Below are 144179 nucleotides of genomic sequence, written 5' to 3' on the forward strand. Positions count from 1 at the left end.
ACACCAGGAACCGCGGTGTTGGCCGTCGAATGGCGCTAGCTGCGCAGCATTTGTGCACCGCCGCCGTCAGTGTCAGCCAGTTTGCCGTGGCATACGGAGCTCCATCGCAGTCTTTAACACTGGTAGCATGCCGCGACAGCGTGGACGTGAACCGTATGTGCAGTTGACGGACTTTGAGCGAGGGCGTATAGTGGGCATGCGGGAGGCCGGGTGGACGTACCGCCGAATTGCTCAACACGTGGGGCGTGAGGTCTCCACAGTACATCGATGTTGTCGCCAGTGGTCGGCGGAAGGTGCACGTGCCCGTCGACCTGGGACCGGACCGCAGCGACGCACGGATGCACGCCAAGACCGTAGGATCCTACGCAGTGCCGTAGGGGACCGCACCGCCACTTCCCAGCAAATTAGGGACACTGTTGCTCCTGGGGTATCGGCGAGGACCATTCGCAACCGTCTCCATGAAGCTGGGCTACGGTCCCGCACACCGTTAGGCCGTCTTCCGCTCACGCCCCAACATCGTGCAGCCCGCCTCCAGTGGTGTCGCGACAGGCGTGAATGGAGGGACGAATGGAGACGTGTCGTCTGCAGCGATGAGAGTCGCTTCTGCCTTGGTGCCAATGATGGTCGTATGCGTGTTTGGCGCCGTGCAGGTGAGCGCCACAATCAGGGCTGCATACGACCGAGGCACACAGGGCCAACACCCGGCATCATGGTGTGGGGAGCGATCTCCTACACTGGCCGTACACCACTGGTGATCGTCGAGGGGACACTGAATAGTGCACGGTACATCCAAACCGTCATCGAACCCATCGTTCTACCATTCCTAGACCGGCAAGGGAACTTGCTGTTCCAACAGGACAATGCACGTCCGCATGTATCCCGTGCCACCCAACGTGCTCTAGAAGGTGTAAGTCAACTACCCTGGCCAGCAAGATCTCCGGATCTGTCCCCCATTGAGCATGTTTGGGACTGGATGAAGCGTTGTCTCACGCGGTCTGCACGTCCAGCACGAACGCTGGTCCAACTGAGGCGCCAGGTGGAAATGGCATGGCAAGCCGTTCCACAGGACTACATCCAGCATCTCTACGATCGTCTCCATGGGAGAATAGCAGCCTGCATTGCTGCGAAAGGTGGATATACACTGTACTAGTGCCGACATTGTGCATGCTCTGTTGCCTGTGTCTATGTGCCTGTGGTTCTGTCAGTGTGATCATGTGATGTATCTGACCCCAGGAATGTGTCAATAAAGTTTCCCCTTCCTGGGACAATGAATTCACGGTGTTCTTATTTCAATTTCCAGGAGTGTATATCACTGACATCTTCTGCCATCCACTAACAAACAATTTCATCGGACTTAGGGTCCTTAAAACTTAAAACTGACACATTCGTGACAGCACATTGTGTAGTATACTGAAGAATACAGGTACATAAATCACGAGGTGCGGTCTAGAGGCCACAACATACGTCAGTAACACGGGTTAACGAGAAACAAAGAAGGTGATAATGCAACTGACAGAAAACATTGTGGGGTTGGTGATTTCAGGAGGATGGCGAGGTTATGGAAAGATTCCGCTAGGATTGACCTTGGAGAGCGAGTACGAAAATTTTCGCACGGTATGAGAGACCACACCTCCAGAGTTAACACCTACTTAATTCCCATCTCAATTATCCAACTGCAGTGTAAAAGAAGGTAACTACTGCCAATGCCTTTGGTTGTTCTCACAGATAAAACACCACTACTGCAACATTTGATCAATAAGAGCTGTTCTCTGCTGATGTCTATTTGGTGTGCTGCTGTACCTCCAAAACTTACGAAGGTACCTTCTATAAAAGTCATTTTCAATTGAAATGCAGGAAATTTCTTCTTAAGATGATACTGTTTAAACTACTTTACAACACATGCGGGCGCGCGTGCTTGTGTTTGTGTGTTTGTTCTGAGACTGTATACTGGTGTATTTGTATTACGTATATTGGTTTAAATACATTTACATTGATGGAGCCATATGTCTCTTCCCAGATGACAAATAAATGAACAAATGAGGCATTGTAATTGCCGGATGAGAGCATCAGTATGAAGTACACGGTGTCACAATCTGTCGCGCATAAAAAAACACGGTGTACAAACACTCATAGTAAGAAAACACACATTAAGTATCTATGGGAACAATCGCAGGAAGATGTATGTTTCGGAAGGGGAAGCACAAATGCAGCAAGAAAAATTGATAAACATGCACAAATTTGTGACGCCAACTTAACTCGATATATATAAGTGAAATTTAGAAGGTGTTACTGTAAATATATCGCTTATTTAACACTAAAAACTTAAAAAAATGTAGTACAGATGATTACAGCACAGAAAACGGTATCACTGCATTGGACAGACAACGTTTTATCACAAGGATCACGTGAGCTACGTACATAAAAAAGTGTAGGTTGCGACAAGATCCGAAAATAATTTATTGAAAGGTATCCTTTCCCGAACTACGACAAAACTCTGTGACACCACACCTGTGGAGATTCGAAAAGGGTTTGTGTATTATTCAAAGAAGGCGTTACCATAGCTCTTGTTTTCGTCACAAACTTTCCTTCCTTTCCGACTAATACTTACGTTTAGCTATGTATACGATACGAACAGCAAATAAGAACGGCCAGAAAGAAATTGTGACCGTCTCAACATAATTTCCTCATTCATGGCGAGTGATGATCTTATTGATCAACTACGTTATTACAAATGGATATAATTGGAAATTATGCAAAGAGTAATCAGATAATATGCTGCTTGACGTTTTATTTTTGTATGTAAGCTTATTTCGGCTTTATTGCCTTCATCAGTACTTGTCACGACAATGTAGACGGACGTATGTCAAGTAAGGTGTTACAGCTGTCTGTGGTTGTTGGATGTAATATTATTTCGGTAACTTTTTAAAGTTGTTCAAAGGTTTGACGTTGCACGTATATTATAATACGTTGTTTATTATTTTGACAGTCGTAGAAATTCAAGTATGACAACTAGGTATTTACTCAAAGAGCTTTGAGTAAACAGCTATCTGTCGGACTTAAATTTCTACGACTGTGAAGGTAATAAAAATAAAATACTGTAATATACGTGCAACGTCAACTCATTGAACTTCTTCAGACAAATAGTTTACAAAAATTTGACGGAAGTCAGGACCTGTGCTGATGAAGGCAATAAAGCGAAAATACGCCTACATATAAAAATAAAATATCAAGCAGCATACTGTCCAGTAATTCTCTACATAACCTGTGCTGATGAAGGCAATAAAGCGAAAATACGCTTACATATAAAAATAAAATATCAAGCAGCATACTGTCTAATAATTCTCTACATAATGTCCTAATGTGACATAATACATGTTGCAGGTACCATAATAAAAATCTTCATTGAAAATGTTGCGTGAAGTTACGATTATACTATAAAAATTCGCAGCTGATGGTTTTGCTTCAGTTCATTTCGTTTGTGCTGAGTACTAGGTACCAATTCAAACGAAATGGCGACGCTGCACCTTGGATATTTGTTACTTTGTTTCCCGTCTCTATCAATGAAATGTGAGCCATAAGCATTCTAGAGAACTACACAACAAAAGTAAACACTTGCGAAGGTAAATCCTTCAAGTGTCAGTCAGTGTCAGTTTTGTTACAATGAGATGACAGTTACTTAAATGTGTGATTAGCCAAGACGTTGAGTAATATTCAGGAACTGAACACATTGTATGGAAGCTACAGCGAATTAGCATACCTTTCAAAGTCACTGGGCGCGTCGCCATGGTCCTGACAGGGGCTATCAGTCACTTCGAGTTCCTTAAGCTTGTCAGGAAAATCTGACGCAGCTTCACCAGATGCAGACATGATGCTGTTATTACTGAAATTTTTTATTTTCTTCTGTATAATTACACGTTAAATTTTTTCTACCACATGCGGCTCCAAAATGTAATAAAACTACACAGAGATTTACAGGAATTTAGCTTAACACATTTTGTGTTCTCAGAGAAAAAGCAAAGAGTAAAGAAACACAGACATTGTTAACGAAGGCCCGATCAGAGATATTAGCCGCATTATCAGGGAAGTGATATAGTGCGGCTGGTACGTGCATTAAAGAAGATGATATTCTAAGCTAGGGTTAAGCAGACTGTGAGTTTAGAGGGAAGGGGCAGGTATTGTTGAACCTGAATTAAACTGATTACTATGTAACAATGAAACCACATACAGATCAGTTTCGACAAAGCGTGTTATGTGTCTTGAAGGCGGTGAAGGATGCGGGAAGTGTTTAAAAGGCAAAACGAACAAATAAACAAAAAACGTTTTTGCTAATTAACAATTTCCTTAGATTTTACCGGCAATGTGTGAATTACGATTAGTTCAGAAGTTGGTTAGGAAAGAATTGCTAAGTTATTATCACATTTTTGTCTAAGAGGCGGATCTTGAACTACTTAGAGACAGCGGAAAGTAGAACAAAGACTCGTAAATCAACGATGACATAGTTTCAGAATTTCTTGCAGCCACTCAGCTTTAGATTTTACACAACCAGTCACATAACGGTGTCCTGAGAATCACGACAGGTTTAGATTTGCGAAAAGATTTGTAAATAGTACCTGATCAACGCTGGCGAAATGGAATGGGATTTCTAGCCTGCTTCGGTACTGGGTCGAAGATTTCTTGATAGGTGGAACGTAGCACGGGAACAAAATTTTGATTCACCATGAACGTGGGAGATCCCCATTGGTATTCGTGTTGTGTGTTAATAACATAGTGAATAATGTTGTAACTCGTACTAGAATTTTCACCGGTGACTAGGTTATCAGTGAAGAAGTGTTTCAATGAAAATTGTGATGTTAAAATATTACCGTGACTTAAAGATTAGCTGTTGATATGGGAAAACGTTCTGTTCTACACGAAAAGTAAAGGGGTGTCTCTAGAACGCAGCTTTTGAGGGCATAATATCATACAAGGTTTACATATTGTTGCAATGTATGCTACCTGTGGAACCGCCATAAAAAGAAATCACATGGTATCAAATCACAAGAGCTGGATGGCTAATTCACGTCACCGTTATGAGAAACAACACGGCCAGGGAACTTCTCTCTTAACAAACCCATTGGTGCAATGGATGTGTGATAGGTTCCGACATCTTGTTGAAACCAAACGTCTTCAGCATTCACGCGATCCATTTCAGACCACAAAAACTCTCCTAACATATTGTAGTAGCGTTCACTGCCCACAATTAATGTATTTCCGGCCTCTTCTTCGAAGGAGTACAGCCGAATTACGCTCTTATTCCAAAAGGCACATCACAAAGTCACTTGCTGTGAGTGTTACGTATTCCCCATAAGTACTTGAGGTTTTCTGTAACCCATCTCCTCCAATTGTTCTTGTTCATGAAGTCCTTCAAAAGAAATTGCGCTTCATTATTGAACATTATTTTCTTGATGAAATGGTTGTCCGCTGTGTTTCGCACCCAAATGGACAAATGCTCGGCGCTTTTCGTGATATTTTGGTTTCTGTACTCGCGTCAGTTGGATTTTATTGCCTCAAAAGAGCAGATCTTCTTTCAGAATTCGTTGCAGGTGATTCTGGGAAATATCCAATTATTACGAGCGTCGGCGAATAGATTTCGCTGGAATTACAGCAACATTACCACTAACGGTGGTGATGTTTTCCGCAGAATGATTAACACGAGGACGCTCGGAGAGTGTTATGTCCACAGCCGAACCCTTTTTCCAGATTTAGCCATTAGCCTCATCACAATCGACTTATTAGATCACTGCAGTGTCCAAACATATCATGGAGTTTGGGATAGTCTTTGCCCAACATTCACCACTTTTTAAATCTTTTTTCACTATGACAACAGAATGTTCCGTTTTGCAGCGCTTCATTATTAATCACAAAGTGAAACAGGTGAACATTTTCCAAATTTCAGTCCTGCGAACTTGCTAGAACAGAAGCGGCTGGCATTTCAAAAGTTGCTTTCTTCATTGGATACCCTTTCCTAACGCAATGGACTTTCCAGTGATAAACATACACGGGACAAAAACTGACTGGAGTAAAAAGGAAGAGGATGAACGATCTGCACCTGCTTTTACATCCACTACTGAGCACCGCCAGCAATCACACGAAATGTGACGGAGGATATACAATATACAAGCGGATTTTGCTCTCTTTCTTACTCCATTTGCAGATGTTATGTTTGAAGAAAGATTATCCCCAGCCTTCAGTGTGAGGCAGATTTCTCTATTTTCATCATATACGAGATTCATGATGGAGGAGGTAGTATATTTGTCTTAGGCTCTCCACGGTATACATTGTCTCCCTCATAAAATCACCCAGTGCAGTTTATTGAATATTTCAGTGACACTCTTCCCCTGACTGAACAAACCCGTGACAAATTTTCCAGGTTGCATAGTCGTGGTCGATGAAACGGTTCCGATTCTAATGTTTCATCCAGAGCTGTGGTGGACATCTTCAGAGGTGCTCGTGGTTCTGCTGAGTCTTGCTGACTGAAGGGTCAACGGGACCACAAGCATCTCTGAAGATATCCAGCGCAGCTCTGGATGAAACGTTAGCAACGGAGAAGTTTCATGGACCATGTCTGTATAACCTGGTAAATTTAACAGAAGCTAAGAGTTCTTTTATGTTAGCACCTCAATGCTCGCCAATATGGCCCGGCGATGATGAAACGAGACCACCATCCAGTTTAACCTGAATTATCGCTGCTAGCCTCACTTTTCTCTACGATTCTCTCCTGGTGGTTTGTGTCTTGCATCGCAACCATCGCCACATGTCTGTGATTGGCTGCTTCAGGGTCGCTCCAGCAGGGCCATGTTTCATTCCAATAGCACTCTGCTGCTTATGTGATCAGCTGCAGGATGAGGCTGCAGCGTGATGGTAACAAGACTTCCGGCTAGCAGCGATGAACAGTATACCAGCTGCGATCAGCGATGTGCCAGAAGAGAGACTGAAGCGTAAGTGCACACTATAACCGGTCATGAAGACCTTCATTGTATGACTTTAACAAATTATAAAGTGCTTCTTTGAATCTTTTCTATCTCTTGCGTTAATATAATGAAGGTCCCAGACCAGTGAAGAGTATTCAAGAAATGGCCAAATAGCGGATTCATAATCTGCATGACCACACTGGAATTGCGGTTTAATTTGAAAGACTACAGGCGACTGCAAGGTTACCCACTGACAGCACTCACTTCAGCTCGTAAGCTTGCCAATTATCTACCTGGCCATGCATCTGCTGAATTAAGTCTGCCCTCTGGCAGTGGCTGTTATTGCTAGTCTGCGTTGGAGGTTATCACTTTTATCAGACTTTTAAATAAAAATTGAATGCTGAGAAATTAATAAAACGGTGGCTCTGTCATTATTGTACTCAATTAGCGATGGGTGACTAATATATCAACACAGGATTAATATTTTATAAAAATAGCAGGAGTTTATTAATCATAAAGTAGGATGAATAACACCACAAGTCAAGCGAGATGACAAAGAAACGATGAACTGCTGCAAACATAAACAGAAGCAACAGATAATTAACATTCCACTGGATGGCGTTTGGTTGGCAAAAACTAAGGTTTATCTGTTTAATTTGTTTACCCTGGCTCAAAACATGGATAACGCAATCTGAAATTATCTAACGTTGAATAGACTTAGATGGAATTATTCTCCACAGCAGTTACACTACATTGGTGCACTGAGAAAAAGTGGCGAGACTGTGATTCTGTTTGCTCTAACAAGCCGGAGCAGCGATACTGTACCCCTTCCTCAACGCATAGCGCTGTCTCAGGTGACGGTCGTGGTGCAAGCGCCTGCAGAGTAGCGATGCACAACGCCTGTAATTCGTTATCACTGTCAAGATATATGTAAAGTCGTGGGCAGGCGATCTATCAGACAGATCGCAATTACTCTCTAAAGGAGCCCTGAAATCTCAGCAGATTCCAGCGTGTGACATTCCCATTCACTGGTCATACCGTGGATCAATTTAACTCACTTATATGGCAGCGCGCATAAGGAGATCAAACGTCAAGGCGTCAGACCTGATACGACTAAGTTTGTCCTCGGCACAGCGAGTTGTCCGAGGTGACTAAGGTCCAAGCTGTTGGTGCACCTAAGACTTAACTACAGATTCCACAGTCAACATCAGTGCCAGCGCGAAGTCACGCGTGCAACTCACTCATAACAAGAATCAAGACCAGGATTTCCTCTCCAGACCGGAGTCTGAATCAGAAGACCATTTCTCCCCCTATTACGTTTCCATCAAAACTCGGTAAATTTGAAAAGTTCACCAACGCAACCATCCTCACACAGGTTCCATGTCAATCACAAGACTCCATGAGACATTCTTTTCCTTGCAGGAGAAACTGCCAATCCCTAACTTGTAAATTTCTATCCATGGAGGAAAAGACGTAATGCTCCTAAACTGTGTTTCCCACAGCCACTTTAGGCAGTGTGTTTTGAGAGTTTTTGTTTAGGCCTAAAGTGAACAACACATTTATCACAGAGATCATTATCTTGATGGGCCAAACGTTACAGCATGGGCCTCCACTAAAGTAAGAGATGTGCTTTTGTTTTCCTGTACAAACCATTTCAGAGCCGCCACAAATGCTGCGTTCCATCCTAAATTTTTTCCGTAGGTCACAGGCTTCCCAAAACACTTGGCGGGCAGGGTGACGAGACCATCCGATGACTCCATCTATAGCGTGCAGTCTAAGGCGAACATGGAAACTCGTGGATTTTTATGGGCACCAACTCTGTACACAATGGGCGTTTACAACACTGTCAAAACGCCTCTGCCGGGCGACATACTTTCTCTCGTGTGCCCCTGTCCCTAATACGTGCTCTATGCGATTGAGATCAGGTGACTTTGGAGGCAACAGAAGGCACTGAACAATATTCCTGCTTTGAAACCATCTCTGAATCTTAAAACCAGTATGTGATGGATGATTATCATGTTGATAAGCGAGACGTCCTTCAGGGTACCAAAGTCGAGCTCCGGGGATGATTATATTTTCGAAGAAATGCTCATGGCATGCTGAACTGAAGTTGCCTTGAATACGTTATAATGTTCCTGTACCCATGTAAGACATCCAGCCCCTACATTTCACACTTATGCATCCTCTTCTAGCACGTGTGGTCACGAAGCGGGGTTCATATCGTTGCCCATCTGTGCGGCAAACGAGAGTAGGACCACTGGTCGTGGACTCCGTTGTGCACTAGTCGGAGAAAATACTTTCCTCCAACGGACATTTTCCTAGTCCATCCACAGCTTGTTCGTCAGACAACGGTTTTTTGATGAGAGCGCAACAGGACTTGATTCGATAGTCCTTTGATCTTCTGAGAGCAGTTCTCAACGAGTCTGGGAAATGTGAAGCTCTTCTTAGTTCCCCGATGACTGACAAAGGAGCATTCTGGGCCGCCCTGACCAATTCTTCATATTGGCTCCGAGTAGAGACTCGTGGCCCTTCCAGGTATTAGACGTTTCGCTACCTCACCATTATCTCTAAATCGTCTAATCCATCTCCTTGCTGTGGAAACATCAACACCATAACGACGTTCTGCCTCAGATGCACTAACACCATTTCAAAGAGAGCAACTATTTGTTCGAGAACATTCACATAAGCCATTTTGTAGCAGACCTATGACGTATGCCGATCAGCTGGTACATTTCTCTTACCTGAAAACTATAGAGACACCAGGTGGCGCCCGAAGTAATTTCAAACAAATACATATATTTTTAATATTTTCACCATGACTATTTTCTTTTTGTTTAAAGATTAGACTATTATAAAATAAAATCTTTTGAAAGAATGAGGAACCAAGCTTACAAATGCACAATTTGTAGCAAATTGAGGTTTAAAATATTACCTGCACAGGTAAATAAAAAAATGACAATCAACTCCAGTTAGATTCGAAATTGTAAGGCAAAGTCTCCCATGTTACTCATGCAGGTGACAAAGTTATAACAAAGTAAATGCATTGATACCAAAGGAAATTCTGTAAAGATAACTCTGTCCAGATGAGCGTATGTGCGGAAGAGTCAGTGGAAGAGTGGGTACCCTTCACACGATTTTCATCTGGTGTCTACTGTCATCGTATCGTTGTTCTTTTTTTCTGCTTCGTCTTATCTTTTTGTATTTCTGTTGTTACGACAAATCTGATGGTGAAGCGTGTTCACCTGAAAGCTTATGTATATACTACGAGCAACTAACAGTTTAGAAAGCATTCGTCTGATCTGGGTAAAATTAGACGCAAAGGTCGAAACTAGCCGGTGAATTCCTAGTTGGTACTTTTCCGTTCAGAGATCTTTTTCGTAATAGGTGGGGCTTTACATCAGTTTCGGAGTATCGTGCTATATCCGTGTTCTAGAGCCGGCGACAGATAGTTCTGGAATTAATTTCTGTAGCTTTTTACTGCTCTTATTTTATGGTGTTGTATCCATAAATAACGGAGATATGAAGCAGTGTCGCTAATTTTTTGATTGTAAGGTAATGAATCACATCTGGAATAAAAGTTTCTGAACAGTGATCGGAGGGGGTATCTGTCAGGTAAGGAAAGCCAAGATATGCTGCGCAAGCTTTCAGACGTCAGATGACGGACCACATAAGAATCTGTGGGCGTCTGGTCGTCCACATCACAGTAAACACATAGGTTGTGTCAGCGAGATGGATGCGGTGCAAACGAAACTGGTTGACCTGTTCGCCACTGACGTCACTAAACCAGGCGGATTGCCCGCTGGTATCGAGAAAGCTGTATGCATCACTTTCCGCACACGACACTATATGATCTAGGGATTGAGGGCCGATGCATTTGTAATGCGTAGTGTGCAGTCTTTGTATGGAGTACTCGTGGAAGTAGTAAGTAATGGAGGACATAACTTCATTCCAGATAGAGATGTCGGAAGTGATAAAGGGGGGGGGGGGGTTGGAATGCCTGATAACATGACAGGGGCTGACATGGAGACCAGAGCATATTTATGTAAAAGCAGTTTGATGAGGCATGTCAGGCAATGGCGCCTGGCTTTCAGTTGGGAGCCAAGAAAAAGTGCTGTAACTGTCTGGCAAATGGAATAAGCCGACCCCACTACGCTCCCATGGAAGGGCAAGGAAGGAATATTGCACGTTAAATAACATTCCGGTACAGACAAAGGATCCCATCGCCATCGAGGGGCGACGGTAATTCGGACTGGGAGACTTGTGCCACATGAAGGGATGCAAGAGGCATTCACAAACTGTGCACGCTGTACAATGTCGAGGGATCTAAGCTAGTGAGCTACGAGACGAGGCCTGATCGCCTGAGGAAGATCTCTGCGGTTTGTTGCCGCCGAACGACGGAGATCATTCACAAAATCAATTCCCCAACAGCAGTCACTGGTGGCCACATTTAGAGGAAAGGCACATCTCTCAGGTAGACCCTCACCAATAAGCAGAACCTGCGATTTGGAAACGTTAAGAGAACTTCCAGGCGCCTCCCCATATGTCGCCATCCATGTCAGAGCTGCAGGGCTGTCATATTCAATGCATAGGTAGAGAGCAAGATAGTCAGCATAGGCCATACAACAGAAGCGGTGACGATGCAATGTCAGGCCCACCAGGCGTTGGCAAAATCCTTGGATTAGGTGCTCTAACGCCAAAGCATACAGTATCGTGGAAAGTGGGCACATAATTTTATGTAAAAAAGCGGATAAAGTGTCACTAGACGCCTTCCTAAGAGACAATCTCCATTCCTTCCGAACTGACTATGCAAATGTAGACGAGATGTGGCTCAAATTCAAATATATAGTAGCAACAGCAATTGAAAGATTCATACCTCATAAATTGGTAAGAGATGGAACTGATCCCCCGTGGTACACAAAACAGGTCCGAACGCTGTTGCAGAGGCAACGGAAAAAGCATGGGAAGTTCAGATGAACGCGAAATCCCGAAGACTGGCTAAAATTTACAGACGCGCGAAATTTGGCACGGACTTCAATGCGAGATGCCTTTAACAGGTTCCACAACGAAACATTGTCTCGAAATTTGGTAGAGAATCCGAAGAAACTCTGGTCGTATGTAAAGTACACAAGCGGCAAGACGCAGTCAATACCTTCGCTGCGCAGTGCCGAATTTGAAACACGAACAGCTGCTAGCATGAGTTTCTTAGAAGTAGATACCTTAGGGGTTGCGAAACAACTCAAATCGCTTGATACGGACAAGTCTTCAGGTCCAGTTTGTATACCGATTAGGTTCCTTTCAGATTACGCTGATACAATAGCTCCCTACTTAGCAATCATATACAACCGCTCGCTCACCGATAGATCTGTACCTACAGATTGGAAAATTGCGCAGGTCGCACCAGTGTTTAAGAAGGGTATTAGGAGTAATCCATCGAACTACAGACCTATATCATTGACGTCGGTTTGCAGTAGGGTTTTGGAGCATATACTGTATTCAAACATTATGAATCACCTCGAAGGGAACGATCTATTGATACGTAATCAGCATGGTTTCAGAAAACATCGTTCTTGTGCAACGCAGCTAGCTCTTTATTCACACGAAGTAATGGCCGCTATCGACAGGGGATCTCAAGTTGATTCCGTATTTCTAGATATCCGGAAAGCTTTTGACACCGTTCCTCACAAGCGATTTCTAATCAAGCTGCGGGCCTATGGGGTATTGTCTCAGTTGTGCGACTGGATTCGTGATTTCCTGTCAGGAAGGTCGCAGTTCGTAGTAATAGACGGCAAATCAACGAGTAAAACTGAAGTGATATCAGGTGTTCCCCAGGGAAGCGTCCTGGGACCTCTGCTGTTCCTGATCTATATAAATGACCTGGGTGACAATCTGAGCAGTTCTCTTAGGTTGTTCGCAGATGATGCTGTAATTTACCGTCTAGTAAGGTCATCCGAAGACCAGTATCAGTTGCAAAGCGATTTAGAAAAGATTGCTGTATGGTGTGGCAGGTGGCAGTTGACGCTAAATAACGAAAAGTGTGAGGTGATCCACATGAGTTCCAAAAGAAATCCGTTGGAATTCGATTACTCGATAAATAGTACATTTCTCAAGGCTGTCAATTCAACTAAGTACCTGGGTGTTAAAATTACGAACAACTTCAGTTGGAAAGACCACATAGATAATATTGTGGGGAAGGCGAGCCAAAAGATGCGTTTCATCGGCAGAACACTTAGAAGATGCAACAAGTCCACTAAAGAGACAGCTTACACTACACTCGTTCGTCCTCTGTTAGAATATTGCTGCGCGGTGTGGGATCCTTACCAGGTGGGATTGAAGGAGGACATCGAAAGGGTGCAAAAAAAGGCAGCTCGTTTTGTATTATCATGTAATAGGGGAGAGAGTGTGGCAGATATGATACGCGAGTTGAGATGGAAGTCATTAAAGCAAAGACGTTTTTCGTCGCGGCGAGATCTATTTACGAAATTTCAGTCACCAACTTTCTCTTCCGAATGCGAAAATATTTTGTTGAGCCCAACCTACATAGGTAGTAATGATTCATCAAAATAAAATAAGAGAAATCAGAGCTCGAACAGAAAGGTTTAGACGTTCGTTTTTCCTGCGCGCTGTTCGGGAGTGGAATGGTAGAGAGATAGTACGATTGTAGTTCGATGAACCCTCTGCCAAGCACTTAAATGTGAATTGCAGAGTAGTCATGTAGATGTAGATGTAGATGTCGGACAGAATGCTCAATCATAAGAGGCGTCATGAGGAGACCATAATAGAGTATTCTTGAAGTCGTGCAGCTCAAGAGAAGCATTTCCACTGTGTATGAAGCAGAAAACCCATGTGCTGGAGGACTGTCTTCAAAAAGGTGTGGCCGAATGCCTGACTGAAGTCAAGGGATGCCAATGCACCAGGTAGATATCACGACCTGATGAGTGCAATCATGTCCCTACAACGGCAAAGGACCGAATGAATATTGATGTCATCACCCTGAGAGGTCTGATCTAGGGACGTGACCTATCATGAAGCCTTCTTTAGTCGTTATGCCAAGAAATGAGTGAAAATTCACAGATCCGTGATCACCCATGTGGCGTAGGGACTAGGTTGATGACCCCATCAAGGAAGCCGGCTGGGGTCATCGTTGTTGGGGATATCAGTTCACGATAGATGGACGTCCAAGAAGGTACCATCAGATAGCTAAAACACTTGTATAATTTGTGGCGGGGGCCGTCAGGACTGGGGGGCATACTGGCAGCTCCCACATTAAAAGCTTCTAGGACTTCATTGGTGGTCACATCTTCCTGAAGTTTCTGAGCCACGTCCTTGGGCAAGGTGTTGACGGCGAGTCCCACTACATCTTCAGTTAAGGCTGGGTGATGTGGGACAGCAGTGTACAGCTGGGTGAAATGGGAATGGCAAGTGTGACTAATGGTGCATTTGGTAATATATTGTTATCTTCCACATCAGTGAAATTGTTTATGAGAGCTGGAGGATGACTTCAGCATTCTGTGATGAGGTGGTATATTGATGGTGTCTGGCGAGGCAGATGGTCACAGGTATGGAACCTGACAAAGGGTCCCTTTCAAGTGTCATCGTATGAGTGAATTGATACATGCAATATTGCTTCATGGACTAAGGAGAACGCCATAGAAGTGCAGTCACATAGGATTGCGTAATAAAGTTGCTTGCATGCCAAGCCTTGATGCGTTTGTCATATCCTGTCATTGCCCTGTGTAGAGACTGTTTTGCACAGGATAGCCACCAGGATAAGGTGGATATGCAGATGGGGCGACATCGACGACAGAGGGTCCATGTATCATCAACAATGCGTCAGCAGTCAGGAAGAGTTAAATGATAAACATTTAATTTCTATGGGCCACAACTTTGCTACATCTGTTGGCAGGTGAGGGCGACCTCGCACATGTAGGCCGCATGGTCGGAGAAAGCATGGGCCAAACTTCAGCATGTCGAATGTCATCAGCAAGGGAACGTGTGAGGTAAAGACGGTCAAGGCATCTGGACGATTGCTCTGTATAATATGTGAAACCTGTGCAGATTCCATGAACCTTTATCTAAGTGTCGATAAGCTGAAGCCAGTCGATGATGACAGAGAGGGCCGCACCATGGGGAATGTTGTGGAAGTTGATCAGTAGGCCCCTGTGTGGAGCTGAAGTCGCCACCGACGACCATTTCATGCAGGGGACCCTCAAAAAGCGGCATTACCTCGTCTGCAGAGAAACTGTGTCGTTCGTAACATCGACTGGAGCCGGACGGTGCATATACATTTAGGATTCGGACGTCAAACAGCGTGAGGGCCTTACCCATAGCAAGAGGAAGGTACACTAAATCCTCAGCAGGCAGTCCTGTGCAGCAGAGGATCGCCACTCCACTACCATTGTCAGAGGCATGGGAGATATGGGCAGTGTAACCAGTGGGAGTGTAGAAATCAGCAACGATCTCTTCTTGGAGGAGAGAAATGTCGAAATCAGCAGAGTAAATGGTGTCTCAGATCATTGACAGGGCATATGGACCCTGAATGGTGGCCAGATTCATGCAGAAGTGTTGTGGACATGCTCCCCCTATTGGCACAGAGGGTCCTGCAGAGCCACTGTGACCGCACTCACTGTATGGAATCTGGGTTGGGCGCCACTGTGGGACACTCGCCAGTGATTGGGCCAGCATCCTGATCTGCTCTGTCGTCGACATCGTCAGCCCAGGAGGTCGGAACCGGCGGCAGGCGACTGTCAACGCCCATCGAGGGTTAGGGGTGGTAACACTGCCTCGGTGGGATCCATCGTTGTCAGGTGGGCTCTCAGGTGGTGGAAAAGACGCTCCTCATAGGGGCCATCGGGAGCAGCCATTCCTGTAGTCAGGGCGCTCAAACAGAGATCACTGTCTGGTTTCTGATCAACCACCTGAGACGTCAGAAGAAGTATGTTGTTGGACGACGTTCGACTTCGCTTCTTCAGTTTTCGAGGCGACCACTGCTTTTGGAGGTGCTGTTCCATGACAGAAAGTGGACGCTCGTTGTCTGGAGCCATGCCAGGAAAACAGAGGTAGGCACCACACTTGGTTCGATGTCCATCGCTTTGAACTCTGGAGAGTTGATGGTCTCGTCACCGTCAGAGGAGATGGTGCCAGTGAGGCTTCCCCCACCCCGTCATTCCCGAGGAGGAGTTCCAGTGGGTGAACAGGTGCTTCCCGAAGTGACACATCCGGGTTGCGCAAGGCCGAGGTGTAAGTGACCAGCGCTTAGGGAGTTGCTTCACTGGTCGGTGTGTGCAACAAACGGCGACGGAGACAATCGGACCTAATATGGTCCTCTTGTCTACGTCCGACACACGTCCGCAGCTAGCCAACATATTCGACGATGGTTCGCACACCATCTATCAGCAGATACGGCAGTATGTGTTTAGACAGTTCGATCTTGATCCTCCGGACGGTATTTAACACGTAATATGTCGTGGACGTCTGCCATTTTTCCGAAGGGTGCCCTACAACATTGCCATAGGGTCGGAAAGCTTCGACGACCACGTCTGGTGGCATTTCCAAAAGGAGCTCCGACACCCGAATTGTTCCAACTCCGAAACCAGGATGGTGTGCTGCCACCTCCCTGTGCGTGTCATCGAACTACGTCGGAAAATGCTTCTTCCGTCGTCATTTTAATGTAGACGATACTGCCGGTGATAGGGAAGTGAATACCCTTCACTTCGTGTGGGTCCAGGCGTAGCTTTCCGCGAGTGAACTGTTCGTTTTCATAAGCGCGTGGTCGTGCATGTTCGGCTTGGAATGTTACTTTCAGTGTCGCTCGGCGGTAAGTGTACACCATGAGTATTTATAGACTCTACACAACAAAAGTACCGCGACGCGGAAATTAACAGTTCCCTTTAGTGGAGCACTGCCAGGCGCGCGCAGAAGTCCGTGCGCTACCACGGCGGAAAGCCGACTAACGTCGTCTATTCGACAATCTTGACGAAACTGATCCGTAGTGTTACAGTACGAGCAAGTCTGAGGTTGTCCGTCGTAGGAGATAAACGCCCTCTATCCGCCTATGACGAGGAACGACGGGATCTGATGCTTTAATTCAATACGGATACTTTTAACTCCGTTGTAAATTTGTAGCCTAAAGCCACTACCCCATTTTTCATTTATTATAGAAATCACTTTTCCATACCGCTCATACTGTGCGCAACCATCTGCGTTGGGATTTCAAACGGGAGATTGAATACAAGGACCTGACGGATCCCAAAGCCGTGAGACACAGGACCACACCGCATTCGCTTCCATCGCGGTATTTAAATTTCCGTTTGCCACTGTTTTACTAACAATCTTTTCGCACATGTCCGCATCATAAACCTTCATAAACAAGGTTCCCCTAATGACGTCCCACTGGACTCCGCAGGTGTCGGTATCGGTTAGTTCAAGATCGTCGAGTATCCAGTCGTGAGCCTCGTGTGACGTAGGACAAACTACATCTTTCTCGGAAATAACGTTCAACGATTTTCACCAGTTTATATTTTCCATTTTCTTCCTATACTATTACTTCAAAAATTTGCAAATGCGAGAGAAGGAGAAACATAGCGGAGGGTGACAATGGGGTGTGAGGAACGTGGCCGCTAGATTAGACTGTTATAAAATGGAATCTTTTGAAAGAATGAGGGAACCTAAAAATGCCTACAATTGCACAATCTGTAGGGAATTAAGGTTTAAAATATTACCTGCACATGTCTAAATAAAAAAAAAAAAAAGAAAACTGACTCCAGTTAGATTCGAGCGCTTGTCCCTTACGTTCGTAAACCGTCAGCCTGTCTACTTGTTTTTGAATCTCAGTTTGTTCGTTATTGTTCGTTGCACTTGTTTGGGGTAGACGTCCCATGACACATGTTCAAGTTCATTGTTCATCCATTCACTCAGTTTTTTTGTTGTTACAGAGAGCAGCTGCTGACCCTCTGGCAGTACACGCTGAGCTTCCGTGCTGGCGAATCCACTCAGCCATTGAAACAGATGTAAAATGCTCGTCGTTCTAGTAATGCTATCGACGTGGAGTTGTTATATTTCAACTGTTTTCACTTCTTTTAATAATGATTTTCAAAAGAAATGATATGATGAGTTAAACTGCAGTGAATCTCGACAAATACTGTATCCTAACTTTTATATTGCCTCTATTTGACGATGTGAACACCAAGCTGAAGCTTCACAGACCTCAAGAGTTGTGAACACTGGCACTTCCGAACTTCGGTATGCGCAGTGCTCTGTCCTTGGACTCTAAATTAACCAGGTAGGGCAATCTTTTTGCCTTTCATTGCACATATTTTGTTTACTTGGCAGCAGCAGGTAAACGTACTGAAGGCATTCTGGAAGTAAAGAACACCGTATAATAATACACACCATTGTCGACTCATTTCTAGTTCTGACAAATGACAGAGCAGACTGTTTTTAACATGTTGATGGGCTTCAGGAACCCATGCTGAAATCTGGATAACCATGTGTTTTCTGGGGAGTCTCTATATATTGTTTTAGAATGATTACCTTTCATTTATAATCTCTTATGAATACTGCCTGTGTCATAAAGATCTGTGCTTTGATAAAGTAAAATATACCTATACCATAAGGATATGTTGAGAGTGCCTTAGTTCAGTCGGTAACACAGCATAAGCATCAGAAATAAGATCTAACTAGGCTTGAAATGCGAACCCGCTGACCCTGAGGGGTAATTTCGCGACATTTGAAAACTGAAAAATTGTGCCCGACGAAGAGCTTTTGATCCACGCGTCCCGTCAGTAGACCCGCTTCTTTATACTAGCTATTAATGCTAGTGACGTAGCGTGGGTGTAAAGGTTAGGGAGACTCTACAGTTATTATAGGGAGACAAAATAGTACAATAAACAATAATTTAAACAAATGAAACAAAATGTATCAAATAAAACAACAACTACTACTACTACTACTACTACTACTACTACTACCACCATTAACACTACCACCGCCACTAATAACAATAATATTAATAATAATAATAACTAACTTGTTCAAGAAAGGATGACAAATTTGTAGAACTCCAGCAGCAAGAGAAGAAGTACTTATATTTTATTGTACACAAGTGCAATGCGCCTGTCTTTTCTTTACACGAATAAGTCTATAACTCGGTCTACAAAGATCTGATCACTGGATAGCTCTCCAAGTAGTGTATTTTCTATTGTTAACGTGCTCAAACACGACAGCCGTGTGTTGGACATTGAATTCCTTAAATAATTCTTCACTCGTTTAAGAGTACTCAAGTTTCGTTCTATACTTGCTATAATTGCCGTTAGGGTCAAAACCAAAAGCAGGAACTTCGTTGTTTCTTCATAAACAGAGTTTAAATCATTGTTGACAATGTACTTTAAGAGGATTCTTGGAGATAAGTGTTGTTTCTCATCAGCGTATTGTTTTTTCTCATCAGCGTATATGTTACACAGTTCATGCTCAAGTTGTTCTTCTTCGTAAAAAGGATACTGTTCTAATAACTGAAGCAGTTTCAACTTTGGGAATTCTTTTTGATAGTTTGGGAAACACTTTTCGTTCAGAAGTTCAGCAAACTGAATTTGGGATAAAGTCTTTAAATCTTCTTACCATATGAACAATTTGAAAACCCATTAACTCGTTAAGTTAATGCCCTGAGAGGTGTCTTTTGACTGTCACAGGATGATACGTTGCCATTCAAGCACAAGCTGCATTTAGTGCATTCATCAACGAATGTTTCCGTTCTTAATTGTCATAAGTTTCTCAAAACAGTTCTTATTTCGTCGTGGCAAGCAATGATGCTGACAGATTTTGACTGAAGAACATTAAAAAGATGATCGACATAAGCAAAACACCCTCTGTACAAGCAAAGCAAGTAGACAAACGTAGGATCATCCATTCATCGTTTCATTCCCGCAGCACAGCTCAAAGATTCTGGGTCCCACTGAGAGCCCGTATCATCAGTTACATAATTAAAAAACACTATGTAACTCTGAGAAATGACTAGATATTGTTGAAACTGCCATGGAACGAAAGTTTCAGCGAGTGTTGCTCGCGTATGGCAGTTTAAATCCTTTCTCAGTTGGCAATACAGTTCGTTTTCATGATTTCTGAAAAACGAATGGAATGTAGTACTATCACTTACAAACATGCGTACTTGTCGTATGATTTTGGAGGCATGTAACAGTACCAAATTCAGGTGGTGTGCGTAACAATGAATAAACAGCGCATGGAGGCAGAACTGCTTCACCAATTGTTGTAGTCCTCTTTCTCTGCCCTCCATTACTGAAGCGCCATCATCTGTTTGACTAACTACTTTTCCTTCCACATTCCATTCTTTCAATACTGCATGAATAATGTTTGACAAACCTTCAGCAGTTTTATCTCAAGAAACATCGTAAAATCCAACGAGTATTTCCTCAATTTTGTCTGCAATACGGTACCTGAATATTATAATCATTTGACTATGTCGTATCTAATGTTTCATCAGCCTGAATCGAAATCAAATTGCAGTGCTGAATTTCAGATTTTATTTACTCAGTAACTGCCAAAGTTATCATTTCTATTACATTATTCTGTATATCTGGAGAAGTTCCTTTAAAGGTTGAAGATGATGACAGATGGTCTCGGATTAACTGCTCTCCTTGAGCTAGTAAATCCAATAATTCCAGATATTTACCGTAGTTGCTAGAGGATTCGTCATCTAGATGGCCACAAAAGGCTAGTTCTTGTTACAAATACATATAATTGCCTGAATAAGACGAGCCAATATTCTCCTGTTGGGTGCAACTTGTTCATTTTATTTCGTTGCCGTCAGACGAGCGGCTTCAGAAAGGGCGTGCTCAATTCTACTTTTGCCCAATAACTGAAATGATTCTTTGTTCTGCAGGTGACGTTTTGATACCTGATGCTTTTGTGCTTTCCTGTCAAAGTTCTTTATTGTACAAATGCTCTCACTGCACCATTCCTTTTCATCACCGAACAAAAGACATATACAACAATATAATCTTTTATTAACTGCATTCGCAGTCAGCCAAGTATACTTTTCGTACCAGGCTGCCTGAAAAGTGCGGTTTTGTTTGGCTTCGCTTAAAACTACACTGATTGTAGGAATAGGTCGTTTGTCCTTCAATTCACACTTTTCTCATTCGTTAGTGTAGAAAAAGGCGTTTTTGATAAAAATTCTATAGGGTGTTCAGTTGCTGGCTCACTCATGTTGGCGACACAACGAAAATATGCGCTAAAATCACACAAGAATGACTATGAACACAAACCGCGTGACTGTTCACTTCTGTGTTAAAAGCCAGCATAGAAGCGGCAGAGACTAGTCTCGATACCTGCTAGAAAGTGCATCGCACCGGCCTTCGTGGAAGAGGGAAACTGGAGGGGAGACGAGAATGCCACTAAAGCGCGCAGGCGCACACAGCCAGGTAAGGGAAGGGAGGCAGAGATTGGGGCAGTCGAGACTCAAGCAGGCAAATACACTAATACTCAGGGTGCGGCGCGGGCTATAAAACTGATGTCTTTGCACATTTAGAGCCCTTAGTAGAAAGTTATTTATATTTTTGTTATGAATTACTATTGTATCTTTTTTAAGCAGGAATACAAGGGAAACTAAGTCTCAAAGTCTCCCCTCACGCTACGCTACTGATTAATGAGGCAACACCCCTTCAATCTACAATATAAGTTCCCGCGTCCTTCAAAGCCATTGTCTCAACAAACAAACCGATAACAGTCAAGATTATGTGAAAACAACTTCACTGGGCTCTTAAACCATAACCCCTGTTACGTTACAAGATAGGTTTCATTGTATCTCGGGTTATTCTTTATTATTAATCACCATTGGTAAGCAGATATTTTAAAACAATTGCTCACGAATGGAGTGGGTATATTATAGAGTCTCACTTGTACGGAAGCATGAAATCAAGATGAAAAGACGGGATTCCATTCACAGTCTAGTGCGACTGTTAATTCTGGGAAGTGCCGTTGACTTGGCCAGAGAAAAGCAAGACGTGGGGGAGTGTGTTGCTTGGTTACCTCTGCACAAAGACATCGGAAACAAACATACGCGTTTTAGAGGTCAGAAATTTTAACTTCCACGTCATTCTTTCAATAGTTGATTTGTTTTTCATAAAGGCCAGTGAGAAATACTTATTTTATTTTGTTTTTATCAAACAAAACGTTTTTTGGGCGCGGCGCACCCACTAGAGATGGGCAAACTGAAACACATAACTGTTTCGAAACAAATGAAAACAGTTTGTGTTTTGTAATAGTATAGGCCTTCACATTGTATCATCTTGAGTGTCTACTGTATAAATATTGTCATAAAAACGCAAATGAGGTGCGAGAGTGCCGCCAATCATATCGCAGAAAGTATGAAACTTTCACGTTGGCGTCTTTGCAGTTCCGCATTTCCTGTAGCAAATGCGCTGCTTTCGTGTCATGTGACTTTCATACTTTCCAACTGGCCGAGGTCAGACTAAATATGTTTGACATAACAGATTTTGACAAACTCTTTTCCCTGTATTCTAGAGCATAATTTTGATAGGTTTTATGAGTGATAATCCGTATGTGCTCTTGAAAAGGCTTATCATGAGATATAATTGATAATCCGTATGTGCTCTTGAAAAGGCTTATCATGAGATATAATTTATTAAGATAACATTCTGGGAAGCGAGGCACTGAATTAACATTTATCAGTGTGCCATTCACACTATTACTGCTCACTGTTAAATTTTCGATTGTTTGTCACACAGAGCAGGATGCAAAGTGACTGATGCATACAGATCAAAAAATTACCATAACAGACCTGAGCATATAGCACAATGGTCAAGTATGGCAGTTTCTCATCAAACATTCACAAGTTAGCTGGATACATCTCATAATAAGTACACTTGATAGAACTGAAAAACATTTCAACGTAACTGAAATGCAGATATAGGTATATTACTTTGAAGTATAAAATCCAGACTAAAATTTAAAACACTTCATACAGTGTAATGCCTCTGTGATACCTATATCATGGCAGATCTGCCTCTATACCACTTATAGTTCTTGCTAAAGAAGTTTGTTTGAGGTAAAGGTACATGGAGTTCCCTCAAGTGCTCACAGCAAGCAGATGTATTACCATTTTATCATAAACTTCCCCAGGAAATCAGAGATGAAGTTACGTTGCTGTTGAAATCAAATTTTTATCACAGTATCTGAACGCCAAATACAAAAGTATTGAAGTACCATTGTTGATTTGCCTCAGAATTATTTATGATACACAAGTATCAAGATGCCTATGGTGTGATAACCAAGCATAGCAGATTTACAAAAATAAACACAAAAACATATACATACACAAATCAGATAAGTATTCTCAAACACATAAATGAATAAATAACATACTCAAAAAAATTAAACTCACTGAATGGTGAGCAAAAACGTGTCTTCTGTGTGCAACATACATGAGAAAAATATTCTTGTAAGGTAGCTGCATGCACGATTTAGTGGACTAAACAAAATACAATCAAATATAAATTCAGTACACAATATCCAGAGAAGAACAAAATCAATTGAAATTTTACTGTTTCATTTCTGAGTGGATCTGCTGTACTTATTATAAGTTGTAGTTTAGAAATATCATTTTCGGCACTTTTACGCTTGAAAGACAGGATGGCCTGTCTGTTATTGTTTGCCTCTGCTTTGAAAACATGCGCTCACATGGAACATAGATGGCTACAATACAAAGACGTCGTTTCATTATTTCAAACAGTGTAGGAAACAACACATGATTTTCTTTCCACAACAGCAATGGATCTTGTGATCTGTGTATCAGTGGCATCTTCATATATTTATCAAGCTCGACTATACTTGCAGCACGTGGATTGTCTACACTTTGGATCAAGCCACCTACAGCTTGCTCAAAATCTTGCCAAAAGTTGCGACTGCTGGAGGTGAATGTGCTCACCACAACTGGTTTGGCTGGTGGTGGGTTTCTGTCGTATTGCACAACATTAGTTAACTACGGCATCTTTTGTTTCTTTTAATCGATACCCAGTTTTTGCAAATCCATGCTCCCTGAAGCGAGGATCCCATAAACTTGCTTCACAAGCTATAGCTTTATCTGCAGACTTTTGAATGAGGCGGGTACAGATTCCGTCCTCAAGTTTAGCAATTACTGTATTAGTGGCTTCATTGCTTTGATCTGAGTTTTTAGTCTCAGAAAGTGACTTTTTAAACCTCTCTTAACAAGACAACTTTTGACAAGATTACATTTCTTTCACTGCTAATTTGTGTTGTGACTTGCTCAAAATGAGACAGCATGTCACAAGACTTTTCAATAACTGACCAGTCTTCATTGGACAGGTTTGTTTGTGAATCCACTCTGAGGATGGCGAGGGTGCTTTGCAAAGGCTCTTTGATTTTCAACAGTCTGTCAAACATTTCATACGTGGAATTCCATCTCGTAGCGCAATCTTGTTTCAGTGTTAAAACAGGGAAGCCCATTTGCTTCTGAATATTGTGTCATTTCTCAAGTGCTTGAGGACTTCTTTTGAAAAATTCCGCTATCGACTTCACTTTTTCCCTTGTGTCTGTAATTGGTTCAAGGCTTGCTTGCACAATTAAATTCAGTGTATGTGCAAAATAAGGTACATGCCACCATTTGCACGTCATCACTGCCTTCACCATATTTGGTGCATTATCTGTAGTGCAAGCTATAATTTTATTGGTAATACCCCAAGTTGAAGTCACACATAGTAATTCACTGGAAATGTATTCTGCCGTATGCTTGTCCTGGAATTTAAAACTAGATAACAAATATAACTTCAGATTGCAGTTTTCATCAATGAAGTGAGCAATCACTGCAATATAATTCTCATTGTTCACATACGTCCATCCAGCGGTCGTAATCCAGACGTAGGATACAGCTTGCACTGCAAATCTTACTCGCACTAGTGTGCTGTCGAACATTTGAGAGAGTAATCTGTGGAAGTGTCTTTCTACTGGGAGGTACATACAGGGTGTTTCAAAAATGACCGGTATATTTGAAACGGCAATAAAAACTAAACGAGCAGCGATAGAAATACACCGTTTGTTGCAATATGCTTGGGACAACAGTACATTTTCAGGCGGACAAACTTTCGAAATTTCAGTAGTTACAATTTTCAACAACAGATGGCGCTGCAAGTGATGTGAAAGATATAGAAGACAACGCAGTCTGTGGGTGCGCCATTCTGTACGTCGTCTTTCTGCTGTAAGCGTGTGCTGTTCACAACGTGCAAGTGTGCTGTAGACAACATGGTTTATTCCTTAGAACAGAGGATTTTTCTGGTGTTGGAATTCCACCGCCTAGAACACAGTGTTGTTGCAACAAGACGAAGTTTTCAACGGAGGTTTAATGTAACCAAAGGACCGAAAAGCGATACAATAAAGGATCTGTTTGAAAAATTTCAACGGACTGGGAACGTGACGGATGAACGTGCTGGAAAGGTAGGGCGACCGCGTACGGCAACCACAGAGGGCAACGCGCAGCTAGTGCAGCAGGTGATCCAACAGCGGCCTCGGGTTTCCGTTCGCCGTGTTGCAGCTGCGGTCTAAAAGACGCCAACGTCCACATATCGTCTCATGCGCCAGAGTTTACACCTCTATCCATACCAAATTCAAACGCGGCAACCCCTCAGCACCGCTACGATTGTTGCACGAGAGACATTCGCTAACGATATAGTGCACAGGATTGATGACGGCGATATGCATGTGGGCAGCATTTGGTTTACTGACGAAGCTTATTTTTACCTGGACGGCTTCGTCAATAAACAGAACTGGCGCATATGGGGAACCGAAAAGCCCCATGTTGCAGTCCCATCGTCCCTGCATCCTCAAAAAGTACTGGTCTGGGCCGCCATTTCTTCCAGAGGAATCATTGGCCCATTTTTCAGATCCGAAACGATTACTACATCACGCTATCTGGACATTCTTCGTGAATTTGTGGCGGTACAAACTGCCTTAGACGACACTGCGAACACCTCGTGGTTTATGCAAGATGGTGCCCGGCCACATCGCACGGCCGACGTCTTTAATTTCCTGAATGAATATTTCGATGATCGTGTGATTGCTTTGGGCTATCCGAAACATACTGGAGGCGGCGTGGATTGGCCTCCCTATTCGCCAGACATGAACCCCTGTGGCCTCTTTCTGTGGGGACACTTGAAAGACCAGGTGTACCGCCAGAATCCAGAAACAATTGAACAGCTGAAGCAGTACATCTCATCTGCATGTGAAGCCATTCCGCCAGACACGTTGTCAAAGGTTTCGGGTAATTTCATTCAGAGACTACGCCATATTATTGCTACGCATGGTGGATATGTGGAAAATATCGTACTATAGAGTTTCCCAGACCGCAGCGCCATCTGTTGTTGAAAATTGTAACTACTGTAATTTCGAAAGTTTGTCTGCCTGAAAATGTACTGTTGTCCCAAGCATATTGCAACAAACGGTGTATTTCTATCGCTGCTCGTTTAGTTTTTATTGCCGTTTCAAATATACCGGTCATTTTTGAAACACCCTGTAGTTTTCATTTAATAAATAAGTCATTTTTCTAAAGTCTACACTCTCAACTACATTAAATGGAAAGTATTCTTTAACAACAAGTCTTAAAATCTGTTCGTCCATTTTGGCTCGTTTGGATGAGGGCACTGGTTTTGATGCAAATCCAGCAATCTTTGTTTGTCTACCACACCTACCCAGAACTGAACCTGTGGAAGTGCTGGGTATTTCTTACACAGATGTTCATCTTGGCCCACAGGCACTGAAATGGCAGATTCCTGAACAGTTGCTGTGGAAACTGAACTGGCTTCGTCACTGCCCAGATTCATAAAAACTGATTTCGAACGAGTTTCACTTAAATTAAGTGTTGTATGCTTACGTTGCAAGTGTCTATTTAAACAAGAAGTTGAGCTACTTTTCGACAAGACTGCCGAGCACAAGTTACACTTAATTTCCTCAGAATTTATGTTCATAAAATAATCCCACATCGGACTTCATAACGCCATAGACAGAAGAACCAACACGAACGGAACTGGAGGCGGGAGCAAACTGCAGAAACAACGGATACGCTACTGCGATTCCCACATTTCGTTAGTATGGATAATATATACCCGTCCTGCTAATTTCCATGCACACAAAATTAATCAATGTGGAAAATAGGCATATGGACTATAGACTCACAAATAAAGCCACATAATTCGATTAAATAACAAAATACAAAGGAAAAAAGTTTTGTCCCGCAAGGTGTTTCGATCCATTACTATAAATCCACAATGCTTCCCAGCCCTTCCCGTTCACCATTACATCATCAACGATCCGTCAATCACATTGCTTCTACGCCTTTTTTAATTCAAAAGGTTGTAGCTTTACTTGCGTTTTTTAATATGATTACTGTACATGAATATAGAAGCGTATGTCATAGGAGATGCGTAATTTAACTGAATGTTTTTCACACTTTTATTATTTTGAATGCGAATAGTGTGCTTTATTTTATTGTGTGTTAGTTTTTATAAAGCATATATTAAGCCATTTCGGAATAGAGCGGACAATTAGAAACGAAGCTTTATTTTCGGAAATCCTACGCTTCATGCTGTTGTGTGTCAAAAAGATTTCGACACTCTTGAAAGTGTTTTATGAAGTAGTAAATTAAACGTATTTCAGTACCTGTGCCGTGCCCGAATCTCGTCCGAGACAAGGCGAAATGAAACACCACTGTTTCGATACAATTAGTCCGTTCCAAGCACAAGTGGACTGAAACAGCGTTATTTTGAAACAACTATGCAGTTTCTGTGCCTGGCTAGAGATCGAATCTGGTCCCGTTATCCGACACAGAGCGGAATGAAACACCACTGTCTCGAAACAGTGAAACCTAGCCATTTCGAAACACTGAAACAGTACCACCTATCGATACACTGTATCGAAACATAGACACAGTGGACAAGTCTAGCAACCACTAGACTAAGATGTGGGTGCTCAAGTCGGTGCCTATGACCCTGAGCGCCGTATATGTTCCACAATTCTACAAGAAGCCAGTGGTGCAAGTCTCGTTAATGGTAAGTTTGTCAGTTATATGTTTTATAGATCACATTCACGATAAACGTTATGTTGTCTATCATCCGCATGAATGTAACTGACACTTCAATGTTCGGCAGAGGCGATTTGGGACAAGCTAGCTGAACAAAAATGTAACAATACTTTTCAAAAAAGGAAAAAATATTGACATGGCTACATAATGGCCATTAACATGTTTTTTTTCTCTACAAATGACTATTTCAGATCAAAAATTACACTACGGTATAGGAGGAGTACTTACGGAGAAAGAACTTGAGTTCAAAAGCACTTCCGCTCTGTCAGACATTTTATTTCAATGAGTAGACTTTCAAAGAATTTTATAGCTGCAACATTCTGTATCAAAGTTAGATTACTAGAGGGTAATGCAGATCAGTTTTCCTTCTAGAGTTGTAAGTGTATCTTTGTTACTTTAACCTCAGTAAAAAAATATAATTTAAAGCTGTCGTTATATTTAATCGGCTAAACAGAGACCTGCAAGATCTATATAAGTGAAACTTACATATAACTGTCATAATTTTCTTTTGCGCAGTGTATAGTTTTTCCTAAGTGAGGAGTTACCCCAGAATATTACCTCACAAGATATCAGTGAATCAAAATATGTTAGCTTACTGCACACCAAAGTTGAAAATTATTCTTATGTCAAAAGTAGCAGAAACGAAACGTTAAGCTGGTCTAATATATAGTCTTTCTAGTTTAGTAATGCATCAATAGGGGCATCCAAGAACTCAGAATTTTCTAACCTGTTTATTATTTCTTGGTGGTCTACTGGGACTATAGGAAGTGGCATATTTTTGATGGTAGAAAACTGGATAAGCTGTGCTTCTTCAAAGTTTAAAACTAGTCCAATTGTGAAAACCAATCAGTAACTATCCCCAAAACAATATTTACTATTTTTTTCTGTCGACTCTTCTTTGCTTGGCTTCACAACATTGCTTATACCATCTGCAGGCACGACTAATTCTATCTCTGGATTCAAATAAAATGGCAGATCATTCACATTAAAAAAAAAAAAAAAGACAAGAACGGTAGTGGCCCAATGATCGAACCCTGTAGGATTCCCTCTGAAATGTCTTCTCATGTAGATGTTTGCCATCCTCCTCTGTATTACTCAGATGTGTGCCATCCTCTTCTGTATTACTCAGACATCTAGAGTAGTTTTCTGCCATCTGTTTCTTAAATATTAACTAAACAAGGCATGTAGTGAACATAAAAACATAACTTCTCTAACAGAATATATGTCTTTGATAAGACACAAATCTCACCTCGTGATATGTTACCATTTAATAATTTTATAATGTGCTCAGTAAATGTGTAAACAGCTGTCTCAGTAGAATTGTGTCTGTAGTTTTGCGTGTCGGTCTTGCAAAACTTACTACAGACTGGAATCACCTGCGCCCTTCTTCAGTCTAATGGCATGTTCCATTGCTTCTGCAACCTACGGCAAACAAAAGTCGAATGAGGGCTAAGTTCTCTGCATGTTCAATATAGAGTCTAATGGATACCTAATAGGTCCGTTGGCCTTCCCTTTATTTATCGATACATTTTAGCTATTTTTCACTTCAGAAATGCCTTATTTCTATATACGTCATTTTCAAAGCCGAAAGGCAGTCCAACAGGGGAAACGGACGGTGATCCACTTTACTATCTTGAAAGATGGTGTCATCAGTATCAAAGTGCATATCGACAGATGTCTTTGATACAATGTGTTATTCTAAAATGTAGCAAGCTATTTTGCATGCCTTTTTCATGCTGCGTGAAGTCGGTAACAGCGAGTACTCTGTTCAAGAATCGCAATAGGAGGAGGAATACTTGGAAAAGGCAGGGAGGTACGGGAAGATTAAAATTAGATTACCTTATGCTCAGATATTCCAAAATCAGATACTGAATTGGAAGGCGTATCTAGGAGCGTATATAGACACAGATCATAATTTAGTAGTGACGAAGAGCAGGTTGAAGTTTAAGAGACTAGTCAGGAAAAAGTAACGCGTAAAGAAATGGGATTCGAAAGTACTAAGCAATGGCTAGATACACTTGAAGTATTCTGAGGCTATAGATACTAAGATAAGGAACAGCTCAGTATGCAGTTCAGTTGCAGAGGAATGGAATCTCTAAAAATGGTAATCACAGAAACCGGAAAGAAAAACATAGGCAGAATGAACGTAACTGCGAAGAAACCACGGCTAACAGAAGAAATACTTCAGTTGATCGACGAAAGAACGAAGTACAAATTGTTCAAGGGAATTCAAGAACAGAGAAATAATACAGAATACAGAATAGGAAGTGCAGGGAAGGGAAGGCGAAATGCCTGCTTGAAAAATGTGAAAAAATCGGAAAAGAAATGATTGTCACAAGGATTGGCTAAGCCACATGTCAGTGTGTCACTACAACCAGTTTTATATTTTTACTTTCAAATTCTTTGGCTTCGCCAACTAACAGCAAAAGTGTGAATATATGCACCATAATCTGACGTGACAGGAGCTATTAAAATTACTTCTCTATCCAAAACCGACGACTCGTATTAAACATTCCTCTAGACCCGTAATACGATACATTTGCCCACGTTAATGGAACTTGTTTTCTCTCGATGTATTTCGAATAACCAAGCAGAGAAGAATGTGATGTGAAAAGGATGCTTTTGTAATCCATGTTATTCCACTTTTACTGTATTTTCATCGTTAGTAAATAAAGCCTGACCTCCGAAACCAATGTTTGTTTGCTTACTGGTACTGCTCCTTGTTCGTTGTATTTTCAACTCGTGCGTTCAAAATTTTTAACGCTCACATTTGTACAAAACTTGCGTAAATCTTCTTTGTTGCCCAAGAAATGTGCCAAACGAGAGGAAAGTTGCAAGGCATGCTATCGTACATTGTGACTGTCAATAAAGTGAACGATTATTGAAATGTATAGCTCCATGCTGAATAGATTTCTTGTTTTATTAGATTTTCAATGCATTAGCCTCACTGTAGTTTAAACGGCTTCTCACACTCAAAAGTTACATCTGATGAGTCACTCAGTGTGTGGCCAATAATAGCAATTTATAGAAATTTACAGAGAAAAAAGCGAAAAAAGGGTATAACTTTCTTGAAGATGTTCCAGCACTGTGCAGTGCTATGAAAGTGTTGGAGGGAATGGTCTCAAACGTTCAGACTACGTAAAATGGAGATTTCGCTTTAACGTGTGTGTAAGTACTTTTTTAAGTCATGATAGCGTAACATGTGTAATATGTAGGCCTACCTTACCAACGGTAGCCTGTTTGTTTCTTTTGCCGGAATATTTCTCTCAAATAACTCTGTTTTTCAGAAATAAACAAATATATCATAATTGGAATCTACGTCTACTCTGATCATATGCTTCATTTTACTTTAGGATTTCATTCTGAAGCTCAAAGTATGTTAGCCACGCTTTATGAAATATTAATAGATAGTTTCACGCTGCAAGTATCATTTGTACGATGAATCGTAACGACATGGAACGAGTCATTTTACATTAACATCAATTTTTTTTTTGTAAATATGCTTCCATGCTGGTCATTTATCTTAAACTTATTTTTGAACTGAAGAGAGACAAATGCTAGTCAGTAATTTCTACCCATCACCGTTTACATATTACAGTAACGAATAATCCTCTACGGAATAGGAGGAGTTGTCATTGAGAAACCTTTTCAGTTTAGATTCAAATTTTACTTTCCTGTTTGTCAGGCATTTTATAGCACTGGGTACGTGATGAAAAACTTTGGACTCCAGTATTGTGAACCCCTGTTTGCGCTACAAACGACCTTTATGTGGCGTAATGAATACCAATTTTTTCTTCTGGTATTGTAAATATGTACATCGTTGTTCCTGCAGAAGTGCAGTGGATTATTTGCAATAAACTTCATGAGGAAATAACTGTGCTGTTAATCAGACAGACTGCGACCCACACCTGAGCGGCAAGCAGGCACGACGAAAGAGTGTTCACATGAGTTTTCGACCAAAGCCTTCTTCAGAAAGGAATCAAAGCACACACACACACACACACACACACACACACACACACACACACAACTCATATACACATGGTCACTGACTCCGGATGTTCTAGCCAAAATCTTTTTTAAAGTGGAAGGAAATGTGAACGATGACTCATTATCAGGAGGAGGAATTTAGAGCATGGGATCTGTATGAACAATCAGCGCGGACACGTAGCCGTATGTTGTGCGGGGGCCGAGACCGTTGACACAGTGTGATGTGACTCGTATGTCGGAACGTTTGCGGGAAGAGAGAGAGAAAAAAACACAGGATAGAACTGACACTGGGTAAATTAAAACTTTAGAGGATAGTAACAAATAGAAACACCACTTGTTTGTGGGATAGAAGAAAAACCGCTAGACAAAATAAAATAGTTGAGTGACCAGGTTGCAACATCACACCACTCGCTGAATGTGGCTACAGCAGCCGGAGACAGCGGTCACGTGTGCGTTAAGTTTCGTGTGTATGATTGCATGAATGTGCGTTTCTGTTTACCTTTCTTTCTGAAGGAGGGTTTCGCCGAAAGCTTATGTGCACACTCTTTTCGTCGTGCCTGTCTGCAGCTCGACGTGTCATTACGGTGAGTGGCTATCTATTCTTTTCACAATATTATTGATACTCCAACCTGTATTTTCTGTTCCATTGTTTGATGTACTGCGAAACCGCAGTGAAAATGTCTAAGCCTTACACAGATGCCTACAAGACGATCGTTGGTCAGCACCACATCATATTCTTACAGCGCATTTTCGTGCAATAAATATCTCCTTTCTTAAAGATACTTTACCCGAAAACATTACGCCATATTCTCCACTTACGAATGAAATGTGATTTCTTTAACCTTTAGATTGCGATCGGATCGGTTAGTACATCCTCAACTAAAGCCAGCTTGTGTTTTTGATGAAAACACTACGTCTGCACGCCATCAAAGCACCAGATGCTATCTGGGATACGAGCACGAAAGTCCATAGGTATCCATATCGGTCGGAAATGGGCACAGGCAAGTCAGAGTGACATCGCGGAGATGTAGCACCGCGGTGAGCCATGGAGGTGTAAATATGGCGAACCTAGTGTTTTGGGCTACGTACGATGGGGGACGTCGACTTCAAGTTTGTGGCTTAATGCTAGCTCCATTCTTTTTTACCTTCATTGCTCAACCACACAGTAATGTCGTCTTTGACTGTGCGGTGGCAATGCTGATGTTCAGATGTTTGTGAATTCCTAAGGGACCAAACAGCTGAGGTCATCGGTCCCTAGATCTACACACTACTTAAACTAACTTAAACTAATTTATACTAAGAACAACCCACACATCAATGCCTGAGGGAGGACTCGAACCTCCGGCGGGAGGGGCCGCGTAATCCCTGACATGGCGCCTTAAACCGCGCGGCCACTTCGCGCGGCAAGTGGTAATGCAATTAAAAAGATAAAAAGGTGAACAATAAATAAATATAAAGGGAAAAACCACTGAACTCGAAAACATAGTGCTTATATCTTTTAAATTAAATTAACAATTCCAAATAAAATGAAATTAGTACTTGACAAGGCTACTAAAGAATAGCTCTCAGAGGTATTACTTACGGAGAGTGATACACAAACAGAGTAGAAGATAGAAATGACAACTGTATCAACAGAGTATATGGAGTACACAGGCAACTAATACAAAACAAAAATAAATAAATGGACATAGAACGGAACAGAAAGTGTGAGAGGCAATGGAAAACTGAGAAGATTAAATGAAGTTTAGGAAAGGGAAGTATGAAGCTGTGTTTGGTCATACAATATTAAATTAGGACTGTGGGCCAAATGTTCATTGATTTCAAGACTTCCCACAACTTGAGTTTTTTGCCTTTGTTTGCTCTGAAGGACATGGGGCTGTGGCTGGTAGGTGTGGCCCTCACCCTGTGGAGTGATAATCCTGCAACCTCCAGCTGCGTTCATAACTCCTAAATGACAAAAGCAGGCATTATTGATCAAAACGCTTTAATCAGAAGCTAATGTTGGGGCAAATGAAATGGCGGGCGTCGGCTTCAAGTTTATGACGTACTGTGGACTCCTTTTATTATACCTCCATGGTGTTTGAGCCTCAGCCTAGATGATTGACATCTTTCTCAGTTTAGTTTACAAATACTGCCTTTGACGAGGGTTGTCTATTAAAGTGTGATGACAGCCTTGGAAACCAAAAACCGGCTAACCAAATAAAATAGTCCTGTATAACATTCACAATGATGTGTTTTACATTTATTATTATGTTGCCCTACCATGAAGTGACGGAAGAATCAGTTAACATGTTGCATCTTCAGAGTTTACAACTTTCAGCACAACGAACTGATGTACGAAAACTGGGCGCTTGGACTGTTTAGTTACAAAGATACTCACTTACCTTTTATCTAGCCTACGGTCATACCGGAGTGAGGAAACAGGATTTTTGCCAAAGGCTTTATGATTTCAAAAAAATGGCTCTGAGCACTATGGGACTTAACTTCTGAGGTCAGCAGTTCCCTAGAACTTAGAACTACTTAAACCTAACTAACCTAAGGACATCACACACATCCATGCCCGAGGCAGGATTCGAACCTGCGACCGTAGCGGTCGCGCGGTTCCAGACTGTAGCGCCTAGAACCGCTCGGCCACTCCGGCCCGCTTTTTATGATTTCCTGACAACTAAAAGAAATGGTGCAAGTCATGGGTAAGCAAAATATGAAAAGGGGACTTCAATGGGGACGGTAGGGTGAGGGATTAACTAAGCTAAGGATCTTAAAAAGTGTTAAAAACGTTCTCCGATTTTAAGATCGAGGACTTTTAGGTATACAGTTGCCTAGTTATGGCTCTTACTTTTTGTAAAAGAAATTCAGCTCTGTAATTCTCATGTGGCATTCTAAAAAGCCTTCGAATAGTGCTTCATCGACATAACATGTGTGGAATTTGATCAGACAGTAACAATACAAGAACGCTATTGGTACAAGAAGGTTCACAAACCTTCTGTACCAAATTAAAGTGGGCCTCCTCCACCACGTGTCATCACCGTTAACAGATAACACTCACTCACTCACACACACACACACACACACACGTCACAGCTACAGGTATAATTAAAATCATTAAAAGAATTGAGATCCATGAAGTAATTACATTAATGAATTCGACTCACCAATAACTACTTCTGTGGAACGAACACACAGCATACCTCCATTTGGCGGAAAAAAGGTCTTCTTCTTTTCCCTAGTACGGGTTGCGCAGTGTTCAGCATCTGACAAATTTTATTTATTGCTTGACTTTGTGACCGGATACTTTTCCTGACGGCACAGTCGTCGAGGTAACCTAAGGCTGAGCGCTACCTCGGACGCGTATACTACATGTGGGTGACACGATATTATAGGTTGTGTTCAGTGAGGCCAATAAAGGGCGGCAGATGCCGAGGCCGCCCGATAACTTCGGCCGACAGCTTGTTTACATTGAGTCCGATCTCTTTCCTCAGTTTTTGGTGGGATTAAAGAGCTTAGGTTTGGTTAGGTTAGCTTACGTTGCATTGGAATCCAATCTGTCTATATCTGCATCTGTGAACATACGCAGCAAGCCTCTGTCAAGGACATTAGAACCTATTTTAAATTCATTGGTGGCACGGGATGCCAGGACGCCTCTGAGCTTTGAAACGTGTGCACTGCGGCTTTTTCTGTTAAAAAGACATGTGTCAGTTAACCTTCAATCGCTGTAATTTAGCACATCTGTGAAAGACAAACAAAAATTTTGGTTACTCTGAGCACCTAAATAATTGAAAAGGAGAAACACATATACCACATTTGCAAACTATCTACACTACTGGCCATTAAAATTGCTGCACCACGAAGATGACGTGCTACAGACGCGAAATTTAATCGACAGGAAGAAGATGCTGTGATATGCAAATGATCAACTTTTCAGAGCATTCACACAAGGTTGGCGCCGGTGGCGATACCTACAGCTTGCTGACATGAGGGAAGTAACCAACCGATTTCTCATACACAAACAGCAGTTGACGGGCGTTGCCTGGTGAAACGTTGTTGTGATGCCTCGTGTAAGGAGGAGAAATGCGTACCATCAAGTTTCCGTCTTTGATAAAGGTCCGATTGTAGCCTATCGCGATTGTGGTTTATCTTATCGCGACATTGCTGCTCGCGTTGGTCGAGATCCAATGACTGTTAGCAGAATATGGAATCGGTGGGTTCAGGAGGGTAATACGGAACGCCGTGCTGGATCCCAACGGCCTCGTATCACTAGCAGTCGAGTTGACAAGCATCTTACCAGAATGGCTGTAACGGATCGTGCAGCCACGTCTCGATCCCTGAGTCAACAGATGGGGACGTTTGCAAGACGACAACCATCTGCACGAACAGTTCGACGACGTTTGCAGCAGCATGACCATCAGCTCGGAGAGCATGGCTGCGGTTATCCTTGATGCTGCATCACAGACAGGAGCGCCTGCGATGGTGTACTTAACGACGAACCTGGGTGCACGAATGGCAAAACGTCATTTTTTCGGATGAATCCAGGTTCTGTTTACAGCACCATGATGGTCGCATCCGTGTTTGGCGACATCGTGGTGAACGCACATTGGAAGCGTGTATTCGTCATCGCCATACTGGCGTATCACCCGGGGTGATGGTATGGGGTGCCATTGGTTACACGTCTCGGTCACCTTATAACACTCCCTGTCTGCTACTACCGTACCATAACCTCAATGTCAGAAACAGGTTGTGACAAAGCTAATTTGTAAAAGAAACTATGGCACAAAGCAACAGAGCAGTGTTACCCTCTGAGAGGAATTTTGTTATGTTGACCGTGTAGTTCCTAACGGAGGTGGCTTATCGGAAATGAAAGTCAGCATTACGTTAATATTGGACTAGTGACAAACAAAATTTTGCCTAGCTATACTGTTTATAGAATAAGGGAAACGGTCGCCAGCCTAATTAGGCAAGAGAAAGAGTAACGTTCTCGTTTATGAAAGTAGGTATAAGTAACTATAATGGACAAACACAACCTAGACTTAGCCACATGCGAGTGCAATGAACTCTGACACACATATGTTTTATGATTGAAGCTAACAACTGGAGCAGCACAAACTATTTGCTAAATTATAAGAGATACCGAAACACCCTATTACTTTCAGGCTTATTTAAAGTGAATGGTCTTTATAACATTACTATTAATATGCACTTCTAATACACAAGAGAGACAAACACTTAGCAAACATGAGAATGTAACGTTTCACAACTGCAGCTTTCTCGCTTTTACTACAGCGAAACACAATGTTGACAAAATTGCAAGAAACTGACTCACCTTTTAGAATTTACTACAGACAACAATGTGTTCATTTACTTTATAAGCCTCAGTCTTAAGAACTTTTAAGTTTGAAGTTGGTAACAGCACTTTAGTAAGCAGTTTTACTTGGAAAATTATTTCAACAAGCATCATTAACTTCAACTTTCTCTTTACTAATTTCAAGAGGCATTAATTGGCAAAACTCTGGTCATAAATGTACTTTCAGTAAGGACACTCGGTAATCACTTTACTTCAAACGGAGAGGACCCTGAGAGGTGTTATGATGAGGAGTAAAATCAAGGTAGGTACATAATTTCAGATATGAATTACCTTATATTTCAGCACACTAACACATCCATTAGGCTGATCCTTCACTGTACATCAATGCAGTATTCCGATACAATGATTGCGCAATGTGGTGGCAACTGCATGTTGGTAGGTGGAATTGCAGGTAGAATTGCTGGACTCTGTCATTTCTTGGTGGCGAAGATAAATACAATTTCCAGAATAGTTCTAGCTATTTATCCACCCATCCGAGGCATTGGAAAGTAGCAGAAAAAGCCTCCATCGGAATCATCACAATATGCCTCTATTACTTGGCAGTGCACGGACTCGTGGCTCGTCTCCGACTGCTGGCTCGTCCCTGACTGCTGGCTCATCTCCGACTGACTATCAGTTCCACCTTTTTCACCTAGGCCAACCACAATTTGCGCGCGCTACACAGTTCCGTTCCCGAGGGGAACCACTACACCTTTTACATATAGAATAACTAAGAGCCCTAAGTGAGGATCAGCAATTTACATAACAGCAACCAAATACATTAAATAAAACAGAACATTTTCACACATTGACACTTCTACAAAAAATTATTCACACAAAATTACAATTATATACAGTAAGTTTTGTTCCCTCCAAATGGGACAAAGAATATTAAATTACAGATACACTACTTTGCATTGAACCAAAACATGACATCAAAGTTTATATAAAGAAAGCAGTATACAATTTTATGTTATCGATTCAATCACATTTACAGAAGATCAACAATGTGACATTAAATAAAGCAAAAGAAAAATAAATCCATACAGCATAAGAGCTGTGATGTTACAACCTCTTGTTCACATTGACGGCACTTTGAACAGTGGACGTTACATTTCAGATGTGTTACGACCCGTGGCTCTACCTTTCAAATGGTTCAAATGGCTCTGAGCACTATGGGACTTAACATCTATGGTCATCAGTCCCCTAGAACTTAGAACTACTTAAACCTAACTAACCTAAGGACATCACACAACATCCAGTCATCACGAGGCAGAGAAAATCCCTGACCCCGCCGGGAATCGAACCCGGGAACCCGGGCGTGGGAAGCGAGAACGCTACCGCACGACCACGAGATGCGGACGCTCTACCTTTCATTCGATCCCTGCGAAACCCTATATTTCAGCAGGATAATGCACGACCGCATGTTGCAGGTCCTGTACGGGCCTTTCTGGATACAGAAAATGTTCGACTGCTGCCCTGGCCAGCACATTCTCCAGAAATATCACCAATTGAAAACTCTGGTCAATGGTGGCCGAGCAACTGGCTCGTCACAATACGCCAGTCACTACTCTTGATGAACTGTGGTTTCGTGTTGAAGCTGCATGGGCAGCTGTACCTGTACACTCCATCCAAGCTCTGTTTGACTCAATGCCCAGGCGTATCAAGGCCGTTATTACGGCCAGAGGTGGTTGTTCTGGGTACTGATTTCTCAGGATCTCTGCACCCAAATTGCGTGAAAATGTAATCACATGTCAGTTCTAGTATAATATATTTGTCCAATGAATACCCGTTTATCATCATTCTTGGTGTAGCAATTTTAATGGCCAGTAGTGTAATATAAAGAAATCATTACAATACTGGAAAAGATACCAGTAAGCAGTAATAATACTTCATAGACAACTAATGCCCACAAACTACAATAAAAAAAAGAAACAAAAAAACACTACAGTAACTTTAAGCGTAATATAATCTATCATTCTCATTGGACCAAATTATCTTTGGAGATTACAATTCACACCCAAAATTTCCAGTTAATATTTTGCCTATTTATGGAATCCAATATAGCTGCGATTTCAATCCCTAGATTCCGAGCTTTATTTCGATTATGATATTTTTCATCCTCAGGATGCCACAAACTTCTTCTTTTCTTGAATAAGCTCACACTCCATATTTCACGTGTGAGATCGTCGACCGATTCGCCCGAAGAAAACAAACAGGTTTGGATTTCACCTGTCGAGTGCAGACTTTACGTGGCCTGGCCGCAAGGCCTGCTACCAGTCTACTGCAGCATGGTCCAGCTCACTGACAAAGGCAGAGTGCATTAAATAAATGAAATCAATACTTTCAACATGAGATTCGGGTTAATCGAAAAATTAGCTTTCGTTTGATATGCATATCGAGTTGATTAAATTATTTCAAAAGTCGACGTAATTAATCTTTAATCATTCGCTATCAGACCAGTTTTCCACGGCGTTTTGAGATCGCCATCGGCTTGTCTAATCAGCGGACTGTGGACTCACGAGGGCGGACGAATTTTCTGGATCCTAATTTGAATAATTCTGCAATATTGCAACACGGCGAATATTGCCAGTGGCTAGCCAACCGTTAGTTTCAAATTCAGTCCACGGCTGCTTGCAGCGGAAGGACACGAGAGTGCTCGACGTTATCTCGGAAGTTGCCGTCTCTTCAGCAGTCCTAACCCGTGGGTCGTAGCTTCGCACCTCTGCACAGGGGTGCTAACGGTAATTGCAGCGCTAATTAGGTTGGCTACACGACCATCTTTTAGACAGCAGAAGCTTACTGTGTTGAGACCTCCTCGGCCACAAGAGACGCCGTGATTGCCCCAGTGACTACTAGTTGATTGAACTGGACGGAGGTGAGAGATACGACGGTTGTGAGTTCGGCAGCCGCCGCCATCTTAGTGTCGGTGAGCATGCTTTGTGCACCGTTTGCCACCATGGGCCGTTCCGCTCGCCAAGTTGCAGACAGTTAACTTCATCTCTCACTTTAAATACAGCAGCGTTCGTAGTTATGCTGCTATTCTTTCAGTACGCAATAGGCCAGACACTATTTGAGGTGATACCGGAATAGTTGGGAGTAGAGATGTGCAAACTCGTTCATCCTTGGGAACTAGTTCACTGCTGATCGTTCTTTTTTGGGAACCGTTCATTTTTAATCGTTCACCGTTCATTTGTGCTTGGTATATGGTTCTTATGAAAAACTGAAAACTAGTAGTGTTGGCGACTGAAGGATGGAGGGCACCAAGAGAGGGCACTTGCCTCCCCCCTGGAGTGTAGAATTTTTATTCATTACAGAATTCTTGTACACTTTTAGAAGAAATTTCTGTGATTCTGCAGAACCTGTCGTTTAGCCACCCGTAGCCTTGTGTGGGGAAATAATATAGGGTGGCGCACGGAAAACCGGCCCCGAGTACAGGTTGCTCGCCAATTACGGATGATGTGTTGCCCGTTACGAGCAGATACAACAAACAGACAAACATTAGGCAGCGAAGAAATAACAAGCTAATGCAAGCAACAATTGCGAAACAATCGATGACGATGTGTAGAGAGCTGGAGAAGAGAACATGAAAATCTCACGCGACGCGCATGGGCTATATAGCTCATGTAGTCTTGTAAACCTGTTGGTGGCTGTTTCCCAACTTAATAGACCACAAGTGTCTTGTATAAAATTCTTCGTTTCGACTTCCACTACATAGCTATGCTACATTGTAAACAATAATTGTTTACACTCTATATATACTTCACGTCGTCTCTGAGTTCGTAGCGAAGTACAGACTTTATGGAAGCATAAAATAAAATGTGGTTTCCTATACTTGCGTCACACGCTTAGTAAAAATTAGGTTTTTATGTTGCATTATTAATGTTAATGCAGCAATAATAATAATAATTAAGTTCGCAGTAATAAAGTTTTTGGTTTGAAAGCTCCTTCTGAACAAATGTTTTTGAGATAATAAGTAAATATGATTTTATGGCAATCTATGTCTTTTCAAATGGAGAGGCACCGCTTTTCCTACTGAACCAAAATGACCCACAACCCACTTTTTTTTTCAGAGAAACCAAACTAGCAGGTAACGCAAATTGGAAACAACCAAACTTAAAAATAATTAGAGCCTTCCTAAATGTAACGTTTTGTATATGAAAGATACACGAAAATCGTTTTATATGAATTTTCTTGCACTAAAAATTAAGCAAATTATTGAAAGTTAGCTGCTAAATCAAGTCGATGAAACCAAAAAATATATGAATAATAAAAAAAACTTGCCTTGTTATAAGTATGTCTTCTGCTGTTCATCGATATAATGAAGTTAGCTGGTATGCCCTTTTGTTACCTGAAAAGACGTACCTATTACACACAACGTAATTTTTATGTAATTTACGTAACTATAAAATACTTTCTGATTGCCGGTCGTGGACGCTGAATAGCCAGAACGAAGTACAGGAACAGTTTGGAACACATGTAAAATAGGCGAGCGCAGTGAACGAAACGAACAACTGGGTACTGAACTAACTAGGAGCAGTCGGCTGTGGAACTGAGACAGGTGGTCATGCGAAGAACGACGAGTGCGGCCAAGGGAGACCGAGACTGAGACGAGCACGCGACCGAGGCTGGAACGAGAACTGCCGAAGTGACCGCCGCGACCGAAGCGAACTAGTGAACTATGAACCGATCGTTCCTCGTTCCTGGGAACTAAAAGTAGACCGCCGCGACCGAGGTGTGCTATGAACCGATCGTTCCTTCGAATCCGTTCACGGTCCTTTCGTTCATCTTGGTGAACCGTTCCTTTACACCCATTCGTTCGCGAACTACCCATCTCTAGTTTTAAGTGCCCTGTCCGGGCCGCCTTTACTTTCACGCAAGTGGACGATGTTCTCCGTGTTTTCTCTCCTCGTACTCTCTCATAGTTCAAGGGCCTGGTCGATTTAATTCAATACTTTTCATACGATTGAATATTTGATATTTTATGTTTTTGTCCTGCACCAAGAAGCAATAGGTCCCGGCCTACCCAAATTTACAGTTATACTCGTGCATCAAGCTACGTGGCCAATTTACTGTTATTGGAGGAACAATATAGTAGATTTTTCCTGAACAGAAGCAGTTTCTCCTGTCTGTATCATTCTCTGTTATCCCATCCATTATGTTAATTAACCACAACTGAATCCCTGCTAGAAGAGAATTAGTTCGATGCCAGTCGCGGCCGGGACAGCAGCCGACAGGTAGTCCAATGAAAAACCTCTCCGTTCGCAGGGGAACAGAGAAATCGTCTGCACAAGCAGTTATTTTGGCACTGCTCTTCAAATCAACATTCGTTAGTATTCACACAACCCGTCTGTATCAGCCGACAACCGTTCCAGATGGGTTGCGGTCCGAAGCCTGTACCCCAGTGTTGCCAGGTGCAACAATCTCAAAGTAAGGAGACAAGAAACTCGAAAAAGTAGGAAATTTTAGTAGATACTTGACAACCTATTATCCTTGCTAATAATCCACTGTTAAACGTTAATAAATGTAAAATAAATACAAAAATCCCCCTAAATTAGGAAATTACTGCTGCAGTGGTTTCAAAAACAGTGTCTCTAAGTACTTATTTTATTCGATTATTATTATTATTATTATTATTATTATTATTATTATTATTATTATTCGTAAAATAAAATAGATGTGCACACAAAACTAATACAATGTAATAACTCAGCATTTTACGTGCGATAGGTGTCATTATGCATAATTTTCATTACTGTGCTTTATGAGACATTTCAGATATAATTTACCTAAAATATTTGCCAGCTTTTATTCGTGTAATTGAACAGCATTATTGACAGTTACGACCATAATAATTCTTATTACCCTTAGAATAGCAACACTGTAAATAAAAAAGCAGAAAAAGACCATTCATCACTTACATACATTATGAAATTTTTCCACCAAAGATTGAAAAGTATGTTTATAGTTCCTCACTGTCGGCATACATGGCACTATTATGTCTCTTTATAATTGAGTTTTTAATTTCAAAGGACAAATACTAGACATTTTCACCAATCTTTGTGTGTGCACTAACCCACATAATGTTTCGGTAGATAACTTATTTCTGCTTTTGGTATTCATTAGCCCAGTTTCCGGTAATACTGTTTCTGCAGCAGCAGTAGAATGGGGAAGAATAAAGTAAGCACCAAATAAATTTGGCGAGAGCAGGGAATACATAAACACAGTGAAGAAGAAAAACTGTCTCTTAATGCAGGCGTCCGAGGCTCCTCGCTTTACATTTGCTTGTTCAGTTGATTGAAAATCAGTAGAAAGAATTCTAAGAACTATAAATATACACTCCTGGAAATGGAAAAAAGTACACATTGACACCGGTGTGTCAGACCCACCATACTTGCTCCGGACACTGCGAGAGGGCTGTACAAGCAATGATCACACGCACGGCACAGCGGACACACCAGGAACCGCGGTGTTGGCCGTCGAATGGCGCTAGCTGCGCAGCATTTGTGCACCGCCGCCGTCAGTGTCAGCCAGTTTGCCGTGGCATACGGAGCTCCATCGCAGTCTTTAACACTGGTAGCATGCCGCGACAGCGTGGACGTGAACCGTATGTGCAGTTGACGGACTTTGAGCGAGGGCGTATACTGGGCATGCGGGAGGCCGGGTGGACGTACCGCCGAATTGCTCAACACGTGGGGCGTGAGGTCTCCACAGTACATCGATGTTGTCGCCAGTGGTCGGCGGAAGGTGCACGTGCCCGTCGACCTGGGACCGGACCGCAGCGACGCACGGATGCACGCCGAGACCGTAGGATCCTACGCAGTGCCGTAGGGGACCGCACCGCCACTTCCCAGCAAATTAGGGACACTGTTGCTCCTGGGGTATCGGCGAGGACCATTCGCAACCGTCTCCATGAAGCTGGGCTACGGTCCCGCACACCGTTAGGCCGTCTTCCGCTCACGCCCCAACATCGTGCAGCCCGCCTCCAGTGGTGTCGCGACAGGCGTGAATGGAGGGACGAATGGAGACGTGTCGTCTTCAGCGATGAGAGTCGCTTCTGCCTTGGTGCCAATGATGGTCGTATGCGTGTTTGGCGCCGTGCAGGTGAGCGCCACAATCAGCACTGCATACGACCGAGGCACACAGGGCCAACACCCGGCATCATGGTGTGGGGAGCGATCTCCTACACTGGCCGTACACCACTGGTGATCGTCGAGGGGACACTGAATAGTGCACGGTACATCCAAACCGTCATCGAACCCATCGTTCCACCATTCCTAGACCGGCAAGGGAACTTGCTGTTCCAACAGGACAATGTACGTCCGCATGTATCCCGTGGCACCCAACGTGCTCTAGAAGGTGTAAGTCAACTACCCTGGCCAGCAAGATCTCCGGATCTGTCCCCCATTGAGCATGTTTGGGACTGGATGAAGCGTCGTCTCACGCGGTCTGCACGTCCAGCACGAACGCTGGTCCAACTGAGGCGCCAGGTGGAAATGGCATGGCAAGCCGTTCCACAGGACTACATCCAGCATCTCTACGATCGTCTCCATGGGAGAATAGCAGCCTGCATTGCTGCGAAAGGTGGATATACACTGTACTAGTGCCGACTTTGTGCATGCTCTGTTGCCTGTGTCTATGTGCCTGTGGTTCTGTCAGTGTGATCATGTGATGTATCTGACCCCAGGAATGTGTCAATAAAGTTTCCCCTTCCTGGGACAATGAATTCACGGTGTTCTTATTTCAATTTCCAGGAGTGTAGTTTATTACAAGGAAATTTCGGTTTTTGAAGAATGGTGTGAGATGGAAGTAACCGATCTTTTGAATTAGTATGTGTGAAGAAAAGAACAAGAGCACCATATTGCACTGACATTCAAAGAACCGTCGCCTGACTGGACGTAGGAATTAGTGCGGCTTGACCCTCACAAAATCCTGAAAATCCTGCAAGACAGCGAGTATGATAGTAATCGAATATACAGGGTGATTCGTTCGAGAAGTCAGGAATGTATAACATTATATTTATCAGGTAAATGTATACAGGGTGGTCCGTTGATAGCGACCGGGCCAAATATCTCACGAAATAAGCATCAAACGAAAAAACTACAAAGAACGAAACTCGTCTAGCTTGAAGGGGGGAACCAGATGGCGCTATGGATGGCCCGCTAGATGGCGCTGCCATAGATCAGACGGATATCAATGCGTTTTTTCAAGTAGGAACCCCCATTTTAATTACATATTCGTGTAGTACGTAAAGAAATATGAATGTTTTAGTTGGACCATTTTTTTGGCTTTGTGTTTGATGGCACTGTAATAGTCGCAAACGTATAAGTACGAGATATCACGTAACATTCCGCCAGTGCGGACGGTATTTGCTTCGTGATACATTACCCGTGTTAAAATGGACCGTTTACCAATTGTGGAAAAGGTCGCTATCTTGTTGATGTGTGCTATATATGCTGCTCGCTATCCTGGACGACATCATCCAAGTGTCCGACCGTTCGCCCGGTAGTTATGTTATTTAAGGAAACAGGAAGTGTTCAGCCACATGTGAAACGTCGACCACGACCTGCAACAAATGATATGTCCAAGTAGGTGTTTTAGCTGCTGTCGCGGCTAATCCGCACATCAGTAGCAGACAAATTGCGCGAGAATCGGGAATCTCAAAAAAGTCGGTGTTGAGAATGGTACATCAACATCGATTGCACTAGTACCATATTTCTATGCACCAGGAATTGCATGGCGACGAATTTGAACGTCGTGCACAGTTCTGCCACTGGGCACAAGAGAAATTACGGGACGATGACAGATTTTTTGCACGTGTTCTATTCAGCGACGAAGCGTCATTCACCAACAGTGGTAATGTAAACCGACATAATATGCACTATTGGGCAACGGAAAATCCACGATGGCTGCGACAAGTGGAACATCAGCGACCTTGGCAGGTTAATGTATGGTGTGGGATTATGGGAGGAATGATAATTGGCCTCCATTTTATCGACGGCAACCTAAATGGTGCAATGTTTGCTGATTTCCTACGTAATGTTCTATCGATGTTACTACAAGATGTTTCACTGCATGACAGAATGGCGATGTACTTCCAACATGGCGGATGTCCGGCACATAGCTCGCGTGCGGTTGAAGCGGTATTGAACAGCAAATTCATGACAGGTGGATTGGTCGACGAAGCACCATACCGTGGCCCGCACGTTCACCGGATCTGACGTCTCTGGATTTCTTTCTATGGGGAAAGTTGAAGGATATTTGCCATCGTGATCCACCGACCACACCTGACAACGTGCGTCAGCGCATTGTCAACGCATGTGCGAACATTACGGAAGGCGAACTACTCGCTGTTGAGAGGAATGTCGTTACACATATTGCCAATTTAAAAAAAACCTACCTGTTACCAACTGTTCGTCTAAAATTGTGAGATTGTAAGCCGTATGTTTGTGACTATTACAGCGCCATCTATCCAACTAAAACATTCTTATTTCTTTACGTACTACACGAATATGTAATAAAAATGGGGGTTCCTATTTTAAAAAAACGGTTGATATCCGTTTGACCTATGGCAGCGCCATCTAGCGCGCCAATCATAGCGCCATGTGGTTTCCCCTCTCAAGCTAGACAAGTTTCGTTCTTTGCGGTTTTTTCGTTTGACGCTCATTTCGTGAGATATTTGGACCGGTCACGATCAGTGGACCACCCTATATGTTTCTAAGCAATTTTCTATAATGTGCTTGAAAATGAAGGGAGTTAACAGTGACTGACCACACTCCGAGAGGCAAGCTTAAAGCGCCTAGTTTACAACAGTGCAAACACTAAACTTGAGAAACACATTGTACGGAGTGACACAAATTAGTGCGCTCGGTGTGCTCGATTGTTAAGCGAAAATGATCGTTACGCCACAACAGGGTGGGATTATATTAAGTCAACAGTGTATGAACAAAGACCACAGAATCTGGCCGACCTACGGAGGCTGATTACAGCGACCTTTCAGAAAATCAGGTTGCGCAATGTGGACGCTTAACAATCGAGCACACGGAGCGCACTAATTTGTGTCACTCCATACAATGTGTTTCTCAAGTTTAGTGTTTGCGCTGTTGTAAACTAGGAGCTTTAAGCTTGCCTCTCGTGTCCACATGTTCCGCATTCGCAATAGCAGACATGTGGAGTGTTAAAGTACTGAGACACAATCTTCAGGCACAAAACTGTAGACTCTTGTACACCAGTATATACCGTTAACAGGCGTTAAATTTGCACAGTTCCTTCTATATAGTGTTTTGCATTTCTGACATCTCAAATGAATCACTCTGTATATCGAACCACACCTCCGAGGCCCTTGACACTTTTTGCACAAGCATAGGAGGAGTGTAGATTGAAAGAATGACATATGAATTTCATTGTGAACAAATAAGGGATGCCTCTTTCCACAAGGGAGTTGTGCCTGTCCGTCATAACATCAGCTCTGTCGGCTGTGAAACCTGTTAGTTTTCCGTATTGAGGCATATGATTGAAGCTAAAACTTTCCCTCAGACTGATGTGAAGATGAACATATTGGCCTCAGTTACTGGAATGATATCTAAAGCTGCATCCCATATCCTTCCGTGTCGTACGTTCACTCTAGCGATAACGCACAAATGCTTGGTACTAATGAGATCGGTTGATTCATCAATAGCTATTGAGAAATTTTGCGAGGTGAATTACATAGCGCATCTTTATTTTCACCACCTGGAACATAATTCACAATAGGGGTGGCTTTTGCCTTTACTACATTGAAGTTTTTTGGAAATTTTGGCTTTCGCTCTATGACATGTAACTTTTTTGACAATTTATGAATGTAACGTATTGACTTCAAGAATACAGGCAAATGTTCCATAACGTTCAAGTATACGCTGTGTTAGCTATAAATGCACTGATCCGTACTTCACCTCCTTAACTTTGTTGCACTCATTCGAGACCTGGAACGAAAATGAAGTAAAAAGTTTTCTACCCTAACAGTCTTGCAGCACATCGCACATGCTTCTTCGTTTTTAAATGTCTGTCAAGAGCAGTTTTTCCTTACGAAGAAATAGTTATTTCAGTTTCACACAACTTAAAATACGCAAAATAATCGCTTTTTTTACTACGTTGTAGCCAACACTTACATATAGCTTCACTTTCCCTCTAACGTTTGTAGTTATGAGTGTACTTTACTTTTTTCTAAAAGCCAGGTGCACTCATTTCCGCGTTCAGCTTTCACAAAAATAAACTGTTTCAAACCAAATTTATTGAGTTAGGAGCACATATACAACTGAATTAAGAAAAATACAAGCAAGCGTAATTCTAGCTGTGGCAATGCTCTCGTCTATAAGACTAAAATCCCATCGTTCAAGTTCGTCAACTCGTTGTTAAGGAATATTGCTGACAGGGGGGAAGGCTATAGAAATTGAAGAAGCTGCATTCTTTATTCAGTATTCATCTATTTAAAACGTCACTGCAGTGCTACCCATGCACACTTGTTAGAATTTTGAAATATTGCCACTGTACAGATCTATCTTCAAGAGAGTAGTTTGCAAATGCGGCCTGCTTCGAATAATTATTGTTGCTAATGTTAATAATTATTACTGTTAATGTTAATAATTATTGGTGTTAATGAAAAAGCGTCAACACCAACTAAAACCGTATATTATAGCATGCCGAGTGATGATGATGATGATGTTTGGTGTGTGGGGCGCTCAACAGCGTGGTTATCAGCGCCCGTACAATTACCCAATCTTTGCTCAGTCCAATTGCGCCACTTTCCTGGATGATGATGAAATGATGAGGACAACACAAACACCCAGTCATCTCGAGGCAGGTGAAAATCCCCGACCTCGCCGGGAATCGAACCCGGAGCATGCCGAGTGTTCTCGACCGTAATGCGCGCAATTTCAGTTCTGGCGACACTGCTTCCTTCACTGCAGTACCTTTATTCCTTATCACATAATTAACTCTATTTAGAAGAAACGTGAACACTTCTGGTGACATTCTAAGATAATTAAAAGAACTTCTTGGATCTTCGGTTATAAATTATTTCAGCAAGGATGCTGAGCAACCGAACTGACGTCTTTTCTTCATACAGTCACGTAGCGAAACACGTTTCTCATTTTTTTCTTATGCAGCAATTCCACGCAACAAGCTTTAACTCCATCACAACTCGTGCGACGTGCAGCAGCCAAAACCTTCATTTCAGACACGACTCAGGGATCCACAAAACGACGAAACTGAAGTGTATACTGGTGTCGTGGTGTCTACAGTCATATATGAAACCACTTGCGTGCAAATCATTCCACGCAACGAGTGGCGAAACCCAAAGTCGTCGTGTAAACGAGGCTTAGGCTGGCCGGATTACCAGCCCAAGGTCGTTAAACCGCCGCACCGATTCCATCCGTGCTGGTTCCCTTTTCCTTTCTCGCAAACAGGAGAACTGAGTGTTACACTCTATGAGTAGCTTTTCCCGTTCAGTTATAATGTTATGAGAACACATAGGTTGTTATTTTCTGAATTCCTTGTGATTACTCGTCTGTGTGAATGCGTATTGCCAACAGCGTGTCAGCGTCTATTTTATTCGAAAAATAAATGAGCCTCAGTCTATTTTTTACGAGTGTTCCGTCGTCTGCATTACAGTGCTATTTATTTGAACCTAATACGGGATGACACAGAATAATAGGAATGTATGAAACGAGTAGTGGCAGCCATGGGCAGATGGCAGCACTGCACGTTCGTGACAGTAAGTAAGCAGTCCGCCATTTCAGTAATCATGGATCAGTGGAACGGACAACAGCGAGTGTTAGCTATAAAAATGTTTTATAAAAACAATGATAGTTTGGTAGCGGCGCAGAGGGAGTTTCGACGTTTTTATAATTTAGGACGTCATGATGCCGTTCCGTCGAAACACGCGATAAAATGTTGGATTAATAGCTCTGAAGACTGGATCTGCCCTCAAGAAAAAACTAACGCGATGACCAAGAAGTGTGCGTTCTCCAGCGAACATTGATGTACACGAGTTTGTCTTACGGGGACCACAGCGTTCAATTCGTAAGCAACCAACAGTGGTTGGAATGTCCCAGGAGAGTGTTCGCAGAATTCTTCATCTTGATTTAAAATTTCATCTGTACAAACAACAATTGAAGGAGATCGATTACCGGTTACGATTAGGATTCTGTCAACAAACGATAACAAAAATAAGCAATGACGATGAATTTCTAAACAAGTTGTGGATGTCAGATGAGGCACATTTCATCTCACGGGTTATGTGAGTAAACCGAACTACTGTTACTGGGCAAACACAAAGGCGAATGACGTCCATGAGCGCCCTTTACACGCTAGCAAAGTGACGTTATGGTGTTGTGTTTCATCACATAGGATTATCGGACCGTAATTTTTCGCAAATGAGCAGGGAAACACAGTAATTGTCAATGACGATCGTTACGTGGAGATGTTACGAACTTTCGTTACACCTGCACTGAACAACTTTCCAAACGTTCAAGAAGCCTGGTTTCAACAGGACGGAGAGACATCGCACACTACACGGCAATCAGTGGCATAAGTGCGAGAATTGTTTGGCAACCGTGTGATCTCACGATTCGGTAACATTCCCTGGCCCCTGGATCACCTGATTTATCCGTTTGTGATTTTTTCTTGTGAGGCTACCTCAAGAGCAAAGTCTACACGACTCGGCCAAGAACCCTGGTTAAGTTAGAGGAATGGAAATGCAGTTCACAGTACCCCAGCTGAGATGTAGCAGCGGTCAATGACGAATCGCAACAACAGATTTCAAAAATATACTCGTACAGGAGGACACCATTTAAAGGATGTAATGTTCAGAAAATGATAAATGCCATCAATGTTTCGTAAATGGCAAAGTTATAAGGTTTCAATTACTATGAATACAATTTCTTTCCTTCATCAGTTCTAGTTTTATTGGATTGTGGAAATGTTTCCGCTTTTCTGTGACATCCTGTATATTAAGCGAACATAAGGGAAAAATCACCTACATTATCGTTTTTGAATAGAAAGTGAACTAAATTTGTTGGTTGGTTGATTTTGGGAGGGGACCAAACACCGAGGTCGTCGGTCCCATCGGATTAGGGAGGGAAGGGGAAGGAAATCGGCCTGTCCTTTCCCAGCATTTGCCTGAAGCGATTGTGAAATCATTAAAAACCCAAATCAGGATAGCCGGACGCGGGTTTGAACCGTCGTCCTCCTGCATGTGAATCCAGGGTGCTAACCATCGCGCATCCTCGTTCGGTCTTGTTTCTTTTGCTGTAAGCTATGTGATTTAGTTCTCTCCTTTTTTAATATGTGCGAAGAGTTGTTACAGTTCTATTCTAGGATTTCCCATTCCTCCGACATTTTAGGTTTCCCTTTGTTTTCGTGACTCGTCTACTTGTTTTTTTCTTCACTTCATTCTATCTCCTCCTCCATACTAATACGGAGTCGTAGAGCGTCAGCAGCCTCATTAATGGCGGCGCGATGCTAGGACAAAAGAGCATCGCGGAGCGCGCGAGTTAATTGTGCGCGCTGCGGCCGTTGTGTGGAAGGCGGCGCTGGCGGCTGGCGGGATAGCTCGTTAGACGTCGTCTGGCTTCCCGCAGGCGCAGCAGCCGTAGTCGCGTTATGCTCCTTGGAGGGCCGCAGGCCTCTGCTCTTTCAAGCGGAAGGAGGCTTTGAGTGCTGCAGCGGGCTCAATGTTTTCACGCAAATGAACAGCCACGGCAGCGTCTTTCGTTTTATGTTTCTGAGCAGCTTGTTTGTTTGCTGCGTCACAGTTTAATCCAATGTTCCTAATTACTGGTACGCATGTTTTATGAGAACGAAGCGCAGTTTTGAAGTGTTTACCTGCGTCTTTCAAACTGCGTAGCAATGGAGCTCTGGTTGCAATCTGCTGTTTGGGACCAAAGAATTGGAAGTTTAAGAAAGACAGTGTTATTTTTATGTGCTAAAGAAAATGGCTGGTCTAAATTAATTAATCATATACATTATTTAACCCGATTGTAGCATACATCAGAGAGCTAGGGACATACATATGTTAGTGTTACTAGACCGGCAAGGTGAAAACTTGTTCGTTGCCACAGAGATGGCGTTCATATCACTGAAATTTTGTTTTTGTCATGAAGGTACACACTGCTCATTAACGTGTCAGCTTGATCTGCACAATCATTTCCTATGCGCAGCTTTATTAAGTAATCGTGTTGTGCCAGTTTTGTTCACAGCGATAAACACGAACACCATATTACCTTATAAATCTTTATTTAAAATGCAAACAAGGGAAAATCCAGGATGAAACAACGACAATATACTGGAAAGGACGGATTACTACCTGCCATATAGCGGAGACGTTGAGCTGCAGAGAGGCGCAACGAAACACTGCTATACATTTGAGCTTTCTAAAGTAGAAAGCACACACATTGACACAAGCACAAATCACACACACGTGACCACTGTTTCTGGCCACTGAGGCCATCGTTTATCGTCAACGGAATTTATTTAAAAGTTAGCATCGTATACCAGTCTGCTCCTCCATTTTCATCGTTTAAGAAATCAGCTCCTAAATTTAAACATGGCTGTATTTCTGTTCAAAACCATCCACGTGTAGAATATTCTAGGAACGGACCATTGGCACTCTGGGGAGAAGAAAATTGATTTGTATGAGTTTTGCATTATTATACTTGTACAACCTTCCCGTTGCTTGTGGCCATCCCTATACGGCATTTTATGAGGAATTCGCTCCAGTCTACAGGGCCAGGTGAAATTAACACGTTGTTGGGTTTTAAATTAACTTCCTGCTGTGTTTTGACCTGAAAAACATCGGCTTCACACCTATTTGCAGTTGATTCCCATGGATAGCAGTTACAACCTGGCTTGCTAGGTGATCGGTTTTTTACCGGACTGTTCGGTATTTCTGTCACCATGTTCGCTGTTCGGCACGGAAGTACGAGTGGTTTGGTATTTTTAGAATTCCGTTCGCATCACTGATTTATTTATTAATTTGCAAAGACATCCAAAAAATGTTAAAACTAAATGAGTCTGACCGAAATAAATCCAACAATGAAGATCTCATAGCCTACCAAAGAGCCGAAGATTATCTTAACAATTGGTTGAACTACAAAAATCCTCCTGATTTAGGAAAAATAACTCTTCCATATGAAAAATATGTAGAAGCATCAAAGGTGGTGGTTTATGTAGAAGACCCTCCCCCCCTTCCCACTCCCACCTCTTCATGAGGAGAAGTAGAAGCTGTTTTGAAACCTTAAGTAATTGAACGGTCGCTGTCGTTTTGAGCAAGTTACTATCTTTTCTCTGAATGAGCACAAGTGAAATCCGATTCCACGTTTCAGCCCGTTAGTACATCAGGAATCTATTTATTACACTATCCATTCTCTTGGAATTGTTATTAGGGTTTAATTTGCACTTAAAACATAAGAAAGCTCTAAATAAAATGAAGAGCTTGAAAACGATTTCACTCATGCGTTGGTTATTTGGAAATGGCTCTAAATCTGTAATTAGATTGATGGATTATTTATTATTGATTGTCTCTCTCTCGCTGTTAGAAGGCTTGGGCGAGTCTGGCGAGTGTCATTTTGTTAAACTACCGAATAGTATTAAAAGTAAGTGAACAGATAAGAAATGAACAAACAGCAGCGTAACAACTATTTCTTGATGGCAGAGGGGGGAGGGGGAGGGAGGAGGCAAGCTAACCTATTTACAGATTTAGTCTTTCAGCAAAACGGTTAAGAACGCATGCATACTGCTAGTGTGGGAAGCTGTGTTAGGTAATCAGCGCTATATTGTTCTACAGAGAGAAACAACTCATTAATACTAAAATGGACCCAGTTTTATAGGTCGTGCTCTTGAAAACAATTTTGTTGCTTTAATTTTTAAAAAGACATTATTTATCTGGGAACACATTGGTCCTACTTTGTTTTGAGACCATTTACGAAAATGAGTTCATATTTACTGCAGATTGCAATATAAATCAGACAGCGAGAAACATTTTGTTGTTGTCACTATTTTACAAACCCTGTGCAACACATCTTAATGAAAAAAGAAAAACAGAATTTTTTTAAAAAAAGAAGGCACTTATTTTGTTTTTATTTAGACTAAAACAATTTAAGTTCAACTTCCAAATGTAGTTTTCCTTTCGACAGTTCTGGAAACAAATTCTTCCATGACATTCATAAGATTAATTTTTCCAGCCCTGTCTTGATGAACATGCAGGAGGAGTAGATAGGTGAGTCTCGACAGAGTCACTGTTGATCTGAGTCAAGTTTTAGGTGTTGATTGACGTTTCAGAGGATGCTGACGAAACTGGAACTGTCAGCATCTGAATGATGAGGCGAATAACTTCCTGAAAGAGTTCTTTAACCCTAACAAGTTCAGCAATAAATTTTCTTTCAATAGGGGATACATTACATTGTTGTATACCAGTCATGAGGTTCGCAGCATTTTGAGGTGTCCATGAAGCATGTCGAGGTTTAAGTCTGTTGTATGAATCCCAAGCAATTCTTCCACACGACATGTCATGCAGATGGAGGACGTGTTCCGGAGGACGTAATAAGTATCTCTTCAGGACAGGGTGGTCGCTTTAGATACTCTTGGTTGAATCTTCAACCTATCTCATTTAGGAAGAGATCAAGAATTTCATACAAATCTGTTCCTAATTTTTCTTTCTTGATACAATTCTTTGGGAATAGCTGGCGCTTCTATGTGTTGGAATTTCGTTGTATTTTCCTTGCCCGTGAGATTTTTGTGTCTTTCATATTTAGGTTTTTAGATTAATCTTTGGATTTCTCTAACAGCATATCAAATGCTTTTGTTGTCCTAAGATTTGCAAGAGCTAGTTTTAGAACCTCAGCAGAATGTTTTACACTGGCTGCATTAAAATTTGGATTCTGTAGGAATCTTGCCAGTTCCTCACACAGTCCAAACACTTCAGTTGCTATTGCTACATAAAAAATAGTTTCAAACTTTTTGAGCCGCTTCGAATAGCCCTACAGGACTGACCTTCCTTTGTCTGTACTGAGCTCGGTACATTCAATATTTCGGTCACTGTTTTCTGCACCTGATCATAGTTTTCCCCGAAATGTGTCAAAGATTTTGCTCTTACAGGCCATCAGGTGGGACACATTAGAATCAGTGGTTGAACTTTTGAGTTTGGATTCGCCTCATCGTCACCAGATGGTAGTACAACATATGTATAAACGTTTTTTTTTCTTTTTGCGGATTCTAGAATAATATTTGAGACGTCTAACACAGTTACCAGTACATCGTACAGAGGACCACAGCTTCTTGAAACTTCCTGTAGTGCCAGATCCAAACAATGATTGCTGCAGTGCATGTAACAATTCTTTGGCTGATATTGCAGAAGGGTTTCCTTCACATCTTTGTTCCGCACAGACATATTAGCTATACCATCGAAACAGTGGACGCTTGGAAACTCATTTTCTAATGACAGTCTTAGGATGTTTTTAATGATAGTTGCCTGCATTTGCGCCTTTGCGTCTGGCGGGCTATATAAACTCAGAAAAACTTCTTTTACTTTGAGGATATGAAGGTAAACACAACGTACACAAAGAGTGGACCCCTCCCGGCCAGTCACATCCGTCGTTGAATCTACCATACTTCCATAAAATGGGGATTTTTTTATTTGCTCCACAATTTCTCGCAGGATCATGTGAGCCACAATTTCCAGTATTTCGTTTTGTATCGCTAATTTCAACTGTCACACCATGTCTTCAATTCTGGCATATCGTTCTTCCTCTCATCGAGAAGTGTCATGAGCTTCTAAGAGATCGTTTCATGACCTCTCAGTGCGTTTCCTGTTCAACCCAGGAACATGAGTGAACTGATAATTACTAGTAAAGCTGTTCTAGCTTTCTCCTGATCGGTCAGCAGATGTCGCGCGATTTCGGCAGTCAGAGGTGTGCTATTTTTATGTTACTGAATAACAGCGGGAGACTCTCGATGAAAAAGACTCTTCTCTTGTATGTTGAACTTCTCTGTAGCTTTTTTCCAGTTACAGAAACCTTCCTTAATAAAAGCCCTATCTGTCTGTGGTCTTCTATTGTTCACTAAATGGATGGACAGAATGTAGTCATTGCAGGAAACACTGCCACTCTTTTTTCACAATGTAGCCACTGATAAACAACAAACCACTCCGATTTACAAGACCATCCGTTCCTTCCTGGAAACTTGTGCCTCTCTGATGGGTCAAAATTTGTTTCAAAATCCGGTATACTTGGCGTACAGCCCATTGTGTTTTCATGTGAGAATGGGGTGTCTACATGCTTTGACTTCTATGCCACAGCTGTTATGTCTGTCGCCTCTACCTGAAATCGTTGCTAAAAATGTGCAACATGACGTATCTCGCACACACCACACAAACATAAAAATAGCTCTCAACAAGTAAAGTATGTTAAAGATGAATGCCTAGTATAATAGCACAAGTGTAGGAAGAAACACTCATAGTTGACCATAAAATTTTTAGTTTATCAGTATCAGTGCTTGTGCTTTCTTGTAAGTATCTTCGACTAGTATTACTACCATCAGAGACTGGCCACTGCCATGGTAACGCTAACACAAACGACCTGAGATGTTTTAGTGCTGCTACCACCTCCAAAAAATTATTTTATAGGTTTTTATGACATTGTGCAGTATCACACATAAAATAATAAAATAATAACAATCGTATATAAATATCAGCCATGATCTATGGATTGATGTACACATAAAAAGGAAACGAAAAGTTAAATACTGAAATTTTAAAAAAGGCGTTATAACTCATTAACTGTGGGTGTTGCAAGTAAGAGAATCAGTGTAAACATTATTGAACATCCATATAGTTAAGTACAAAAGAGGGTGCAAATCAGATCTTAAAGCAATAGTGCTGTGTAAATGGAAGGGCATTAACATCAGACATAACAAACAAACTTCCACTATTCATACCAAAGCAACTGCGACTGATAATTTATTAGAAGGAAACTCAAATGGTAAATAAAACATCTTCAGTTGTAAAGATAATGTTTACTACCATATTTGTTCAATGATGAACTACCGTGTAAAGCACTGTGTTTTTGTGTTTATTTCCAATTCAACTTTCAGTTGTTAAAACAATTCAAGTAAACTGAATTGTACACAGGAGCTCTTCCTCCCATGATGTTACATTGGAGTGTGAGTGTATAGTGCGAAAGGACTCACTGTCCTACCCTTATTTCCACTCACAATAATTGGACAGAACAAATTGTCTGGTATAAGTGTTTATTAGAATAAACTTTACAACTTGCACAGGCAGCACACCAATTGTGGCTCCTGGCTTAACTGGGAGACATACACGACTGTCCACTACGAGGTCTCGAAGCTACCTGCTCGGCCATTACAACCGCTAATCTTACCTGCATGCACAAAGTACTTGGAGGATTCACTTCCACATGTAGGTTTCAAGGTCTCCTGACAGGGAGCAGACTGTACTGGACAGTCTGACGTGCCCAGTTTGGAAGCTGCCTCTAGATGGCAGCTGGAGTGAGGTGCAGAGTCCAAACATACTCCCGCTCTAAAATTAGTCTTTTCATTTTACAAATAACCATAATTTTAACAAGCAACAAGTCCAAAACAAGGAAAAGAATAAAAATATAACTAGACACAATATCAATGCACGCAAATGTGAATACGCTAACGTTTGGGAGGCCCACACCACCAAAGCACCACTGTCATACTGCATGTGAGACACAATGGGTATTTACATGTAAGACACAAAACAATAAAGTATTAATATCATACTGCATAAGAACGTGAAAATCAGTACTAACAGCAATTAGTCCACACGAAACATCCACAGTTTCCCAAGCTGATCTTATGAATTAAGAGGTTGTTCCACTAAATGGCAGTTTGGCAGTGACCCTGTATCATATACCACTACACAGATCTGAGGGAACACTCAACTAATTCACTGCTTAGGCACGGGACACAATTTTACTACAGGCCTCTTAATCAGCCCATTTGCAGTTTTTACCATCACCACACGCACACACTTATCAGGACCGGGAAACAGCTGGTCAATGACACCCAGCCTCCATACCAAGGGAGGCAAGCTATCCTCCTTGACCAGCATATGAACGCCGATCTGGGGTTGCCATGCTGTTTCCGATGTCCATTCCCTACATTGCTGCAGATCATGTATGTATTCTGTGGACCACCTCTTCCAAAAGGACTGATGTAACTGCTGTACAAGTTGCCATCTGTGCAACCCGTTGGTGGGAACCTCAAGGAGAGAGGGTTCAGGATGAGCACAAAGGGTCTATCCAATTAGGAAATGACCAGGAGTGAGAGCAGCAGGAGAATCTAGATCATCAGAGAGAAGACACAACGCCCTTGAATTCAAGCCTGCTTCTATCTGAATTAACATGGTAGTCAGTTGTTCAAATGTCAGTACCGCATTGCCGATGACACATTTGAGATGCGACCTCATGCATTTGATTCCTGCCTCCCAGAATCCACCAAAGTGATGTGCAAGGGGCGGAGTGAACCATCAACTGGTTCCCTCTGAGGTCGAAAAATTCACGACACCTTCAACAGTAGCATCCTTGGAGAAAAAACGTTTAAGTTCATTGTTTGCACTTACAAATGTGGTACCATCGTCACTGTACATGTGAAAACGTTTCCCTCTTCTTGCAATGAATCTCCTGAGGGCAGCCAAAAATGAACTTGTTACAAAGTCACTAACTAATTATAAGTGGATGGCCTCGGTTGCCATGCAAATGAATAAAGCAATATAAGCCTTGGTGGTAACCTTACTCTGTCTTCCAGCATGCTTTACAGCAACAGGGCCTGCATAATCTACTCCACAGTGCTGGAATGGACGAGACTGGTTTACTCTAGCTGCAGGCAGCCGACCCATGAGCTGAACAGCTGTCTTGGACTTAAGCCTAAAGCATTTTAAACATTGCCTGATAACTCCTTTGACTGTATGACACCCATTTGGGATCAAAAATCTCCCATGCAACATAGCCAACAAAAGTTGTGACCCAGTGTGCAACAGATTTTCATGTTCATCTTTTATGTGAATTTTTGTCAAATGATGCTTAGGTGGTACGATAATAGGATGGCGCTCATCATATGATACATCAGTATTCAATAATCTCCCTAACGCTCATAAAATACCTTCAGCATCAACAAATGGGTGCAAATCTCTTAATTTGCTATTATGTGGAATAGTTACTCAACAAAGCGATGTCATTACCATACTCACTGTGTTGAGCTCGCCAAAGGCCCTTTTGATAGCGTTTTGGCATTCCTGTGGAGTGAATGGCCCAGTGCATAGACCAAAACTCTGTAAGTTTTCTTAAGTGATGAATATTTACACAGCAGTTCATCATCAAGTTTAATTACTGACACCAAGAATACTTGTGTACACTTTCTGTCAGGCACATCTTCTACACTAAGTCGAGGTTGCAAGTGGGTACTGATGATGGGACAGACCACCACTGAAGAAGTGAACTCAAAGCAGCTGGATTAATACCAAGTGATAAATGGCCAGCATGATTATCCTCTGATTTGACATGTCTTCATTTAGCAATTGAACTCAGTTCCTGGATTTCAGAGACTCTGTTGGCAACAAAAATTTTCCAATGACCAGAACTACACTGCAGCCAACAGACAACTACTGTGGAGTCCATCCACAAATGAATGTAGCCACTATCTATGATGTCTAAGGCATTGACCACCTTGTGAATGAGTCGAGCAAGAAGCAGAGCACCACGTAATTCCAGTCGTGGAGGAGACTGTTGTTTTACAGGGGCAACCCAAGATTTCACTGCAGCCAATAAGACCAGCACACTGTTCTTGGAAAGAACACATCTGTCATATACACACACACCATATGCCAACTGTGAAGCATCACAAAAACCATGAATTTCTAATTTAACATACTGGGGGCAAGGAATGATCTTCCTGTTAATTAAAATACCATTGAGCGTATGCACAAAAAACGAAGCTTATTTTTTGTCACATATGCCCACCGCTCATTGACATTTAGTGATTGAAACCCTTTGCATTTAGTGATAGTATGAGGTTCACTACAAAAATTACATGATTCCTCAGTATCAGCATTAGCCAGATGAACCCTACCCACATGTCTTGTTTGATTTGAATTATTGGCATTTCCTTGCAGGTCCCTTGAGGTTATCCCTGAACCTGATGAACTCAAGGGCCTGCCATTTTGTTTCCAAAAAATCTATTAGTTGATTTAATGGGGTGACTGTCGACCCAGACATCTTTACCTCCCACTCATGACTATCCGTGGGTCGCATACTAGACAGAATCTCTTCCGGAAGAATAACTTTATAAAGTGGAACATCAGGTTGGAGAGCTTCAAAGGCCTTCAAATGGCCACATAAGAAGTGTATGGGTACATTTAGTGCAGTAGCAGTTATTTGGAAAACGATTATAAAGGAAACAAAGTGAAATGCGCAGTTTATATACAATTATTTACTTATTTACATGTTTACAGGCTTTCAGTTAATATCCATATGGAAGAGTATCATAATTTTCTAGAACTACTCTTTTATCGTACTGAAACAAGCATTCTTTTTTAACATCTTTGTTTATTAAAGTTTCAGTATTTACATCTCTAGCTATATGACTGTATTCTAATTGTACCTTTTCTTTCACTTCATTTTCGATTAAGCTTATCATAGTTTCACCATTCAACTTTTGAAGTGTCTTATAGTTTAATGTAAATCCTTTTACCTTTGTTACAGAGCTTTTATCATTTCTTTCATAATGATAACTCCTAGGACTAGTTGAAGCCCAGTTTTTAATCCATCTATTATTTCCTAACTCATCTGTCCACTCTCCTAGCATATAACCTGTCTCTACTGTATTTTTCGCATTATCAATATACACAATAGAATCGGTATCAAAATAAACAACCTTTTTGTAGTTTATCTATCGTTTCATGTAATATAAGTCTAGCATTTGATGTTGTAAATGCAGCTATGAAAACATTAGTAGCTCTGTTATTTTCCAAATAATAAGCCTTGAAATTGTAGTTGATCTGAATCATCTTGTCATTAATAAAATTTATATCTATTTTATCTAATTGATCATTTAATAATATTTCATAGAATTTTTGTAAATCTGTAACATACTCAGTTTTACTCATATTTTGACATTGTCCAAATTTTCCCCATAATGAAACAAGACATATCTTAGAAACAGCTCTTTTTCCTGGATTCGGTTTTATATTATTATGATCTAATTCAATATCCATTTTTTTCTTTCACATACTTTTTATACTCGTTATTGTCTTTGAAATTATGTGGACTTGTTTCTAATTTTATTTTCATAAAGTCTTTCACATAATTTTTAAACAACATGTTGCTTTTATTCCTAAAATTCCGCACTTCATATATTTCTATAATTTTATAACCTTTTTCTAATGCTTTATTTACTTCATCAGTTGTCCCAGTGCCAATAAAACTTCTTTCATTATTATTGTGATTACATTCATTTATTCTTTCTTCTGCACATTTTATACACAATGGAAACAACAGTTTTTCATTTTTATCGAGTTTTATATGTACTGGTAAAACAGGATGGTACAATTTTCTAGGTGCTTATACGTTACATTTTATTAATCCATACCATTTTTACTATAGCATTGAGGTTTATATATTTTTGTAGGATGACCTACAGGATAGTAATCATAATATTGTACAGATGGATAAGGACTACAATATATCAATATATCTTATTTTAGTATTAACACCATCTGATTTTCCTTTTAATTTTATTGTATTTGTACGACCACCATAAAAAGCGTCTCTTGTATTCAAAGGCTCTATAATTTCATTTAGCTGTTTCATTTGCATAATTTTTTTTGTAGTCATCTGATTTAACCCAATCGCATTCCCACATTTCTACCAGATTGTATCCAGCATTTAGAATTTTCGTATTTCTTGTTAAAGTCTTCTGATATAAAGCATCCATTGACTCTTGATTTTTATAACATTTTTTACAACCATGCCAAAAGCATCCATGATGTTGATAAACAGTATTGGATTCTCTATCAAAGCCATCTACTTTTGCTACAGCTATATTTATTTCACCACCATTAAGAGCATGTTGAATATTATAATTATTAACCTATTTAACAATGATATAGATTCTTTACTATAACTCTCCTTTTGCTCTTTATCTATTAGTGCAATTTCTCTACTAGGTAAATATTTAGATCTATATATAGCCATACGAACTCCAGCAATTGTTAAATAACAGAATGGATCTATGTTAGCAATTTCAAGAAACTGTTTTCTTAATTCTAAACGACCTCTTCTTAATATATCTGCATCAGAATTACAGCATTCATTAATCTCTTTTCTCATATTGAAAACTTAATTTTCTTTGACTTTTTGACTATGCCATTTGAGAAATTCTTCTCTATCTTTTGGTTTCATTGTATCAACACAATAGTACTTGATATCAGGAATTGGCCCTATGTAATTTTCATTTCCTTGTGTATTGAATAAATGCGGAAAGTAGCCTTTCTTTAATTCTTTCAAATCAAATGTTTTTGGAAACTCACTAAGTTTTCCTTGTACAAAATTACTACTATATGGAATGAGGTAAAGGGCACACTAAAACAATTAATTCACAAATATACTTCAAGTTGTGATAGTTTGTTTCTTAAAGTATTCATAAACAACACATACTTCAGCACCATCCAAATAAAATACATAATTCAAATACTCATCTATTAACTGATTTATGAATATAGATACATCATCATCAGGATAACAAATAGACAGAAAAAGTTGAAGTGCAAACTTCTTCATTTATATATATTAAAAAAGTACATTATCCTTATTTACCCAGCTGTTATGTGTATTATCAAATCCTAACCACTTTACATATAGTTTATCACCTTTTTGTCTCAACACCTTTTCAGTAAGATATACATCTGGATATTTTGTTTTCTGTAATTCTTGTTGATAAAAATTTCGTTTAATGTCCTTCAACCTGTATGTAATAGGATCTGAATATAAAACATCTTCAATTTCAAATAACTCTGTAGACCAATTAGCATATATCCTTTTCCAAAAATTCCATTTAGTCTATCCTTCCTCCGTCACCAAAAGAATACTTTGCTTTTGGTGGGTTCCTAATAACCATTGCATTAAGTTTATAATTTTTCTCATTAACTTCTATTGGTTTCATTTTTATAGTTGAATGTTTTATGTTGTTATATTCATCATCTAATTTTGAATCAATTTCTATCCACTTATATGTCCTATTAAATCTTTCCACAAAAGATGCTTTTATTTCAGAATATGTTGAATAATGGTTAACATTGTATTTTATCATTAATTCTTGAAAATATTTATTGTAGAATTCTTTTCCATTATCAGTTTGCAAATTTTTGGAGCTCTACTTCTAAGTATTTTTTCAAAAGCATCAGTTACATTTTTACCTGTTTTATCTGTCACTGGAATAGCCCAAGCATATTTAGAGAAAACATCAATTAAAGTTAACAAATAATTATATCCTTTATTTATTTTTAATATTCCTTTTAATTTTCCAGAATCCCTTTCAACTAAGTCAGATTGCCATAAATCATCTATTCCAAAAGTTGCACCATTCCTCCTATTATAATTTTTTCTCATTGGTTTATGTAGTTCGTTAATTATGTCCTCCATTATGAGTCATTCATCACCTATAACGTTCTTTTAACAAATTTACTCTTTTTAATTTTACATATTGCATATATACGTTCAACTCGCTGTCTTTCATTTTTAGTGTTTACTCTGTGAGGATTATGTGTTTCTGTAAATTTTTTACACATCAAACAGTAGATATGGTGATCCATTTAAATAGCTGAAAATCTGTTCATCTAAATGTTTCAATATTTTTAAATCTCTACCAACTTTTTCATCTAATTTTGAAACAATAACTTTAAGTACACTTTCTATCGAATTATCTTCGTTTTCATCTGATATATCTCCTTATTATGGTGTCACAAGACACCATCATAAAATACAAATCCTTTCATAATTGATTCATTAATATTTGTTATAGTAGAACAGTTATCTTTATGAAGCTGCATAATTTTTTGATTTAGTTGTGCTGTAGTTACATAGTTATTGAATTGTGTTAAAACGGACATGTATTTAGATTTTGTAACAAATTTTTTTTCTAAGTATTATTTCGTAACTGCATCATATCCATTTATAGGATCTTTGATATCTACTAATCTCCTTCCATTAAAATCAACATAACCTTTAGTTATTAAAAAAACTTCTTAATTCTTTTTGAAATTACTTAAATACATTTTCCATTTTCAATTCAATTCCTTTTTTATTTTTTCTAAATCTTTAAATTTTTTTCATTGCTTTGCTTATTTTATTTCCAAAAATGTTCATTTATTAGATTCAAAACATCATTAAATTCATAACTATCTGAAGTAATTTTAACACAAATAACCACAAATGACTACGTATTACTTCATTAAAATTTTGCATCCTCTCACTATTATAGTATAGATCATTTTTGTCCAAATAATTAACTAGTTGTTTAGGTATATTTCCACCAAATGAAACAAACGCAAATTTTTTATCATTATTATAGTAGGAAATCCAATGCGTACCAACATGATCAGATGTATCCAAATTAACTATTCCACATTCGACATTTTTTGGTTTATTAGGTAACTCGTTAATCATGAATACACCACAAAAGTATTTAATTTTCATTTTTTAGCAAGCTTTTCTATATCAAATTTACTTAATGCATTAGGATACATTTCAATTTTTTTTGCAACGTTTTTTAACCCTGTACCTTTCTGTTCCATTTGTAAATTATGTCTCTTTTCCTCCTCTAATTCTTTATCACCTTTTTTCTTGTTCATGAGAGCATTTGCAACTGCTGCAGCACCACCTGCCAATGTACCAATAGTAGCTAGATATGGTAATGCTGCTAATAGTAATGGTAGAAAACCACTTTCGTGTTTATTTAAACCAGATCCTTCTTTCTTTTTCTTTAGATATTCAATAATTTTTTTCTCAACAGGAGCTGCTATTGTTATCAATACATTTCCACCAGTTTTCTTATCTCTTTTTCTCTTTTGTGCTTCAATTAAAAATTGATCAATATTGTACAGTTGATTATTATTAGCTTTAATTTTAATTGTTGTTGGTTTAATTTTACCACTAGGTAGCAATTTGTAAACAATGTCAAAGCTACTCATTTATATAATCAAAAATCATAAACCCCATCCATTGTCATCAAGGTCAAGTCCCATTCCTAATTTTCTTTGTCCATACATTATTCCTCTAACAGCTGTTGCTGCTAATTTTTCACCAAGTGATGTGTCAGAAGCATACATTCTATCTTTTGCAGCTAATTGAAACTGTTTATCTGCTTTGTGTCTTTTTTCTAAATCTCTATTATCTCTATAGGCTATATCATGTTGTTTGCAAACTTCATCTAATGGATTAATTCCTTTATTTCCTCTAGATCTTTGATTTAATTTTGTACCTGGACCACAATAATTATATCCTGGAAAATGCATTTCGAATGGAAGTTTGTTAATTAATGTGTTTACTATTCCTTTTCCATATTTTTCACTTTTCCAAAATGTATGTGGTAGTTATTTAAAAATCGAATTAAATATAGTATACTTTTTGGATTGTTGAAAATTAAATCACAAAATTTATTTGTTAACATCTGTACTATGCCAACTTTTTCATTATAATAGTTTTTATTACCAGATAATTCTTCTCCATGGATTACTGTTAACCTATCAATTAAATCTCTAACATTATTCATGCAAACATATTCTACTGGTTTTTCTGAATATTTCTTTATTAAACCAATACCCATTTTCTCATCTGAACTTATTTCAGAATCTGATTGTGATCGTCTTAATTTTGGAAAATAAACATCAACAATTTATTTTATCAGATTATTGTATTTAACACCTCTACTTGACTTTGTTTTATTTGGATTATTATCAGAATACAATGCTCCTGACTTATATAATATATATGCATAATTTGATAAATCAACACCATCATATTTTTCATTCATATCATTCATAGTAATCTGCTTTTTGGTTAAAAGGTTCATTAATCCATCTGTACCTTCATATGTCTTTTCACCAATTTTTAATTTATCTCCATTAAATTCAATTGGCAAATTACCAACATATTTAAATGTACCAACAGGTCTCAATCCAATACTTTATCTTCACTATGATTAATATACTTCGACATTTTTCACTAACATTTATTTTTTAACATCATTGCCATCCTCCTTTAGTTTTTCTATTTACTTCATATTTCTCTTCTTCATATTTATTCAACGCAGATTGAATTTCTGATTCACTTAATGTAAAGTCATACTGACCAGGAATGTCATCAGATCAATCTCCAAAGTCTTCTACATCATGATGATATGGACTCATTTGTTTTTCAACTTCTCTGTTTTCTTCAAAAGCTTTCAAAACATTAATACCTAAACCTTCGATTCCTTGTTTAACTTGTTCTATTGCATCAATAACAGGTTGATCTTCTTTTTTATATTTTTCATATTCTGTATGTGGTTGTTTTTCCATTTCTTAAATTCTTCTTTTAACTCTTCTTGCTTCTTTTTATTTCGTTTATCTTGTTTAACAAGCTGTGGACCGTATTTTGTAAACATTTATATAATTTAAAAACGTTCATGTTTATGTTTATGTTAGGAATGTTTAATTTGTGCTCTGTATTTACCATCATTTGATTTACGTGTCATGTCTATAGTTATAAACCCAACATTTACTACACATTTCTTTAAAATCATCAAACTTCAAATCACCACCAACAAATTCATGATAAATGTGATGTAGATTTGTGTCATCTTGACTAAAAATTTTTAAAAAATTGAGATTATCTCTGACTAGTTGTTTTGCTATCTTTGAATACGTTTGAGCTAAAGAAAAGCAATATAAGCATTATGTCTACCTCTAGTAAAACATTTTCTTACATTATCTTGATTTTCCAATGTAAAGTCATCAAATACTAGAACTACATTATCTTTACACTCATCTAATAGTATAATTTCATCATTGTTAATAACAAATGAAGCTGTTTCAGTATCTAATTTATCTTCAAGTTTTTTACACTTTTAAATAAATTTTTGATACTTTGATTGATCTAAGCTTTTTGAATAGATGTACAGATGATTAATTTTATCCCAGTTTAGCCATCCTGGTGCTAAAATATAATTATCGATCATTAATGTTGTTTTAGGACATCCATTAGGTCCAATAATAGCACATCTAATAGAATTAGGTAATAATTTACCATGTTCATTTTTTGACTTCTTTCCTGAAATTATTTTTGGATCTGTTTTCATTAATTACCAATAAATGAGTGGAATAATACAACTAAGTTACAATTCATCAGAGCTCAAAAAAAGATTAACTTACCTATAAGAGATACTCTTAAAAGTGTAGCATTAGTTGGATTTTATATTACATTTTTAACTCCAAATGATACAACAAAAAATAGTAAACTATATGACAATGGTGAAACAATAATAATTCCAAATGGTCAATATACTTTGAAAAGTCTAGAAAAATATATCCATTCAAAAAAGCCTAATATACATATTAAAGCTGATGAATTGTTAAATAGAGTTACTGTTGAAAGCGATGTTAAATTGTATACGGATATGAAAGACAGTATGGGAAGTGTGCTTGATCTTAGGAGCAAAACTGTTGAGGCTAATGAAAAGACTGTTGCTAATCAAGTTCCCTAAATTATACCATTTGAAATAATAAATGAAATTTTAATTTAGCTGATGGAATGTATGTAAAGCATAATGATCATTTTCATCACGAAACAAATATTATTGCTTCATTTAAGCTGAAAGTAGAGTTTGGAGTACTTATTATTTATGAGCCTTATTGTCCTTTATTTGTTCGAATACTTGATAAAATTCAGGATTTAGTTGTAACTATAGCTGATAAAAATGATGATGTGATCGATTTTAATGGTGTTAATGTAACAGTTCTTTTAGAGTTGAAATGATATTTTTATTCTTTATAAATGAACAAGATTGAAAGCTATCAGTATTACTCATATCCTGTGAATGAGAAAACCAAAAATAACCTGAACATTCCTGGCAAAGATACAGAAATTAATGTTCACATTGGAGATGGATGGGTACATCCTAATAATGCTCAACTGTATATGAACTGCAGTATTATTGGAACTGATGATACTGATTATCCAACATATGATGGAAAATCCAATAAAAATTGATTGACAACTATGTGACAAAACTATTTGACTTTATAACCATAAAGAAGGGAAATAATGTTTTATCTAGAATTGAACATCCTTTCATTTCATCATCAGTTTTATTGAATTTAACATCATCTGTTAATGCAAAAATATGTATGAAAGGACATATACTTAATAATGGGAAAATGAGAAAGAAAACAAATGATGTACTATATCCTCTAGAAATGCTTGATGGATTTTTCAAAGGTTACAAAGAGATAATTTGGGAAGCAGACATTACTGTAATGTTCATGTGGAGTTCTAGTGCAAAAGATTGTATTCTTAGATGGGCTGATGCTAATAATGCTGGTGTTGAAATAAAGGATACATTACCAAATGAAGGTAAAGTTGTAGTAGAAAATATGGAAATTAGAGTACTAGTTGTTAAATATAAGCCTAATTATGAATTAGAGCAAAGAGAAAACATAATGAAAAATCCTAAAATTCCCATATCCTTTTATGAACTACAAACTACAGAGGTGACTGGATTGAGTGGTAAGAAAAATTCTGAGCTAGATATAATGAACTACTATAATTCAATGGAGTTTGATATGCCTTATATTTGTTGTCTTTCAAACTAATCGAAAAAATAATCAGTTAATTGATTCACCATTATTTGACTATGTAATGCTACATACATTATATTTGAAAAATGGAAGAAATGAAGTATTTCCTGAAGAAATGTGGAATTTAGAATCACCGTATTATTATCTGAAAGCTTATGATGAATTTCATGAATTTAAGCGTGTTACACAATTGAAAAGAGATGCTGATGTAAGTACTTGTGATTTTATAACAAACTATCCTATCTATGTGATTATAATGACATGTAGAAAACATGTAGTAGCTACACAAAAAACCACAATGAAGTTTTGTGCTACTTTTAATGAAAAATACCAGATGATACACTTGCTTACATAATTATGTATGGAAAGAAAAATCTTATGATGAACAACATAGAATACTAACTAAAAATTTTTAGGTCATTGTACAAGCCCTAAAATTGAGCCTCCATATATTCATCAAATTCCTTTTTTTAAAATAATATCGAAAGGCTTCATGTCTAAAAGCTGTTGCCATAAATAACTGTTACAGTTTGTATCATTTACTTTTATTTCATGCTCAATATTTAACAAATTGGCTATCTTTTCAATAAAATATTTGTATGGCAAAGCTTTGTCTTTGTAACATTTACTAAACACATCGAATACCTCTATAATACGTTCTATTTCATAACTAGTAAACATAGATACCATTGCACCATTGCAATCGATTTTCATTAATCTAATTAGCTTATCTATAAAATATTTTTCTCAATATTTAGGATTGCATTTTGGTTTAATTTTATCAGGATAGTAATTGTACCACTCCTTACCATCACTACACCACTGTGAACAATTTTGACAAAATTTAGCTGTATAATATTAAGGTGGGTAAAGTACATCAGAAATGTCAATCATAATTGCTTTCCAGAATTTCTCCATTTACTGTATAAAAAAACTCCAAAAATTGTTGTCATTATTTTTTGTCAATTAATAAATGAATGAGAGATTAGAAAAAGTTATTTGTACACTAACAGAGTGTTTGTATTTATTTCTGAAGTGCTTTAAGGGACATAAAGTAATAGGAAATGAAAAAATATTATTTTACACCTTTCAAATAATACGCGATTTTCTTGATTTGTAGGCCTTTTAGAGTAGTTAGTGACAGAATTTTGAATTTTTAAAATCGGTTAATATTTAACTGAGAAACAAAAATAGATCTATTAGAGACCCGTGACAGTCGTTTTTCTCTTTACCAGCTGCAAAGAGAATGAGGTAGTGTATGGCTGCTGCAACGGTTTTCTCAAGTAAGTCTGCATCGCTACTGTTTCCACATTGCAAGCAGAAGAGGAAATGAGATAATGATAACGCAAGCTGCAGCTCGCTACGTAGATACGAAGACAGAGTGCTGCAGCTGTACCTTTCGTTGTAGCTCAGGGCGTAAAGGAGCGTGTATTTCAAATCATCTAATGTGTCCTAGGGACATTATTTGGTTCGAATCCTGTTCAATACTGAGTTTATTTAAAAAATCCCAGGTAGTGTTGCCTGGGGTTTCCCCATACGAGACAGGGCTTTTGCAGAAAAAAACGATGTTTTGAGTGGTAAATTTTCAACTATAAATTTTATTTCATACGCTCAGTGGCTCCATATACTAAAACTTTAATAAACAAAGAGGTTAAAAAAGAATTCTCGTTTCAGTACGATAAAAGAGTAGTTCTAGAAAATTATGATACTCTTCCATATGGATATTAATTGAAAACCTGTAAATATGTAAATAATTGTATATAAATTGCACGTTTCACTGTTTCCTTTATAATCGTTTCCAAACAACTGCTACTACACTCAACGTGCCCATATACTACTTACATAGATGATTAATTAGTTGCCTGTAATCACTCGCTGCATCATGGCCGACTGTGGGTAAAGCCAACAAAGCCTTAGCATGTCTGGCTGCAGTTATTCTTGGGTTACTACACCACTGCTTAGTAAGTCCCCAGGCTATCGATAGGTTTCTTGCTGTGGCAGGTATATGTTTCAATAGGTCTTTTTCTTCACCTTGCAAAGACGAATTAAGCTAACGAAATTTTCGAACGTCATCAATGAATGGTTATTCATAATGAGACTCAAAAATGTATCCCTGTATGATGACCACTTAAGCTAGTTGAGCCATGGCCTTAGCATGTCTGGCTGCAATTATTCTTGGGTTACTACACCACTGCTTAATAAGTCCCCAGGCTATCGATAGGTTTCCTGCTGTGGCAGGTATATGTTTCAATAGGTCTTTTTCTTCACCTTGCAAAGACGAATTAAGCTAACGAAATTTTCGAACGTCATCAATGAATGGTTATTTATAATGAGAGTCAAAAATGTATCCCTGTATGATGACCACTTAAGCTAGTTGAGCCATGGCGGCTGGTGCTAGGGTGCTCCACTTTCATCGTTGATACCGATATTCGGCTGTCCTGCAATCTTTGACTGCTCCCCTGGCAGTTTTCTGGGTGAAAATGTAATGAGGAAGTCTCCGGTCGACGTTCAACGAGCCAACTTGTGTTGAAAACAAGCTTGCGTCACTAACGGTGGTGTACGGGCCTCGCCATGCTCGCCACCCTTGTCTTTCGGCGCGAGCCGAATGTACGGTGCCGCGCTTTGGGCAGCTTAACATGCAAAATAGTGGTGGGTTTGTTGTCTCACGCTGAACAGCTTCCCAGCTCGTAATTCGCAAGCTCAAAGTTACGTATGAATTTTATTGTGTGTTAAACTAAGAAGATTGTTGAAACTTATGGTGACATGGGTAGCTGTCGGAGATGGCTCTGAACTTGGTTCCACAGTGGCTATTTTTAAGGAGACTTATGTTCCACATTCCGTTTCTGTTTATCCATGGAGTGTGTGTTTTAAGTGGTTATCATGCGAATTTTAACTTGTTTTAGTGCATATTGCCAGCTTTGGGACTGGCTGCGGTTGTGCACATGCCCAGGTGCCATAGAGTTGATGGTTTAATCATTTGTCACGGCAGCATTTGGCATGTTTATTTTATGTCGAAAGTGCCTAAAGGCAACTGGAAGTTTCCTGCTAATTTACTGGGAGACGGGTAATGTTAGAGTATTGCTCCATAAGAATTTGGGGGTGTGATTATTATTTATTCCAGTGTGGCTGTGATTTGGCCTTGTTTTCATTGCAGTCTATTTGTGCTGCAGGCCATTTGTTAAGACTGCTTGTTCCCTGGCGTCGGCGCGGTTATGGATTGTCATTGTGGTGCCGGTTGGATTATACACTCCTGGAAATGGAAAAAAGAACACATTGACAACGGTGTGTCAGACCCACCATACTTGCTCCGGACACTGCGAGAGGGCTGTACAAGCAATGATCACACGCACGGCACAGCGGACACACCAGGAACCGCGGTGTTGGCCGTCGAATGGCGCTAGCTGCGCAGCATTTGTGCACCGCCGCCGTCAGTGTCAGCCAGTTTGCCGTGGCATACGGAGCTCCATCGCAGTCTTTAACACTGGTAGCATGCCGCGACAGCGTGGACGTGAACCGTATGTGCAGTTGACGGACTTTGAGCGAGGGCGTATAGTGGGCATGCGGGAGGCCGGGTGGACGTACCGCCGAATTGCTCACCACGTGGGGCGTGAGGTCTCCACAGTACATCGATGTTGTCGCCAGTGGTCGGCGGAAGGTGCACGTGCCCGTCGACCTGGGACCGGACCGCAGCGACGCACGGATGCACGCCAAGACCGTAGGATCCTACGCAGTGCCGTAGGGGACCGCACCGCCACTTCCCAGCAAATTAGGGACACTGTTGCTCCTGGGGTATCGGCGAGGACCATTCGCAACCGTCTCCATGAAGCTGGGCTACGGTCCCGCACACCGTTAGGCCGTCTTCCGCTCACGCCCCAACATCGTGCAGCCCGCCTCCAGTGGTGTCGCGACAGGCGTGAATGGAGGGACGAATGGAGACGTGTCGTCTTCAGCGATGAGAGTCGCTTCTGCCTTGGTGCCAATGATGGTCGTGTGCGTGTTTGGCGCCGTGCAGGTGAGCGCCACAATCAGGACTGCATACGACCGAGGCACACAGGGCCAACACCCGGCATCATGGTGTGGGGAGCGATCTCCTACACTGGCCGTACACCACTGGTGATCGTCGAGGGGACACTGAATAGTGCTCGGTACATCCAAACCGTCATCGAACCCATCGTTCTACCATTCCTAGACCGGCAAGGGAACTTGCTGTTCCAACAGGACAATGCACGTCCGCATGTATCCCGTGCCACCCAACGTGCTCTAGAAGGTGTAAGTCAATTACCCTGGCCAGCAAGATCTCCGGATCTGTCCCCCATTGAGCATGTTTGGGACTGGGTGAAGCGTCGTCTCACGCGGTTTGCACGTCCAGCACGAACGCTGGTCCAACTGAGGCGCCAGGTGGAAATGGCATGGCAAGCCGTTCCACAGGACTACATCCAGCATCTCTACGATCGTCTCCATGGGAGAATAGCAGCCTGCATTGCTGCGAAAGGTGGATATACACTGTACTAGTGCCGACATTGTGCATGCTCTGTTGCCTGTGTCTATGTGCCTGTGGTTCTGTCAGTGTGATCATGTGATGTATCTGACCCCAGGAATGTGTCAATAAAGTTTCCCCTTCCTGGGACAATGAATTCTCGGTGTTCTTATTTCAATTTCCAGGAGTGTATATAAATATATTACCGCCTGCTATGTGACCCTGTGCACAAGCCGTGGGCGATGAACGCTTGTATTGTCCGCCGGCCGTGGTGTTATTGCTTCCAAACACTGCTATGGCCCTTAACGCTGTTCTCTAAAGTTACGTGCAATTTGGGAATCACTCTGAGTCATTATGTCCATTAGTTAAGTGAAGCCACCCTGTTATAATATTAGCGTTTCTGTGAATTATTTTACTGATTGAGTTATTAGTAGCCATTCTTATTTAATACCTATTTTAATCATTTATGTGTCTTTAATACACATACAAGTTGTTATTTCTGTGTGCAAGTTTGGCGACTGTGGTTGGCCCACCTTGTATTTATAGTATAAGCATTTTTTACTGTGGACCTTTATGTGGGCAGTTCAGTTTCATTAAGCTTTAAGATCTCTTGTTGTTTATGAAGTTGTGGTTTTATGCGGCTGTGTAACTTTGGTTGGAAGAGTATAATGTTATTAGTCTTTTGAGATATGGTTAAACAAGAACGATTGTTTGTGACTGATTATTTACCGTACCTACTATCGATGATTTTTGTTGCGGACGCAAAATCATATGATTCTTACCTGTGTTTATGTAATTCAATTAAAGTGAAGATTTATATGTCGCATCAGTAAGACGGAAAATGTGCGAATTGAAGTTTATAATAAAATTTGCTTTGAGTCAAATTAAAATTTTATAGTAATCACAAGCTTGTCCATCACCAGTTGGTCCTGGGCTTCATATCTCCTTTAAATAACTGTGGTGAGATTGTAATTATGATTTTCTAAAGAAATGAGTAGTATCAGGGTTCAGTAGTCGCCTTCAAAATTTGGCAAGCGGGTAGTTTCAAAGAACTGACACTGCCTGGCCGGTTCGAGCCCAAAGGCTGCGGAAGCTGGGTGTACCTCTTCATTGAACCTCTGATAGTGGAATCAACGAAGTCCCACGAATCCTCGAATTCCGCCCTCTCCTTACTATGATCTGCTGATTCGTCTTCAGTTTCTAGCCGTGTTTGAGACTACTCAAAATCAGTCTGAATCCGAGTCAATCGACTTAATTTTGAGTCCAGCATTTCGATACTTGCATTGTCCGCAGACTGCACAAAGCTCGGTAAGCGCGTGAGAGCTACCTTTGCTACACCTCTCTTCTTGACTAATTTTGTTTTCTCTGAGGACTCCATTTTAGGACCAGGAAGATGATAGCAGGAAGCCAACAGTTGCGCTCATAAGGCTGCAGCGGCAATACGAAGCAGTACGGACTGGCGCAGCAGCGGCGTCACGGGAACTGGCAGCTGGCGTGGCAGGCGCTGCAGTTTCCGGCGCGAAGTTTCGATGGGAGCAGGAGGTGACGTCACTGATCATGCCGGCACCGACACATTTCTGTGTTCTCGCGTTTGAATTCGAGACACATTAAACGTTCACAAATACGTTCCTGATCACCGTTGTTAAGGCTGTTACCGTCGAAGTCCCGAACAGGCCTTGAGACGCTCCATAGCGGTCACCAACGAAACCAATAGCGCGCGCAGTTCACACGTGGTTTTTTAAAAGTTCACAAATACCGGAAGATAAATCCGCGCGAACGTAAATTCCGCTTGGTCACTGTATCCGGTCCGGAGGACCAAAACATGTACTCACGGTCTTTTCCTCCCGTGGTGATACATTGGAGTGTGAGTGTATAGTGCGAAAGGTCTCACTGTCCTCCCTTTATGTCCACTCACAGTAATAGGACGGAACAAATTGTTTGGTGTAAGTGTTTTTTAGAATAAACTTTACAACGTGCACAGGCTGCGCACCAACTGCGGCTCCCGGATAATCTGGGAGACATACACGCCCGTCCGTTACCAGGTCTCGAAGCTACCTGCTCGGCCATTACAACCGCTAATCTTACCTACGTGGCCGGCCTTTGTAGCCGAGCGGTTCTAGGCGCTTCAGTCTGGAACCGCGCTGCTGCTACGGTCGCAGGCTCGAATCCTGCTTCGGGCCTGGGTGTGTGTGATGTCCTTAGGTTAGTCAGGTTTAAGTAGTTCTAAGTCTAGGGGACTGATGACATCACATGTTAAGTCCCATGACAAGGCCGGCGCAAGGCACGTGCGAAACGTGCGGCCGCACGGGGCGGCACTTCTCGAGGGGCGGCAAATCTGCCGCCCCCCCCTTTTTTTAGGACAAACTCAACATTCATGCCCAAGAGGGGATTTGAAACCAAACGTCGGAGGGAGAGGCTTCGGGAACTATGGCATGGCGCATCGACTACCTGCCGGCCGCCCCTGTTGGACAAGGGGAGGGAGGTGGACTAATTTCTTCCTGAAAGCACAGAAACTAGTGGAGCTACTGCAGCTACATCTTTATCTTAAAGACATGACCAGAAAGTTGACGAACACAGTACTGCGACCACCGCATACAGTATCAATGCTGACGGTGGGCCATCCACAACATGTTCAACAGACCTCGTCTGTACTCAAGATCTGCTTTGTGTCGAAAGCTCCAAGATTGGAACATCAGGCAGGACTGAAATTAGGCGACCCGATTCGGAAAATACCGGAGGAACTTCAGACGAGGTACTCACCACCGGGGAAGGGACTGAAGGCGAGCCTAAACTGGAAGACACAATTGACTCAGATCCCGGATGATGGCCGGAAATTATTACCGACTGCATTCGAACGACTTTGGTCATGCGAGGTTCTCCCGAGCGCATTAAGGAAGCTGAAGAATCTCCTAAAAATGCGGACAACCGGCGTTTAAGCCGTGTGCACTACAGCTATTCTTTGAAGAATTTAGAAGAAACAGATAGATATTGTTTGGTGAACTCAAAGAGCAAGGATGCTATGTTCTGCTTTTGTTGCAAACTTTTTTCGTCATCTACAGTAAAAATTGCAAAGAACGGTATAAGCGTCTGGCGGCATCTTGCTCCGTATCTCGAAAGTCACGGGAAGTCTACCAAGCATTTGAAATCACATAAAAAGTGGATCGTGTTTTCCGAGGGACTGAAAAAGTCACGAACTGTCGACGCCCACCATCATAGGCTTCTCAATACTGAAAGCGAACATTGGAAAAATGTTCTTGAGCGCTTAATAGCAATAATTCATTTCTGGATCGGCAATGTGTGCCTTTCAGAGGACGTACAGATACACCCTTTCAGCATGACATCGGAAACTTCTTGAAACTCTCTGAATTATTCGGAAAGTTCGACACTGTGATGATGGAGCACCTGCACAGTCAAAGCAAGGTGAGAACAAGGGTCATCATTCTCTTGGGAAAGAAACACAGAATGAAATAATTCATCTGTAACCATATGTAACCAACAACATTCTATTAACGATGAAATCTGCAAACTATTACAGTATAATTCTGGACTGCACACCAGATATTTCAAAAGTTGAGCAGATGACAGTTGTGCTACGTTTCGTCCAGGAGACAAGACTCGACGGGGTATACGATGTCCAAATTCGGGAGCGTTTCCTGGGATTTCTTCCAGTGCCCGATTCTTCAAGCTCCACTTTGACGCAGGTCGTACTCAAGTTCTTGGAAGATAAAAAAATCCTGTTGTGTAATATGAGAGGGCAAGGATACGACAATGGAGCAAACATGAAAGGAAAGAAGTCTGGTCTCCAGAAAAGAATCAGTCACTCATTGAATCTTGTTGTAGACGACGCCGCTATGTCTTCTAATTATGCTGTTTCCATGTTTTCGACAGTGAAAAGCTTGTATGACTTCTTCTCGTCCTCCGTTCGACGTTGGGATGTCTTGAAGAAGTATCTGCCTAACCTGTGCTGAAACCGCTGAGCGACACTAGGTGGGAAAGTCGCATCGATGCACATACTCCCCTGAGGTTTCAAATTGGAGGTGTTTATGATGCACTGGTTCAGGTATCAGAAGAATTTGATGGCATGACGGCTCACGAAGCAACGTCATTTGCGAATCAAATAAAAAATTACACCTTTCGCACTTCTCTGGTAATCTGGTACGACGTTCTGCTTCACATCAGTGTAGTCAGTAAAACCCTCCAGGCCATTGACATACATGTTTCTGAGGCCGTGGAAATGCTTGAAAAAACGAAAGCATATTTTGAGACCTGCAGAACAGAAGAAAAGTTTGTGTCTTTCTTGACGGATTCCAAAGAATTGGCTACAGAATTAGAGCTAGAAGATCTAACGTTACCACGGATAAGTGTTTCCCGGCGACGAAGTAAGAATCCGATACACTTTACCTATGGGGGAAGGGTGAGACAATAGATGATCCAACAAAACGTTACAAGATTGAATTCTACTATTATCTTTTAGATACAGTAACCACATCTTTGATGAGAGATTCAATCAACTGAAATCTCATTGTGATTATTTTGATTTTCTCTACGACATCGGCGAGCTGAAGAATGCACCTCCTGATGACCTGGACACAAAGTGTAGAAGCCTCGCAGCGGGTTTGCAAGATCATGAGTCAAGCGACATTGATGCACTGGAGTTGAGAGAAGAACTAAAAGTGCTTTCAACATTGTTGAAACCCGGAATAGGTCAAAAAGAGACTCTGAAGTTTATAGGAAGACAAAATTTTTGCCCTAATGTTACCATTGCTCTGAGAATTCTCCTAACACTCCCAGTGACAGTTGCTTGTGGAGAGAGGAGTTTCTCAAAACTGTAATTGATAAAGACATATCTCCGATCAACGATGAGCCAAACTCGTTTGAATGATCTTGCAACAATATCGATTGAGCACGAGCTTGCAGAGGACTTAAATTACACAGATAGTGAGAAAGAGTTTGCACAAGCAAAAGCCAGGAAGGTTCGATTTGTCTAGTAGTTTTTTTAAATTTTTATATTATGATCAGTGTCTTGGTTATTTACTCTGTTGTTTCTCATTTCGTTCAACATTAAATAGTTATTGTAAATATTATTGTTCAAATCAAATTATCGTTAAATTGTAAATATATTTTGTTTTCGTTGAATACATTATCTGTTCACAACCATTGAAAAATGTTTATTTACGTTAACTGTAAGTTCAAGCCGCGTGTGATTAGCCGAGCGGTGTAAGGCGCTGCAGTCATGGACTGTGTGGCTGGTCCCAGCGGAGATTCGAGTCCTCCCTCGGGCATGGGTGTGTGTGTTTGTCCGTAGGATAATTTAGGTTAAGTAGTATGTAAGCTTAGGGACTGATGACCTTAGCAGCTAAGTCCCATACGATTTCACACACATTTGAACATTTCTGTAAATTCACAAGGCTTATTAAAATTATCCAGATTTCTTCCTTCAGGTTTGACTCCATTTTTGAGCTGGTGCCCTAGGTAGATCTGAATAGTAAAAACAAAAATTGCGATTGATTGCTGACATTTCCTACAGATTTGTTTAAATAAAATTCCACAAACGTTTTGTAAAACAAAACAAAAAAAAACAAAAAAAAACAAAAAACGGGGGCGGCAATTTAGCAGCTCGCACGGGGCGGCACTTGGTCTTGCGCCTGCCCTGCCAAAGGTTAGAGGCATTTGAACCAGGGCAGGACCGACCACGTGTGACATCAGCAAGAGAGGACTGTTATTTGGCTGTAAGAGCACGACGGTACCGCCCTAGTTCTGCAAGGCAGCTACCATCTGGACGTGTTGTGTCGAGGCAAACGATGTAGAGAAGGTTTCAGCAGAGTGGCCTTTATTATCGGGGATGTGTGACGTGTCTTCTCGGAAGGGAACGTCTACAATGGAGTCCTCAACATGCCACCTGGACGGTCGAACAGTGGGCCAATGTTCTTTTCAGAGATGAGTCCTGATGTGATTCTCTACGGATTCGCATCTGGAGGGAACGCGGAACACGATTTCGGGACCCAAACTTTGTAGAAAGAGACCGATATCGAGGAGGATCCCTTATGATGTGGGCAGGGACTATTCATGAAATTGTACAGGTGAATCGGTAAGACTTAACTGCTGTCAGATATCGTGACGAGATCTTGCGACCTCTTGTGTGGTTGTTGCGAGGTTGTGTGGGCCCGGCCTTTGTACTGATGGACGATAATGTTCGAACTCACATAGCGCGGGTGGTTGATGTTTTCCTTGGAAACGGAAGACATTGCACGCATGGCTCCGATATGGTTCCCATAGAGCATATCTGGGATGCATTGCGAAGACGGGTTGAAACACGTCAGTGTCCACCGACCACTCCCCAAGACTTGCGAACAGCTCTGCAGGAAGAATGGGCGTTATTGTCTCAACATGAGATTGATGACATCATGTCCTGTCGTTGTCAGGCCTGTGTTGCCGCCAGAGGTGGTTACACTCCATATTAGCACATTAATCAGTTGTCGGAATGTGTGTGCAAATCCGTTAAGTTGGGAGAAACGAAGAACATTTACGTATGCTTGAGTTTTGCAGAATATTATTTCATTCTCTTTAAAAATGACTTGAGATTAGAAGTTATATTGTTTCTTTGCTCGTCTCTTTTTACGTCTTAACTGAAACTTCTCACATCATTGCGGGTTTGTTGGTCGGTGCCGTCCTAGTTTAATGCTTCGGTAAAGATGTTGTCACGCATTATCGCTCAGTACTTGTGGGTGTAACACAGCATAAAACGTATCCTTGTGATCGTACTTGACTATATTGGACACAACTTGGCTTTTGCTTCTCGTGAAACGAAATCCAATGAGCTTCAAGCAAACGGGGAAGAATACATGGCGTAATGTTTAATTAAGGTTTATTCTTATGATGAACAGAGTATAGTAGTATATCATGGTGACACGAAGAAAAGTGAAATTCAATGCTGAATGGCTGAATGACTGGAAGTTTGAGGATATCAGGGTCCACAAAATTTTAGACTTACAGGCGTATTGCACAGTACGCAGGAAGTTCTCCGCTCTCAGCAACATGTATAGATGGCCGTAATCGGCATTGCGAAATGAGCAAAGCACTCCAAGGCAGTCGCGGCGGGCAAAATGACAGCCGACATTCGTCTGTTTCGACAGTCCTCGGTGAGTGAAGTGCTACGACTGTTAACTGATGCATAGACTTTTAAAGGCTGCACAACATCTCACTGACCTTAATGAGATTTTCTTTTCAATGACTGCGTTGTTTTTTTGTCCTGCCACTTTGGTGATGCGTTAGGCCGTTAAAAGGGTATTCTAATACTGTTTTAAAACGTAAGCGAGGAAAACAGGAACGTCGGTCGTCCTGGAAAACATTGCCAACAGAGAGGCACTCGAAAGTGACGGACAGACTGGCATTTTTGACGGACCATTGCGCAGGTTGATGTAACATATCCTTTTCTAATGTAAAATTTTGTCATTCATTAAGGAAACTTGCCACTGGATTTTCAGTGAAGAGGGGGAGCGGGTATCGGCAAGGTACTCCTCGCTACCCTACTTTCCATATGTTTCTGTTCTTCTTGCTTTCCTTTATAAACGAGGGGGCTGATTTCATTAATACCTTCTTCATTGCGTCATGATCGTCAAACCTAAGACTGCTGTTTTAAAAACCCATCATTTCGGTTTCTGGCCAGTTGTGGAAAGTCCTTTGCTTATTAGTCTTTTTAATCGATGTACTACTCAGAGTTTGTACAAATCAGAAAGTCTGTGCAGACTAAAGGAGGACTGAGACCGAGAATCGATCACTTTTGGAGAGGCTTACCGGATGGCGATACCACTTCTCAGCATTTGTATAGCTGTCTTCAAAGGGTTCTCATTCTGAGACATGGTCAAGCCTTTGTAGAGCAAGGTTTTTCAATTAATAAAGAGTGTTGATAGACAGCCAAGAAGTCAAGTCACTGATAGCCATACGTCAAGTATATGACGGGCCTGAAATCAGCTGGCGTTGTCTTCAAGATTGACGTTAACAGGAGAATGATTCTGGACTATCTCAATGGTCAAGATCGGTACGGTGAGGCTATTAAGCAAAAGCAATGCAAAGAAGAAGAAGAAGCCGAGAGAGCTCGACGGAAGAGGTCCGTCGTCCACCAAGTAAAAAAATTGGAGGCCAAAAAGTCACGGATACTGGCCAAAAGGGCCACTGTACTTCGTGGAATTAATGAAGAGATCGCTTCTCTCACAAATGAGTTTTGACTGGTTTTCACTGACGGATTTGAATTGTTTGTTTGATAAATTACATAGTATTATTATTTGACAGAGGTAAGTCACAAAACTTTTCCAGTTCTGTTCTTATTTTTTAAACTTTAATGGTATATTACAAGCATATTTCTTTTATGTTTGGTCTGATGGATTATTTTGCCTGAAAAGTTCATAAATTCTATATGGTAGGATGAAGATGTTACCAAAGCATGAAACTTAATGAAAAAGGTACATTTTGATGTTCAGTTTTCTAGGCTTGTCAGGATATAAATATGTGTTTTTTATACACTCTAGTTTGTCTCCATTTTTTTCCAAACCCCCTTCTAATATTTTGTTCCAGAATCTTGACCCTAGCAGACAGCCCATAACAATCGATGATAATTAAGGCAAATAATGTCTAGGCAACTTAATTGCCAGACGTAGACTGCACACAAAGAAAAGAAAATTCCTAAAGAAATTAGATACAAAATGTGTGACACAAACAGATGCCAAAAAGTATGTCAAGCCATGTCTCTTAAAACATTTGTTACCCCATATCCAGAGTTGTGAGTCCACAGCTCGTGGTCTCGTGGTCGCGTTCTCGCTTCCCGAGCACGGGGTCCCGGGTTCGATTCCCGGCGGGGTCAGGGATTTTCACCTGCCTCGAGATGACTGGGTGTTTGTGTTGTCCTCATCATTTCATCATCATTCATGAAAGTGGCGAGACCTGGCTGAGCAAAGGTTGGGAATTTGTACGAGCGCTGATAACGGCGCAGTTGAGAGCCGCACAAACCAAACCAAACATCATCATTCAGAGTTATGAAGGAGCCTCACAACCATTTTGTGGATGAACCTTTTACTTCACAGCCTTTCAGGCACATGTCGTTACCCATACCACTGTTTCAGTCTGCCAGTACCTATCTCAGCTCTCCAAATTCAATTGGAGTTCTATGCAGAAGTATAGTTTAGTGTCCTAACCGAACAGACACTTCTAATCTGTCAGGAGCGTGTATGGCAACTGATAATCATCTATGCAAAGAAAGCTGTATTCTGAAGAATAGTTTCTTATGTCATCTCTGTTGCAATATTTGTCCTCAGCCTATTATTTGGAAATGACTTATATGGTTTGAGACAAAATTTAAAAAAGAGAGAGCTGTAAATCAATAAGGTTAATGCATAGGTAAATTGCCATTTGCAACAATGTGTTACAAGCAAGTGTATTATAGTTATGCTTAGAATTGTTATTAAAATTTTTTATATTCTTACTTAATAACTTTTCAGATACATTGTGTGTGATGTTAAGCAGGTAAAACATTCAGTCTTAGCTGAAAGTTAACTTCAAGTATACATTTTAATGTTCCTATGTCTGTACCTAGTAAAAATGTGATAACTCTTATGTACAAAAGATGAAGAAATCTATTGTTAGTTTTTTTTACATGTCTGTCTTGTTGTATTACTTTAGCACTTGTATATAGCTGTTCCATTTGCTTAGTCCTCTAGTCCCAGAGGGTAATTATTGGGACTGCTAATAATTATTGGGACTGAAGCTATGTAAAAATGCATGCTCTGTTATTTAAGACTGAATATAATGCCTAAATCCTTTGACTGTTCATTTTACACAAGGAGTGTATTTTCTCAAAACTTGTCAGGTTAGCCGAGAGCACTAAATGCGCTGCTTCCTGGACTCGGGTGGGTGCACCAGTAGACTAACGACGACAGTCAGTGTGCCGGCCAGCCTGGATGTGGTTTTTAGGGGTTTTTCCACATCCCGCTAGGTGAACGCCGGGCTGGTCCGCACGTTCCACCTCAGCTACATGGCTCACAGACATCTGAACATGTTTGCACTTTTCCATGGATACACTAGTCACAGACAGTTGGGGTCCACTAATTCCATCCTGGATCCTGGGGGGGGGGGGGGGGGGTACAGGGTGTTGGCAGGAAGGGCATCTGGCCACCCCTTAAACTAACTTCCGTTTAACCATGCCGACCCTGTGTGATGCGGGAAAAGGCACAAGCGAGAGAGAATGTGTGTTTCCTCAAAGCTTAAATTTGTTTGAATTTTACGTGGAAGGACTGTGTCACCTAATGTACTGAAAATTGCTGAATTTTCACATATTCTAGCACCTAATAAAAAGACAAAACTTCACTGTGATTCAAACAATTTGTATCATGATTTGATGCCATCACATACATTTAAAAGATTTGATTCCATGGAAAATGTGTTTTATGTTTAAAAGCATTGATGGAAGCTATCACATGGTCTCAGCATAAACATCTTATAATCAAAGTATTCAACATAATGTACCATATTTTGGAGTGATAAATTGTAACTAAATATGCCATGAAAGTTTCTTTTAAATGATGATTTCATAATGGGTCACCGTCATAGCCATTATATGAAAAATTATTTTAGCCAATTGAAATGCTCTGTACACATTTTAGTTCTTTGCTTTGATAAATTTGTGTTTTAAAGGATATATCGGAGACATACAGATGTCTTCTAATAATTTCCGGGTATGCAGCCGGATCCCGTCGACATTCTGCCACGATATTTCGGCCCAGAGACGTCCGGCCATCATCAGGTGAGTACACAACTACTGAAGAGCCCAGGTGCAGTCGCGGTATTTATGCCGTGGCAGAATGTCGACGGGATCCGGCTGCATACCCGGAAATTATTAGAAGAAGAAATATGCCGGAAAAATTTCAGAAGTCACATACAGATGTCTGTCAGTATTTGTTCTACACTTTAAGTGGACTGATATTTCTGTACATTCTTACCTGAGTGTTTTGCAATGAAACGTTCACGATCTGTGTATTTAAAAATTGAACAAAGAAACTAAAAGTGTAAGCTAACTTTAGCAGAAGAAAAGTTCTTGAATAAATGTTTTTGTCTCAATTTTTTTTATTTAGTGTCAGCAACAATGGGATTGCTTTAATTCAAAGTCAGAGTTGACTGGTTAATAAAAACAGACTTTCATTAAGACAACTTACCTATTTACTTACCCTTCAGTTCATAAATCCTGTAAAGGTGACAACTTGCAGTTGGTTCAATCTAGAGGGTTAATAACACGTTTAGAAATACAGAAGCCCTTACTTTTTTTGTCAACTTACATCTTTATGTACCCATGATATCTCAAAATTTGTCAGGGGAAATGCTAAAATTTGTCTGGAAATCAGAGAAATACCAAGGTATTTCACTTGGGAAAACTTGTGGTACCCTGGTCAAGCTCCCATACTTTAGTTCAACTGTCGAAAAATAGCTAACATACATATAAACAAGCTTTACAACTTAGGCTTCAGAATCAAGAAATATACAACCTAGCACATAAGGATTAGTAAAGACCGCAAAGAGTGGAGGTAAATCAAGACTAGAATATGAAAACCAGATTACAGTGGTCGTTGGGTGTTAGAGATGAAAAAACTGGTTGAAATCATTGCTGGTATCTTAGTTCTGAATTACTGGTCTTTTTCGGTACTTCTTTGGTCTCTGTTATAACGTGTTTTTTTTATTTTTTACTAACAATGAATAAGAAACCGAAATATCAATCGTTTTTGAATCAACTTTTTCTAAAAAAAGGAGTAATACAGGGTGAACATAAAGTCTGGGAACACTTTCAATCATTTATTGCACCAGAACTAAACACTTTACAGATGTCATACACATTGCATTTTGAAGAGAAACTCTGCAAGTTTTTTTTAGAAACATTCGATATATGAACAATGAGTGACTTGGCAGACTTCATTTTGGCAATCGAATTCTTGCCATAACCATCTCAGTATGGCATCATTGACTGTGGCAGTCGCTTCCCGTATTCACTTCCGGAACTCTGTTACATCACTTGGTAGCGGCGGTACATACACCAGATCTTTAATGTGTCCCCACAGAAAAAGTCACACAGAGAGAGATCTGGTGGTTGGGGAAGCCATTTCACGAAACAGCTGTGCACTTATGTAGCACGGCCGAGCCATTGATGCGGCAGCATTGAGCTTCTTGACTAGCTCCAATTTGAATGATTTCATAGACAGCTTCTGTCGCATGACTTTCCACACTGTCACTGGAGCCATTTCGAGTTTACGGGATGCACGACGCCCTGATTTCATTGGACTCTTTATGAATGTCTCTCATACGTACTCCACATTCACTTCACTCGCACTGGGACGTCCACTTCTCTTTTCCAGGTACAAACAACCCGTCGTAACGAATTGGTTGTGCCAGTGGTAAATGGCCTTTCTTGTTGGTGGCTTTTTACCGTACTTGCTTTTAAACTTCCTTTGAACAGCTGTAGCACACTTGTTTCTGTCGAACTCCAACACGCAGAAAGCTCGCTCCACACCTGAACTCGATATGTTTGCGATTAGCGCTGACTATCGGCAAATTACCAAACTACGCTGTGGCGGTATACATGATAAAGACGTTCAGGATTTCTCTTCAAAATGGCATATCAATGATATCTCTACAATGTTTGGTTCTTGAGCAATAAATAATTGAAAGTGTTCTCGGACTTGATGTACACCCTGTGTTAGTTTGTGAAATTTACATAGGTTTGAAATATTGCGTTATTTTAGAAAATGGGAAAAGTGATCAGTGCTATTTTAATAATAATGCCGACAGAAACTGTATTATTTGCGAGACGTATTCCAATTTCTGTCTTCCTCTACAGCTTTTTTACCCTCTACAGCAACCTCTAATACCATGGAAGTCATTTCCTAATATCGTAACAGATATCCTTCACCCTGCTCCTTCTCCTTGTCAGGGTTTCACAAGTATTACTTTCCTATCCGATCGTGCGCAGATCCTCCTCATTCCATACCTTATCAATCCACGAAATTTTCAACATTGGACTGTAACACTTCATCTCAAAAGCATCGATTCTCTTCTGTTCCAGTTTCCCCACAGTCCATGTTTCACTACTGTACACTGTTGTGCTACAAACGTACATTCTTAGAAATTTCTTCCTCAAATTAAGTCCTGTGTTTGATAGCTTCTCTTCGCCAGGAATGCACTTTTTACTAGTGCTAATCTGCTTTTGATATCCTCCTTGCTCCACACGTCATTGATTATTTTGCTGCCTAGGTAGTAGAAACTTAACATCAGGTTTGATGCTCACGAAATAGATGAAATTAAGGAATTCTACCACCTAGGCAGTAGAATACCTTAACTTTATCCACTTCATGACGAGCAATCCTGATGTTAAGTTTCTCACTGTTCTCATTTCTGCTACTTCTCATTACTTTCGTTTTTTTTTTTTCAGATTTACTCTCAATCCATATTCTGTACTCATTAGACTCTTCATTCTGTTCAGCAGATCATGTAGTTCTTCTTCACTTTCAGTCAGGACAGAAATGTCATCAGTGAATCGTATCATTGATATCCTTTCACCTTGAATTTCAGTAACACTCCTGAACCTTTCATTTATTTCTATCATTGCTTCTTCGATCTACAGATCGAACAGTAGGAGCAAAAGACCCTGTCTTATATTCGTTTTAATCCGAGTAATTCGTTCGAGTTCATCCACTGTTATTTTTCCCTTTTGGCTCTTATACATACTGTATATTACCAATCTCTCCCTGTAGTTTACCCATATTTAACTCAGAATTTCGAACATATAGTTCCATTTTACACTGTCGAACGCTTTTTAGGTCAGCTGGGTCGTGTACTCGGATGACCTATGTGGGTAAGGCTACGGGTAAGGCTACTTATCATGGTAAGTGGGAGATCCGGGTTCGAGTCATAGTCTGCCACAAATTTTCATCTGTTACCATTGATTCATTTCAATGTCCAAACGCAGCTAATTTCATTGCAAAACTCTGGGTATGGGACATCGTGTTTGTATATGTCCATAATCATTCCATGTATGAAGTAATTCAAATTCTTGGTGTATCAACACAGACTGTCCACGATGTTTGCAAGGAATGTTGTACCAATTGCAATGATGTAACATGATGTAAGAGTAGTGGGTGTAGTAATATCCTAACTGTTGGTGAAGAGTGTCACTCTTTGTCAGTGACAATCGGTTTCAAATCCGACAGGAAATGACTTGCGCCCATTGATTCATTTTACCTTGAGCATGAACCAGAATCTTTTATTTCAATATTATGTGTGAGCAAGTGCTGCCCTCTGTTTTAAGTTTTCATGATGAGTGTGCTGTGTACATTCCCATCTCACAAGATGACAACAGCCATATTCAGACCGTTGTACGGTAGCTTCAGAATCACCCAAGCACTCTATAAAGCCTCAACAGAACCCAATAAATTTTCCGATCTTAATACCACAGAAAATGTCTTGCAACAGCAGATGGAAATTAGCACTCAAACTGTAGAGCTTCTAACAATAGATGATTGGTTTGAGTTTAATATGACATACCTGAACAAACTTCTCGTCTCTTCCCCTCACCGAAATGAGGTCATTATGAAAGGTAAAGTGGGTGTTACACTTTATTAGTGTGATCTCTCCTTCAAAAATGGTTCAAATGGCTCTGAGCACTATGGGAATTAACTTCTGAGGTTATCAGATTAGATTGGATTAGATTAACACTAGTTCCATGGATCATGAATACGATATTTCGTAATTATGTGGAACGAGTCAAATTTTCCAATACATGACATAATTAAGTTAATTTAACAACATAATTAAGTTAATATAACAAATTTTTTATTTTTTATTTTTTAAAATTTAAAAATTTCTTTTTGGTTTTCTTTTCTTTTTTTTCTTACTTTATATCCAAAAATTCCTCTATGGAGTAGGAGTTGTCATTCAGAAATTCTTTTAAATTCTTCTTAAATACTTGTTGGTTATCTGTCAGACTGTTGATACTATTTGGTAAGTGACCAAAGACTTTAGTGGCAGTATAATTCACCCCTTTCTATGTCAAAGTTAGATTTAATCTTGAATAGTGAAGCTCATCCTTTCTCCTAGTATTGTAGTTATGCACACTGCTATTACTTTTGAGTTGGGTTTGGTTGTTAATAACAAATTAACCTGAGAAGCTACTGTGAATATCCCTAGATCCTTAAATAAATGTCTGCAGGGTGATCTTGGGTGGACTCCAGCTATTATTCTGATTACACGCTTTTGTGCAATAAATACTTTATTCCTTAGTGATGAATTACCCCAAAATATGATGCCATATGCAAGCAATGAGTGAAAATAGGAGTAGTAAGCTACTTTACTAAGATGTTTATCACCAAAATTTTGCAATGACCCTTACTGCACAAGTAACTGAACCCAAACATTTCAGCAGATCATCAATGTGCTTCTTCCAATTTAATCTCTCATCAATGGACACACCTAAAAATTTTGAATATTCTACCTTAGCTATATGCTTCTGATTAAGGTCTATATTTATTAATGGCGTCATACCATTTACTGTATGGAACTGTATGTACTGTGTCTTATCAAAATTCAGTGAGAGTCCATTTAGAAGGAACCACTTAGTAATTTTCTGAAATACATTATTGACAATTTCATCAGTTAATTCTTGTTTGTCAGGTGTGATTACTATACTTGTATCATCAGCAAAGAGAACTAACTTTGCCTCTTCATGAATATAGAATGGCAAGTCATATATTAAGAACAACAAAGGACCCAAGACCGACCCTTGTGGAACCCCATTCTTGATAGTTCCCCAGTTTGAGGAATGTCCTGATTTTACATATTATGAGAACTGCTTATTTCAACTTCCTGCACTCTTCCAGTTAGGTACGAATTAAACCATTTGTGCACTGTCCCACACATGCCACAATACTTGAGCTTGTTTAGCAGAATTTCATGATTTACACAATCAAAAGCCTTTGAGAGATCACAAAAAATCCCAATGGGTGGTGTTCGGTTACTCAGATCATTCAAAATTTAATTGGTGAAAGCATATATGGCATTTTCTGTTGAAAAACCTTTCTGGAAACCAAACTGACATTTTGTGAAGCTACTCTCGAATACATTATTTTCTCAAAAATTTTGGATAACGCTGTTAGAAGGGAGATTGGACGGTAGTTGTTGACATCATATCTATCCCCTTTTTTATGCAAAGGTATAACAATAGCATATTTCAGGAAAATGCCCTGTTCCGGAGAGCCCATTACACAGTTGGCTGAGAATCTTACTTATCTGTTGAGAACAAGCTTTTAGTATTTTGCTGGAAATGCCATCAATTCCACGTGAGTTTTTGCTTTTAAGCAAGTTTATTATATTCCTAATATCAGAGGGAGAAGTGGGTGAGATTTCAGTTGCATCAAATTGCATAGGTATTGCCTCTTCCATTAACAGCCTAGCATCTTCTAATGAGCACCTGGATCCTACTATATTCACAACATTTAGAGAATGATTATTAAAACTATTTTCAAAAAAATGGCTCAAATGGCTCTGAGCACTATGGGACTCAACTGCTGTGGTCATAAGTCCCCTAGAACTTAGAACTACTTAAACCTAACTAACCTAAGGACATCATACAATCCATGCCCGAGGCAGGATTCGAACCTGCGACCGTAGCGGTCGTGCGGTTCCAGACTGTAGCGCCTTTAACCACTCGGCCACTCTGGCCGGCTAAAACTATTTTCAACTTCTGACTTTTTGTTCGTAAAGTTTTCATTCAATTTGATGGTAATACTGTCTTCCTGTGCTCTTGGCTGACCTGTTTCTCTTTTAATAATATTCCAAATTGTTTTAATTTTATTATCAGAGTTGCTGATTTCAGACATGATACACATACTTCTGGGTTTTTTAATAACTTTTCTTAATATAGCACAGTAGTTTTTATAATGTTTGATAGTTTCTGGGTCACTACTCTTTCTTGCTGTCAGATACATTTCCCTTTTCCAGTTAAAAGATATTTTTGTACCCTTAGTAAGCCATGGTTTGTTACATGGTTTCTTACGAGTATATTTAACTATTTTCTTGGGGAAGCAGTTTTCAAATGCATTTATAAAAGTGTCATGAAATAAATTATATTTTAAATTGGCATCAGGTTCATGGTACACCTCATCCCAGTCTAACTGCTGTAAGCTTTCCCTTAAATTTGCAATTGTTAAATTGTTGACTGAACGTACTACTCTGGAGGACTGTTTAGTACTGCTGAATGGAGCTATGTCATATATTGTAACTAGCTGTGCACCATGATCAGAAAGACCATCCTCAACAGACTAAGCATTTATCTGGTTAAACTTATCTTCGTCTATAAATAAGTTATCTAGCAGTGAGCTGCTATCCTTTACCACCCGAGTAGGAAAATCAATAACAGGTGTCAAATTGAAAGAACCGACTGATACCTTAAGGTCATTTTTCCTATTACACTCTTTCAGAGAATCTACATTGAAGTCCCCACAAATAATAATTTGCTTCCTCCTGTCAACAAGGAGTCCAAAATTTTCGGAAATAGATGAAAATTTCCCAATGGGGACCTATATACAGTTACAATTATAAATGTGCCTTTATTTAATTTAAACTCACAGGCACACGCTTCTATATGTTTCTCTACACAAAACTTTTTTGTTTCTATACTTTTTGCACAATGGTAACTTTTGACATACATGGCAACTCCTCTTTTCTCCATATTTTCTCTAATTACATGTGCAGGGAGCTGATATCCACTTACATTTACCTTATCCATATCAGTAACAATATGATGCTCAGACAGGTATAGTATATCTATTTCATCCTCTGCTTCTAAATCTTCTAAACAAACCAGAAGCTCATCTATTTTATTCTATAAACTCTCAATATTTAGATGAAATATACTTACATTATTTTTAATTATACTTTTATGAGAACCTTTCCTTATTCTAATATTTGCAGTACTCTCCTGTCTGAGTTTCTCATTGTGCTTAGGCCTAGTTCCTATACCAGTGGTCACATGGTGTTCAGAGAGGCAGATTATGTCAACTGGGTTGGGTGACTTTAATTCATCAATGCAATTACCTAGGACTGAGATACAACTTGGTGGAGATAAAATTTCTGATGATTGGTGAAAATTTATAATTGACAGCTGTGACTGGTGATCCAATGTGCTAGAATTGTGCTGTTTAATTTCTTTCCTAAACTGAAGACTTGTTTCAATCCTGACCTCTCGTAGAACTTGACATCTTTCTGTCTTACCTATCCTAAAAATGTGCTGCTCCAACACCTGTAACCACTGGTATTTTACCATTCATGGCAGTGCCTCCCCCCTTTAAATTTCCTGCTATTACCCCAGCCAGTTTACCCTTCCCTTTCCTGTTGAGATGTAGGCCGTGCCTGGTATAGTCCCACTTACTGAGAGAGTGAACAGGAACCACACCAATATGAGCCCCCGCACCCGACCCAAGCAGCCGTTCCAACTCCAAATTAACTCTCCCAACAGAAGAGTTCAAATGAGGCCGGTCATGGCGTCTCAGGACAGATACAAATTCAACATTGGTGTGTCTCGATGCCGACGCAAACTTTTCCAGGTCACACTCTATACTGTACCCAGGATCTCTGTCGATACTGTTCCCTGGCCCTTCCACAATAACCACGGTGTCTTCCCTGGTAAATTCTTTACAGAGTGAACCTAAATTCTCTGTCACCTGATCCAGACTAGCACCTGGTTTGAAAAAATTTGTGACCTGGTATTCTGGTCCTAATTCCTCCTGCAGAAGTTGGCCTACACCTCTGGCATGAGAACTACCTAACAACAAAACTTTCTTCCTTTTCGATGACTTTCCTACATTCTTTTTCAATTTCCTATTGAAAGTTTGTTGTGTCCTGTCTACACCTACCTCTGCTTGAGGCTCATCAGTTTCTAACTGAAGCAACAGGTCAAACTTATTTTTCACATTCACCACAAAACTGTCAGACTTAGTTCTAGGCCTGTTCCTTCTGTTACCTGTTGCCACTTCCCACCTCTCTTTGCCCTTCTCCCTCCTTAACCTGTCCAGATCTTTCCTAGCTTGATCTAACTCAGCCTGAAGGGCAGCAATTCTCCCCTCCTGTTCCACTATCTCCCTATCTCTGCTGCAAATCCTACATAACCACTGATGAGCCTGATCCACTTTCCCGACACCCACGCCACTGCAGTCCCCCCAATGAAAAAAACTACTGCATCCATCACACCAAACCCAGGAACTAACAATTCTACGGCAAGTGAGGCACTTCTCACACATGGCAAAAATAATACTTTAGCTAGAAAAAATCAATTAAATTACCGAAAATCAAAAAAGACGTTACAAGAATTAAGCCTATTCACAAATATATATAAGCAAGTTTCTGATTTAAAATTCCGCTGTTTTTCTGAGATATTTATTAAAACAGTGAAGGTATACGCTATTTATTATATATTTCACTCGATGGAATGAAAAAAAGGACAGTTAAACGAGATACTTTAAGTTTGATTCTCCAAAAACGTTACGAGAATTAGGCCTATAAACAAATGTATATAAGCAAGTTTCTGATATAAAGTTACGCTGTTTCTCTGAAATCTGTATTAAAACAATGAAGTTATACGCTATTTACGGTAGTTTACTTATTTGTTACCAAGAAACTAGTCAAATTACCGTGAAACAAGAAACAAACACGTTTACAAAATTTAAGCCTAAACGCAACTTCGTGAAGTTACGATCTTTTCGTGTTTCCTGAAAAAAATACGCAAAGAAAAGTGAAACCTTTAACGGCAAGACTAAACGATACAGTCCGCAGCTCGTGGTCGTGCGGTAGCGTTCTCGCTTCCCGCACCCGGGTTCCCGGGTTCGAGTCTGGCGGGGTCAGGGATTTTCTCTGCCTCGTGATGGCTGGGTGTTGTGTGATGTCCTTAGGTTAGTTAGGTTTAAGTAGTTCTAAGTTCTAGGGGACTGATGACCATAGATGTTAGTGGTCAGAGCCACTAAACGATACACTAATGCATGTATTTAATTTGTTGTCGGTGTTAAACTAAATTATATTCCTGTCTAAATCACTTAACTTTCTAGAAAGAACTACTTAAACGTAACTAACCTAAGGACATCACACACATCCATGCCCGAGGCAGGATTCGAACCTGCGACAGTAGCTGTCGCGTGGTTCCAGACTGTAGCGCCTAGAACCACTCGGCCACTACGGCCGGCTATCTCCTTCAGGTGATTAATTTTTTCGTATAGTGTACTTACCTCACTTTCATATAGTATTTAATTCATTTTACAATATGCAATGTGAAGATATTTTTGTTGGTTTGATTTACGGCTTCGTCGAGTTCAACTGTTCGTTCAGAGGTTCAGAACCGCCTCCGTCATGAATCGACAAAAAGTCGGTAGAGAAGGGATCGAAGAGTGAAGACAATAAAAGTAAAGTGAGAGTCGACGCTTCAACGTTCGACAACACCATCAAAAATGTTTCAGGCTACACCAGCTGCATCTTTAGAATTGTGGCAACGATTAGGTAGGACGAAAGCAGCTCCTGCTGTGAACTGCCGCTCATAGTTCAGTGAGGCTACGCAGAGGGAGGCACTCTTACAGAACACCGAGTATTGCAGAAGGAGGCGTTGTTACTGTGCGAGGTGTTACCAGAGGTGCACATTGAGGTGAGAGCGGTAGAGGGAGAGGAGTCAGACCCACTGGCGGTCCGCTGCTACCTGCTTGGGAGCCAGCCCGCGGAATTCCTCCTGATGGGCGAGCTGTCAGCTTGGCCGCGGTACACCTGCTGCTCGACTGCCAACACTGCGTGTTAGCCTTGCGAGCGCACTCCCGCCTTCGCGCGAAGCTGCTCAAGGAAAGGCCACACTGTTGGGCACGTTTTCCTCCACAATTCTCGAGTGAGTTCCAGGAACACTTTCTTGGGCGGATAGATAGAATACTTCCACGTCAACTGCTACAATGCGTGGCGACAGCTGCAAAAATAACTTCGTGTTCAAATATGTTGGAGGGAAGCCCACCGGTATTAGGATTGTCTACTTTCAGGTGCGTGAGAATGTGCTATTTATTAGCGTTGTTATTAAGCGATGTTGTACCCTTGTTGATAAAGTGTTTCCATATATAGAAGCCCAGTGTAATATGACGTAGATAAATAAAATGGCGATGTAACAGCTGTTGTCTTCTTCAGCCTGAAGACTGGTTTGATGGTGCTTTATATGGAATTCTGTCCTCTTCAAGGCTCCTCATCTCCGTATTACTGCAACCCACGTCCATTTGAAGTGTATTCGAGGTGTAGTGTGTCGTACAACTTGTGTCAGCAAATTGGCTTCTATTAACTAATTTACGATTGCTTGATGCCGCAGTATGTCTCCTATCAACTCCTTTTTTCTTCCATTCAAGTTGTGAAATAAGATTTGTCTCCCTAAGTACTTCTTCTTTAGTTATCAGATCTACGCATATTATCTACAGCATCCTTATGAAGCACATTTCAAAATGCAATTATTTTCTTCTTGTCTGAAATGATTACCATCTTTGTTTTACTTCCATACAAGCCTACGCTCCAGATAAATATTTTCAGAAGAAACTTAGTACCATTTAAACATATGTTAGGTGTTAAGGAATTTTTCTTTTGCGGAAACTGGTCTGTGGCCATTGCCAGTCTTCATTTAAATCACCTCTTCTTCAGCCATCGTCAATTTGTTTGTGCCAAAAATAGCAGGACATATCAATTTCTTTTAGTAGCTGATTTCGGCTTCCCTCAGAAGCAGCCAGTTCAATTCGACTACATTCCATTATACTGATTTTAAGTTTTTTAATGTTGAACGTTCAACCTCTTTCCAGAATGCATTTCTTTCAATTGCTCTTGCAAGTCCTTTGCCGTCTACAACAGAAATAAAATGCCTTCAGAAGACCCCAAAATTTTTATTCCTTCTCCCTGAACATTGATTTTCTTTGTAAATTACTCGTTGGTTTCCTTTAGTACTTGCTGAATATACAGACTGTAACATAGGAGAAAGCTGCAACGCTGATTCACTCCCTTTGCAACTACTGCTTCCCTTACATGTCCTATTCTTATTAGTGAAGTATGGTTACTGTGCAACCTATGGATCCTAGGGAATAAATGTATCTTGTAATGCAGAAAGGCATGTGTAACAGTCAACTGGGAACAGCTCTGATTTTAATGTTGTGGGTCCTTAGAAGAATTACTGCAGATTACAGGAGAAATTAAGCCAGGTAACTGAGCAATTTCATTATGACACCAAGTCACATAACGCAAGATGATTAAAACGAAACTTTATCGATAGTGACGGAAGAGTAGAACGCAAGTGTTAATAGCAAATTAAAAAAAAAAAGAACAACTAGGGGACCGGTTTCGGCTGCCGAAAGCCACCCCAAGTGATATCGACATTTCCTACCTGAATGGGAAGTAAGAAGGTAAGTGGTATATAGTCAGACAAGTGTAAAAAAAGTCTAGAAAACAATGCGCCAGGTGAAAGGTCTTAGATTACGACAACATGAACAGATTCAAATTTGAAGTGCAAAGACAGAAAAAATTTACAGTGCTTACATAGCTGAACACGTATTATGAGAGGAACTCCAGCGCTCTAGAACAGTATGACGAAATGAGAACAATGTTCAAAGTTACAAGCAGAGTAGAAGGAGTGTTGGCGACGCCTTCCTTCGGTATCCCCTTCTGGCACCTGCATTTCCACTTCATCATACTACACTGAGCTTTCTTATTCTATGACAAAGTTTATTCTGTGATTCATGTGTACTATTTATTCTCTTTTTATAATTAGAGCTTGTACACAAGATGATCATAATAGCGAAATCCTACCCGAGTGAAAATCTGTACTATGTATAAAGGCAAGTTGTTGTTTTATGGTGCCGGCCTTTGTGGCCGAGCGGTTCTAGGTGCTTCAGTCTGTAACCGCGCGACCGCTACGGTCGCAGATTCGAATCCTGCCTCGGACATGGATGTGTGTGATGTCCTTAGGTTAGTTAGGTTTAAGTAGTTCTAAGTTATAGGGGATTGATGACCACAGATGTTAAGTTCCATAGTGCTCAGAGCCATTTGAACCATTTGAATTTTGTTGTTTTACATTGTTACCAAAAATTTCGGAAGTACCTGTATGATTTACTTCCATTTTTTTGCTATACTCTAATGAAACTTCGGGCGGACATAAGCTACATTTAAAAAAAAAGTAAATGTGGTACACAAATATATATTTAAGATCCATACTACTATAAAAAGTCAGATCTAGGTCTTAATGTTGTTACCAAAAATATCCAAAACATCTTGACTGAATTACTTCAGGTTGATTCTCTAATAAATGTTCGAACTGACACAGGTTACACAATTTTAATATGTCTGGTATATGAATATCTATATAATAGCATAATCAGAAGAAACATCGATGCCAAAAATTTCGAAGAATAATCAAACGTAGTCAGAAAAAATCTGGGAAAGTTGACTGTTTTACTTCATCTTCTGAATCGATTTCATGTACAGAGTTACACATTTTTAGCATATATAGCGTATGAATACCCATATATTAATATATACAGAAGAAGCATCGTTAGCTAAAATCTCGGAAAGTTCTTGAGTATTTAACTTCAAATTTAATTAAATTATATTCTGCTATGAGCTGTCCTGTTTTCTTTACCACTGTCAGTTTTAGCAGAAAACACGGAACATGTACATATGGCTTTTGATTAAAATACTACTACGGAATGCCAATTGTCCGAAACTTTATAATCCCATCCGTTTGCAGATTGAAAGTACACGAATACTGTCACTGAAAATACTACCCTCACAGATCCATCAGCAGGATAGAGGTCCTATACACCATATAGCAATGATCCCATCGATTTACCCGTTTATTTTAAGGGAATTCAATTCCCAATCCAGTGTTCGTTAGCTATAACAGTAAACAAGGCTGAAGGTCAACAAGAGGAGAGGAAGAAGAGATGGATAGTGAGGGGGGAGGGGAGGAATTGGTGGACATTGAGAGAATGAAACAATAGATGCACAGAGAGATCAGGAGGAGGATATGGAAAGAGATAGAAGGGAGAAGATTGCCAGTTTCCTAGTGCACAATAAAAGCAAAAACATTTCTGCACACATGGGTTCACAAAAGAGACGTTTACGAGATAAATGGGGATGTGTGATTAGGAGCCGCCATTTACATTACTATGAAATAATGACCTGGCTACTAGAAATGCATGTGAAATATAAATTTTTCGTTTAAGTCCTCTTCTAACTGGGTTCAGATTTTACCAACATCCTATCTTAACGAGAAATACAAACTGTTTCCCAACGTTGTATGTTACAACTTACTGCAGACTCACACCTCTGCTACGTGTCGTACTCGCGTTTTGGCTCTAAATGTAAGCAAAGAAAAACCTAAGACACGATAGTTTCGGTATACATGCCAACATCGCAAGCTGAAGATGAAGAGACAGAGAAAGTATATGAGGATATTGAAAGGATAATACAGTACGTAAAGGGAGATGAACATCTAATAGTCATAGGGGACTGGAATGCCTTTGTAGGAAAAGAAGTAGACGAAAAGGTTACAGTGGAATATACGCTTGGGACATGAAATAAGAGAGGAGAAGGCCTAATTGAGATACGTAATAAATATCAGCTAGTAATAGCGAATACTTTGTTTAAGAATCGCAAGAGAAGGGGGTATACTTGGAAACAGCCAGGTGGTACGGGAAGACTTCAGTTAGATTATATATGGTCAGACAGAGATTCCGAAATCAGATACTGGGTTGTAAGGCGTACCCAGATCACAATGTAGTAGTGATGAAGAATAGGCTGAAGGTTAACAGATTTATCGGGAAGAATCAATACGCAAAGAAGTAGGAAACGGAAATGCTAAGGAATGAGGAAATACACTTGAAGTTCTCTAAGGCTATACATAAAACAGTAAGGAATAGATAAATAGACAGTACACTTGAAGAGGAATGGACATTTCTAAAACGAGCACTGACAGAAGTTGGAAAGTAAAACATAGGTACGAATAATGTAACCGCGAAGAAATCATGGGTAGCAGAAGAAATACTTCAGTTGATCGATGAAAGATGGAAGTACAAAAATGTTCAGTGCAATTTAGGAATACAGAAACGCAAGTCGTTGAGGGACGAAACAAAAAGAAAATGCAGGGGAGCTAAGATGAAATGGCTGCCTGAAAAAGTAAAGAAATCGAAAAAGAAATGATTGTCGGAAGGACTGACTCATCATATAGGAAAGTTAAGGACTGACTAAACACATAGGAAAGTTAAAACAACTTTCGGTAAAATTAAAAGCAAGGGTGGTTACATTAAGAGTGCAGTGGGAGTGCCAACGGGAGAGGAGAGAGCGGATAGGTGGAAAGAGTACACTGAAGGCTTCTATGAGGGGGAAGATTTGTCTGATGTGATAGATGAAGAAACATGAAGTGATTTAGAAGAGATAGGGGATCCAGTATCAAAATCACAATTTAAGAGAGCTTTAGAGCTCTTAAGATCAAATAAGGCAGAAGGGATGGATGAAATTCCATCAGAATTTCTAACATCCTTGGGGGAATGACAAAAAAACAACTGTTTAGGTTTGTGTGTAGAATGTACGAGTCTGGCGACATACCACCTGACTTTCAGAAAAATGTCCTCCACACAATTCCGAAGTCTGCGAGAGCTGACAAGTGCGAGAATTATCGCACAATTATCTTAACAGCTCAACCATCCAAGTCGCTGACAAGAATAATATACAGAAGAATGGAAAAGAAAATTAACGATCTGTTAGATGACGATAAGTTTGGCTTTAGAAAAGATAAAGTCACAAGAGAGGCAGCTGATAATGGAAGCAAGGCTAAAGAAAAATCGAGACACGTATGTGTAAAATGGTACAAGACGTTCGAAATTCTGATAAAAATAGGGGTAAGCTGTAATAAATATAGACAAGAGCCAAGAGGGAATAATAAGAGTGGACGACCAAGAATAAGGTGCTCGGATTAAAAAGGGTGTAAGACAAGGATGTAGTCTTTCACCCCCAACGTTCGATCTGTACATTGAAGAAGCAATGATGGAAATAAAAGAAAAATTCAGGAGTGGAATTAAAATTCAAGGTGAAAGAATATCAATGATAAGATTCGCTGATGGCATTGCTATCCTGAGTGGAAGTGAAGAAAAATTACATGATCTGCTGAATGGAACGAACAGTCTCATGAGTGCAGAAAATGAATGTAGAGTAGGTCGAAGACAAACGAAAATAATGACAAATAGCAGAAATGAGAACAGCGAGAAACTTAACATCAGGATTGATGGTCACAAAAGAGATGAAGTTAAGGAATTCTAATACCTATGCAACAAAATAGTCCACGACAGACGGAGCAACATAATAAGTAGAATAACACTGGTAAAAAGAGCATTCCTGGCGAAGAGAAGTCTAAGAGTACCAAACATAAGCCTTAATTTGAGGAAGAAATTTCTGAGGATGTACGTTTGGGGCACAGCAGTGTACAGTAGTGAAATATGAACTGTGGGAAAACTGGAACAGAAGAGAATCGAAGCATTTGAGAGGCGGTGCTACAGACGAATGTTGAAAATTAGGCGGAATGATAAAAGGAAATGAGGAGCTACTGCGCAGAATCAGAGAGGAAAGGGATATGTGGAAACCACAGACAAGGAAAATGGACAGGATGATAGGACATATGAAAAAAACATCAGGGCATGACTCTCATGGCACGAGAGGGAGCTATAGAGCGCAAAATCTGTAGAGGAAGACGGAGGTTCGAATATATCCAGCAAATAATTCAGGACGCAGGTTGCAAGTGCTACTCTGAGATGAAGAGGTTGGCACAGGAGAGGAATTCGTGGCGTGCCACATCAAACAGAAGCCCGATGACTCAAAAAAAAAAAAAAGGTTTCGTGTGTTTACGTGTGCGCTTAAAGTCTCACAGTCTCCCTCTGCTGCAGTAGTGGCATGTGTGGTTGGTGCTTGGGATCTGTCCTGAGACTGACTTCACTTGTGAGGCAAGGCAGAAAAATAGTTCAAGAAATGCAGGAAAAAATGAGTGAGGCTGCGAAGCGAATTGAACAGACCGCTAGATGAGGACACACCCCATTCACAAGGGCGAATGCAGCAGCAATATGCTCCTGGCGTGGCAAAACGCTTAATAGAAAACGCTCCATCAGTAACAAGCAGCACGTCAGAGACCGAGCCCGAAAACAGTTGTACACATCTACATAGGTCAGAAACGTTATTATGTGAATCTGACAACACGAGGGTATACCATAACAGTGCACGAGGATCGTTTTGGCACTGATACATAGAATCACTTGCTGCAGACGAGAGGCAAAATTCATGCAGCGGATACGTGGAACCTTCCGACCACAAACTTTTCTTGAGCATCCAGAATTTTCAAGTCTACAAGGAGGCAAACAACGCATTACATCCAAAGACCTAGATGGCATAGCGCGATCACGTGGTACCAGAATCCTGGCCAATGAAATACAAGCTCCAGTTTATCTGTGGTCTTTTAGAAAGGTCGATTGCAGAACATACGCACAGAGTTGATGAGAGTTGTCGCTCATACCAAGAATTTAAGGACGCATTCCTTGGCACATATTGGTCGCAAGACACACAGGAGAGGATAAAACAGTAGATCATGTTAGGACAGGACTTAGGATCATCAGGATTCTGCAATCCTGTCAAATTCTTCGAATCACTGGTCAAGAAGAACCGATTCTTGGATCAACTGTACAGTCCCAAGGAAATTATAAGGCACTGCTACATTAAATTACCTTTACGTTACCAGCAACTGCTCATCAGTAGGTGCAGCGATTCAATCGAAGCTTTCAAGAGTGCGCTGTGCGAACTTGAGTACGTGAATGAAATTCACATCTCGTGGGAATGAAGTAGAAATAATAACCGGAACTGGCCTAATTCGCCAGAGAGGAATGACGATGGGCGAAATGGGGGAAAACATCGATCGAATGGAAACCAAAATTCAAACTTCAATGGGAATAACCAGCCATCATGGGAAAATAGAAGAAGACGAGGAAATTATAATCATAACAACAACAACAACAACCACTGACGAAACTGGATAGAGCAACAGAACTCGAACCAGGATCAATAGGATTCTAGGGACCAACAGCAAAACAATAGCAGGAGATACAACGGTCAAGGTCAGTGGAATGACCAACGTAGCGAATACGTAGAATTGAGGCCATCTAACCCATCGCCGGGGTCACGCAGAGAAAATTCAAAGAGGAATTGATACACAGCCGCTGCGGATTCAGCTCGAAACAGTGCCGCAGAAACTATCGGAACGAGCGATATTAAAGTGTTAGAGCACGATGATACAAGAGTCTTCGTGGCTAAACTGTTTAACGTAATTTAATGTTGGTATTTTGTCGCTTAGCGTAATTTTCCATTTGTTCTATTTCAGTATTATTTTGTTCGTTTGTTTGTCATTTCCATTAGTTTTCAGCATGAGTCCTTGTTGAACGTGGTCAAATGAGTTGTGTATTTGTGACATCCTCACGCCAACATTCACTGGCGGATGGCAGATTGAATTAAAATTCCGTTGCAAATTACGTTGGCACTTTTTGTGGCATACCAAACCAGGCACATTGCAATACTGAGTACTTCTAAACAACTGAGTACTGCTATTATTTCTTCGGACCTCTCAACTGTTATCCGATTTCCGCAATTGAGCATCATACTCTGTTATAGTATTCTCATAGAAGAGCCTTCACAAGTGTCACCATGGCCAATGAAATTGTTTCTGTTTACTTTCCGTGGTTTCTTGTACACTGCCCAAGGGACGGATGTACGTCAGTTTATGTTTTACGAGGTGTCAAGACGGTAAATCGTGCATACAGCATGTGTGTCTCGATTTTCGAATGGGTTTCGTTTGGTGTTAGCGGTCCACGCTTGGTCGCGTGTCGACGCTAAGACTCACTGTGTTATGAGCATGTGGGTCTCGATCTTCGAATGTGTTTCGTATAGTGTTAGCAGTCCACGCTTTGGGCACGTGTCGATGCTAATACTCGGTTTGATATGAGCCATCGCCTGTCATGCAATGTACCCTGCCTCAAGGTGGAATTTTGCTAGCGCCATGTGAGCGCCGTCGGCGAAATTTTGTGTATGGGGAATTAGCACGGATAAGTGCAAGTCATGGTAGAGTGGTGAACCCCAGACCCGGACATAGGAAGCAGAAACGAAATGATGGACCATGGAAGAGACTTGAATTAGAAAAATATTTATGTATTTATATTTCAGTATGCTTTTGTTTCATTTCAGCAGCAGAGATTCTGACATAGAAGACAGAAGGCATTGTTGTACTATGTAAAATTACGTGTAAATGATCATAAATGCCACTACAAAGGTTTCAGGCAAATCGCCGGCACCTGAGTGAGTAAAAGCACTTCCTGGCCACTTTAGCGTCAGCAGACAACACCGGCGGATATCGAAAAATAAAAGAGGAGTATAGAAGGAATAAAATGCATGAAAATTCGACTCGGTAGTATTAGCAAAGGCGTAGGGTAGTACAATAAGTTAGTATTTAGTGTTGGGAGATGTCTGCACATTTGGTGGAGGTACAGAGGTCGCGCCATCGTAAAATTAGAGTGCATGACAGTAGTGGAACGAACCAAAACTAACAAAAACACGTGCACACACAAACAAAGACACCTCACACCACATAATTTACGTCCATACAATGTTAACAGGGCTCTGCAGCCATTACATTTATTTTTGGATTTGCATCCTTAGTAATAAAATAAATAAATAGATATATTAAATAAATATGTATTTGTAATTATTATTTTTCTGTAAATTTATTATATTCATGCAACGACATTTGTGAGTGAATATAGCACTTGACCACACTTGAGGACCGTGCAGACTCCAGAACCAACACGGCAGACTGGACCAGCCAGCGAGGGACGAGTGCAGTGGTGAGTCATAATGAGTCAGCTGTGGCAGCCCAGGTGCGGGAGACCAGACCGCCCACTTTGACCAGGCCGCTGCCAAGTGACGTGCCTACGTCACACAGCCCCGACGTCTAACAGTGCAGGTGGTGCGTCTCAAGCCACATCAGACAGCGTGACGCCACTATGTGCTGGCAGCCATCCGCCAGCAGCCAACGACCCACCAGGCTGCTAATAGAGGGACAAACAAGTCACGTGGCATCACAGTCGGCGTGTGTGCCGGCCCTAACCGGCTCAGCAGGGTGCTGAGAGTGACATGTCCCACTGACAACAGGCGACCTAATGTCCTGTGCCAGCAGGTGCGTTCTGATGCAGAGGTGAACAGGAAGAGCAGGGCTGACCCACGTCCCACTAATGCTGAATGGATTTCTATGCCAGGGGGCGGGTTGCACGTAAAATGCAATGCTGTCACGCCAGTCGCTGATAGCTAAATGCTGCCTGACCAGGATGATGCCAAGGGTCAAGCTGCAGTCCCGAAGCTGACAAAGATGCTGGTTGCTGCCCAGTCGCCAGATGCTGCCTTGAGATGCGAGGAAACGCCAGAGACTTCTGCCACCATTTCTGCCATGTCATGCGCTGAGTGAAAGGCCATTCCACTCTGGCGCAAACTGCCGTTCTTGAGTCCTACCAGTCACAGTTTGTGCGTGTGCATAACTGCCATGTTTTCAATTCGTGTTTCAATTGTAAAATTTGTCTCCTCAGGACCCTTGTGGAGGGAGCAATATGATATCTTTCTGTGATATCATTACATAATATCTTCCTGTGTTTTTGTATGTATCATTTGAGTTGTCTTGATTATGAGGTATATATTTGTCTGCACATTTATTAATGCTCTGATTATTTGCCTGTATTTGTTTTCATGTCGTAGAAAATAATACACAAATTTACACAACTTAAGTAATGTTGTTGTTGTTGTGGTCTTCAGTCCTGAGACTGGTTTGATGCAGCTCTCCATGCTACTCTATCCTGTGCAAGCTTCTTCATCTCTCAGTACCTACTGCAACCTACATCTTTCTGAATCTGCTTAGTGTATTCATCTCTTGGTCTCCCTCTACCATTTTTACCCTCAACGCTGCCCTACAATACTAAATTGGTGATCCCTTTATGCCTCAACACATATCCTACCAACCGATCCCTTCTTCTAGTCAAGTTGTGCCACAAACTTCTATTCTCCCCAATCCTATTCCATACTTCCTCATTAGTTACGTGATCTAACAATCTAATCTTCAGCATTCTTCTGTAGCACCACATTTCGAAAGCTTCTATTCTCTTCTTGTCCAAACTATTTATCGTCCATGTTTCACTTCCATACATGGCTACACTCCATACAAATACTTTCAAAAATGACTTCCTGACACTTAAATCTATACTCGATGTTAACAAATTCCTCGTCTTCAGAAACGCTTTCCTTGCCATTGCCAGTCTACATATTATATCCTCTCTACTTCGACCATCATCAGTTATTTTGCTCCCCAAATAGCAAAACTCCTTTACTACTTTAAGTGTCTCATTTCCTAATCTAATTCCCTCAGCATCACCCGACTCAATTCGACTTAGGTAATAAGACATACAGATTACACATGTGATTTTCTTGTTCACTGAGAATTTGAAAATGTATGTGTTTGATGATTGAGACCAAATGAGTGATACAGCAGGGGTAAATCAATGAGCAGAGAACAGTTCATACTCCAGGACATTGTAAATGATTAGGGACATTAGACATCTCTGACCTCAGGATATGGTGCGAATTGGTGTATTTCTTTGCTGCAAAGCCTTTTAGCTGCATATTAAATGTTTATCAGAAGTCTGTGATGCAGCAATGACGCCTGGGTCTAACATAATTCATACTACTCATGGCAATGTTTATATGTACTCTTGCTGGCTTGCAGTTTCATGCGAGTGAATGACCCCTGGTAGGGGACCTCTGGTCGCTGCTCTGGCTTATGTGGCTGGTGCGGGGGACCTGTCCTGAGGCTGACTTTACTTGTGAGTAGTTTAGACTGGGGAGCACCTGATGAAGTTCTTACTGTACTGACAGTCACTTCAAACGTCTCAGACTACTTGTTTGCCGAGGGCATACTTACTGATTTTGGTTTACCGATCTTGACGTTTGGTATGCTGGTGCGCTCTGTCGTATAAGTGAGCCAAGTCAGTCCTTGGTACGACCAGTGAACAGGTGTGTCACACACAGAAATCTAGCGTGATTTCAGGGCTCTGGTAGAGAGTAAATTGTGATCCGTCTGCCTGATTTCTAGACCGTGAAATTTTTGCATTTCTTTCGTGGCCGAGATCGATTCACAGGTGTCACCTTATGTCTCACCTCTGCCGCACCCGTCTCGCCAGCTGCAAGTTACACCGCCGCACGAAGCAAACAGGGTAAAGTACTGCTGCTCCAGCATTGTCAGGGCGTACGGATCTCAACTGCCATTTGCTCTCAGCTGCACCTATGTAGTGAAACCATAGTAGATTTAATCAATTAAAGTCTGCTCAGTGTCAGATCAATTCAGATTGCGTTATCCACATTTTTAGGGCCGGAGTACTTGACTCACTTCTACCACCCAGGATCCTTGTCCATTGTACTCTTAAACCAAGTGTTAGTTGTTTACGGTATTCAATCAATAACTTGTTTAGCATAATTTATGTATGTCTTTGTTTCGGAAAAATAAATGTTGTTAGTAAACTAACTTTTGCATACGCTCTCAATCATTTTGTGTAGTCCCCACAGGGTTAACTTTCAACGGCCCTACGTGGGGTGGCTAGCATCTCATATAGCTTACATATAGCTTATTCGTTAAATTAATTGACTAAAGTCCCCTTCAATACGATGAGGGGAAAGGATGAAATATAGTGAACTTTCTTACGACGAGAAGGGTGAGCAAAGAGAACAGATGAAATGTATAACATCGATAAACGAGTGTATAATCGGATGCAGTACCACGATGTCACCTATGGAGGCAAATTGGTTCTATGGATGCAACTACTGAGAAAAATCAGTTCTAGTTCTACACGGCTGAAAAATCGACTGAAACCATCCAGGGCAGACGTGCGTATACTACCGACAGCCCGGCGCCAGACAGCGTACTGATGGCGGCTTCTATGCAGGGCTCCGCTGCATGGAGACAGGCTCTGCCTTCTAGACCGATATATGACACCGCGCGAAAAAAAAAGAAAAAAAAAGAAATTGTTTTTCGGGGTGGCTGGACAAGTGAAACTGAGACTGAAGTTACTCTGCAGCAAAGGCGGCAAAGCACACGACCGACCCCTGCGGCGGCCAGTTCCGTCAAATCTCTTCCACCCCGCGCCCAGAGAGTGAGCGCTCTCCTTGTATAAGAACTTGAGCTACTACTGTACTCCGTTAATCTAGACGCCAGTACCGTTCCTTTCCGACAGTTAGTGACAGATACTGAAAATATGTCCTAACGTAACAGTCGAGCAGCCTGTCATAGACTCACCAGGACTTTGCGCGGGAAGCATTCTCTTCTACGGGAGCCAACGGGGTGTGCCGGCCGGAGTGGCCGTGCGGTTCTGGGCGCTACAGTCTGGAGTCGAGCGACCGCTACTGTCGCAGGTTCGAAACCTGCCTCGGGCATGGATGTGTGTGATGTCCTTAGGTTAGTTAGGTTTAATTAGTTCTAAGTTCTAGGCGACTAATAACCTCAGAAGTTGAGTCGCATAGTGCTCAGGGCCATTTGAACCATTTTTGAACCAACGGGGTGTGATAATTGGAGAGCGACGACTGGTGCCGTTCTGTCTACTACCCCGCAAAGCTCGACGACAACTCCTCCAAAACGTCCAAACAATAGCACAGCCATGGTGCTGCCGAGTAGGGCTGTTCATAGGAGGTCAATATATCGGTATATCGACACTTCTTCCAAACGATATAGGTATATAACGACGACATGTCTTCCAGCGATATATCAGTATATCGATAACAATATCGAGTGTCGATATTTTTATTTTGTATATTATTTTTTCACAATATTTGTGGTAAACATTTGAAGTCATCCTTTTGAAATTTTAGTAGAACATAATTTCACTTTCACTGCGTGAATTAGTCTTCCTACTTTTCGAACTTTCATCACGGCCAATCTTTCTTTTAGACTATGTGAAGCAAGTATATGCGGCAAGTAGTCCGATTGCACTGGGAGGTGGCGGTGTGAATAGAATAATAAAATTTCTGATGTGAAGAAACAACACACCAGTTACGTTAAAAAACAATTTTTAAAGCAATTGGTGTGCTATTTCTTCACATCGACATTCTTCAAAAACAGTCGCTGAAAATGATGAACAAAAATCTAAACCACAAGACTGGTCGCTAGCGTGGTCTGAGACGTGTACGGGGAAATGCTGATACAATCGGCGCTCGGCGCTACCAGCAGAAACTGCAACGTTTAGCTTCCTTCACTACGCAGTTTTGACACTACAACTGCGAGGTCGCTGGCGTTGGCAGAAATGAGAAAACAGGAACGTCGACACGAAGTGTTCCGGACAAAGCCGATACGTGAAAAAACTGAACGACGAACCCATTGGACACCTTTCATTGTGCCACTGATCTGCAGTTACCATTCTAAGCAAAGTGATAATCGCCAAGCGTGAACGTTCTTCGTTTTCCTTTCAAATTCTTGCTCTAAGGGGGATAGGCAAGCTGCTTATTTGTTGATGTACAGAATGTCTAATAATAATTCAGTACTTAAATACACATCTCTAAAAGCGACAGTATAATTACAATCTGCAGCCGATATTTTTATGAGCAGATATGTCGATATTTTTCCATCGATATAGTTACGTAGAGCTACTCTCCTTCGATATATCGAGAGCCAATAGTGCTATCAATAGTCCTAGTGCCGAACTGGCGCCTTTCTGCCAAAACATAAGAAAACTGTTCTAACCATTGTAAGAATAGCAGGCTCCCATTGCTCTGGAGGCTCCAGAGATCCGACATCGAAACAGAAAGTCGCCAGCCAGGGTTCGAGACTCTGTCCGCAATTCATAGTGACCGGATGTACCCCAACTCATGTTACTGTGAGCGGTTGGACTACTCACGGCCCAAAACTTCCCACTCATTTCCGACATGAAATGAACAGAATCACGATACGCATGCACCCTACTCCTGATCGTGTTCATGCCGTTTGCAGGACAATGTAATACGGTAGCGAAATGACATTAATTTGCAAGTATGCAAATTCAGGTTTTAGAAATGGAAGATGGGCTAGTCTGACGACCCTTAATAATTGTACGAAGAGGTCACAGGGCTGCCATCTTGCGAATATATGTACATCATCTAAGTAGGACTGGCGTCCTAAAGATGAAAGCACTGAATCCATAAAACTGCATTCGAATTGCTAATATATATAGCGGTTAGAAGTGCAGATATTTCTTTTAGTTACTGTGTATTGAGGAACATTACGTCAGTATTTACATCATTTACAGACTAACAGTTGTAGCTATTAGGTGTAGCATGTCTTCAGATTGCTTAGTACCTCCAAATACATGTGGCAAGAGCAAGCCATTCATAACTAATTTCCCCTGGGCAGCAGATCAGGTATTGAACTATGACACGTGAACCCAAAACGAGTAATTTATACTGACAGGAATAGTCCACTTAGTGGTGCAGTTACGACTGTCTGGAAAAAGTCACGTAGTAAATTATGTAACGTGTTTCTGGGAAGACTTTGATGCAGAGAAAAACAACAACACTTTTACCCGTTCCACCCATATATGAAGGGCTTATTCCAATAGTGGTACAAGTCCGTTACTTCAACTTTTCTGCCTATAACGCTTCTACAATTAATAATCCAAACAAACAGAAAGAAAGGTTCATCTCTAGCAAGAAGCCATATGCTTGGATATTTCTCGTATCTAAACTGCAGATTTTTCAGCGCTAATTTAACTTTAGGACTCTGTTGTATCTCACAATGAACAAAAATGGACGTGTACCACTACTGAAATAAGCCCTTCATATATGAAAACCAGAACATCAAAATATAATTACTATAAAGTAATCAAATTCCGGGAATACGTTTGTCTAAGTAACATATTTAAGTGATTAACATTGTAAGATCACAGGTTAATGTAAGTGCGAGATAAGCCATTGAAAATGTGAAATGCTGGTACATTAATAACCAATGTAAACACCAGAATGTTCAAGGCAAGAATGCAGACGTGCATGCATTGTGCTGTCCAGCTGCCATATTTAAGCTTGTGGGGTGGAGTTCTATGTCTGTTACACTTGGTTGGTCAATACAGGGATGGTTAACGCTGCTTGTGGATGACGCCAGAGATGTTGTCCAATGATGTCCCATATGTGCTCGACCGGAGACATATCTGTTGATAGAGCAGACCAACGCAAGATGTCGACACTCTATACAGCATGTTGGGTATGTGGGCGAGCGTTATACTGCTGGAAAACACCACTCGGAATGCTGTTCCTGAATGGCAGCACAACAGGTCGAATCACCAGATTAACGTACAGATTTGCAGTCAGAGTGCAGCGGAAAACCATGACAGTGCTCCTGTTGCACGAAATCAAATCGCAGACCATAACTCCTGGAGTTGGTCTAATGTATGTAGCGCCGGCTGTTGTGGCCGAGCGGTTCTAGGCGCTCTAGTCCGGGACCGCGCGACTGCTACGGTCGCAGGTTCGAATCCTGCCTCGGGCATGGATGTGTGTAATGTCCTTAGGTTAGTTAGGTTTAAGTAGTTCTAAGTCTAGGGGACTGATGACCACAGATGTTAAGTCCCAGAGTGCTCAGAGCCATTTGAACCGTTTTTTGAGTGTATGTAGCACGCAGACAGGTTCATTGCAAGCTCGCAGCTTGCCTCCTAACCAGCACAAGGCAATCACTGGCGCCTAGACAGAACCAGGTTTCATCAGAAAACACAACAGACCTCCACCCTGCCCTCCAATGAGCTCTCGCTAGACACCACTTAAGTCGCAAATGTTTGTCGAATGCTCGCTACAGGCTGTCTGACTCGGAACTTTCCTCGAAGGAACCGATTTGTAACAGTTCGTTGTGCCACTGTGGTGCCAACTGCTGCGCAAATTGCTGCCGCAGATGTAATGCTATACGCCAGCGCCATACGCCGAAGACGATGTTCTCCCCTCTCAGTAGTGACCACCGCTGCCAGCAATAATGTGCAGTGAGTGGCTACATTCCTGCTAAGTCTTCCTGCAATATTGCAGAAGGAACATCTAACCTCTCGAGCCCTATTACGCGACCTCGTTCAAATTCAGTGAAGTGCTGATAACGGCGTCTTTGTCACCTTAAAGACATTTTTGACTAACATAAAAAACTCACCATGTCGAATTTCGAAGGTAACTAAGGCTCACAACCTTTACAGCTTGATTGAAAGTAAACCGCATAGTCCCGCTATTGTTATACGACTGGCGTGAAATTTGAATAGATATGTTCTTTCATATGTAGAAACACGCCTATCGACGTTTATGTCGCACTGCTCCTTCTTGGTGTTGCGATTTTTTTCCGAGGTGTCACAGGAGGAATGGTCAATACTCAGGAAAATGACAGAAACGATCATTCGAAGCAACCATGAGCTCTTTAATGGGCTTAAGGGCTATGAACACTTGTTCAACAGAGACACTGCTTTCACAACAGCGAAGATAAACAATTGCTGATATCTCTTAAAATATACTTTTGTTTACTGGACATTTTCTCCTTGTTTTGGTTCAAATGGTTCAAATGGCTCTGAGCACTATGGGACTTAACTTCTGAGGTCATCAGTCCCCTAGAACTGAGAACTACTTAAAGCTAAGTAACCTAAGGACATCACACACATCCACGCCCGAGGCAGGATTCGAACCTGCGACCATAGCGGTCGCTCGGTTCCAGACTGTAGCGCCTAGAACCGCTCGGCCACCTCGGCCGGCCTTGTTTTTGTCCATACTACCTTCTTCCAAAAAATAAAGAGCATGCAGCAGAAGAGATTTGGTTCACGGCATCAAATATAAAGAACTGCTAATAGCTTTTATGGCGTTTTTTAGAGTCAGTGTTTGCTAGTTTTATTTATTTATTTATTTTTTGGTTATAGTAATCGTTCGCGTCATATCCCTGAATACTGAACATTCTTCCTCGGACACCCTGTATAGTTCAGTGTTACGAAGAACACACATCCACTGAGCAATTACAATGCAGATGTTAGAAATTCAGTATTTTCTTCTTTCAGATGTGGTTCCTAGTTAACTGACATCACAACACTTCAGAACACTCCCTTTGCTGAGACGAAAGTACAGTGTTCCTATGTCACGTCTGTATGGATGTTTGTTTTTCAGTATGCAATAACGTACACTCCTGGAAATGGAAAAAAGAACACATTGACACCGGTGTATCAGACCCACCATACTTGCTCCGGACACTGCGAGAGGGCTGTACAAGCAATGATCACTCGCACGGCATAGCGGACACACCAGGAACCGCGGTGTTGGCCGTCGAATGGCGCTAGCTGCGCAGCATTTGTGCACCGCCGCCGTCAGTGTCAGCCAGTTTGCCGTGGCATACGGAGCTCCATCGCAGTCTTTAACACTGGTAGCATGCCGCGACAGCGTGGACGTGAACCGTATGTGCAGTTGACGGACTTTGAGCGAGGGCGTATAGTGGGCATGCGGGAGGCCGGGTGGACGTACCGCCGAATTGCTCAACACGTGGGGCGTGAGGTCTCCACAGTACATCGATGTTGTCACCAGTGGTCGGCGGAAGGTGCACGTGCCCGTCGACCTGGGACCGGACCGCAGCGACGCACGGATGCACGCCAAGACTGTAGGATCCTACGCAGTGCCGTAGGGGACCGCAACGCCACTTCCCAGCAAATTAGGGACACTGTTGCTCCTGGGGTATCGGCGAGGACCATTCGCAACCGTCTCCATGAAGCTGGGCTACGGTCCCGCACACCGTTAGGCCGTCTTCCGCTCACGCCCCAACATTGTGCAGCCCGCCTCCAGTGGTGTCGCGACAGGCGTGAATGGAGGGACGAATGGAGACGTGTCGTCTTCAGCGATGAGAGTCGCTTCTGCCTTGGTGCCAATGATGGTCGTATGCGTGTTTGGCGCCGTGCAGGTGAGCGCCACAATCAGGACTGCATACGACCGAGGCACACAGGGCCAACACCCGGCATCATGGTGTGGGGAGCGATCTCCTACACTGGCCGTACACCACTGGTGATCGTCGAGGGGACACTGAATAGTGCACGGTACATCCAAACCGTCATCGAACCCATCGTTCTACCATTCCTAGACCGGCAAGGGAATTTGCTGTTCCAAGAGGACAATGCACGTCCGCATGTATCCCGTGCCACCCAACGTGCTCTAGAAGGTGTAAGTCAACTACCCTGGCCAGCAAGATCTCCGGATCTGTCCCCCATTGAGCATGTTTGGGACTGGATGAAGCGTCGTCTCACGCGGTCTGCACGTCCAGCACGAACGCTGGTCCAACTGAGGCGCCAGGTGGAAATGGCATGGCAAGCCGTTCCACAGGACTACATCCAGCATCTCTACGATCGTCTCCATGGGAGAATAGCAGCCTGCATTGCTGCGAAAGGTGGATATACACTGTACTAGTGCCGACATTGTGCATGCTCTGTTGCCTGTGTCTATGTGCCTGTTGTTCTGTCAGTGTGATCATGTGATGTATCTGACCCCAGGAATGTGTCAATAAAGTTTCCCCTTCCTGGGACAATGAATTCACGGTGTTCTTATTTCAATTTCCAGGAGTGTATATACAAGTAAGGCTATACACATTCGTGACGTGACAGTGCCTTTCTTCATCCAAATCTCAATTCTTTTGTTAACGACTGTTGGATTATCTTTTGTTAATGGCGACTAGTTTTAGTTTTGCATGTAGGGTGGCTTTCCTGCAGCGTTCGTATAAAATAAATAACACGTTCTCAGTTTTGCTGTCGTAGTTTTGCAGAGTCCACGGGCTGTTCGGTTATCTCATGTACTTCCTGTACGCGAAAGCCTGCGATGACGTCCACCGGCACCACATGGGAGGCCTGCTGCGCGAGTGGGTGCGGGGGCTGCTGCGGCGTCTGGGCAAGGAACAACAGGCCGAGGCCTACACAATGCAGAAACTGAGCTGCCTCGTCTTCAGTGAACTATGGTGCTGATTTTAATGAGTTCAGTCCCAGAAAACGTATACAAAAACCCTCACATACATCCTACCTCAAATACTTTGCACCAATACACCACAGGAAGGGCATTCTGTGAGCCGATCCGAGGACGAAATCTGTATTCTGTTTGTCTCCTTGTGTGTTACTGTCATATTCTTATCACACTGTAAATCCACTGGATTCTATTCTGGATCTACCAGTGTCATCTCACTGTGGAAGTATTCGCCACAGAAATTTCTGTGTGCTTAAACTTCTCTCGACATTTTTCTTTTTTAGGAATTCACTTGCGCCGCTTAGCGAGTAAATTCAAACACTTTCGGAGTTTACGGAATAGTAATAAATGTGTAACAGGAGAAGTGTCATTAACTATGAAGAAAAGACGGAAGGTGTGACGCAAACTTAAAGAATAAAAAGAGTAAAAGAAAACGCTTTCACTAACAACTGCCTGCCAATGACACCATTTGCGAATGGTTCACAGTGTTTCGTTAGCAGTATCAGATGGACGTTCTTCCTTTATTTCCTTTTGACATTGTCACAATTTTAGTCAGTTGTAATCGTTGTATTGTCTTCTGTCGATTCAACCACAGGTCACAGTACTTCCAAGATCTGGCTTACTTGTGTACGTATGTTACTGCGTTTTCAGTTTCATCGCCCTTCTTTGAATTCATTGAACAGAGTTGTAAAATGACATAACACCTCTCTCCAGTAATCTCACTTAGCTCCAGGAAAAAGAATAAAGGGCTTGACATATTGTCTTTAAAACTGAAACAGTTCGTTAGCTGGAATAATGGAATGAAATAACATGAAGGCACACTCACTAAACATTATCTGTCACTTTTGTTTGGCAACAATACCATAAGCCGTAGATTTCTGTCCCCCATTTATCGAGCAATGTCTATCCAAGTGTCTTCTACAAGAAGCAGTAGCATATCTGTGGGTACTCCAGACTGCTTTGCACTTAAATTACCTTGAAAACTGCAAAAGTTGGTGCAGGTTGCCTGCATGCCAGGGTTAATGACGCCGTGAAGGACCTAGAATGTGTAACATCAAGATGGCGGATCGTGGAAAATATAAAAATCAATGATGGAATTGGAGGGACATTTAAAACTGGAAGAGGACGGGAAATTAAAAAAGTTCAAAAGAAAATTTATGAAAACGGAACTAGCATAGTAGTGTTTTGAACTACACTATGTGATCAAAAATATCCGGACGCCTGTCTGACAACGACTTACAAGTTCGTGGCGCCCTCCATCGATAATGCTAGAACTCAATATGGTGTCGGCCGACCCTTAGCTTTGATGACAGCTTTCACTATCGCAGGCATACGTTCAATAATCAGGTGCTGGAAGGTTTCTTGGGAAATGGCAGCCCATTCTTCATGGAGTGGTGCACTGAGGAGAAGTATCGATGTAGGAGAGGTACTGATGTCGGTCGGTGAGGCCTGGCACGAAGTCAGCGTTCCAAAACATTCCAAAGACGTTCTACAGGATTCAGGTCAGGACTCTGTGCAGGCTAGTCCATTACAGGGATGTTATTGTCGTGTAACCAGTCCGCCACAGCCCGTGCATTAGTAGCAGGTGCTCGATCGTATTGAAAGATGCAGTCACCATCCCCGAATTGCTCTTCAACAATGGGAAGCAAGAAGGTGCTTAAAACATCAATGAAGACATGTGCTATGATAGCGTCACGCAAAACAACAAGGGGTGCAAGCCCCTCCATGAAAAACACGACCACACCATACCCTGCCATCGGATCGCCACATTCAGTACCGTGCACAGTCACTCCACACAACGTTTTTCCTGTGCCCGCATCTCGTGGTCGTGCGGTAGCGTTCTCGCTTCCAACGTCCGGGTTCCCGGGTTCGATTCCCGGCGGAGTCAGGGATTTTCTCTGCCTCGTGATGGCTGGGTGTTGTGTGTTGTCCTTAGGTTAGTTAGGTTTAAGTAGTTCTAAGTTCTAGGGGACTGATGACCTCAGAAGTTGGGTCCCATAGTGCTCAGAGCCATTTGAACCAATTGAACAACTTTTTTCCACTGTTAAATGGTCCAATGTTAACGCTCCTTACACCAACCGAGGCGTCGTTTGGCATTTATTGGCGTGATGTGTGGCTTATGAGCAGCCGCTCGATCATGAAATCCAAGTTTTCTCACCTCCCGTCTAACTGTCATAGTACTTGCAGTGGATCCTGATGTAGTTGGAATTCCTTTGGGATGGTATGAATAGATGTGTCTGCCTATTACACATTATGACTCTCTTCAACTGTCGGTGGTCTCTGTCAGTTAATAGACGATGTCGACCTGTACGCTTGTGTGTTGTATGTGTCACTTCACGTTTCCACTTCACTATCACATCGGAATCTGTGGACCTAGGAATGTTTAGGAGTGTGGAAATTTCGCATTCAGACGTATGACACAAGTGACACCCAATCACCTGACCGCGTTCGAAGTCCGTGAGTTCCGCGGAGCGCCCTATTCTGCTCTCTATCGATGTTAAAATGACTACTGAGGTCGCTGATATGGAGTACCTGGCAGTGCAATGCATCTAATATGGAAAACGTATGTTTTTGGTGGTGTGCGGATACTTTTGATTATATAGTGTATCTCCCACTTCCCTCCCCCCTCCTCCATAGGACAATATTTTACATATCACTGAAATGAAACTGTCAGTCACAACATAGCCTCAGAGCAGACATTTTGGTTATGTCCAAGTGCCCTGAACTTATTCTTTTTGCATTATATTGGAAATTATTTATCCACTAATTATGTAAGTGGTGTAACTTGAAGTATTTCCACACCTGAAAGTGCTCTACTGGCCATTAAAATAAAACAGCCTATGACAATGTAGCCATCTCGACTGTGCTGAGAGGTAGCTGACCACTCAGATTTTTTTTTGTACTAAGCATTCATCCACAACAGTATGTATAAGGTGAAGTGCTGTATTTCCATATCTAATTGTACTTTACAGGTAATTAACATGGAACAGCCAATCACTATGCAGTCATCTTCGCACGAGAAAAAGTAAGCAAAAGGTTTGAACTTTTTGCACCATATTCAAAGTTATTTATACAAAAAATATGTAAAGCAGCACTTGTATGCGTGCAAAGTTCTATTTCTGCACCATAGATGGTCCAAGACGCATTGGAGCCTCAAATTAATTATTTTCCACATCTAAATAGTTCTTTGATGACTGTCAAGTGTCACAAGATAGGCAGGCAGGCTCAGCCAGGCTGAACAAGATGAGTATTTTGCTAGTTCTGACAAGACTTCTCATGCTGAAAGTCAATGTTTTTGACTTACAGTTCGGCGTACTATGACACACAGGCCTCATTACAAACAGCACGTGGGCAGTACTGCTGACTTGCAATTAAAGTTGAGAATTTCAAGGCAGACAATATTACTCCTGTACCGAACTCTGTCAAAAACCCGTCTCGAAAACCGGTATCAAAATCAACCAAACATTGTACTGACATCACACTAGGGAACTAAGTTCATCTCGCAGTTCAAAGTATTTGTCATCTTCAGCAGTCACACAGTGGAAACTAAATTACAGTTCAATGGAACAGCATACCGAACAGTAGTAAGTCGTATACACGTGCTGGATAAAGAGTAGTGGCAACACCGCCATAATATGAAGGATGTGTGTCACATGGTATTCTCGCTGTCTGTCTTATAGGAGAAGCTCAGTTGAAGTAGTGCACTGAGTGACGACAGTTGTGTTTGAGTCAGTTGCTGTGTATACTGGCTGAAAGTGCGGAATACCTGTTTGAGTGCACTGACAGTATGTTAAGGAGACACAAACAACGTGCGTGGATCAAGGTTTAAGTGGCACGTGTTTCCTTCTGGCAGTGCATTTCATCATCCTTTGTGACAATACACGATGCCACGCGGAGAAACCCCCGCAGGAGCTCCTGCATACGTGAGGGTGGGAGATACGGGATCATCCACGGTGTTCGCTCGATATGAATCCGTGCGATTCTGATGTACATGGTGGCAGTCAGTCAAGGAATATTTTATGGAATTGGCTTAAAAAATTTATTTCAAAGGCCCAGTCAAATCTTTACAAGTTTACTCCCAGAGCAACTTACGCTGAGCCTACATGACACAAGTTGCCTGTCTTTCAAAACCGAGGCAGTTCTGTCCAGTTAAAGCTGCTGACAAGAGGTGGCCTGAGACCTCTGCTGAAAATGCTAGCGAATTCACGCCACGGGTTTTAGCCAACAGCGTGCGTGGGATACAGGTCACGTGTGTGGACGCTGGAGTGTTCTGCGGTGTCGAACACAATTGCCTCTCTCTCTTGTAATCCAGACCTCGAGCAGAACAGGCGTCTTTTCGGAAGGCAGAGCCTCTGGCTCTGCTTTTCACGACCGACCACCAACATGAGTTAACACCAACCGCTTCCCCTTCCGTTGCCCATTTGAGTTAATTGTTCGACCTCCTAGACTGGCCTAAACCTGGTAACTTCCGACCCTAGGGGCGCCTCTTGTATGCCACACACTGAAATACCGGGTGATCAAAAAGTCAGTATAAATTTGAAAACTTAATAAACCACGGAATAATGTAGATAGATAGGTAAAAATTGACACACATGCTTGGAATGACATGGGGTTTTATTAGAACAAAAAAAAAACAAAGGTCACAAAATGTCCGACAGATAGCGCTGGACAGCAAAACGTCAGTGACTGCGCATGACAATCGTGTATAAAAGCAGCTGTAATGAGAGAGAGAATCAGATGCGCCGGAAAATGACGATTGGTTGAGTAACGTGTTGTGGACCGACGAACCTCATTTCACGCTCAGAGGGTCTGTCAACGCCGACAACTGCAGAATCTGGAGTACCGAAAATCCTAGAACTGTCGTGGAAACTGCATTGCACACCGAGAAAGTCACGGTATGGGTTGGATTTACCACATCTACCGTTATCGGGCCTTTTTACTTCGAGGAAATGCGTGATTTTGGCTTTGTAACTGGTACCGTGACGGGTGAGAGGTACGCCGATATGTTACAGAATCGCATCATCCCCAGCCTGCCTGATGAACACCTGCTGGAACGTACGATGTTTATGCAGGATGGCGTTCCACTCCATATTGATAGACGCGTGAAAGATCTATTGCGCGCGTCGTTTGGTGATGATCGTGTGCTCAGCCGCCACTTTCGTCATGCTTGGCCTCCCAGATCCCCAGACCTCAGTCCGTGCGATTATTGGCTTTGGAGTTACTTGAAGTCGCAAGTGTATCGTGATCGACCGACATCTCTAGGGATGCTGAAAGACAACATCCGACGCCAATGCCTCATCATAACTCCGGACTTGCTTTACAGCGCTGTTCACAACATTATTCCTCGATTAGAGCTATTGTTGAGGAATGATGGTGGACATATTGAGCATTTTCTGTAAAGAACATGATCTTTGCTTTGTCTTACTTTGTTATGCTAATTATTGCTATTCTGATCAGATGAAGCGCCATCTGTCGGACGTTTTTCGAACTTTTGCATTTTTTTGGTTCTAATAAAACCTCATGTAAATCCAAACACGTGTGTCAATTTGTACCTCTCTATCTACATTATTCCGTGATTTATTCAGTTTTCAAATTTATACTGACTTTTTATCACCCGGTATATTATCTTTATTGTACCTAATTTCCTGTTGTGTCATTTAACGGCAGCCCTGGATGCCCACTCTCAAGTCATCACTGCTCGACCTCCTGCACACTGTCATCACGAGGCATATGTCCAACCTTCTCCCCCCTTCCTCGACCATATACAGGGGACCGTAGCCCAGCTTCATGGAGACGGTTGCGAATGGTCCTCGCCGATACCCCAGGAGCAACAGTGTCCCTAATTTGCTGGGAAGTGGCGGTGCGGTCCCCTACGGCACTGCGTAGGATCCTACGGTCTTGTGCATCCGTGCGTCGCTGCGGTCCGGTCCCAGGTCGACGGGCACGTGCACCTTCCGCCGACCACTGGCGACAACATCGATGTACTGTGGAGACCTCACGCCCCACGTGTTGAGCAATTCGGCGGTACGTCCACCCGGCCTCCCGCATGCCCACTATACGCCCTCGCTCAAAGTCCGTCAACTGCACATACGGTTCACGTCCACCCTGTCGCGGCATGCTACCAGTGTTAAAGACTGCGATGGAGCTCCGTATGCCACGGCAAACTGTCTGACACTGACGGCGGCGGTGCACAAATGCTGCGCAGCTAGCGCCATTCGACGGCCAACACCGCGGTTCCTGGTGTGTCCGCTGTGCCGTGCGTGTGATCATTGCTTGTACAGCCCTCTCGCAGTGTCCGGAGCAAGTATGGTGGGTCTGACACACCGGTGTCAATGTGTTCTTTTTTCCATTTCCAGGAGTGTATATGCGTCATTGAGGCTTCTTCTGTGTGTGTGTGTGTGTGTGTGTGTGTGTGTGTGTGTGTGTGAGCGCGTTCGTCGTCGCATTATTTTTTGGATCATTGTCACTGCCGCCATGTCCATTTCGCCGCCGCTGTCTCCTCCATCTCCCCTCGCCCCTGACGTAGCTGCTTCTGTCACCGTCACATCGGAGGCATTCTCTTCATCCACAACTTTACCACAGCTCGTCACCGTCGTGCCAGCGCCGCTTCGGCTGCCACTCAACCCAACCAACGCCACTCATCACTGTCCTCCATCATGGTTCATCATCCCACAGCATCTGTCCCCTATACCTCTGCTTCTTCAGGTCTAATTGATGGAGCATGTCCTCTAAAAACCTCCGTAGATCAATCCTTCCTTACCTACAGTATCCTCTCCCACCACAACAGTAGGGTATTCATCCCTCTACATCTCCAGCTCCCCCTACTTTTTCTCTTTCAGCTCCAACTCACTAGCCACCACATGCACTACTGCTATACTCCCAGCAGCTCACTAAGCAACAGTTGCCACAGATCACATCACAAGCATCAGTTCCTCAAGCTTCACTGCACCAACCAATACTTGCCATGCTGGAGATCCTGTACAACTCTGGGTAATCCTCAACAATGTTATATCCTGCCATTCTCCTCCTCATTCCAAAATCATCCTTGCCTCCAACAGTTTAAAAAAAAACCAACAAAATATCAAAACACTGACATCTATCCCACGCCCACACCAAAAAAAAATCGCAAACTGAGTCCAATGGCACTCAGTGTAACGACGAAACTCCTCCCCCTCTAACATCTTTCCTTACCACCCACACCTTCATCCTCTCCAACTAAGACTCAAAATTCCTCAGACCCAAGTCTCTCACCCCCGAAAACAAAAAATACCTACCAAGCCTACAAATTCAACAAATCATCCCAAGAAAAGCTCTATATTACTAAAATCCATGAATCCAAAATTCCATACTGAACTCGCCTACAGAATTCCCCAAATTAACTTTGGACCCAAAGGCTCTGTAACACCTCTTACCACAATACCCCATGTCGAAAAATTCCAACATCCCTGTTATCCTCCAACCCTCACCACAGTCATCGCCGAAGCTGACCTTGAGATCATAGGTGAGGAAGTAGAATCCGACTGAACAACAACCCAAACTTACAAATTCGAAAATCCCCTTGGATCAACGAAGATCATAGTCTGACTCATCCTGTCCATGCTTTTAGTGAATTTCCCTGCAACATAGACGTTCTTTTTAAAGAGGGAGCTGTGATATACCACCAGTGCTACAAGGTTGAAGCTTCCAAATTCCATCCCCAGTCCTGACACTGTCAAAAGCGTCTTTGCTATAATTATCACCTGACTGCATCTTGTAAAAACCCACCCAATGGTCCACACTGCAAAAACTCTCATTTTTTTCAACTGTTCCCTAACCTTGATTCACCTTCTACTTGCAACACCTGTGATTATTCACACCACACCTATTCCATAAAATGCAAAGCCAAGCCTCACCCATCCAAACATGAATTCTCTGTTCAAACCCATCCCACTGATGACCTCATTCATCTCAAGAATTCTGTCCACCCTAACCCCATTGCTGAAGACATCAAATTCCTGACAATTGCTCTAATTTATCCATTCCAATGTACACACACCCTCCAACAAATCTCGCTCACTGCCCACTTCATCTTCATCTCACGACTCAAACCACCTACTCTCACAACCAGGTCCACTTCTTCCTCTCTCACTTCGATACCCTAAACACAATCCCATCCTCATCCACACACACACCGTGCTTGTCCCTTATAATGGCATGATAGCACTACAATATCTTCTACAACAACATCTGCTCTCTATCCACCAAAGCATCTTTTAATGAATACACTATCCTATCACAATTTCCATTCCTTCATCCTTAATGAAACGTTTTCCTCTAATCATATCGCATCATCCAAACCTTTTCCTACATCCTTCACCTTACAGAAAATCCCCTTCCCATAGCCAGAGGCAGAGTTGCAGTTGCTGCTTGGTCACAACCATTATACAGTATAGGTATTGACCACCTTATCTCTACTCCAAACACCATAACCATTACCCATGCCATTATATCCATATTTGACAAAATCACTCCACCCACTCTGACTTCCTCACCTACACCGACTGTACCTTTTCCATCTACGTTCTTGTTACTCAACAATGTTCGTAATAGATCCACTGCTGAACTCCATCTGTGGCAGAACTTCACAGACTGCCTGCAAAATGATATGGCCCCATCCCAGACCACACCCATCCTGAAAGCAACGCTATGCCAGATATCATCCTAGCATCTACCTATCTCTTTCGACACACCACTGCAGAAGTCCTCAGCCCAACTGGAAATGTCCACCCACCTACACAGTACCTCATCCCCATACTCCACATCCCAATCTCCATGCAAGAGTTCTCAAAGACTATTCCTGCACCAAGAGGAATGCATACTGAAAATCCATAGAAACTCAGATTCACAGCCATCACCTGACATCCCAGCAATCTGCTGATATGACTCATGCTACGTTATTCCTGCTACAGACCTTATCAGGTGCTATATCCTCTCATATTCCTATCAAGGCTATATATCCTCATTGCCTCAATCTCCCTCACAAGCCCTACTCTTTCCCCAGGAGTCCCATCACTTGTACCATTCCTTCTCGTTTATTCATGATGGGGGTACACCTTCACACAACTGATAAATACAGAGACATACCAGGAAATTATTGAATGCAAGAAAACTTCGTGGCTGGAGCCATACGTGCACCAGACTCAACGCTACATTCCCCTTTAACTCTGGCAAGTGTTGGAAAGCATTCCATTAATTCAGTGCCAATAAACCCATCCTCCACTCGCCCGCAACAACTATCCCTTACTTGACAACCTGAGAAGAACAGAGCACTTTGCATCTTATCTCTCTGACGACTTCTCCATTTCTGATGGCCCCATTTTGATTACTCCCTGGATGCACAAAAACTACTGTCCCTGGCTTCCAGCTTCCATTACTTGGATAACATACCACAAACAGAATTAAACACTCATATCACAGCATTTGATATGAAACAATTACTCAGTGACTTCATTAACTATTAACACCTCAACAAATGCCTCCTCTCCTTTCTAGTTACCCTTACAAACTTTTATCCCCTATCCTATTCACAGGTTACTATCCTCAACTATGGAAAATCTACAAAATACTATTTTTCCTTAAACCTCACAAACCTCCTACTGATACCTCTTCCTACCACCCCATTTTCATGACCTCAGTGTTTACCAGGATTTTCAAATCCATCCTCTCTCGACACCATTTCCTTCCCATTAACCCGTGTGGCTTCTGTCGCAATTTCTCCTCTGATGACCAGTCCCTTCATCTCACCCATCTCCTATTCCACAAGCTCAACTTCCGTAAATCAGCTATTTTTCTGTCCTACGACCTAGAGGAAGCTTACACTCATGTATGGCATTCTAGACTCCTCTTTCGAACTCCAGACATAAACACTTCCAATTAACTATGTCCTCCTTGTTGCATCATTCCTATCTAATCGCCTATCCTTTATCACTGTTAACAGTGCCAATTCCCATACCTTCCCCTCCACTGCAGGAGTGCCCCAAGGCTCCATCCTCTCTCCTCTCCTTTATCTCCTTTATACTGCTGATATGCCCAAACAACCACCTCCTTTAGTATGATCATACCATTTTCCTCACCCTCTACCTGATATTCCAAAAATCCCAACAATCTCTCCAAATCAGTTTACCTCCTGGCGTAACCAATGGCTGCTCAAGATCTACCTCTCCAAAACTCAGGCACTAATTATAGGATAGACCACCTCACATTCTGTCTCCATGACATTTACTTTACCATTTACGACATTACTATCCAGTTAACTAAACTATGCTCTACCTCAACTGGCAACTTAAGTCGCTAATTCACCTACTAATACCCAACAGAAAGCCCACAATAGACCAAAAATACTGTAACTACTAAGAAGCCGAACTTGGCAATTACACAGTCCACTATTCTCCACACCAATGAAACCCTGATCTGACCCATACTCTGCTATGCAAATGTTAGATGGATTTCCGACCCATCAAAGTTATTAAAGTCCATATAATTCCTCAAACACTGCGCACTCTGTCCTACTTTCAGTATCTCTTTACCTTACCCCAGATGGATCCTCTACCATGTCATCAAATTTCCACCCCTCCACACCTACAGTGAACACCTCTGCATCCGTGTGCAAACTTTCCAGTTACCCTATTCTCTACTGTCTCCCCATGGATCACCAACACTGACATTCTGCTGCACCTTTGAAAACATGTTTCACTGTCCTTACACCTATAAACACTACATAATAAATACTATTGCAGCTTCAACCAACTTCCTAAAATGGCTCTGAGCACTATGGGACTTAACATCTATGGTCATCAGTCCCCTAGAACTTAGAACTACTTAAACCTAACTAACCTAAGGACATCACACACATCCATGCCCGAGGCAGGATTCGAACCTGCGACCGGAGCAGTCGCGCGGCTCCGGACTGAGCGCCTAGAACCGCTAGACCACCGCGGCCGGCACCAACTTCCCCTCCCACACAATCGATCTGTTCCAATATTTATATCTCCTATCAACTTCAACTCTTCCCCATCTGTCACACTCCAGATCAGAGCTGCTTTCTCCCTATACCTCTCCCATCCATCCCCATCCCTTCCCTATTGTAACCACTAGCCTACCCATACCCCAAACTCCTCCTCATCTTGTATCTTTTTCACCTTCTGTCTTCCCTCTATCCGTCCAACAACTACCTTGGTCTCCACAAGTAGAAGAAATGCTCCGTTCTGCTATGTTTTTTTAAAGTGTATCTACTCATACTGTCATTTAGATGTCCATCTCTGATTTCATAATTTATAAAAGGAAATCAGTTCTCATATTCTTTTTATCACCTTTGTTATATTTTTAGAAATTCTCGTGGCTGAAGAGGGCAATATTGTACTGCTGACATCCCACCCCTGTCCCATATGGGGTGAGGAAGATGAAATAACAATAAAGAAAAAAATAGATTGATTGTGTCCCTCCACCTAAGTTCTGTAAGTCCCTCCAGGTCCTTGAACTCCATGCAGCCTGCTGTGCCTTCCACATCTGATTACCTTCCCCAAAATAATCCTTTACCAACTCATCGAATTCCTACCTCTCCTCCCTCACGTCGGACACTTCCAAACAACCTACACTATCAGCAGACTCCAATAATCCTACAGTTTTCCCTCTGCTTTCCAACTCTAGCATGCTGCCAAGCCTCTACCAACACATCCCACAAGCCTTACACCTACACACCCTCCATATACGCCCAGAGAAATTTCAACCAACTTCGCCTCCCAGATCATCTACTCCATACAGATATTTACCCATCTGACCAACTTTAACCCCCCCCCCCCCCCCTATCACCTCGTCAGGGTTCCCTTTTCTTCTCTCCCTCGTATTTCTCTATTCACTGTTTTCCACTTCTGCCGTTCTTTCCCTATCCCATTTTCCCCATCAAATTTTAGCTTGATTGATACCCCCTCTACTCTAACCAATCTTGCATCCCAACAGCCATTCCTAATCCATCGATATTACACACCAGTCGTTCATCCCCATCTCAAAGGTCAATCTTTTCCCCTTCAACAACTAAATACCAATCTCAGAGCAGATCCTTGCAGCTTTACCGCCACGAAGTGCTTCTTTTTAACATCAGTCTTCTGCAACATGTTTTAATGATTTTCAGTGTACTCTCATTGTGTTATGTTTTTATATATTGTTACTACTGTTTTTTTTTAACAGCAAAGGATGTTGTGTCTTTTATCTAAATAAAAACATCCATTTAAAAAAATGAATTCATTCTAAATACCTCACCTTTCTGTTTAGTGTTTTTTATCACATTTAATTTTCTTGCCAATTGGTTGAAGAGAGGATTGACTGTATCACCGATACTCAACCCTCCCCCTCCCCCCACCCGCCGATAGGGGCAAGTGGGAATAAAATAACAAGAAAGGAAAAAAATGTTGAATGTGCCCTTCCTGGGTCGCCACCATGCCCTCTATCAAGAAAGTGGCTTTAAAAAAGCTACCAAAAATGGGTGCTTCTCATTACAAACTTGCTCACTGAGCAAGATAGTGCGAGATCTTCGATGGAAAAAGATCTCCATCTTAAAATCTGCCCTTCTGATCTCTATGAACCAATTTCAGTTGCGAGGTCAGGTCCGGAGCACTGTGTCCACTGTCATCCAGGTGAGAGGCAATATCAAATTTCTTAGCCAATTCCCTTCTTTCCAGCACCACAAAACCAGAATCTCGCCTCGGGCCATTTCCCAGTTTTCACCTGTTTTTTCATCTGATGGGTGAAAACTTAGTTATTTTAATATATTATGTAATAGTGATAGACCAAGATTATTTATTTATTTATTTATTTCGACTGTCAATAATCTAGAATGGTTACTGTTCCATAATAAATAAGAAACTAACTTTTACCACCAATTGTGTGTATAGAGATGGAGATGTTCAGATGGTAATGCCTATTATGTGGCCCAAACTGGGACACAGCGCAAGGCCAGATTTCGCGAACATATGGCACTGGAAAGAAGGAACTTGATTGAGATACCCAGTAATGCCACTGGCCCAGCTGACAGAGGATACAGTGTTCCAGATCTGACCTCGAAACTGAAATTGCTTCATCGATGTCAGGACAGATTGTTAGATTTGATTGAGGAAACAGAGTTTTTTGCCTTCAGAAACCTCCTCGCATTACCTTCCTGAATGAGTAATTGTCACCCCTTTTTGGTAGCTTTTTGAAAGCAGTCTTCTTCATAGAAGACATGATGACAACACAAAAGAGATGAATTTGATCTTTTTCTACATTTATTGTTACTTCATCCCCTTCGCCCCATATGGGCAGGGCATGTGCTGTCAGCGGATACATGTCGCTGCTCTTCAGTCATATGACAGTAAAAGTTTTAACATATTTTATAAAATTGTACACGGTGGATGAGAAAACTGAATATCTGACACAATAAAAAGACAGATCGTCAGTTGTATAAATTAAAGTATAAAGGCTACTCTGTTGATTATTTAGAATATTGACACAGATAAAATGCCAGATTAGTATTTCACAGAATACAAAATACAGATGGATAGTTGCATAAGTTAAAACGTAAAGAACTGATGTGTTGACTGATTAAGATAAATACATAGACGAGTAAAGTGATGAGAGGATGTAGACTGCCAGGGATAGGGGCATCTTGCGAACATAGGGATAGAGGTATCATGCAAACATAGCAGAGTAGTGAGTAAGAAGGTATTTGTATGGGCAGATGTTTGAAGGAGGGATTTGGGAGAGTCAAGAGAGATACTGTTCCGGATGAAGGCTAGGATGTGGATGGAAAGGAGTGGAGAGTACGGGAACGCTAACTAAGCGAGGAGGGATAGGTTCTTTTAGATCTGGTAGGACGGGTATAAACACGGATTCATGGTCGGGTAACAGAAGGTGATCAGAATTTCGTTGGGAGAGGACGTGGAGTGTGTGGTTATGTAGTTTGGGTAACGTGGAAGTAGAGGCCCGACAGAGTACCCGATAATGAGTAGGGGTTAAACTAGCAAGTGGGTAGTGTGAAGTTCACGATGACATGGGATACTAAGACCTGTTCATGACTGAAGAGTAGGTCAGTGAATTTTGTAAGTTGGTAGCATATTCAGGTGGTGAACGGTAAGTGGACCGAAAGGCTAGGCAGAGTGTATGGTGTTCAAGGATCTGGAAGGCGTGGTAAAAGCATTCTGCCTAGCGGATCCATCCTTACACAGTAACATTTTGACAGGGTACCATACGAGTAGAAATTTCATAACCAAAAATTTGACTTGTCTTTCCAGCATTTACAGATTGCACACTTTGTCAGGCAGTTTTTAACACCAATATATGCCACTTACGTGTTTTGAAATATGCTATCAGGCATATTACAAACATTTTACCGCATTCCATTTTAGTTTGGCAGCCATGAGCTAATATCCAAAATTTCATCACGTAGTGCCTAAATACATTTGTATTCGTGATTATATTTTATTTTTTAATTATAAAATAAAAAAATAGAGTGGACAATTATAATTTTCACGACAGTTTGTTACTCATGTTTCAGTATTTTATTGAATGAAGTTTTTCTAATAAATTTTAATGTAATTCATGGTGACGGACTCAATACAGTGCAATATTTGTCACAGTGCTCATTTTAATTTATATGCTTCCTGACAAAATCGTATTTTATTTTAATTATTATAGGAATTCGTTTTATTTGTATGTACAAATTTCGTCTGAATCTACTTTTGTAATTATATGATTAATGGAAATAGAGGTCGTTGGGCGTCCACCCTGGCGTAAACTGAGGTTGGCTGTAAGAGTGTGTAAGCAGGAGCCTCAGTCTGCCTGGTGGTTGTGCATACTAAAACTATATTTTAATATGTGTTGTTATAACTATGCTAAGTCTACATGACTACCTGTAACGGTATGTAATTGTGCAATTGCCATTATGTACAGCAGTGATATGGCTCTTGGTTAGTATGCTTTCTCAATGTCTGATGCCTGTGTGTACTGTAACAGTTGTGACACTAAATGTAGCACTTCTGCTACTAAATGTAACTGGGTTTTCTCTTTTGATGCTGTCAATTGTCAGGATGAGCATTCTAAAGCATTCTGTCAGGGTGAAAATATTAAATAAATCAATTTTTCTCTCTGAACAACATTTGGGCAGGGTGGGTTCTTCCTTGGCTCGGGTATGAGGTAGAATGAAACAGCATTTTTACATAAGATAACTTTTATTGAAAGTTTCGTACAGCTGTATCTTACTGGATGTTCTGGTTCGGAGAGCGGCAGCTGTGTCGTTTGCGTAGCCTTCTGCTGCTGCGGCGGCGGCGTCTGATTACGCGTAGCGGTTTGTATCTCGTGTCGCCGTCTCGTCCAGCTGACCGGAGACGCGCAGCGCGAGGTGGCTCGTTTAATTATTGCGAGCGAAGTCGTGCATCGGATGGTGATACCTTGAATGTGGCGTCCCAGTGTTTCTCTTCTCTAAGCGGCCGCGTGTGTTGTGCGTCGGCCAGCGGAGCGGCGCGGCGGGGGAAGGCCAGTGTCCCGGACTCAAACAAAGGACTCCCGCTTGCCAGTCTTCGGCTGTCAGATCTTCATCCCAGCTCACAGGTGACTGCTGATGTGAGGCCGTCTCCTTCCCGTCCTCACGAGTCACCCGGGTACGTAAAGATCAGACTTCAAATACCTTTTAACTTCTGTCTTCTGGCGCCGAGGCTGCTGCTTGCTATTCCATTACCGCGGCGGACTTGGTGCGTCTGTGCATGATGTAGTCTCTTCTTGCATGACGGTCTTCAGCACCGAAACTGACTTAAAACAACTGCTACCCTTCTTCACTTCTTCGTCTTCTTCGTCGCTCGTCTCCGTCTTCGTCTTCGTCTCCGTCTCCGTCTTCGTCTCCGTCTGTCGGGCCCACCGCGTCTCGCGTATTTATTCACTTCAGTTCACTGGAGGTGAACGACTTCACGGCCATTGCCTCTTCTGTCACGTTGAAAAGCTTCTCGAAGAATCCTCTTAACGTCGGTCATTGGCTCTTGGAATGTAGGCGAGGGCCTTTGATCACATGTGACGACTGAGAAACACGTGAGCCGGTCATTGCCTCTTCTGTCACGTTGAAAAGCTTCTCGAAGAATCTTCTTAACGTCGGTCATTGGCTCTTGGAATGTAGGCGAGGGCCTTTGCTCACATGCGACAACTGAGAAACACGTGAGCCGGTCGGGCGATGCCCTCACGGCTGAATCGACAGCGCCCGCTTATGTGGAACTTGCTGACTTTACGGTCATTGTCTCTTCTGTTCTGGTGTTTTGCCCGCTGTTTGCCAGTATGTAACTCTGTAAACTATACCAAGTTTTTCATTTATATTCTAATTTCTATTTCACTTTGATTTCACTAATTTATTTACTTAAGTACCACTCAACATTCCTCCACCCTTCGGAGAAATTCGCCCTCGAATTTACCACTCAACATTCCTCCACTCTTCACACGGCAAAAGCACTAACACAAGCAATGAAAACTCTCGACTTAGAAGATTACACATGCTTCACATTAAGTATGTTGAAAATACTTTATCACTTTACAAAAGCACTGTACGCTCATGAAGCACGTAGTTCACACATAAATCGTTGTAATAAGTGTAACAAATCTTGATGACAATGAATAAACAAAAATAGATTTTTCACTTAGAAAATTACATAGCAACACCTGTTTAATCTACCCTATATTAATGCAAGAATATCTATTCTACAGTATTGTTTACTTTAACATAAGACTGTTTAGTAAAGACTGAAGTGCAATAAACAAAATTAATACACTAATGCTAAAAAGTAACCATTGAAGTACACCAGTTAAGAGTGTGGTATCCAGTTAACAGGGATTTGATGAAGTGGTATATTATTATTTGGTTTATTTTTTCGTCTTAAATAAAAGAAAACTGTACAAAGCAGAAACACCAACACAAAGGTTCCAGATATACCCGTCCCTAGCATTATAATTTTAGTTTTGTGTTCACCTTTTAATTTTAAGACATGTTGCATCATAACATTGGCATCAATTTTGTCTTGCTGTGAGTTTATGAACGTATCTAATGACTTCAGCAGGGAGCTGTCAAGGGAGTCATTGAGGTAGGACAGGTTTTGTGTAGGAAATGCTTGCATGGCGTTTTCTGAAAAGAGCAAACAACATGGTTATGAACCTACCAACCTAGTAAAAACAAAAACAAAAGAAAAGAAGGAATACATTGTAACTACAAGATCTACATCGATCTACGTTCAACCTTTTTTTTCTTAAAAAATAAACCATTATCATTTATTAATTATCTACATTTGTGTACTATCCACAGTCTACTGAGATTCCACTAGGACATTCGCACTCTTGGTCGAAGATTGTATGGTGCCATGTCTGTATGTTGTGACGGCGTGGCCACTCTTTTTCCTTTTCGGGTACTTCCTCCATCCTTCGGAAAAGCAGACACTATTGTTGAAGGAATTACATCTGGAGCGCCCTTAAAAGGTTTTAAACGACTTGCATGCACAATGGTAGGTCGGGTGGGCAGTTGCAGTTTAACGTTGACTGGTGACGCGATCTCAATAATTTGATAAGGACCTCTGTAGTTTGTTACAAATTTCTTCGTTTTTCCTTTCGCAACATATGGAGTTGACAGCATTACCCACTGACCGATTTTGTAATTTGGATATTTAGCTCGGGCATTACCTAACCTTTCCTGTCGTTCCAAAGCCTTTGTATTAGATTTTTGAACCTTTTTCCATACATCTTTCATCATTCGACTGAAATCTGTTACTGTTTCTCCGACTTTTCCGTTTTTCTGCTTGATTACATCAAACGGGGACGGCATTTTTCTCCCATAGACTACTTCATAAGGTGACATGCCAGTTGCTTCATGCGTTTTGGCGTTGTATACCGACACGATTATTGGTAAATACGTATCCCAATTAGAATGTTGTTCGTTAATATAATAACTAAGCATCTTGCCAATTATCCGATGAACTCTTTCTGTGCGTCCGTTGCACTGAGGGTGTAACGGTGTTGTGCGTAATTTGCGTATTTTTAGTAAGTGGCAGAGCTGTTTCATTAGTTCAGACATAAAATTAGATCCATGATCTGTGATAGTAGCTTCAGGTACGCCAAATTTAAGTATCCAGTTGTTAATTAAAGCTTGGGCAACTGTATTTGCTTGCTGATCTGGGAGACTCACCATAGCTAGATACCGTGAAAAGTGATCTATAATTGTAAGAACATACTTATTACCAGCAGGTGTTTTATGAAATGGCCCGTAGAGATCCACTCCGCAGATTTGAAATGGACATGAAGCCTCGGGGAGCCTCTGTAAGGGTATTTTTAAACGAGAAAGTTCAGCTCGTTGTGCGCACGCAATGCAATTGCGAACGTACTGCGCAACATCCTGCTTTCTGGTTTGCCACCAAAATCGCTGTGATACACGTCTTTCGGTTGTCCGCTGTCCACCGTGTCCTGTAAGGATATGATCGTGGGCCTCTGCCATTATTTTGTGTCTAAGGTGTTGGGGAACAACAATTCGCGGTCCAAGTTTTGTTTTACGGCATAATACACCATCTTCAAAGCTAAATTGTTTTTGAGTTGCGTATTTTTTGCATTCTGTATCCTCATCTTGTGCCTTTCTCCAGTCCTCAGTATCTCGGCCTGTTGCTTCCAAAAGTGCTATTTTCCGACTTAGACAATCTGCATTCGTGTGTTTTTTGCCTGGTTTATGGATAACTTCGAAATCCATTTCGGAAAGACATAGGGCCCAACGCGTGAGACGACTAGATGGATCTTTTAACCCAAGCAACCATTTTAAAGCTGCGTGGTCTGTAATGACCTTGAATTTCCTACCATACAAGTAGCATTTAAAGTATTAGATACCATAAATAACACTTAACAATTCTTTCTCCATCGTGGAATAATTTCTTTCTGCCGTTGTTAGTCGTCTCGAAGCGTAGGCTATGGGGTGTTCCGCGCCATTAATATTCTGACTCAAAACAACTCCTACTGAATGACCACTTGCGTCACAGGATAAAATAAATTCTTTATTATAATCTGGGTAGGCTAATACTGGACTGTGTGTTAACTTATCTTTAAGGGTTTGAAATGCAGATTCACAATCTTCAGACCAATGAAATTTTGCACCCTTTTTCAATAATTGGGTTAAGGGTCGGGCAATTTCAGCAAAATTTTGAACATATTTTCGGTAATACGATGCGAGACCAATGAAACTTTGTACTTCCTTAACGCGTTGTGGTGTTGGGAAGTCCTTAACTGCCGAAATTAATCGAGGATCTGTCTTAATTCCTTTTTCACAAATGACATGCCCTAGGTATGTAATCTCTGTCATTGCAAAACTACATTTTTCCATATTTAATGTTAATTTAGCTTTTCTAAGCCTCTGAAAAACATTACGCAGACGCACAGCATGTTCATTAATGTCTTTGGAGAATAAAATAATATCGTCTAGATATACACAACATTGCTGAGTTTTGAGTCCTCGCAATACTCCATCAAGTAGTCTTTGAAAAGTTGCTGGTGCTTTTTTCAAACAGAAAGGCATTCTTTTAAATTGCCAGTGGCCTCCAGGGGTAGAAAATGCTGTTTTATGCCTATCTTCAGGAGCAACTTCCAATTGATGATATCCGCTACGTAGATCGATTGTTGAAAAGTATTTACTGTTACCTAAACTGTCAATGATATCTGTAATGTTTGGAAGAGGATAAACATCGGAGATAGTTTGTTTGTTAAGGTGTCTGTAGTCACAACAAAATCTATATCGTTTCGTACCGTCGGGAGACTTCTTTGGAATAATTACGATATTTGAATTATAAGGCAAATCAGAATATTCTATAATTCCATCTTTTAGATGCTGTTCTACAAATTCATCCAGTACTGGCTGTAAGTGATGCGGAACTCTATAAGGTTTCCTATAAACTGGGGGGCTATTTCCTGTTGGGATCCTATGCTGTGTGATATCTGTTGCTGGCAGTGGACCTTCTGCATTAAATAAATCTTGGAACTCAACTAAAACTGCTTCTATCGTGTCTCTATCCTTTCCTTGCAAATGCTCAATCTTCTGGCGTATTGCGGTTTTATAGGCGTCTGGTTTCTGACCATCATTAATATCTGACCAAATGAAATCTTCTTCTTCAAAAGTACTGACTGTAGCTACTAATATTGCCTTATGCAACTCTTTGTCCTCCACTCCGAAATTGTCAATATGTACCGGTACTTTTCTTTCTCCTTCAACGTCTTGCACGCGTACAACACTCCTACGTACAAAACAATGTGATACGTCTAATTCCTCATTTTCCTTTAATGGCTCTATTAGACACACTGTATCTGTAGGTACCTCGGGGTCAACGGTCATCCAGAAAAGTTTTCCTGAGGCAGATGGTATCTGATCCCGCGAATCAACCTTCAAGGACGTTGCACGCAGTGTAGTTGATTTCGACTTCCGGTTGGGGAAATCTTGCGGCAGTGGGCCCTTTGCAGCGGTGTCACCTAGCTGAAACACTATTCCGCTAAGTTCTACAGTTTGCTGTCTGAGGTCGATTTTAGCGTGATGTTTATTCAGGAAATCCAACCCTAGGATCGCGTCGTACCCGTAAGTTACCTTTGGTACCACTTCTACATCTTCTTGAAATTGTACACCGTGAATATAGAAAATCAATGATGTACATCCTAATGACTTCAATGTACCTCCTCCTACTCCACTCAATCTATACCTTGGAGGGTCATATTTCTTTTCTCCAATACATTCATTACTCACTATTGATACGTTTGCGCCTGTATCCACCAGTATCCTTGCCTCTTTATCCTGTATGGTAGCAGATAACCAGCATTCCGCCTTCACATTCGCCTTAATGGCATGAAATTTTATTGGGAACGTCTGGCGGCAGTTCCGACATTCCCGTTTGAGTTTAACTGATTTCTATTTCCAAAAACTTTCTTAGACGTGCATTCCCTGAATGTGTGACCTATTCTTTGACAATTAGTGCATTGAGGTCTGCAGTTTTTTGCTATATGTCCCTGTCGATCGCACCTAAAACATCGTACTCCTGCTGAAAATACATTTCGCTTCTCCTTGTATCTGGTGGCAATGTCTATTTCTTCGAAAGCCGTCGCCACAGATACAGCTTCTGCTAAATTCTTAGGAAACTCTGCCCTGACACGACGGGACGTATCAGGAGGCAACCCATGTAAAAATGTATCCAGAGCTCTATCTTCTGCCTCTTGTAAAATAAATTTATTTGCTTCATCACTAGTTGTCAACTGATAGGTGTTAATATTAACTTTTCTAATCCTGTCTACAAAGCTTTCTAACGACTCGTTTTGCCTCTGAGTGATAGTGTTTAACTGTTCCCTATAAAATCTACAGCTGTTCAGTTTTTGAAAACGTTTAAGTAATCCTTGCTTCAATTCCTCAAATGTTGTAGCATTCCGTAAGTCTTCATGGTATAAGACGTGTGCTTTAGCCTCTCCTGTCAATCTTAACTTTGTCATTTGTAAGAGCTGTTCATCTGATCATGATCCTAACTTTGCAGCTGCTACTAAATCATCAAAAAAGGCTGTTATGTCTTCGCCAGGTTTACCTGAAAAAGGAGTTACCAAGGCTGCTGCTGAGGAATCTAGGGTGGGAGGGATTGAACTGGTTTGCCTAACCTCACACAACTGTTTAAATAATGCATTATTATCATTTTTAAGCTGTGCTATTTGATTAACTAAGCTCTGAATAGCTTCCTCAGTAGAAACCGCTTGTGGTGCTGACTCTGACTTTGTACGATTTCGTGTCATCATTTTACAAACTATTAGTTACACAATCTTACTACACTGAATGAAAAAGATGTTTAAGTATTTTCAACAAACTCTTAAAATCATGAGAGAAAATACACTTCTAAATAAAGAAATATTACGACTGCCATGCAAACCTCTATCCTTTCACGCATTAAACAATACTAACTGTGGACCTTCAGTGACTGTCATTCACACCTCATACTGAGCCAAGGGTTTTTTCTCTAACACCAAATGTAACAGTTGTGACACTAAATGTAGCACTTCTGCTACTAAATGTAACTGGGTTTTCTCTTTTGATGCTGTCAATTGTCAGGATGAGCATTCTAAAGCATTCCGTCAGGGTGAAAATATTAAATAAATCAATTTTTCTCTCTGAACAACATTTGGGCAGGGTGGGTTCTTCCTTGGCTCGGGTATGAGGTAGAATGAAACAGCATTTTTACATAAGATAACTTTTATTGAAAGTTTCGTACAGCTGTATCTTACTGGATGTTCTGGTTCGGAGAGCGGCAGCTGTGTCGTTTGCGTAGCCTTCTGCTGCTGCGGCGGCGGCGTCTGATTACGCGTAGCGGTTTGTATCTCGTGTCGCCGTCTCGCCCAGCTGACCGGAGACGCGCAGCGCGAGGTGGCCCGTTTAATTATTGCGAGCGAAGTCGTGCATCGGATGGTGATACCTTGAATGTGGCGTCCCAGTGTTTCTCTTCTCTAAGCGGCCGCGTGTGTTGTGCGTCGGCCAGCGGAGCGGCGCGGCGGGGGAAGGCCAGTGTCCCGGACTCGAACAACGGACTCCCGCTTGCCAGTCTTCGGCTGTCAGATCTTCATCCCAGCTTACAGGTGACAGCTGATGTGAGGCCGTCTCCTTCCCGTCCTCACGAGTCACCCGGGTACGTAAAGATCAGACTTCAAATACCTTTTAACTTCTGTCTTCTGGCGCCGAGGCTGCTGCTTGCTATTCCATTACCGCGGCGGACTTGGTGCGTCTGTGCATGATGTAGTCTCTTCTTGCATGACGGTCTTCAGCACCGAAACTGACTTAAAACAACTGCTACCCTTCTTCACTTCTTCGTCTTCTTCGTCGCTCGTCTCCGTCTTCGTCTTCGTCTCCGTCTCCGTCTTCGTCTCCGTCTGTCGGGCCCACCGCTTCTCGCGTATTTATTCACTTCAGTTCACTGGAGGTGAACGACTTCACGGCCATTGCCTCTTCTGTCACATTGAAAAGCTTCTCGAAGAATCCTCTTAACGTCGGTCATTGGCTCTTGGAATGTAGGCGAGGGCCTTTGATCACATGCGACAACTGAGAAACACGTGAGCCCGTCGGGCGATGCCCCGACGGCTGAATCGACAGCGCCCGCTTATGTGGAACTTGCTGACTTCACGGTCATTGTCTCTTCTGTTCTGGTGTTTTGCCCGCTGTTTGCCAGTATGTAACTCTGTAAACTAAACCAAGTTTTTCATTTATATTCTAATTGCTACTTCACTTTGATTTCACTAATTTATTTGCTTAAATACCACTCAACAGTACTGAAGACAGTAGCGCTACGAGTTGAGATATAGAGCTGCAATAAAATACAAGTGGTATTACAACCGCCGATGACACTCATTCTGTCCGGGATTACATCACGATCTTGGTGCACAATCACTCCCATGGAATCAAACTTATTAGAAACTACGGACTTGCAACTTGGTTTAGCCTCACATTTCCAAAATCCAACAATTGTTGCAAGTGGTCTAAACGTTGTTCCATTTAATAACATAACGACGCAATTACATGCCTGGGAATGATTAGTGGAGACGATGACGGACGCAGGAACCTACGGTTGTGACAAATTCCATGTAGCGGGTTGTTCTCATAGTTCACAATATCGAGAAACAAATTAGCTCTGAGCACTATGGGACTTAACATCTATGGTCATCAGTCCCCTAGAACTTAGAACTACTTAAACCTAACTAACCTAAGGACATCACACAACACCCAGTCATCACGAGGCAGAGAAAATCCCTGACCCCGCCGGGAATCGAACCCGGGAACCCTGGCGCGGGAAGCGAGAACGCTACCGCACGACCACGAGCTGCGGACTCCGAGAAACAGATACCTTAAAAGTTTATATACATTCCTGAGCATTCTTTTTCAAAAGTAGCTCCGTGAACTTTTCTGTCAGCAACCTCACTTCTCTTCTTCTGGTCTCCAATTAATAACCTTAACAGAAAATGATCATATCCACCCATTAAGATACTTTCCTTAGTTTTGCCTACTCTCGTCTTCTGTTTGGAAAAGTGCGCAAAGTCGTTTGTAAAACATTTCCTCACCATTTGAACTAAGAGTACATTTCAGAGGTGCTGTCTGGGGAAATCGTAGAGTAATCTTACAAGCTAAGTCTAGGCGTGGCTTTTAAAGTAGCTTGTTCACAAGAAAATGTGATTCAGTTTACATATTGAAATTATGGCTGCTTTATGGTCTTAAGGAACTATTGGTACGTACACTTGGTTACAGTATTTCAGGACGATGATAACGGGTGATTTCTTTCGATTCAAGAGGTAGGCAAACTGACCCTCAGGCGCTAGAGCAGCCGCTAGGCTGAATTGATATCGACAGGTATCTATCTGTCAGGTACATCTGTAATGCGCTAAACAAAGTTGCTTATGTGGCACCAGGGCAACGGCCTTGCCGCAGTGGATACACCGGTTCCCGAGAGATCACCGAAATTAAGCGATGTCGGGTGTGGTCGCCACTTGGATGGGTGACCATCCAGGTCGCCATGCGCTGTTGCCATTTTTCGGGGTGCACTCAGCCTCGTGATGCCAATTGAGGAGCTACTCGACCGAATAGTAGCGGCTTCGGTCAAGAATACCATCATCATGACCGGGAGAGCGGTGTGCTGACCTCACGCCCCTCCTATCCGCATCCTCCTCTGAGGATGACACGGCGGTCGGATGGTCCCGGTAGGCCACTCGTGGCCTGAAGACGGAGTGCTTTTTTTTTGTGTGGCACCAAAGGTGTTGCCGAACTGGGGGGTTTTAGAGCGACCCTTTGCTGCTTCATTCACGCACACATTTAGGTTGCATCACCACGCCACGGGAGGGAGAAAAACAGGAGGGCTGAAAAAGTATATGTATAAGTACCCTTTGCTGCTTCTGATCTTGTCCAGATTTCGTCGAATGATTTTGCACGGTCTCTAGGGGACCCAACCTGCACAAGAGAGCAAACACTGCAGTCGTGCTACACTCCAAAGTGGTTCGATCACGTTTAATGAGGTTTCAGACTCACAGTGACCTTAGATAAGGGGTGAAACGTTGGAGGGAGTTAGCAGTGTCAAAGATTGTCAAGAACATCTTCCTGCTGCTCGTCGCATAGCCTACTGTCGTTTTCAACCGAGACGTGTGGGCGATCAGTTCCACAATAAAAGGGGTGAGTTTATTGACGCACTTTATAACAATCCCAGAGGCCTTCTCGTGTCGATTCTGAGAGGCAGTGTGTCTGAAATGTTTTCCTCGGCCACCCATATTAAAACCGCGCAATTTCAAAGCTGGGTATCGCCGTTGTTACCTCCATAGCACAGACGTCAAAAGAGGGGGTGGCGGCCTCCTCATAGTGTGACATGTCCACGGTAGTGCTGAGCAGAAATGTGATGTATTTCGGTGCCAATGTGACATCACTAACCGACCTTACACCTCACATGAAATTCCGAGCTGTGGCCTTTGCTTCGCACAAGTCGACACCTTGCTGTTTTGCAGAGTTGCCTTGCGCAATTGTGTAAATCGTACCTATGAGCGAAATTTCGAACTCATCCGCCGCAACGGAAGGCAATTATGGGGTTTCGAAAAAGTGACCGTTTAATATATTGCATAGTGTATCTGCCATCTTCTTACGCTGTTGCTTTGGTCCACATTTGAACGTTGTGAAAGCTGCGTTACCGTCACTGGTGAATGCAATTTGCGCTTAATCGAAAAGATGTTTAGTGTGGTAGATCCGAAAGACTGTTGTTGTAAATGCTGGCAGACAGTCACAGTGAGGAACAGCTCAATCTTCTTATCAAGTTTAAGGAACTGTGTTTCTTACTGCGACTGTACCTAAAGGTTACTGCTTGTTTATTTCGTCTTCCAAATAGCATTCCATTCGAGCAAACCTATGGTTACTTGTACTTTAGGTACTTGGACTATGCGCGGCTCTGTTTAAAAACAATAGTTTGATGCAGTCATAGCGTCGAACCGTGTACGTCTGCGTTCATGCACCGCAGCGAATAATCTGCAAATAATAATAAACTGTAGCTAGCATTGCTAGAATTGCAAGTTAATAAAATACAAAGAAATACAAAATGAAAGTTGAATGGGTACTTCAATAACATGGGTTCTAACGTCTGTAATCAATAGACGACAGGGAACTGTAATGTATATTCAAGAAAAGGGATCTCAAATTAACGGGAGGTGGTCCTACGATGTCAGTTAAAATACAGACAAAAATGCCGTCATCAAATACAGTAAAGTTACGTTGAGAGTTTTACGATAAAGGTAGCAAAATCCCAAAACTAAATAGTTATCAAAGATACGCGAAAACTAATTCAATTTCGTGGTTACAATTTTCACCAGCTCAAAACAGTTCAGAGTTTAACATGATGATCCATAAATTAACACGCGCCATGCAAAGAATAGTAACTGATGCTATGTCTGATCTCAGTTCCGTACTACAAGCGGAAAGAATTAGAGTACTACTCTGGAGCACATTCAGCACTCTCGAAATATAAATTTCCTACAGAATCTAAAGTATGGTAGCGCCGTTCATCGCCCAGAATCACACACCTGCAATTGAATATTCCTTGTTACTACCGGCAACTCTGCCTCCTTTCCTCATTCGACATAAAGTGCCCAGCATCGCTCTCTTGAGCTCTTCACTCGAAAAGCCCCAGTCTCCAATTCACTCCAGCATTGCAAATACGCTTCTCGGGTTTGCCGCCGGATCGTATTGTGTAAATCGTACAATATTTCTTCGATGCAACTGCTCGAATCATCAGGCAAGGCAGCAGTGACAGCAGCAGCTACCACTGCCTGATGATGTCGAGCAGTTGCATCGAAGAAATATTGTGTGAATTACACAATACGATCCGGCGGCAAACCGGAGAAGCGCATTGCAACAGATCCGTCGGGAAAGCATGAAAAGTCACACTCCAGCATTGTTCCGCCACTGTTCAACTCTCATTGTCTGAAGATCATCCCCACCAAAAATGTATCGTTCACAAGCTCTACAGACATGATTTGACCCATCTTGGGCCGTCCGAGGTGGCCGAGCGGTTCTAGGCGTTTCAGTCCGGAACCGCGCGACTGCTACGGTCACAGGTTCGAATCCTGCCTCGGGTATGAATGTGTGTGATGTCCTTAGGTTAGTTAGGTTTAAGTAGTTCTCAGTTATAGGCGACTGATGACCTCAGATGTTAAGTCCCATCGTGCTCAGACCGATTTGAACCATTTTTTCACCCATCTTGACCAGTTTCCGGCACTAAACTAATATATTATAACAATATTTAAATGAAATAAATGTTATAAACATCCGGTTACATTCAGGTCATTCACAGTAAATATAAGTAAAAGTTAGTTCATAAATAAATAAACCAATATTATTGCTAAAGTGCGCTTAAGTTAAACGACTATAGATTATGCCTAAATGTTATTTACACAATTATTTATCCTTTCTTAATAGAAGCGTCTTTTGGTTCTCTTTTCAGTTGTGGTGCCCGCTAACATATGCAACTGACCACTTTTAAATTAGCACACTTTTCCTAACAGTACTCGCAATCAGCATGTGGATAAAGTTGCACGCAAAATAGTAAACTGTTCATTAAATAAAAACTCATGTATGGCAAAATATGCGTTATTAATGCTGTGTTCGTTCACTGTGTAATTGTGGCGGATACGATATTCTAATGAAACAATTGTAAAAGATGTCGTAAATCAATTAATAAAATAGATACGGATGCTTAGCTCTCAGCGATAATATCTATAGTGCAAGCGTATTATCTTAGATATCGTATGCTGACATCGCATGAAGCGTTTTAAAGTTGTTAATTCAGAAGTTCATTGTGTAAATGTTTATTCGCTGTGAAATATTAATTTTTACGGTGTTAATGATATTGAAAAATTGATGTGACATTGGATGCGCCTGATTTTTATGAGAGTGAAAATGTATTCACATTTGATTGTATACACTGAAGAGCCAAAGAAACTGGTACACCTGCCTAATATCGTGTAGGGCCCCGTGAGCACGCAGAAGTGCCGCAACACGACGTGGCATGGACTCGACTAATGTCTGAAGTAGTGATGGAGGGAACTGACACCATGAATCCTGCACGGCTGTCCAAAAACCCGTAAGAGTACGAGGGAGTAGAGATCTGTTTTGAACAGCACGTTGCAAGGTATCCCAGATATGCTGAATAATGTTCATATGGGGAGTCTGGTGACCAGCGGAATTGCTTGAACTCAGAATAATGTCCCTCGAGCCACTCTGGAGCAATTCTGGGTCTGTGGGGTGTCGCATTGTCCTGCTGGAATTACACTAATCCGTCGAAATGTACATTGGACATGAGGGGATGCAGGTGATCAGACAGGATGTTTAAGTGTCAACTGTCAGAGTCTTATCTAGACGTATCAGCGGTCCCACGTCACTCCAACTGCACTCGCCCTACACCATTACAGAGTCTCCACCAGCTTGAACAGTCCCCGACTGACATGCAGGGTCCATGGATTCATGAGGTTGTCTCCTTACCCGTACACGTCCATCAGCTCGATACAATCTCAAACGAGACTCATCCGACCAGACAACAAGTTTCCAGTCATCAACAGTCCTATGTCGGTGTTGAAAGGCCCAGGCGAGGCGTAAAGCTTTGTGTCGTGCACTCATCAAGGATACACGAGTGGGTCTTCGGCTCCGAAAGCCCACATCGAGGATGTTTCGTTGAATGGTTCGCACGCTGACACTTGTTGATGCCCCAGCATTTAAATCGGCAGCAATTTGCGGAAGGGTTGCTCTTCTGTCACGTTGAACGATTCTCTTCAGTCGTCGTTAGTACCGTTCTTGCAGGATCTTTTTCCGGCCGCAGCGATGTCTGAGATTTGATGTTTTACCGGATTCCTGATATTCATACTACTCTCGTGAAATGGTCGTACGGGATAATCCCCACTTCATCGTTACTTCTGAGGTGCTGTGTCCCATCGCTCGTGCGCCGTCTATAACACCAAGTTCAGACTCCCTTAAATCTTGATAACCTGCCATTGTAGCAACAGTAACGGATCTAACAATTGCGGGAGACACTTTTCGTCTTATTTAGACGTTGCCGACCACAGCGCCGTGTTCTGCCTGTTTACATATTTCTGTATACGAATACACATCACTATACCAGTTTCTTTGGCGCTGTAGTATATGGAAATGTGACTGAGCCGTGGTAAAAATTGCTGTTTTGAAGAGCGCGCCGCAGCGCGTGTTGTGAAGTAGTCGCTCTCCGTTTCTGGCGGTGGCGCCGCTGTGGCAATCGCAGCTTTGGTGTGGGAAAGGGGAAAGGTTGCTTGTCACCCGCATTTAAGGGGCGCTATGAGCTCGCCAGTTGGTCAGTGTGGGTCAGCCTCTCGTCCCCAGCTGGCTAGTCTGTCTTTCGCCCGCATTTGTGAGGCAGTTAGTGTCTGTCTGTCGATCAGAGTGCTAGTTTGTCTGTCGTTCGGATCAACCTTTAAAGTCGGCAAAATGAGAGTCTTTCCACTCCGCCAGTAAGAGAACTCAGCGAGTGGTCGCCCGGTCGGGGCTTAGTTCCTGCATCTGAGTCTGCGCGTTAGGCCACCAGTCTGCTAGAGTTTGCTCAGGCAAAGGTCATTGGCGGTTGGATCGATCGGTTGGTCGGTCGCGCACTGAGACACAAGATGACTTGTCCGTCTTGAGCGTCGGCACATGTGAGGTCGCCACGTGAGTCCAGTGGGCCGCGGCGTATAGCGAGGGGTAGTGGCTTCGCGGTCGCCACGAGAGCAACAGGAGTCAACCCACGACATCAGTCTGGCCGGTGCGAGCTGCGACGCTGTGAGACGGGAGATCGGCGCACCTTCCTGCGTCCGTTGAAGCGGCTGGCAACGGACGGTTCGGGAGAGCGATTTGGGGGTGCTGCGCCAGGTCTTCTCGAGAAATCGCAGTTTATTAGAAGTTAAGTGATCGGTGATATGTTCTGTGATTTACTCTTGTTAAATTCTACTTGCTTTCTTGGTCAGTCTCTCGTCCTCAGCTTGCTTGTCTCTCTCTCGTCCGCATTTGTTAGGCAGTTAGTGTCTGTCTGTCGTTCGGAGCTGCCTCTGTCATGTTTGTCGGATTTGGTGTGTTAACGAATTTATTGCTTGGAGTGTAACGGTCTAATTCCTGAAATATGTTTTGATCTTGCCTATCATCTTGAGAGGCGGTATCTGTGTGCTGTACAGCA

Source organism: Schistocerca cancellata, chromosome 2 (assembly GCF_023864275.1).
Source record: "Schistocerca cancellata isolate TAMUIC-IGC-003103 chromosome 2, iqSchCanc2.1, whole genome shotgun sequence".
Taxonomy (NCBI): domain Eukaryota; kingdom Metazoa; phylum Arthropoda; class Insecta; order Orthoptera; family Acrididae; genus Schistocerca; species Schistocerca cancellata.